At 51.6% G+C, this 137,945-nt stretch overlaps 1 protein-coding gene and 1 long non-coding RNA gene across 7 annotated transcripts in view; one reads left to right on the top strand and one right to left on the bottom strand.

Moving 5' to 3' along the window:
* Positions 1 to 25,045: 25,045 nt before the first annotated feature.
* On the bottom strand, positions 25,046 to 94,068 carry Shisal1 (shisa like 1). 6 transcript variants are annotated; one of them, XM_085831442.1, is made up of 5 exons: positions 94,004 to 94,068; positions 67,217 to 67,312; positions 63,925 to 64,138; positions 52,950 to 53,267; positions 25,046 to 30,256 (listed from the first exon to the last, which is right to left on the bottom strand). In XM_085831442.1, coding segments are annotated over exons 2-5 (600 nt in total). In that variant the 5' UTR covers positions 67,284 to 67,312; positions 94,004 to 94,068; the 3' UTR covers positions 25,046 to 30,255. The 6 variants fall into 6 exon arrangements, with proteins under 6 accessions (XP_085687568.1, XP_029326030.1, XP_085687569.1 ...); XM_029470170.2 differs by lacking the exon at positions 94,004 to 94,068 and adding an exon at positions 93,381 to 93,642; XM_085831443.1 differs by lacking the exon at positions 94,004 to 94,068 and adding an exon at positions 91,289 to 91,307.
* Positions 94,069 to 134,264: 40,196 nt separating this feature from the next.
* Positions 134,265 to 137,945, top strand: part of LOC147000724 (uncharacterized) — a 12,408-nt gene continuing 8,727 nt past the window's right edge. The window contains exons 1-3 of the long non-coding RNA XR_015045577.1: positions 134,265 to 134,405; positions 135,831 to 135,991; positions 136,860 to 137,072. This is a non-coding gene — a long non-coding RNA (uncharacterized LOC147000724). The remainder of the gene's footprint in view (positions 134,406 to 135,830; positions 135,992 to 136,859; positions 137,073 to 137,945) is intronic.

The following is a 137,945-nucleotide window of genomic DNA, read 5'->3' as shown; positions in this document are numbered from 1 at the left end:
TACAGTCTAGATGCCAGGCTTGGGGCAGGGGGCAGAGAGATTGTGGAGTGAGGAGTTTGAGGCCCATTGCTTGGCATGCTGGTTTGGAGGCGATGTTCGGGCCAGCTTCTGCCATGTGGTCCCTGGATGCATCCATTCCCTGCAGGAGACTCCGGATAGAACCCTTAACTCCCTAGATCGCAGAGTCCTTGTCTGTTGAACGGAAGCATGAAGGCTTCTAAGCTTCATGAGACTTTAGTGAAAGTTACTAAGAGAAGCCATCTAAGGAGCTTGAAGTATGAGTCGACATGTCACTCGATAAAGTATTACACGATACCATGAGCATTATCAGTCCCATGAACACCATCATTACCACCTTCACCATCACAATTACCAGCATCACCAGCATTATCTTTACTGCCACGATCACCATCACTATCGTTATCTCTATGACCTTTAATATCAGATTAGCATCATTATCACCACCAGCAGCACCACCACTACCATCATCACCACCACCACCATCATCATCACCGTCATTACCAGCAGCAACACAATCATCATTATCACTGCAATTGTCACCACATCACCATCTTTGTCACCACCATCACTATTAGCAACAGCAACACCATCGCCACCACTATAATCATCATCATCATGAATACACTACCAACATCATTATCTTCCTCCTTCTTCCTTCCACCACTACACCTCTTCTCTAAAAGACAGTGCTGACAGTCCCCTCCTTCATCCCAGTGAGCATGCAGTGACACGAGGTATGTGGTCAGGGGGCCTAGATCACAGTTGGCATTGAGAGCCAGGAACTGAGAAGCATTCTATGAATCTGTGGTGGTTTGAATACACTTGGCCCAGGGAGTGGTACTATGAGGAGGTATAATCTTGTCGGAGCAGGTATGACCTTGTTGAAGTAGGTTTGTTACTGTGAGCATGGGTTTTGAGACCCTCATCCTAGCTGCCTGGAATCCAGTCTTCTGCTAGTAGTCTCCAGATGAAGATATACCGCTCTTAGCTTCTCCTGTACCAATCCTGCCTGCATGCTGCCATGCTCCCACCTTGATGATAATGGACTGAACCTCTGAACCTGTAAACCAGCCCTAATTAAATGTTGTCCTTATAAGACTTGCCTTGGTCATGGTGTCTGTTCACTGCAGTAAAACCCTAAGACAGTATCCTTGTCCGAGTCTTGCCTGTGGACATGCAGGTGGCATTGTGTAAATACGTGGTGCAAGACACACTGGTGGTGACCTCTTAAATCTCCCAGGTCAGGCATATCTGTGCATGACACCTTGCCTTCCAACCTCTGGCAACCCTGGCTTCCCATGTACCAGTGTTAAAGCTGTAACCAACTCCTGACATTTCCCTGCCCCCTGGATTGGAGTTGTGGGATTCTCAACTCAGCAAGAAAATGGGGATGACAGGGTTCACTGCTTTATCCTTCCAGTTCCCTGCTGTCCAGAGGGAGAGGCAGTGGTGTACGGTGAGGAGTCTAGACAGTGAGGAGGCTGGGCCCCATCTCCAACCAGATGTCTTAACAGCCATGTGCTCTTGGGTAAATCATGGCCTCTCTGAACTGGAGTTTCCTTGTGTGAAAAATGGGAATGATCCTCCCTGCTGGGGTTAAACAACAGGAAGGGAGCTGAAGTGATGGATAGAGAGCTATGTGCTAGACAGCTAGCTTCAGCTACATCCTCCCCTTCCATCAGCAGCCATGCCCTAGACAACCTGGATGACCCTTCATTCCTCATTCTGGGCTTGTGCTGAACTATATTACCCAGACTTCTTTGCAACCTGATGTAGCCCACTGAAGTCCTACTCAATGGAGATGAATAAAGCCAGGTTCTGATGGATGCCTGGGTTCTCCAGTGCTCAGGAGAGGACCAAGCAACAGTGTCCTCAAGCCTCCAGATGGAAGCACCAGGAAGCAAGGCCTGATGGTCAGGCACGCCTACCTCCAACTCTACCTGGGTAAGCAATATCCAGACTCCCCATCTGTGGCTTACTCCAGCAGCTAGTGTGCTAAACCCGTGCACCCTGATCAAATGGAGACCACCGTGCTCTATCACTCACTTCATTTCTGTCACAGTCTGGATGTTTCTAGAAGTTCTAGCTGTTCCTTTACTGAAATTTCACAGCCATTTTTTATAGTCTTTTAATTCTTGCTGAGCAGCGACCACTGAGCTTGTAGCAGGAAATAAGTTAAGAGTAGAGAAGATGAGAGCCCCTTTTGAGGTTTCCTGGGGCCCCCAGAGGCCACTGGTAAGAGGCATAGAAAGAAGAGCCCGGATATCTGGGTCAGACAGAATTCATTTCCTTATTGTGCACTCCTTATTATTCCTGGCTTTGGATCCTGATTCCAGCTGCCATCTCTGGATCACAGGAATCACTTTTAGCTTTGGTCCTGCCTGAAGTGGGGCAGAAAATGTGTCTTAGATCCTGTTATGTGCAGTTTGTGGCCTTGGTAAACACAGCCCCATCCATGCTTCATGTGTCTGGGAGTCTTGGACCAGGACTGGCTCAGCCTCCTGGCTGTGATGTTGGTCCAGGTTGGACCTGCTGAGTGGTAGGCCGGGGACAGGAGAAGGAAGGCTCTGGGGTATGTTGGCTGCTCCTGTCTGCTGCTGACCTTCTGGGTAGTTGAGGGTTTGGTGTGTGTCCTTCCAAGCTACAGAGGTGACGCCTGTCCTGCCTGGGTGGCAGTCAGCTCATCCTACCCCTAGGCCAGCTACTGTTGGTTCAAATAGGGCAGGTTAGGTGAGTTCTAGGGTCATGGTGGTGGTGGTGTCAAACTCAGGGCCAAGGAAAAGTTCCAGATTGCTGGCCCCAACCCATGACCCCTGGTATTGGATCATCTACTTCAAGGTCATTTCTTCACTCTTTAAGTTGTTCTGGTCACTGTAGGCTAGTTCACATCAGCAGAGAGGGCCATCTGGCACACCCCAGCCCTCTATTCTCTGTGAGAGAACTTCCTTCTGTTCTGCTGTGTGTACTCACACTCCAGCAGATGTCAATCAAAATTAGCTCTATCTCTGCCATGTTGGCCTAGAACATTCTAGAAGCTTCTCACCTTCTCACGACCCTGGCTTTGTTTCCATATAAACGTAGCTCAGCTTTGAGATAAAGGACCAAAACAGCACTGGGGGGGACAGCCTGGAACCATGTCCGAGGCCAGTAACACTGCTTTGCCTTGAGGATTTAAAAAAAATGTTACAATTTGAGAGAAGAACTTGGCATCACACTACACAGTACCAGAACCAGCTATACACCTGCTTCATGGCGGAGCACTCTTGAGTATTTTATAACTGATGTCATGAATCTTTTCCCACTGGTGCACTTGGCCATGTGATGAACATAGAGGAGGTCTCTCTATCAACATCCTAGAACCAAAGGATCATCAAGAGATGAGGATATGGGCTGCAGAGGTGGCCTTAGGTCTAGCAGGTGATGGAGCCCCATGGGGCCCAGTAGGCAGCAGAGTGGGTCGTGCCATCACCCCTAGGTACCAGCTTAATCCTTCCCCTAGTAAACTGAGAGTGTGTTGGAGCTGGGTTTCCTCAGAACCCAGATTTGAGAGCATCCATGGGCCAACATGTCAGGCCCAGAAGGAGCTGGGCCAGATGCTGGGGAGTTCTTGGCTGTTTAACTTCTAGGAACAGACAGGGTTCTCATTCTCTCAGGCGATGGAGGAGGAGGAGGAGGAGGGGGAGGGGGAGGGGAGGGGGGAGGGGGAGGGGGGAGGGGAGGGGAGGGGAAGGGGGAGGAGGGGGAGGAGAGCCATGCCTGCTGCCCAGCCGGACTTGAGCTGTGCATTGTAACCAAGGTCACCCTCTCCCCTCAATTTCTGAATACCTCTAAGGAAGATCGTATGTGAGCGCAAAATGCTTCAGACACACTTAGCTATACGTTGGTCCAGCAGCCTCTGTGGGAAAGAAAGTAAAACCACACAGGAGAACCATCAGCCTCAGGCAGAAATACGCTGGCTTCAGTGTAACCTACAGAGTAGTGACGGCTCTCTGGGAAGGTGGAGGAGAAACACGAGGGCTTGCTGCCCACACACCTACTGTGGCCTGCCTGCTCTTGTGTTTTCAGTGCCCCTTTGTCCGTACCAGGAGCCCATACAGCCCATAGTCTTCAGGCCACCGACTGACAGGCTGAACTAGGAGAACCATGCATGGCAGGCATGGGAGCAAGGCTGGGATTTCTGAGGGAATTAGATGAGGGAGACGCTTGGTGTTAGCAGCAGGAAGAGGAAGGCCCAGCAGAGAGATGCTTGGCTTTGTCTGTGCTGGGCTAATCACACTTCAAGCTAGTGTTTGCAGAGCCCTGGTCTTGTTAACAGTATTTTTTTTTTCCCCCCTCAGTGCTGGAGATGAAACCTGGGTCTTGCCAATGCTGAGGCAAAATTCCTGCTACTGAACGTCAGATGTGCTAACAAAGCCTAGCATGTGACTGGCTTTGCTCCCACCTCTGAGGGGTTAGCGGCTGCAGTTCAGGTGTGCGCTGGGCTGGGGCCCCGATTCTGTTCCAGACCCTTTCTAGGTCTTGGTGGGTCCTTGGCTCTCTGCTTCACCGCTCCTGCCTCTGCCCCTGTCCTCATTTGCCTGCCCACTGGGTGTTCTCCACATGGTGTGGTTCAGACCTCTGTCCCAAACATGTTGCTGTTGTAAAACATAAGGAGGGGAGATGGCTGATTTAATAATGTGCTCTCTACCCCAAGACCTGGGTTCAGTCCGGGGCACTCATGGGAAAACAAGGTGTTATGGCAAACACCTGCAATCCCAGTGTTGTCTGGCAAATTCAGCCCAATTGATGAATCCTAGGTTAGATAGAGAGCCTGTCTCAGAGACTGAGGAGGAGAGTGACTGGGGGGTAGCTTCTGAGGCTGCTCCCTGGACTCTATACACACACTAGAACACACGCACACCACACACGCATGTATATATGCACACACTCGCGCGCGCGCGCGCGCACACACACACACACACACACACACTATGGCGCGTGCACAGGCATGCACCCAGAAACCAGGCTGGGCTTGGTAATCCCAGCTTTCAGGAGGCAGACAGGAAGTTTGCCACCAATATGAGGCCAACCTGGGTTGCATAGCAAGTTCTAGGCTAGCCAGGGCTGTACAGCAAAACCCTCAAAACTCCCGAACAAAACCAATAAGCAAAAGTCAAAGAGTAAAGGGGAGCCTTGAGCACCCCCCAGCTTTCCAGGGAAGGCATAGTGAAGACAGGATGGATCCGTGCAGGGAGCCCAGGTCAGTAGTGCCAGATAACAAAATGAATCTCACGAAAGTCTTTATGTCCACAAAACCTGGATCCTCACACCCAGGAGGCTGACCAGAGTTCCAGTTTCTGTAGGCTGCCTGCCCTCGTGGGGACAAGCCTCTCCACCCTCAGCTGAAGTCACACAGCCCCCGATACGAGGCTGCACCAAGAATGGAGGCTTCCCAGTCGAGCCAGTGACTGGCCTGTCACCGGGTACTTGTATACATTTCACTCCCGCCATGAGAGTCTGAATCCCTTCTCGGGAGGACATTTTAATCAATGTGTTCCATAGGAAAAAAAACCCTCTTTGTTTTGAAACGAACGCTTTTGTGGATCTAATTTAACAGCAGAAGTTTAATAGGTGAACAATTCTGCACTGTTCAAAATAATTCACAGCTGCAGGGAAGTGTTCAATTTTCAAAACACAGCCAAGGTAAGAGGGTGGCGTTCTGAATGGTGGGAAACTAGAAACCAACCTGTGATGGTCTGGCGGTGGTAAGCCTGTAGTCTTAGCTCCTGGACAGGCTGAGGTAGGAGGGAGGGTCTCATGGTCAAATCCTGCCTGAGGACATAGTGAAACCCTGTCTCAAGATAAAGCGACAGAAGAAAAAGGCAGGGTTTGTAGCAACGAGCTTTGATTACGCACTCCGTGGTCTGTGTGAGGCTGTGCTGGCTAGTTTTCTGTCAGCTTGACACAGCGAGGGTCATCTGGGAGGAGGGAAGATCAGTTGAGAAAATGCCTCTCATTTTGGCCTGTAGGCGAGAGTCTCTGGGGCATTTTCTTGATTAATGATTGATGTGGGAGGGCCCAGGTCTCTGGGAGTGGTGCTGCCTGGACAGATAGGCTTGGATTGTGTAAGAAATCAGGCTTGAGCAAGCCGGTAAGCAGCGTGACTCCGTGGTTTCTGCTTCAGCTCTGGCCTCCAGGATTCTGTCCTTACCTCTGATGCCCTTACCACAGATGGACTGTGATGCAGAAGTATAAGCCAGATGATGATGATGATGATGAAGAACAACCTTTCCTATCCAAGGTGGCTGGTTTTGGCTATCATTTTATCACAGCAATAGAAAGCACACCAAGATGGAGGTCCTGGGTTCAGACCTTAGTACTGTAAATAAACCATAAAACCCCAGCCAGTCGTGACCAAGGTAGTAACCAAGGAGTAACCAAGGTAGCTTCTCCTTGGTGGCACTGGGCTGCATTTATAGTAGGGACATTGACTTTATCCTCTTTGGGTTTTGGATGTTCTGGTGTATTGAGTCCCCGCCCACACACACACTTTCTCAGTATCACCTTGAAAAGTGATTTAAGATTATTAGTGAGGGGACTGGGAAGGTGGCTCAGTGGGTAAGAGCATTGGCTGCTTTTCTTAAGGACCCAGCAGGTCATAACTGTCTGTAACTCTAGTTCCATGGGACCTGACACCCTCACACAGACCTGTATGCAGGCAAAGCACAAATGCACATAAATAAAAACAAGTATATTATTTAAAATATGATTATTAGTGTTCTTTCTGGTCAGAGATGGCCAGCAATGGCGGCTGTGGTTTCCTGTGAATCTCTCCCTTGAGGTCAGGAGTCCCATAAGTCTCAATGAAGGTACCCTGTGTGTAGAGCAGTACACAGATTTCAAAAGGAATTTTGTCGGATGGAGAAGTTTGGTTCCTCTGACAACAGAACAGACTAGCAGAGAGCAGTGAGCTCCCTGCCCTTGGTGGCATGTAGCCTGTATCACAGGGACAAATGACTCTGCTCTGTGTCTCCTGCCCCTCAAGACTCCCGGTGACACCTATTCTTCCCCAGGCATCCCTGTAGTTCTAGAAAAACAAGAGACAGCAGCATCCCCACGCGTGTAACATGCAGACACACGCTGCAGAAAGAAGGGCAGCTATTCATTATCGACTCCAGACATTAGACGGAGAGCCACAAATAGACATCTCTAGCAACTGTTCCTGCCTGCGGGGCTCGCCGCGCTCTTGTCGTCCCTCCTCTCGTCTCGCCACCTCCTGCTCTGGGAATTGGATATCTGCCAGTCGCATGGTTATTTCCTGGGGGGATTAATGAGAAGGTGGGCTGTCCAAGTGCTGGCAGGATGCTATTCTGAAAGCATGTGTGTCTCCCTCATCTGAGCACCAAGGCCCCATGTACAGAGGCTGGCCTCCTTTTGGAATCGGCAGCAGGCAGAAGAGCTATGAATGATGAGGGCCTCTGGCTGAGAGCTACCCTGGCTAAGGCTGGGGCTTCAGCTTGGGCCCGGTGCACGGACATCATTCTCTGCAGTGCACTTGGCTGGGGTCCGTCTGCACCAGACTCAGGACAGATGTGTCCCAGCAGCTGTGTCTACACAGCCTCTCTTTCCTGACTCCCATCTAGCCCTCTCTAACCTGCCCATTCCCATCTCCCAGCAAAGGTCCGTGATTTGATGCAGAGACCAGCTCCTGGAAGGGTGGGCAGGGATTAATTTTAATGATGTAGAAGAAACTGGAAATAATAACCAGATGTTATAGAGGATCTACTAAGCTGCCTTAGGAAATATAAAATAACTCCAAAGTGTAATTTAGCTAAAGGAGTGCTCAAAGCTGACGAGTGTACAGAGGTAGAGGTGGGTGGATTTTTGATCTTGAGTTCATCCCAGTCTTCAGTGTGAGTTCCAGGACAGCCAGGGTTACACAGAGAAACCCTGTCTTGGAGGTGGGGGAGTATTGGGGGGGGGGAAAGAAGATCCATTCACTAAGATTGCTACTGATTAGGTTCTGTTCACACAACAAAATGAGACACCCTTGGCTTACAGCTGGCCATCAGGCCCATGAGGAAAGAGCCTCTACAGGACAGCTCAAAGGGGACAACTCTGGGGCAGGGCTGCATTAAGTAAGTCCTGCTTCATCTTTAAGCCCTGTATAATTCTGCCAGGCAGGCAGGATGACGCTGATGACAGCCCAGGAAAAGCAGCACTGGTCTGTCTTGGGATAACAACAGTGTGATGGTTTATATATGCTCAGCCCAGGGAGTGGCACTATTTGTGGGTATAGCTTTGTTGGAGTAGGTGTGTCACTGTGGGCTTGGGCTTTAAGACCCTCATCTCAGGTGCCTGGAAGCCAGTATTCTGCTAGCAGCCTTCAGATGAAGATGTAGAACTCTCAGCTCTGCCTGCATCATGCCTGCCTGGATGCTGCCATGTTCCTGCCTTGATAATAATGGACTGAACCTCTGAACCTGTAAGCCAGCCCCTGTCCTTATAAGACTTGCTTTGGTCACGGTGTCTGTTCACAGCAGTAAAACCCTAAGACAGGCAGTATTTCCACATTGCACATCCTTGCTTCTGTCTCTGTGGACCATGGGTTACTGCTCGAAGTCTAACTTGGGGCCATGAACCTGTATAAGCAAAGATTACTGTTCAGGGCTGTTTCCTTTTTGTGCATTAGCCAGAACAGGTCGTATGCCATTTTTACAGATTTGTCCCTTTATTAACCTCTGTGTGCTTGGGAATTTCTCACTGGGAAGGCAAACTAATTCTATACCACTCACCCGGAGCTCCATATCATGCCTCAGCCACGCCAGCCTTCAGGAGCATTTGTTCCCATTACCAAGTCCCTTCCTACCTGCCCTGGAGTCCCCAGGGATTGCACAGTGTGGCTTCCTCCAACCCCTCTGGTAGGTCTTCCTTGCCCTTCCTTCCTTCTGCATCTCCTGGGTCCCTTACCCTGAATGTGTTGGAGTTCTCTTGGCTTCTGGGTTTTTTTTTTAAGTTCCCTCCCTTACTGATCTAATCATGCTTGGTGGCTTCACATGGCACCAAGACGCCCAGGTTTTGGCTGTCACCTCTAGTTGGGTTTCTACCTGTTTCTGTGGCCTTGCCATTTGCACTAAGAGCTAAGTCTGCACAGTGACACTAAAGTCCTCCTCACCTGTCCAGGCAGAAGCTCCCAGCCTTCCTGCTTTCCAGAGCCTCAGAGGCCCAAGTTAGTCCACTCAAGCCCCAGGCTATCAGAAAAGCCCACAGCTATCTCCAAAGACATCTGAACCTGCCAGCTTCTCTCCATCACCATCCCACCCTGGCCAGTCCTCTTCCACTCTGACCCTTCCCCATCACTCCAAATCCTTATAAATATGAAAACACAAAACAATACCCCTAGTCTTCAAACCTTCCTGAGCCGTCCTGCCTTATACTGGGAGCACAGCTCAAGTTCTTACCAAGATCTCCAGAGCCCACTGAGACTCCTTTGACAACGTGCAAAGCACCCCCACCTCAGGACCTTTGCACTTGATATTCTTCTTCGTGGTTGCTGTGGTGGTTTGAATATGCTTGGCCCAGGGATTGGCACTATTAGGAGGTGGGGCCCTTTTGGAGTAGGTGTGGCCTTATTGGAGGAAGTGTGTCACTGTGAAGGTGGGCTCCTAACAGCTGCCCGAGGACAGTCTGCTCCTGGCTTCCTTTAGATGAAGATTATACTGGCTGGTTTTGTGTGTCAACTTGACACAAGCTGGAGATATAGAGAAAGGAGCCTCCTTTGAGGACATGCCTCCATGAGATCCAGCTGTAAGGCATTTTCTCAATTAGTAATCAAGAGTGGGAGGGCCCCTTGTGGGTGGTGCCATCCTTGGGCTGGTAGTCTTGGGTTCTTTAAGAGAGCAGGCTGAGCAAGCCAGGGGAGGCAAGCCAGTAAGTAACATCCCTCCATGGCCTCTGCAGCAGCTCCTGCTTCCTGACCTGCTCGAGTTCCAGTCCTGACTTCCTTTGCTGATGAACAGGAATGTGGAAGTGTAAGCTGAATAAACCCTTTCCTTCCCAACTTACTTCTTGGTTATGATGTTTGTGTAGGAATAGAAACCCTGACTGAGACAAAGATGTAGAACTCTCAGCTCCTCCAGTGCCATGCCTACCTAGATGCTGCTGGGCTTCCTGCATGATGATAATGGACTGACACTCTGAACCTGTAAGGCATCCCCAATTAAATGCTTGCATTTATAAGAGTTGCATTTGTCATGGTGTCTGTTCACAGCAGTAAAACCCAAACTAAGACAGTTGCCATGCTCCAAGATATCCACTGGGCTCATGCCTTCTCCTGCTTTGATTTTGTTCACCATCTGGGTGTGGCCCTCCCCCACACTGCACTCTCATGTCTTATTCTACTCTCAGAGTGCCCACTGCCTTCTACCACACAATATTTAATTAGTTATTGTTGCTTTTCCATCTTCTACTGTTGGGGTGGCCACTCCTTCAAGGGCATACAGTGGGCGGTCACTATATGTAGATGGGTGGATGAATGGACAGACAGATGGATGGTGGAGGGATGGATGGTAGATAGATGGATGGATAGTAGATGGATAGATGGATAGGTGATGAATGGATGGATGGGTGAATGGATGGTGGGTAGATGAATGGAAATATGTATAGTCTAGACAAGGACAAGAAAACTAGTTTGTCTTATCCATCAAGGATTACTAGAAAAAAAATGGATGGCAAAGGTTCTGTTTGTAGACTTAGCTGGTGTCTAGTCTCTGTGTGATAGTGGACACATTTTGCCCCCCCCCCCTTGAGATTTGTTTCCCCATTACCAAATAAGATATTTGGACTGGATGCTCACTCATGTTCCCTTCATCTCCCAGTCTCAGTGAGTCTATGATTCTGTGTGCTGAGGCCTGTGGGCCTGGATGGCTGTGGTGATTTCCAGAGGGCTTCACAGTCTCTCCTACCCTGTGCAGTCTTACTACTTCTACACCCAAACATAAGTTCTGCTCTTCTGCCCACCCCTCATGAATCTGAGCCAGCCCTGAGGCTGATAGAGCCTTGTGGAAATAAATGACCCCCCTTCCAACCTCTGCCTCTGGTAGTGATCCCTGTCAGAACCCAGCAGTCATTATGTGAGGGAGCTCAGCCGCCATAAAGAGAGACCCATGGAATAGAGCTAAAGTCCCATCCCACAGCTGCCAGCATCGGCCACCAGACAAGGGAGGTCCTGCAGAGACTCACACATCATAGCCCATGACCCAGTTATAGCCAACCCAAACCAGAGCGACAGAGGCACAGGCATGGCCCATGGCTTTGCCACAGTGCACGGTTACAGGTGATTGCTTGCTCTCTGTCATGCTGGCTCAACAGAATTCTCCGTAGCCAATACTTTGAACAGAAATTTTTGTGTTTGCAGTTCTGGACTTTGGGAAGTCCAAGATGGAGTCCAGCATCTTGCTGTACCCTCAAATGGATGAAGGTAAAGGACAGAGTGGAAGGGCACCCATGCTTGCCCAGGTCCTTTTATGGTGGCATGAATCCAGTCCTGAAGGTACAGCTACTGAGATTTAGGCATGTTCTGGACACACTCCCTTTACAGCACAGTCACATTGGGGACCAAGTTTCCCATTGAGGAATGCTGGGGGCATTTCAAAGCAGAACCCCGGTTTTTACTGAAACAACTCGCTGCACAGGGGGAGACTTTAAACCCCTGTCCAGAGGAGGCCTTGGCTGAAACATGGATTTTTAAGCGACATAAATAAACTAAGTACATCCATAGATTTCACGCAGATGCCAAATGGGTTAACATATGCATGCTTTGCCTTCTTGGCCGCCTCTTTGGGTCTGTTTTTCTATTTTCTTTGGCTTCCATTTCTCTTTCCCAACCAGCCCATCCCCGGGCCAACCAAGCTCTGATTTATTCTGAGGCTTATGGTGCAGTGCACCAGGGTTCACAGATGCGTTTAGAGAGGAAGCTACCAGGGGGTCGAGGTGCTGTAAAAACATGGCGGACAGTGGGCTTTTTGCCATCTTAGGTCTGCTCTGCTTCGTTGACTGATAGTTCCTTGTGACAATCCTTTCAAGTCCACTGCACGACACCCTTCAGTTCATCCCTCTAAGTGGTTGTATGGAATTTCAGGCCCGAGCCAGCATGGGATGCCTGTGATGGTGGATCGGGTATGCCCTAGTGATGAGTCGGCTCTTATAGTCAACAAATGGAACTTCCCGTTAAACACATTATGCTGTCATTGCCCCTCACCCCACACCCCAAGCTCAGGGACCATCCTGAAAGAGGGGGATGGGAAGACCGTAGGAGCCAGAGGTCAGAGAGGATTGAAATGAAGCAGTGCCTTCCGGTCACGACGGGAGGGACCGCTGCACACAAGAACGAAGGAGCACACAGCAGCTGTGGTTGTCTGCACAGGATCAGGCCAGTTAACTTTCCAGCACAGAGAGAAGGAGCTCAGAGCCCCGCCCCCAGCCGAGGAGCTATGGACATCACTTGGTGGCCTCTGGGGAGGGAGAGTCAGTTTTCTTTTGGGGTGTCCCTGGCCCCTGGTAGGCTAACCATGCTCCTGTGGATTGCCGCACATGGAAGAGTTTTTTTTTTTTTTTAAAGAAGAGAGAGGGCATGAGGTTGCAATCATCTAAGGAGGAGGTGACAGTGGATCTGCAAGGATTTGGAGAAGGAGCGGAGAGAAAATACATAATCTACATGCACTGAACAAAATGCTCAAAGAATGAGTAACATTTTCAAAAAACGCATTATATTGAAAACAAACGTCACAAGTGTTCAGAATATTGATTGTGCCTCCCTTGCCATCGTAGGCGTTCTGGAAGTTGTTGACTGTTGCCATGGAACTGGACCCAGTGGTGCACGGCACATCTCTCCCAAGATAGCACTCCGGGATGACATGTTGGCATTTCATGCTGGCTATGGGCCGTGTGTGCCCCGCGGAGCCTGGCAAGAACTGCACCTCAGGACCAGATGGGCTGTTTGGTTGACTGTCTAGACTTGAGCAAGTCACGGAGGGAACATTACCAACCCGGTCGACCTCAAGGTGCTTCATGTCTGTGGCTATGGTGCCATGAACAGCAGGACGAAGCTGGAAAAATGGTCTGAGATCTGGAAACTCTTACTCTATCCAGAAGGAGGTCGCTCGTGCCAAGGAGTGAGTGAGTGAGTGAGGCACCTGCCCACACCATCTCTCCCACTTACACCTCACGGCAAGAGTGAAAAATCACACTGAGTGTTCTGGGTGGGAAACTGTTTATCAGTGACTAACACATTCTTTAAGCCTATCCCCTGTTGATAGGACACACACACACACACACACACACACACACACACACACACACATAGAGTGTGTCTGCTCCCATCTAACACAGAACTCCATTCTATTCATGCTGGATCACAGGACATATTCTTTTTGATTAGATGTCTTCAGGTTGTCTCCAGAGTCTCACTGTTGAGAGGAAAGGGCTCTACCACCCAGCTTTCCCTCCAGCACCCTACCACCTCTTTTTATGCGGACCAGGCTAGCTTCCAACTCTAGATGAATCCTCCTTCCTCTGCCTCTCAGGTGATGAGCTACCATTGTGTATACCTTGTTGTCCCTCTTAAGAAAAGCTTAACCTAACACAGAATACTTAGATGATAAAAGGAAGTCTAGTTTATGCTATTAAAACGATCTGGCTTTATATGGAACAATCGGCTCTGAATCTCTTCTCTAAAGTACAGAATAATTGTCCCACTCATGACTTGCCCACAGAGGACGTGTAAAATCGTTCCTGGCAGTCTGGTGGGTGCCCAGCACAATCTCATCATCTCACTTGCTCCCCCATCTGCTGGCAGCTTCTCATGGTTGATGCCCCTCCACACCTCTCACGCTTTCCTGCAGAGTCCCTTGTTCCCTTCTGTCAGTGAGTCTGTGTTCTCAGCATGTTAACAAACAAGTCTCGCTTGTGGGTTTTGTGTTCTGAGTCTCTGCTTGTCTTGATGTTGACTCTGTCATCTTCCATCAGGTAAAATTATGACCTAGTCTTTTTTATGACCTGGTCAGTGTTCATCCTGTCTCCTGCAGCTTCAGGGCATGGAGTCTTGGTCAGGAACATCTCCCCATGTCCAGGAATTTTATGTCTGCAGGAATTCTTGCTTCACTTTCAGCCTGTGTTAGTCACTTTTCTGTTGCTGCAGCTAAACACCATGACCAAGGCAACTTATAAAAGAAAGTGCTTAGCTGGGTTTATGGTTCAAGAGTCTGCAATGGCCAAGTGAATGCATGGCGGCAGAAACAGTTGAGCGTTTACTTTTTGTTCCACAAATAGGAGGCAGAGAGAGAGAGACAGAGAGAGAGAGACAGAGAGAGACAGAGAGAGACAGAGAGAGAGTCAGAGAGAGAGAGAAACACACACAAACAGTGCAACACAGAGACACACACAGAGAGAGACAGAGACAGACAGAGTAACACAGAAACAGACAGACAGACAAACACAGAGAGACACAGAGAGAAACAGACACATATACAGAGAGAGAGACAGAGAGACAAACAGATTCATACAGAGAGAGAGAGACAGAGACAGAAAGACAGAGAGAAGGAGAGAAAGGAATGATGGTGTGGTCTCTTGAAACATCAAAGCTCCACCCCCAGTGACACACCTGCTCCAACAAGGCCACACCTCCTAATCCTCCCCAGACAGTTCCAACTGTGGACCAAGTGTTCAAACATATGCCCCTGGGGCCCATTCTCATTCAGAGCATCATAGACTGTCCAGGAGACAGGACAAAGTGTGGCCAGCTCCCCCAGCCTAGCGCAGGGGCAGCTTCTCACCAAGCTGCATTAGATATGGGTGCCCACCTAGTGAGCTTAGTTTTGCCTTCAATTATTTTGAATTTTCCACCTACATAGTCATGAGAAGTTTTCAGGACACAGGGAGAATGCAGCCAGATTCTTGGCTCCAGCCCAGTTCCTGGTAAGCTGTCTCTTTTCTCTAACACTTCATGAGATTTTCTTTTTAGCGTGGACATAATATTTTTATTGACTATTTGGGAATTTCATACAATGCACCCTGATCACACTCACTTCCCATTCCTCTCAGGTCTGTCCTCCCCCAAAGAATGGAAAGGAAAACAGGAAGAAAGAAAGAGAGAGAAAGAAAGAAAAGAAAGAAAGAAAAAGAAAGGGAGAGAGACTCAAGTGGAAACCAAACCAAGCCAAACCCTTTGTTTAAGTGGTTCAGTTAAATGATTAATTGAAAGGAAATCATGAATTGCATGTCATTCTTCATGCTGATCTGTAGACTAAAAGCATGTTTTTCTGTCTCCTTCAGGATGTGTCTGCCATTCTAAGTACAGTATATTCAAATGGTGGAAAAAAAAGCTGACTCAAATGTTTTGCGCTTTGTAATTTTTCCAGTTCTTTTTAGCTTTCAATGTTGGAATAAATTTAAGTCTTGTTTATGGCTAAAAAAAAAAGAAAGAAAGAAAGAAAGGGAGAGAGAGAGAAAGAAAAGAAAGAAAAAGAAAGGGAGAGAGAGAGAGAGAGAGAAAGAAAGAGAGAGAGAGAGAGAGAAAGGGAGAGAGAAAGGGAGAGAGAAAGGGAGAGAGAAAGAAAGAAAGAAAGAGAGAAAGAGGGAAGTGAAAGAGAGAAAGGAAGTCTGTGTTGTCCATATATTCACTGGAGCATGGTCAAACTCCCAGTGGCCAGCCCCTTAAAGATAGCTGAGTCCTTCCCCAGCTCCCCACCGGAAGCTCTCAGCTGTGAGGAGTTACACTTCAGCATCTTTATCACATTTTTTTTTGTTTTTTTGTTTTTTGTTTGTTTTGTTTTGTTTTTTGAGACAGGGTTTCTCTGTAGCCCTGGCTGTCCTGGAACTCACTTTGTAGACCAGGCTGATCTTGAACTCAGAAATTCGCCTACCTCTGCCTCCCAAGTGCTGGGACTAAAGGCACGTGCCACCACGCCCGGCCTTTATCACAATTTTTAAGGATACTCTTTAGTAGATTCCTCTGGAAATCAGTCTGGCAGTTCCTCAGAAAATTGGACATAGTACTACTGGAGGATCCCGCAATACCTCTCCCGGGCATATATCCAGAAGATGTTCCAACCAGTAAGAAGGACACATGCTCCACTATGTTCATAGCAGCCTTATTTATAATAGCCAGAAGCTGGAAAGAACTCAGATGCCCCTCAACAGAGGAATGGATACAGAAAATGTGATACATTTACACAATGGAGTACTACTCAGCTTTTAAAAAGAATGAATTTATGAAATTCCTAGGCAAATGGATGGACCTGGAGGGCATCATCCTGAATGAGGTAACCCAATCACAAAAGAACTCCCATGATATGTACTCACTGCTAAGTGGATATTAGCCCAGAAACTTAGAATACCCAAGATATAAGATATAATTTGCAAAACATATGAAACTCAAGAATAATGAAGACCAAAGTGTATACACTTTGCTCCTTCTTAGAATTGGGAACAAAACACCCATGGAAGGAGTTACAGAGACAAAGTTTGGAGCTGAAACGAAAGGATGGACCATCTAGAGACTGCCATACCTGGGGATCCATCCCATAATCAGCCTCCAAATGCTGACACCATTGCATACACTAGCAAGATTTTGCTGAAAGGACCCTGATATAGCTGTCTCTTGTGAGACTATCCAGGGGCCTAGCAAACACAGAAGTAGATGCTCACAGTCAGCTATTGGATGGAACACAGGGCCCCTAATGGAGGAGCTAGAGAAAGTACCCAAAGAGCTAAAGGGATCTGCAACCCTGTAGGTGGAACAACAATATGAACTAACCAGTACCCCCCGGAGCTCGTGTCTCTAGCTGCACATGTATCAGAAGATGGCCTAGTTGGCCATCAGTGGAAAAAGAGGCCCATTGGTCGTGCAAACTTTATATGCCTCTGTACAGGGGAACGCCAGGGCCAAGAAGTGGGAGTGGGTGGGTGGGGGAGTGAATGGGGGAGGGTGTGGGGGACTTTTGGGATAGCATTGAAAATGTAAATGAAGAAAATACCTAATTTTAAAAAAAGGGAAAAAAAGATAAAAAAAAAAGTAGATTCCTGTATAGGCTGTTTCTTTGGGGGTAGGGGTAGTGGGAACAAAGGTTGTCACAGAAGCCTTCAATGTCTCTCATTTTCAGCTATGAGTCTGGGAAGCTGCCTTCTCCACAACAGCAGCAGCACGAATCACAGACTTCCACATGGTTTCTGGCAGCAGCAGGTACCATGGGCATCCAAACTTCAGCATGGCCTTCGGTGACAACACATACCATGGACATCTGAAGCCTTTACTGCTTATACTTTACTTGGCATTCTGATGTTCTAAACTCCCACATGCTAATCTTTGCTCAAACCATTCTAGGATTTCACCACCTCTGAGCTTCAAACTCTTCCACATTCCTTCCACAAGCCAGTTCAAAGGCCCAAGAACCACACGGCCAGGTCCGTCAGCAGCTCTGCTCCTCCGCATCACTTCTTTACATAGGCTGCCTTCTCTGCACTGTGAACGAACAGGGACAGCAAGTCTGAGAAGAGAGATTTATTTTGGCTCATGGTTGAGGTGGCACAGTCCACCAAGATGGGGAAATGGCAGCAGGGGTTCTCTGTGGTGATGGGGGCTTATTGCAGATGTTGGCTGATATCTCAGCGGGACAGGAGACAGAAGGCTGGAAGCAAGGATAAGCTGTAACCCTGGAGACCAACCTTCTCCAGAATGACCCTGCCACCTAAAGGCACCATAGCTTCCCCAGATGGAACGAATCAGCAGCTCAGGACTAAATGTTCAAACATGGAACCCTCAGGGGCATTTTACTTTCAAACATTTCTGCATTTATGGACAATAAAAATGTATGGAGTTCTCCATCCTTCCTCCAACTCTTCCACATGACCCACCAAGCTCTGTCTAATGTTTGGTTGTTCACAAGAAGAGCAACAGAGTCAACTAACCTGGACCCTTGGGGGATCCCAGAGACTGAACCGCCACACACATGTAGCAGATGAGCAGCTTGGTCTTCATGTGGTCCCCCAACTACAGGAGTTGGGGTTGTCCCTGACTTTGTTGCCTGAGATGGATCCTGCTCCCCTAACTGGGCTGCCTTGTTTGGCCTCAGTGGGCAAGGACGTGCCTAGTCCTACAGTGATTTGATGTGCTGGGGTGGGTTGGTACTCAGGGGAGTCTCCTCCTTCTCAGAAGAGAAAAGGGAGGGGCTGTGTGCGGAGAGGATTGGGAGGAGAGGTGGGGCTGTGGTCAGGATATAAAGTGAATAAGTAAATAGGAAAAAATGTATAGTGCTGACAGCCTGGCTACCACACTAAAGAGCTAACTACATAATTGGATTTGAAGTCTAAGATCAAAGTGCTTGTGGGCGTGGTGCTGGGTGGGGCCGCCCTTTGACTCTAAGGTACCCTTGTTGCCAGCTCTTTGGGAAAGCGTGCGGAATGCTCACACAGTGAAAGGGTCAGAGGTCAAAGGGACATGTCAGAATAGAGCCAGATGCTTCATGGAAGTCATTTACCAGGTCTCTAACCCCCATTATCGGAAATGCACATCACAACCTCTTTCCCGACAGGACCTGCCTCTCGGTGCTGATGAGCTGGGCCCCGTGTCCCTCTGTGTGTGTCCCGGGAACTCAGGCCCACCCAGCCACAGTGGTCTCGCATCTGTTGATGCCTGTCTCACCTGTAACGGTGTCTTTCAAATGCCTGCTCCTGAGACTCTATATGGTTCTTACTTTTATCCTGAAGTGTCTTGCTGGGGAACGATTGCGGCCCTCTGCGTTGTTTAGCTTCTCCCCCTTGGCTGTTTATCATTATTGCTCTTTTCCTTCTGTGTCTCTCTTACCAATCTATTTTTAATTTGTAGGAGGTGTGGTTTGCTCATTAGTTTTCAGCCAGCTAAACGCCAGCATCCATTTGGACACAGTTGCTGGCTCCTGAGCTGTGTCTGTTTCTTAGTCATTCAGACCCCCTCCCCCACCCCTCCCCCTTTCACCTCCCCTCCCTTTGTCTTCCACTCCCTTCTCCTTTTCCTATCCCCAACTTCATCAATACAGACAGGCTCTGGTTGGTTTGCTGGTTTGGGTTAGTGAGCACGGTATATTCTCCCTCCCTTAATTTTCATATCCCGCCTCTAGGCTCACGCCATGGATATCTTTTATAAACACATGGTTTTAAAACAGTATTCACATTTATTTATTGTCTAGGCATGCACATGTGTGCATGTGTATACATGTCACATACACGTGTACATGTTTCACTTAGAGCTCTTCATTCACAAGTGTTTAATGGGATCGCTGTAGGGCTCAGGCTTAAATATTTTAATTACGTGCTCTTGCATATTCTCTGTTGTTTGTTTTGAAACAGGTCTATGTCGACCAGGTTGGCCTTGAACACATGGAGATCCTCCTGCCTCTGTCTCTTGAATGCTGGGACTAAGGGCATGTGTCATTTTGCCTAACCTACTCCTCTGTCCTCTCTTATAACCACCCCCTCTTCCCTCCTGTCCCCCCCATCTCCTTGACCCCTGGCAATCATTAATATGTTCACCATATCTTTGAGAAACTTTAAGCATGTCATAGAAGTGGAACTATACAGTATATAACTTATATATAATACACAGTATATTACAGTATATAGCTTTTTGCCTCTAAACACTAATTCTCAGATCTCTCTGTATATAAGCAGTTCATTTTTATTGCTATCTAGTATTCCACAGGGTAGATGTACCACAGTTTGTCTAGTCACTGGCCTGGAGAAGAAACCTGCTTCCAGTCTGATCCTCTTATCAGTGTAGCCACCGTGAGCAGTGTGGGTTTTTATGTGGATTTTAGTTTTGAATTATCTGGAACAAATACCTGGGGCATGACTTCTGGGCTATGTACCAGTATATAAGTAATAACTGCAATTTTTAAAAAGAATTATTTATTAATTTTATGTATATGGGTACACTGTCATTGTCTTCAGACACCAGAAGAGGGCATTGGATCTCATTACAGATGATCGTGAGCCACCATGTATGTGCTGGGAATTGAACTCAGTACCTCTGGAAGAGCAGCCAGTGCTCTTAGCCACTGAGCCATCTCTCCAGCCCCCCCCATGTTCAGTTTTTAAAGATTGATTTTTAAAAAATTTTAATTACATGTAAGTGTGTGTGTGTGTGTGTGTGTGTGTGTGTGTGTGTGTGTGTGTATACTAGTGTGCAGTACCTATGGAGGCCAGAAGAGGGCATCATATACCTTGGAACTGGAATTATAGGTAATGAGCTGCTTAATGTGGTGACTGGGAACCTGGGTCTTCTAGAAGAGCAGCCAGTGGTCTTAACTACAGGGGCATCTCCCTCCTCCATCCCTGCCCTGTGATCCTTAAAAAGAAACTGGCATAATATTTCCAGCCTGGCTGTTTTATGTGATACCACCCTCTCTTCAGCATCCCCATCCATGTTTGCTGTAATTCTTGACTTTGTTGTTCTGTTGGGTGTTCTGTGATGTTACACTGTGGTGGGTTTCAGCCTAACATTCTAGGTCACGGTCTAGCACTGAGGGAAGAACTCAAGTTCAGGAAAGAAGTTCAAGGTCAGGGCAAGAACTCAAGGAACAAACACTCAGGAACCTGGAACAAAAACCAGGTTGGGGGGGGGGGGACTCTGCTTACTGGCTTCCTCTCTGGCTCACATTCAGCTATAACCCAGGACCACCAGCCTAGGGTTAATATCACCCATAGTGGGCAGGACCCTCCTACATTAATCTTCAACCAAGGCAATCCCCCATAGACACACACTCAGGCCAGGCTGTTGGAGGGAATTCTTCTACTGAGATCCCCTCTATCCAGCTGCATTGACAGTCATGATTGGCATCACAAAGGTTAAGACTTGGGCTCTGAAAGGGGAAATGAAGCAAGATCCAGGCAAATGTTAAGACATCCCATATTCATGGAGTGGAAGACGTGGTGATGTTCAGATGGTGATGTTCTCTAGGATGGTCTATAGACATGACAGAGTTCCCCTTGGCACCCCAGATGGCTTCCCTGCATAGACTATGCGTGAGGTGGATCCTAAAGTTCACAGGTCCCAGGAGGAACTAGAACAGCTCAGACAACACTGAATAGGACAGAGAAGGCTCAGATGTCTACAAAGCCATGCTCATCGGGACTGTGTGTTCTTGGCATTGGGACATGTATTAGTCACTGGGATGGAATTTAAAGTTTGGAAATAAACCTCACATTTATAAATAGTTGCTTTCTGACACAGGGTAGTTTCTCGTGGTACTGAGGTATCCACATGTAAAAGAATAAAGATGGAACTAAACTTGGCCATGGGCGAAATTACCTTAGGATGGACCAAAGGCTTATATGAAGTGGGTAGATTGTCAGACAGAAGAATCTTCAGGGGATTGGACTAAGAAGTAGTGTTTTAGACACAAGGCTAAAAGCACATCCAACAAAATTAAAACAGGTAATTGGCCTCCATCAGAATCATTTGCCTTCTGGGCTCTTGTCTACTTTGATTCTCTCAACCATTTTTCTCACCTCTTCTCCTCCTCATCTCCCCCTTCCTCTCCCCCCCCCCCTTCTCCTTTGAGACAGAGTCTGACATATCTCAGGCTCACCTCAAACTTGCTGTGTCACTGAGGATGGTTTTGAACTTTTCATCCTCCTGCCTTTGTCTCCCAAAAGCTGAGGTTACCATCCATGCTTCATCGTGCCCCGGCTACGTAGTGCTGCCGCTTGATCATGGGGATTTGTGCCTGTTAGGTGAGCATTCTACAGACTGAGCTGCATCCTCAGCCCCTGATTTGGAGGCTACAGCATCACGGCGTTTAGTTCTGAATCTTCTTTGTGTGTTTTGGCTATTAGTTCCTCGTTGCATATGTGTTTGCAAATGTTTTCCTCTTATACGGCTTGTCTTTTTATCTTCTTAGCAGGAACTTTCACAGAGCAGAGCTTTTGGCAGAAAGAATCGACATTTTTATCATGTTGGGTCTTTTGATGTATGATCAAGATATGTCTCTCTTTGGTTTGGATTGTTTTTTATTTCTTCCAATGTGTTTTTATTTTGTTTTGGTTGGTTGTTTTTTTGGTATTTAAGTCCTGCACATTATACTTATATCTGCATCTAAGTCTCTAATTTTGGGAGGACCTGTGGCTATTACAGCATTTTAAACTTTCCTGTTCTTATATCTGACATTAGTGTGTAGAAATCAATAGTAACAGCTTCATATCCAGTGTTCTGAGGCCTTTTGAACTCATACTTCTTAGTGTCTGTAAATTCCTTGGCGTTTTCTGGCATAGGCAAGCCAGTGAGTAGGTACATTTACCCTGGCTCCAGTATCCAGGACCATCTTGAGTGACCTGGATGGATGCAGATTGTCTTAGTCAGGGTTTCTATTCTTGCACAAACATCATGACCAAGAAGCAAGTTGGGGAGGAAAGAGTTTATTTGGCTTACACTTCCACATTGCTATTCATCACCAAGGAAGTCAGGACTGGAACTCAAGCAGGTCAGGAAGCAGGAGCTGATGCAAAGGCCATGGAGGTATGTTACTTACTGGCTTGCTCAGCCTGCTCTCTTATCGAACCAAGACTACCAGCCCAGAGATGGTCCCACCCACAAGGGCACCTCCCCCCTTGATCACTAATTGAGAAAATGCCTTACAGTTGGATCTCATGGAGGCATTTCCTCAACTGAAGCTCCTTTCTCTGTGATAACTCTAGCTGTGTCAAGTTGACACAAAACTAGCCAGTACACAGACCTTTGGCCTTATTTCTGGAGTCATTTGGTTTTTTATTTTTTGAGTGAATATTAAGTGTAGTGTCCCCAAATCCAACATCCCACTGGAGTCATGTCCACAGCGCAGTCGGTGACCCACATTGACAAATCATCACCACCAGGCTTCTGGATTTTTCTGAAGGTCCATGCACTTCTGGCTGTGTAGCCTGTTGGTTTGGGCACAGGTGCAGAGCTAGGGACCCAACCTTATAGCACCTTATGCAGGGCAGCTTCACTGCCCTGAGAATCCCTGCCCTCCTCCTTTTTGCCCTTTCCAGAACATCACAGAATTGGGAATCATGATCCGGCCTCATCTTCAGGTGAGCCTAGCACTCAGCGTATGCACTTCAAGGTCCCCTTGCACTCAGCGTATGCACTTCAAGGTCCCCTTCCCCTAGTGTTCCCTAGCATGACAGCACATCCCTTTCTGCCATTGTCTACTGACTCATTCTTCGGCTGAAGTATGGCTTGGCTGCTTCCAAGTTCTGGCAATTCGGGACTGTGTTGGTCTGACTATGCTTGGCCCAGGAAGTGGCACTACTAGGGAGGTGCAACCTTGTTGGACGTAATGTGTCACTGTAGGAGTGGGCAATGAGACCCTCCTCCTAACCACGTGGGAGCCAGTCTTCTAGCAGCCTACAGATGAAGAGGCAGAACTCTCAGCTCCTCTTGCACCATGACTGCCTGGACTCTGCCATGCTCCTGCCTTGATGATAATGGACTGAACCTCTGAACCTGTAAGCCAGCCTCAATTAAATGTTGTCCTTATAAGGGATGCCTTGCTCGTGGTGTCTGTTCACAGCAGTAAAATGCTAAGACAGGGACAAAGTTGCTGCAACACCCCCAAGGTTGTGTGTCCAGGTTGTCAGTGTCTTTGAGTAAAGAGTGAGAAGTAAGGCTGTGGTGAAAACACATATTTGTTAAATCCCATTTATTGAAACCTGTCACCTGGGGGGCTAGAAGCAATTGATTGAGGTTTGAGAACTGGGGGATGATCTGTGAGAGCTTGTGCGTGCTCATTCCTGGGGAAGCGCCTTTGGGGTCTATAACTCTACCTAGTTCAGTGCCTGGCATCCTGGGTTCATCCTGTGGTATCTCCTTAGTTTTTCCTCCATCATCTCCCATATTTGGAACCATTGAGGATCAAATGGAAGGTGTGTCTGAGGGACCCAGGCAATGCTAGCTGGCAAGTTCCTATCGCCTTGGTGAGCACTAATAATCATGAATAAATCTTGCAATAGAGGGAGGAGAGGAAAGGTAGGGGCGAGGCACCCTGATAGCCAGGACCTGGATGCTGTGATCCAGGTGGCTGACACCTGTGTGGATTAGGGAGGACGGTCTCAACAGTCTCTTGGTCTGGTCGCTGCATGTGGGTACCTCCCTTGGGGACTGGGTTGTCACTCACCTCCTCTGGGAAGCACCCAGCCTGTCCCAGGACTCAAGGACTACAAGGGAAGCCAGTGTATCTGTAGTGTCCACGATCACCATTTGGCTACCAGGAGACCAGGCCTGGCTGTCTTTCCAAGTTCAAGACCCACTAGATGCCCCAGGGGATAATAGACCTGTGAAGTTGCTCCTATCCCAAGGCTACACCCAGCCTACTTCCTGCCCACGCCCCATGTCACTCAGCTGCATTCCCGGGCCTGAGGCTTCCAAGGCCAAGAGTGTCCGGTGTCCTCCATGTGAGGGGCCAAAGGAAAGAACAGTGTTTCTTCAGGAAGCCAGTGCTTACTGATGACGGCTACTCTGTCTCCTCATCTGACACACATGGAACGTGGTGTGTTCACCTGGCGGAGAACTGGTGTGGGTGGAGAAGGATGTGCTCCTGTGTCAGGCCTGTGCCCTGGCCTTCGGACTGAGGTAGAGAAGATTCATTGTCTTCTCCTGAGGAGCTCAGCTGTTCTCAGGAAAGGACCCAGAATAGGAGGACAGCCACACCCAGGCTCCCCCAGCAGTGGTACCCAGGCATCAGGACAGCCACACACAGGCTCCCAAGCCTTATCCAGCTGTCACCCTCTTCCTCCTCCTCCTGCAACTCCGGCTGCACCCACTCAGGACAAGTTCTGCCTGGCCTTGTTTTCGGCCCTTGACCTTAAACATACCTTGAGTTCTTCACAATGGATGTAGTGACTCCCGCCACCCCTCGACTGAGCCCCCAGCCTCTCCTGCCTCGGCCCACGGCAACAAGTTCCACTGCCCGGGGTTCCCCGGCGTATGTTTTGAAACATCACAACCAGCTTCAACCGGCGGGGAAAAGAGTTGGCTTGATTTCTCCTTTATTAAAACTAAGGACGTCGTTATAAAAACCACTATATAGAAAGACAAACGCAGCAAGACAGCGCAGTGTCACACACACCGTTATTACATCGGATTAGGAAGGGGGAGAATATTGATACCAGTTTTCTTTTTTTGGTTTTCCTGGTCGTGGGCTCTGAGAGAAGACACCCCGTGCCTTTTCAACACGATCCTGGCATTTCTAGCATAGAGATACCTTCCTGCTCCATCCTGTCTACCTGCTTTGTCCCACGAACTCAGGGAAGAACAAGTCCTTTGCAGGAAGGCCTCCTGCCTCTCTAGAGTGGCCAGACTCTGACCCTGCAGCTTTGTTGGTTATTGCACCTTGCCCATATGTTCATCTGTGGACATCAGACGGGGACATTTCCCCCTAGCTTGAACACAGACGGGGGGGGGGGATGGGAAGAGACTGGATGTGAGAAACTGAGACACAGGCCTAAAAGTTCCCACTAGTCAGGTACTAGCTGTAACTTAATGGGAGGCCATGATGGCCCCATGACTCTAGCTGCTGGCCCCATGCTTAATTTACAGTTGACACTAACTGCAAGGGGACTCTGTATGTTTTAGAGGGCGGGTCTAGTTTGTCAAGGGTAAATGGGTTAGGGCTTTGACGTAAAGATAGGAGTGTTAACCACCCAAATGACTGACTCACTGTTTAAATCAAGCATTTCTAGCACCAACTACCTGGCAGGAGTCTGGACTGGAAACAGGGTGGAGTGGGACAGGCAATGCCACCTCCAAGGTCACTTTTGTGGGAGGGATAGAGAAATGTTCTGTATTTATTTTTTGGGTGGGAGTGTTTCTGTTAGGCACAGAGTCGGGTCAGCAGTGGTAGACCGCCGGCCTGTCAGGGGACCACTGCTTGTTTTGTGATGCAACACCTGTGTCTGCACAGGAGTGACTTCAGGTGAGCCCCAATGGCACAGCAGGGGCTGCCAGAGCTGCTCAGCAGAGTGTCTGCTGGGCAGATGAGGATTTGAGCAGCATGGGGGTGGGACGTGTCCCTGTGCTGTCAATCATTCCAACCACAGCCACGAAGTACAGGCACGTTGTTGAGGCTGCGGAAGGGGCAGGAAACCATGGTGGTACTGATACACGGTAGGCACAAAGCTGCACTTTTCTAGAGGGTACAGAACACTACCTTTGCCCCAGGACATCATTTCCTCATGGTCTTCTGGTCTGACCAGGCAGACACTGGAACACACACAGTGAGCTGTGTGACTCACCCAAGGCTGCCACTGCCCCAGCAAAGCTCCCTGGCAGATGGTGTGCCGGCTCCACACTCTTCACACACACAGGAAATGCTCAGGAGGTTGCACAGGTTATCGCCTGTGCCTGAATCCCTGGGGACTCTCATGGTCACCTCCCAAGAAACTCCTGTTAGTGGGAACTGAGCAGCCAGATGGAAAAATTAAAACAAGCCTCTAAGAAATGTCTGGAAGCCCGAGGATATTCTCACTGCCTCTTGCAGATCACGTATGTGTGTGTTCACGTGAGGGTACATTTGTACACATGTGAATGTATTTTTGGACATGTGTGAACATGTGCATGTGGTATTCGTGGGTGTGCATGTATACTTGAGTGCTTATATCTGTTCTCAGTATACATATGTATGTTCACAAGTGTTCATTACTGAACATGTGCAAATTACACTCACAGGTGTGTGTATATACGAGCACACATGGATGTATGCATATGTGTATACATTGTGTGTGTGTGCGCGCGTGCGTGCGTCCGCATGTGTGGACACATGAACAAGTATAAGTTATGTTCACATGTATGGGTGCATGTATATGTGTGTGTATACATGTGTGTTTCCTGGGTGTACACATTTGTGTGTGTGTGTGTGTGTGTGTGCATATGCACTCGCTTCTATTTGTATTAAGGCCTGTTGCGCACTGGTCACAGTCACCGTCAGATGCTTGGCCACTCCTACACGGGATGAGCAAGCCATTTCCTTGGTGAGTACAGCCAACCAGGGAGAAGTTCTAAATGGAGGTTCCAGAGCTCACAGATGACAGGGTGTAACACTGATCACTAGGGACATAGAGTTCTCACTGGGAAAAAGCCAGACAGACACGAAGACATTCCATGCCCCTCCGTGGGCACACCATGTCTGCAGCTTCTCTGCTTCCTGTGGCTACTTGTTGCTGCCAGAATGTACTGTCTGTAGCCTGAGGCACACAGGAAGAAGAGGACAGATGCAGCTGGAGGAGACAGCAGTGGGGAAGTTTTGGCAGCAACACAGCTCAACAATTGTTCAGGACCTTGTCTCTACTCTGTATCCTTTTAGGACATGCTACTCATTGGCATATCTGTTATCCACAGACACCATGGGCAAGGGACAGATTTTCATCATGGCCACCTGGGGTCCTGCAGCCCACCCGGGCGCTCACACCCACATGGACACAGCTCTTGCCTCCAGTAATAGCTCCGGAGGCAGCATTGGGTAAAACCTTGACCTCTAACGCCTGTTTGCCAACTGAAGAGAGGAGGATCAGAGAGGATGGGTGGTGGGGGAGCCAGGGTCGACCCATCTGGGAGGGAGCAGGGTCCCCAGGGCCTGCTAAGTCAAAGGCTATGTTGTCCTCTGGGGATGGGGGTACTCCTGTGTCCTGGACAGTGTCTAGATTCTTAGCCTCAGACACACACATGAGAGATGCATCCCAGCAGATCCCAGCCAGAAACTTCATGGGGACCTTCAGCTATCCCCTAAGAGGCCTCTGATGGGGACCTCCACCCCCCACCCAGTACCCTGCTGTCTGCATGGTCATGACCCTTCCTGTGTCTGAGGAAGGAGGCTTCACAGAGGAAGTAGCTCTGAGCCCTGTGCAAGCGGCTTCAAGAGTGTTACCCAGAGCCACCCCAAACCAGAAGTCGCCTCAACATCTGGTAGGGCTCCTTCCTCTCAGTACTGAGGAAACTGAGGCAGGAAGGCCTGTGATCACTTTGCTCAGGTGCTATCAGAATCTCTATCTTAATAGCCCCCGAATCCTCTTCCCTGCAGAAGCTCTCCCTTGAGGTGTTAAGTGTGACCTGATCCAGCCAGTCCACTGCTAAGAACCCTCCAGGGCAATGGCTGTCCCACACCCTAGGATGTGGGAGAGGATCCACGCCCATCTTTAATCAAGATGCATGCAGAGGCTCTCCTGGGTGTGTGCAGAACCCAGCAGTGTGTCTGAGAGAAATGGACTGGGTGCAGAGACAGAGGCCAGTGGGCTCAATAGGCCTCTAGAGCCATCAGTGACAGCTTCCATGCCTACAAATGGGGCTATCCCTCACTTTTGTGGGTTGAAGAATGAAGAACCTGCCAGAGTGGAAAGAGTTTTATGTACTCGAACACAGCACTGTCAGTGGTGATGCATTGTTGTGTGGACGCCATTATGGTGACTGCAGAGATCCATTCCGGTAACTACAGAGACCCGCAGGTGGATCCATCCCTTCACCTCTGCTGCTCCTGGCCATCCTGGATTGTTTACTTTTAGGAACCTGACAGGCAGGAACCTCTGGATTGGCTGCAGCTTTCCTGGGCACACTCCTCTTATCTAGATCCTGTTTAGACCCTGGCCACCTAAGCCCCACTTGGCCTCCATGATAGATCTTCGTAGTCTTCATGGGCACCTCCACGCTGGCCCTTCTTTCCTTGCTGTCCTTGCCTATTGTTCTCCGCAGTGTGGGGAGGGAAGACCACCACCCCATGTGGGGACAGCACTGATCAAGGAAGGATGCAGCTTCAGGAAGAATGGGTCACAGGCTGAGGGCAGGGAGAGACAGTTTGGCCTCCTTCATAGGGGTGAGATGGCCCTGTCTACATTGCCAATGTGACCTCTGGAGATTTACAGGGTCACTTCTGGGGGATGTCCTTCCTTTTGTGTGCCACAGGCAGTGGGTTTTGGGGCAGAGATAACGAGCTCTTTGGGGAGATGTTACAGGCACCCAGGCTTACTTGGAAGCCCCCATTGTAAGTGGACAGATTCATGGAACCCTCTGTTCTGGGTTTCCATAGAAACCGTCTTTGTGGCTGTGTGGTTTCCTCCTTTCGAGGTGTGGCAGCTCCCAATCACTTCTGGACCTTACCACTGCCTGGCCTGGTGCACAGCAGGTACGTGGCCAGTGTGAGCTCAGGCAAAGACAGTGGAGGACCTGAGCTGGGGAGGTGCTGCACTCACTGCGAAAATGTCAGGCACGTGCTCTAGTGACCACACTGGGGGACCTTGGTTATAGAGCCTGTTACACCCTGGGAATCAAAACTTGGATTTGGGTTCTTGTCATTCTGGGGCCAAACTACGGAGTTGATCACTTCCTGGCATATAAATGTGGCACCCTTCCTCAAGCTGCACTCTTTCCAGTGACAATAGCACCCCCACTCCCAGGGGCTGTGATGGTGCACACAACAACACATCCGACCTAGGCCGCACACAGCCAGTTAAGATGCTTCCTCAATGCAGCTGCTACGAGAACAGATTCCACCAGAACCACCCATCACTGGTATGCTCCAGTCCCCCACTGCTTGCAGCATGCACAGGAAGGTTGGGCATTGTGCCTACCGACTCCACCGGTTCACAGTTGCTGGCCACAGCAAGAGACCTGAGCCTCAAACGAGGACACGGGCAAGACTCCTCAGCCACACGGCAACTTGTGCTCATCGGAGAACCTGCAGCCAGTGGCAATGGGGCTCAATGACAAGCTAACTGACTGAACATAGAGAAACACCCTGATCACACACGTGCGCACACACACTCAAGTTCAATATTCCGACACGGATAGGCCTAAGGGGGCCGCTATTGGAGGGGGTGGAGGCAGGGGAAACGTCAGTGTTTTGGACCATGGTACAACTCATGGCCCCAAATCCCTCTGGCTGGGATCAGCCAGAGCAGCTGAGTGTTGGTCACCTCAATCCACACGGAGTCTCTTCTCAGAAGCCACCAGCCCCAGAGAGAACTATTGCTTGCAGACAGGTGGCTCAGAGCCCCTTTCCTGCACCCTGTCCCCGGACCCTGAGTTTGCTCCTAATCTCAGAAGTTCACGGAAGGGGGTTCTGGGCACAGGTGGTACTTCCTCTTTCGTTACCACGCCGCTGCCCCAGCTCTCCCCGGTGTCTTGGTTGAAGCTGCTCTTGGAGGCTGCACCAGGTGCTCTGGGTCTAGCCTCCTCCATCCTGAGGCACAGCAAAAGGGTTTTCTGGAGAGAGCGGAAGAAAGAAGTACCAAGCATTAGAGTGAGGAAAAAGCCAAGAATGTATGACATTTGTACTTTGGGCGCAAGGAAGTCTGTGACACTGTGGTTGCGTGGGATACTCGAGCTCCTGGCCCATGCAGTAAGATAAGAAAAACATACGGAGTGTCAGGACTTGTATACAGAAACCCAAATCCCAATTAACTGTGTGCAATCTATCTGGGAAATCCAACAGAGCCAGCAGGCTGCTTATTAAAGCAGGGATTGCAAAGATAAATACCATTCTCACTCTTTGAGCCATCAGATCAACTTATAAGGCCAGTGACATTCATCTCCCACAGCTTGACTATATATCTTGGCTTGAAACAGTTCCAGAGAACACCTGTCATTGAACATAATTTTTTTAATTATTTATTCTTTTTTTTTTAAAGATTTATTTATTTATTATATGTAAGTACACTGTAGCTGTCTTCAGACACTCCAGAAGAGGGCGCCAGATCTCGTTACGGATGGTTGTGAGCCACCATGTGGTTGCTGGGATTTGAACTCTGGACCTTCGGAAGAGCAGTCGGGTACTCTTACCCACTGAGCCATCTCACCAGCCCGAACATAATTTTTAAAATACTCTTTAGCCTTCCAAAGCACTCTGAGTTGAGTGAAAGCATATCCTTGTGTAATGAGCTAACAATTGTTCAAAGCGAATACAGATGCCATTCATATGAATTAAAAAAAAAATCCCATTGCACCTCTTGGACTCACACTTTTGGATAGGTCTCCATGGCTTTGGGCCAGATAAAGTCATGGAAAAGAACCCAAGGCTTCCCCGGACAAGAGATGAGCCAGAAGACCAGACTGTAAGATGCGAGGATGTAAGAGAAGCCTGAAGACTGAGGACCGAGGGCCGTGACTGGCTGAGCCAGGCTGCAGGCAGGACAACAGGGGGCACAGACAAACTCATCTATGCCTGCATCACACATCACCTTGCTAAGGACAACTACCCAAAGCCAGTGAGCTGGCTCAACGTTAAGGGTGTTTGTTCCCATGCCTGATAACCCTCACAGTGAAAGGGAGACTCAATTCTCAAAAGTTATTCTCTGACTCTTACACATGACTGCAGCACACACACACACACACACACACACACACACACACACACACACACAGAGAGAGAGAGAGAGAGAGAGAGAGAGAGAGAGACAGAGAGACAGAGAGACAGAGAGACCCACAAAATAATGAAGTGAATGCAATTTTAAAAGAACCCAAACAATAACAAAAAACCCAGCTACCGGATTGCAGATCCCTGTCTTCCCAGAGACCTTTGGAGGTGACGGTAACCCCACGATGGGGTGACTGGAACAGGGAAGTCAAAGTCTACCCAGTTACAAGAGGGCCAAAGTGATTCACTGTTTCCTTGTCCTGTACCTCCAGGGCCTAGAATGGCAACCAGTATACGTAGGACCCAATAAATATTTGTTAAATGCATGAATAAAGCAAGCAATATAGAAGCCGGGCAAGGGGATCATCTTTCAAGCATGAGGTCAGCAGAAAGATTTGCTTGATATGTTTTTAAATCACTGTCCCCATGAACCCTTAGATAAATCCCTAGCAGACAGGCATGGGCACGTGAGAGGGCACAAAGGAGGCTCTCACTCTAGGAGCATGTTTGAAAAAGCCCAAGGGTTCTGACAAGAACACAAGAGAACTAGAATGAAAACAGGGAAGTGGTATAAATAACAGATCGTAGGAGGGACGAGGTGAGGAGGAGGCGGTTTAGATAAACGAGGTCTGACTCATTTAGAGTTGGGGGTCTGAAGGATTCTTCAGAAGAATAAGTCAAATCCGAAGTATGAAGGTGCTGAGGACAAAAGAAAAGGGTGATTGGGAGACAACAGGAGAGGAAGACTAAGTCAGCCAGTACTGTCATTGTTCATTGCCGGGAGAAAAGAAACACCGTATCAAGAAATAAATGATTAAGCCCATCACATCCCATTATAATTATGGAGGTAACCATGGCACCCAAACACAGCTTTTCCGAGTGATCAGAAGACATTTACACGGAAAATAAAACAAAGAAAACCCAGGCCATATGGGGGAAATTGACAGCCCCCACCAAAGCTATAAACGCAAAAATGTATCATAAACCAGGACGACAGAAATGGGACTGAGTGTGTTTGCTGCAGCAGTAGACATTAATGAGCCGTACGAGCTAGCTAAAAAAGAAAACGACGCTTAGTGGGGATTGCAGAGACATTTCACTTCAGGCCAAGTGACTCAGGAAGGCCCACACTTCAAGCCACTGGAGCCCACGCTTCAGGATGGTCAGGTGGTAAGTTCTGCTCCGTGTACTCTACCCCATTTCAGAAGATCCACAGTTGCAAACCAGGAGGAGCTGAAGGTCATGGTTGGAACAGCAGACAAAGGTGAAGTTGGGTTTAACTGGGCAGAGCCCTGTTGAATGCTTACACACACACACACACACACACACACACACACACACACACAGAACCCTGACACAAGTGTATATTAAATGGAATCTACCCTTTATTCAAGTGTTGTTGAAGAAGTGTCTACATTTCAAAAACCAGAAATAAAACATTATCTGGTCACAATGCAACCAAATTTGAATAAACAACACAAGTCAGGTGTAAGAGGTGTTAGTGGCACACACACTTATAATCTTAGCTTTCAAAACACACTTTGAGGCCAGCCTGGGCTACACAGCAAGACTCACACAAACAAAGAAACAAACAAACAAGCAACTGGGGTTTAGCTGATGCAGTGCTTGCCACACAAGCATAAGAACCTGAGTTCAGAGCCCCACCACCCATGTAAAAAACACTAGGTGCCATGGCACGCTCTTGTAGTCCCAGAACCGAGGAGGCAGAAAGGAGGATCCCTCGGCTTGCTGACCAGCCAGTCTAGCCAAATGGGTGAGCTCCAGGTTCAGTGAGAGACCCTGTCTCAAAGAGTAAGGTGGAAAGCGATTAGGGAAGACACATGGTGTTATCCCATAGCCTGCACATGCATATGCACACACATGTACACACATACAGGTGAACACACACGCCAGAGAAAAACAACAAAAAATAAAGTCTACTGCTGAAAACGTTATAAACTCTTTAAAATAATTCCTGAGTCGGGGCTGGAGAGATGGCTCAGTGGGTAAGAGCACCCGACTGCTCTTCCAAAGGTCCAGAGTTCAAATCCCAGCAACCACATGGTGGCTCACAACCATCTGTAACGAGATCTGACGCCCTCTTCTGGGGTGTCTGAAGACAGCTACAGTGTACTTACATATAAAATATAAATAAATAAATTAAAAAAAAATAATTCCTGAGTCAAAAAGTGTGAGGGGGGCTGGAGAATGGGCTCAGCAGTTAAGAGCACTGGCTGCTCTTCCAGAGGTCCTGAGTTCAATTCCCAGCACCTACAACCATATGTGGCTCACAACCATATGTAATGGGATCCAATGCCCCTTTCTCGTGTATCTGAAGACAACTACAGTGTACTCATACATAAATTAAATACATAAATCTTTTTTAAAAAATGAGCAAGAGAGTGAAGAATAGAAACTGCAAAAACACCAGGCAAGGAAAGAAGGAGTTTCAAAAGTGGTCAAAAGTGAAAATAACGGCGCCAAATCTGAGTGGTGCAGCCAAAGCTGCACTGAGAGGTGGTTTCATAGCCTTAGATAAACCCTTCAGAAACACGAAAACACAAGTGGATCACTACACTCAGACAGGACAAAAAGCAAACAAGACCAACAAAACCGAGGAAGTCATAGGAAGCTAGAAAGAGATTTAAAAAACATCAGCCTAAAGATGAAGCTCATAAGCAAATCTAGCTGCTGGTTCTTTGGAGAACAATGGGCCACATGAACAGCTAGGGATTCCAACACAGCAGAAGTGGGGAGAGACAAAAGGGAAGATGGTAGCTGGCAAGGGAGGACCGCATGCTTTCTGTCCAACTCCAATCTCCACCTAGACTGGCGCTCCAGAGACCCCCACTCTGCCAAATCTGTGATCATCAATTACCAACTCCAGCACTGGCCTAGTAGTGTCACCTCAGTGATGCCGCCTGCTCTAGGATGCTCCTGACCTTTCTCCTGATTCTTCCTGGTTTCTGAGGCTGCTGCTGCCCAGGTCCCTGATGGCAACCTTCCCAGACATCTTCATCTCAGACTGTATTTCCAGTCACCTTCAGCCTCAGTGTTTTCTAAGGACTTCAAACATCACCTACATGATACGGTTCTAATTTGTTTTCTGATGCTGTAATAGACACCATGACCAAGACCAACTTAAGGGGAGAGAGTTTACCCTAGCTTATGGGTTGTAGTTCCTCACGGAGTGAAGCCAAGGCAGGAACTCAAGGCAGGAGCTTGAGGCAGAAACAATGCTGCTTAGTGATTGCTCCAGTCTCAACCCCAGCTACCCTCCTTACTCAGCCTATGGCCCCTTGCCTAGGGAAGCTACCGCCCACAGTGGGCTGGGCCCTCCTACCCCAATATATAACCAAGAAAATGCTTCACAGACATGGCCACAAGTCAATCCGGTGGAGACAATTCTTCAGGCCACCCTCCCCTCTTCCTGGATGTGTCAAGTCAACAAATCAACAACCCTAGGCTAATGTTCTTTTTCCTGTTTCAGTGACTGTGGGAAGTAAAACATGAAAATGGACCATCTTGATTATGGGATCAGCTATGCATAATCAAGAAATACTGGGCCTGCTAACACCTGTTTATCTACCTTCCCCAGCTAAAAGTTTAGAGAAAAAAAAATTGCTAACTGCCAAGCTTGCCTAGTGACTCAAAGATGCGACTAAGCCGTGCACCCCACAGGCTTTGAAATAACCAGGATGTAGGATATACAGATAAACCCATGCACCAGCTTTGTGGGTGACTGATGGTGACAGGTGCCAGTATACCCCTGATTACTCAGCCAGTGAGGAAATGGGGGAAGGGCATGGGTGCGGGGCTATAGAAACAGTCCTTTGCTGCCCTAATTTACAAAGTCAAAGCAAACCAACCCTCTTTGCTACTCAATCACTTATTGTGAGTTGGGGGGGGGGGGGGCGGCGGCGGAGTGACTGCATTCCTGAATAGAAGCAACTTAGATCATGGCAGATTTATCTGGGTCTGTGGTTTGAGGGTACAGCCCATCGTGGCGATGAAGGGCATGGTAGATGGAGCAGCTCTGGGCTGCAGCCCACAGAAGCAGGAAACTTCCGACTCAGATCTGGAAGGATCCAGAGGCAGACAGCAGACAGGAAGTGGAGGCCAACCAGTTACCTACTTCTTTCACAGAGGCTCTGCCTCTCTAAGAAAACTCTGGAGAGGCTAGTGTTTGAATGGGAGATGAGCGAAGGGGGAAGGGCTTGTCACTGTGGCCACCTGTGTCCCTTCCACAGAGGCATGGGGAGGGGAGATCAGCTTTGCCGACCATCTCTGGGCTAGGACATTGGTCTCTCGACTTCAGACCCAGCTGGGGTTGACACTTATCCCTTGTGTGTGTGATGGTTAACATGTGCCGTGAACTTCACAGGCTCTCTAATGACCCAGGAGACAAACCTTTGGCTCTGTCTGTGTGGAAGCTTCTAAATGAGCTAATTGAGGTGGGAAGATCTGCCCTAAATGTGAGTGGCACAATTCTATGGCTGGGGTCCTAGGTGATTAAAAAGCAAAAGGGAGATGAACGGGAGCTACCCTCTCTCTCTCTTTTTCCTTACTAGACATGGCCTAACCAGCCACCTTTCACTCCCACCACCACATCTTTCTCCCTATGATGGAATAAACCCTCTCACTCTCAAGTGGCATTTGTCAGCTGTCCTGTCACCGCATTGAGCAAACTGACACACAGTGCCCCTGGTTGCCATGCCCTCACCTGGAACCCTAACTGCCCTGTAGAGGTCCCAAGCTTGCTGAGGGCCTGTCTCAGGGCCTCCTGGTCTCCATGTCATGTGACCTGTCATTATCAGTCACAATCGACACAGGATACACATGCCATTTCCCAGCATGCTCTGCCCATCCTCCCGCAATGGTACCTGTTGGCTGCCAAGGTTAAGCCATCACTCATCCTTCCCTTGCTCAGCTCAGATTGCTCTCTCTGTGGCAGCTGCTGACCTGCGGACAGCCCAGGTCATTTACACCATGTCTCTCCTTAAGGTAGGCTTGGTGTTGGTTTGGCCACACTGAAACCCCCAGGGCCACGGTGTTGCCCAGCATACACAGACCACAGATGAATTTGTGTGAACCAACCAACCAACCAGCCAACCAAGAGGGCCAGACCCAAGAGACAGTGTTCTACTCTCCCCAGATTTATCAGAAAGCCACCAAGAGGGAAATAAGCAAGACCTTGTCAAAGACAAAGGCATCTACAGTAGGGGGTGGGTACATCAGAGCCCAGACTGCTGGGAGAGGCCTATTTCTTCCCAATCCCTTGCTCACTGGACAGGCCAAGTTCAGAGAGGGCACACAGGATCACACAGCAGGGACACTCAATTTCCGTGGCAGGTGGAAGGGTCTACACCCATGGGACAGATGCCTGTGTCCTGATCCTGATGTCACTCAGTCCCTCCAGTCACCCACAGGGTGAGAAGAGACCTCACCAGGTCATCTGTGCAGCAACAGGGGTCACAGCTGAAGGCTATGCCAGCTCAGAGGCACTGACTCCCACACCTGGTCATAAACGTTTTGGTCTCCTTCCTAGGGGGTTAACAGTGACCTGCACGACAGTGATACAGGCTGGGTGAGGCCTCAGTATGGAGGTCCCAGGCCTCTTGGATCTGTCCCCATGATTCCCAGGCATCTTGCTTTTATCACGTCCCAAACCAAACTCCTACCTATCCTCTAAAGTTCGACCTGTTCCTTCCTCCCTCCACACTGGCCTCTAATCCTTGTAGCTCCCCGCCTCCACCCCTTCCTGTCGTTCATCCCCAGGTACAATCCAGTAGCCAGGCTCACTGAGCTCACCTTCAAAACAGTTCAAGCACACCGGGGCCATTATTCTTCAGTGTCTGGGTACCTCTGCCTCAGGGCCTCTGGTCTTGCTACTTGGATTCTGGCCTGGCCACTGATGCAGGTCTTGATTCTCAACAACCTCAGGCCCCAGTATAGACAGCTAGTGCTCTCTCTCTCTCTCTCTCTCTCTCTCTCTCTCTCTCTCTCTCTCTCTCTCTCTCTCTCCCTCTCCCTCATCTCTCCTTCCTCTGTTTCCCCTTAAAAAAAAAAGACAAACTTCTCAGGGATATCAAATGAACAGGGCATGTCAAGTTGCATTAAGACCAGGCACAATCCCTCATATGAAGGCTGGATGAGGCTATCCAATAGGAGAAAAAGGGTCCCAAGAACAGGCAATAGAGTCAGAGACAGCTCTCTGCTCCCATTGTTAGGAGTCTCACAAGAACACCAAGCTACACAACCATAGCATATATGCAGAGGATCTAAATCAGACCCATACAGGCTCCCTGATCAGTCTCTGTGTGCCCCTATGAGCCCTGCTGAGTTGATTCTGTGGGTCTTGTTCTCCTGGTGTCCTCAATCCCTCTGGCTCCTACAATCCTTCCTCCCCCTCTTCGGCAGGATTCCCTGAGCTGTGCCTAATGTTTGGCTATGGGTCTTTGTATCTGCCCCCCTCAGTGTCTGGATGAAGCCTCTCTGACAATCATGCTAGGCTCTGGTCTACGGGTATAGCACAGTATCACTGCACACCTGGCTCTTTAATGTGGGTGCTGAGAATGGAACTCAGGTCTTCATGTTTGTGTGGCAAGCGCTTTATTGACTGAGGTCAGATAACCCCATTCCCCACGGCCCAACTGCATTTAAAATAGTATCTTGTATACAATATAGTGTTTGAAGAATCAATAGATTTTGGAAGAAGCCATTCTATATTGGCTTCCTCAGTGGGTTGAGTCCTGACGTCTGGGCTGGGATCTTAGGAGCGTCTCCTTGCTGGACTCTTCCAGGTTTGTGGCCTCCACTCTGAAAGTCCCTCCAGAACTCCCAGGATACTTTCCACATGCTAGACACGCCCTCCCTGCGTTCACCTGGGGAACGCTTACACATCCATCAAGAACCCTCACTGGGTGTCCCTTACCCAAGCTTCCCTGACTCCCACAGGCCTCAGTAACATGTTACCCCATATCCCACATCACGGTAGAGGAGCCTGAGCCTTACTGACTATCAAGCAGTCCTGGATTCAGAAATGCTCTGTGACTCTGGTCAAGTATGTTACTTAATATCTTAGGGCCACAGGCACCCACTAGCTGCCACTCCAGGCCTGGAGGACTTTTTTACAGCAAGTGGTCACAGTGACATGCCTGGGCTGGCCATTAGCCACAGCAGAGACCATGTGTGTTAAGATGCCTGGCCTCGCCCTAACTTTCTGGAAGGAACGGTTGGCTCTCATAGTGACCACAGCTGGTCATATAGAAGCCAGGATGAAGAGACTGTTCCTGACTGGTTGGTGACTCCTGACCAGTAGCAGCCACACTCCTTCACTCAGGGCAGATGCCACTGCCGTCCACGTGACTTGTGGATGCCTGTCTTAACGGTGTCTTCCGTAGCCTGTTTGAACTGGTGCTGGAATCATGGGACTAAGTCACAGGTCACTGCGCCCCTCCAGGACTCTGAGCTGAGACAGAATACAAGGACCCCCAAACAGGATCAGGGAATTCCTTGCTGTGTGTGGCAGCATTGAAAATTGGCTCCTGAGAGACCTGGCCTGGTCCTCAGCTCAGTGGGGCCTGAGCAGGAAGTCGGTTGGTGCTGGGGAATGGGTGGTTAGGGGACATCCAGAAAGCCATAGCAGACCTGGTAGGAGAGACAATAGCGACTACAGACCTTGACTCTAGAGGAAGGTCCTTGGACCCCATCCCATGGCCCTGGGATTCTAGAAAATTCTGAGAAAGGCAAGTTAGGGTCAGGCAGTGCTGGTGCTGCTGGGCTAGGCCTTCTTAGAGTGCTTTTACCTCTGTTCTCCATCCTCAAGAGCCCACTTTCAAATTTTACTAGGAAAGGACTTGGACTCTGAGGGGACAGGTGACTTGCCCAGGGTCAATGTCCAGCCAATGCTAAGGTGTGCAATCTGGCCTGTGCCACTAACCATTGAGCAACACTGCCTCCAGTCTGCACCTGAGCCAGGCCGGGGTGGGGAGGCAGTAGAGGAGGAGCTGTGCAGCTGGCAGGCAGGCAGGCAGGCTAGGCCAGCGTCTGCAGCCTGGTTGAGATGAGATAGAGCACCTGGCAATTTGAATAGTAATGAATGCTTCCAGAATGCCAGGCGAGTCTGGAACAATAACAGCAAAGGAGAGATGAAAGCCTTCTGCCTAACTGCAGGTGAAGTGTGGACACGGCTCCTGGGATGACAATGGCTCATAGCCACTTAGCGCTGGCTGGATGCCGGGCCGGGGCAGGACCGTGACACATTTCCTGGGGTGTTCTCCCAGCAACCCTGCGGTTGGGACAGCATTAAGCACATTTTACAAGGGAGCAAAAGACAGGGATGCTGAGAGAACCATGAGGTGGTGGTGGTGGTGGCAGATGCAGTCCCAGTGCATAGTGGCAGCCTGGGCAGCAGATGTGGTCCCCGCAAGTGGAAGGTCTCCAGTAGGAGGCGCTGTTCCTGCCATGATGCAAACCGCATTCAGATGCCACTGGCTCTCAATGGGGCTGGATGAGGAATTGAGCAGACCAATCAACACCCACCCTTAAGCTGCAGGAGAGCTGAGCGCACACCCACCCTGAGTAGACAGATGCCTGCCAGGCCTCTAAGCAGGTGCCCTGCCCCCACCCCTGGGAACTGTGCTTCCTTCCACCTTGCAAGTCAGGAAGCTTGCTGCTGGGATTCTGTTCCGGGTCCTAACAAGGGGCGTGGTCTGTGGAGCACAACCAGGTCAGTGTTAGAGATGAAAGGTCTCAGCAGCAGTTAAGGGCGCTGGCTGCTCTTGCAGAGGACCAAGATTTGATTCTCAGTGCCTACATGGGAGTTCACAATTGCCTGTAACTCCGAGTCCAGGGCGTTCAACTCCCTCTTCTGGCCTAAACAGGAAACAGCCATGCAAGTGGTACACAGACTTAGGCTAAGCACCCCAAAGGAAACAGAAACAGATCAGACAGCAGCTGCCCTGGGTAGGGCTGTGGGCCAGTGAGGGTGGGTGACTCAAGACGTCCCCTCACAGCCCCCTGAAGGAGTAGAAGTGCCAACTTGATATTAGGGTCAGACGTGCCATGGCTCTGGGGTCTCTCAGTTCAGAAGTCCCTAGGTTCCAGGGTCCCATGACTCTGGGGTCTCTGGGCTCCAGCATCCCTTGGCTCTGGTTTCCCTCAGCTCTGTCCCTTACTTTAGGAGTCTGTAGCTGGTTCTCTGCACCTCAGTGTTATGTCCCTTCTTTGTCTTGAGTGAGTCTTGGGTGGTCAACAAGGACTGACTTGGACACTAGCAATGTGGACCACGTCCTGGTTAGGCCCCGGGTCAAGCCATCGCCTCCCTGACTAGCTATTGTCACTTGCTTCCACGAGCCTCCTCTCTCAGATCTGCTCAGCAGGGCTCGGCGTGGATACTATGTAAGTTGGGAGAGTCTCTGAAGGACAGACAGGAACGACTTTAAGAAGCCAGTGGCTGGTGCCACCTTCACTCAAAGGGTGCCAAGTCATTGGCCACAAAGCTCCAGCTCCTGGAGCAAGGAGGTTTCCAGGTCCAAGTTCAAGCAGCAAGAGGTAGGCTAGCCCATTGGTTCCAACACAGGCTCAGATGTGTGTGTGTATGTGTGTGTGTGTGTGTGTGTGTAACAGCTACACAGTAGCAAGTGCTTTAATAAGGGTCACTCAGGGTTACCTAACAGGACACCCAACAGGACAGACAGATCTAGCTGTGGCCTCAGTGCAGAAGAGACAAGCAATGAGGGTGGTATGTAGGAGAGACTCTGGCTTGCATGCATCTGTGCTGGGAACATGGTGGCCTCTTGGGGCCAACTTCTCCTTGGCTGTTTGACCTTGGCTGTGCTCATGACCTTCAGAACCGCAGTAGCATTACATGGAAGGAGGGACTCCCACCTGAGAGGCCGGTAAGGTGGCATCCCTTTCCTTCCCCTCACTTGGGCTCTGGCTCCCTTTCATGCCCCACTGTGTCTCCCACGGGGTGGCCTCACAAAGGATGATGCTGTCAGCAGAGGGGCTCCAGTCCCTCTGCCTGAGGACGCTGTGCCACTGTGAAGAATTTAGTGTATGAGGTGAAGGTGTGGGTCGGTGGGTGGAGGGCTAGCCTAGCATGCATGGAGGCCCGTGGTCCATGCCCAGAAAGTGGGTATGGGAAGGTAGGGAGGATCAGAAGTCCAGGGCCAGCCTGGGCTACATGAAACTCTATTTCAGAATAAAGACTTTTAACATGATCCCTGTCCTTTCCATCAGAGGGAAGCTGTCTGGAAGCTGACGGGATGTCCTTGTCCTATTGGCTGGGGAGCTGGAGGATGGGCCAAGTGGTTCTTTGGCACAGGGTAGTGGGCAGCACAGCTTGGGAGTGGGGCTACAGGTGGGTTGTGCGCTCTAGAGTTCTCTTATTCTAGTCTTTCCTGCTACCCTCCTCCCTGTCGCCTTTCTCATTCAGCCGTGGGAGGCTCATGCCTTTTAACACACACATCCTGGCTGTTAATTTTTAATGTAATGCTGGTCAATAATTGATGGCGCCGCTTTAACAGGAAACCCGTGTTCCACATCAGCTGTCTCACAGGGCCGCCCTTCCCTGGAAGGCCTCTGTCTGGAACTGCCCACCTCCCGCCCCACGGGAATCAAGACTCCTTCATCTCCTGCATCAAAGGTTTCGAACCACTTACCCACTCTTGTCCCATTAGCATCTCCACCAGCCCCGGAAGGTCAGGAGGCTCAGTGGAAAGGTGGAACCAAGACACGGAGGCTCACGGCTGCTCACAGTCAAACAGCAAGAAGGGGTAGAGAGTAGAATAGGGCGCCCACTCCTGCCCAGGACTCTGCCCTGGCCCTGTGAACTCTGATGATTCAAGTATGCCCTATTCTCCTGGGCAGGGTGCAGCCCACGAGTTTAGGGCTCTTACTGCAGTGGACACAGGGAGAGAGGTCAGCAGATGTATCACCCCATCAAAGAGATGGTCTCAGCAAGGCTCTGAGGGATAAAGAGGAATTTGTTATGGCCCGGGAGTAGTACTAAATGCTGGGATCAGGTCTACTGCACATCCTCAGCCCTGACCTGCAGCCCAGTCTTCAGCCTGTCTTGTGAATCATGTGGAATACATCTATGGCCCCTAGGGTGTCATTCTTGTTCCTTATTAGCCATGGCTGTCTGTCCCTCTGGTCCCGCTTGCCTCCTTTTAAGCCTGGGTGCAGACTGGGATCTGTTTCTGCTTTCTGCCGTCTAACCTGTTAGTCAGCCAGGCCCAGCCCAGACTCTGTCACGGTTAGCTTTAGCAGTCAACTTCACACAAACGTGGAGTTGTCTGAGAAGGAGGGCTCACAGCTGAAGAAATGCCCAGATCAGAGCAGCCTGTGCGCATGTACATCGGGAATTTTCTTGACTGCTAATTGTTGTGGGCCCAGCCCACAGTGGTTGGTGGCATCTCTAGGCAGATAAGCCACTAAGAAACATTCTCCCGTAGTCTCTGCTTCAACCTTCTGCCTCGAGCTCCTGCTTTGGCTTCCCTCTATGGAGCCTGTAAGCCAAATAAACTCTGTCCTCTTCAAGTTGCTTCTGGTCAGTGTTTTATCACAGCGACAGAAAACAAACTAGGACACCCCCCCTACCACCCTCTCTCAGGGTGGGGTATGGAGAGAAGCTCCATTCGGGGTCAAAGCCAAGCACAGCATGTGAACGTTCATTTCCTGCCTGGTACACAAGGGTATACTAGGTCACACGAATCCCATAGCACACCCACGTCCTGGTTCACACTCAATCATAAATCAGAGAACACACACAGACACACATACACAGAGACACAGAACACACAGACATACAGATACACACACAGACACAGAGACACATACACACAGACACAGAACACACACACACGTACACAGAGACACAGAACACACATACACACAGACATACACAGACACACATACACAGAGACACAGAACACACATACATACAGATACACACACATACACAGAGACACATACACACAGACACAGAAAACACACACACATACACTGAGACACAGAACACACATACACACAGACATACACAGAGACACATACACAGAGACACAACACACAGACATACAGATACACACACAGACACAGAGACACATACACACAGACACAGAAAACACACACACGTACACAGAGACACAGAACACACATACACACAGACACACACAGACATACACAGACACACATACACAGAGACACAGAACACACAGACACACACACACACAGACATACACAGACACACACACACACAGAACACACATGTATAGACACATACACAGGCACGCACAGAAAGACAGACAGACACACAGATACAAAACACACACTTATGGACACACACAGACACATAGACACAGAACACACATAGACAGACACACATACATACATAGACAGACAGACAGACAGACAGACAGATACACACACACACATACACACACACACACACACATACACACGCACACACCATCCCTTATCCTTGTTCACTACTGCCAAAACAGCCAGAGACAAGCCATCTTTCATGGGTGGTAACCTACCCAGCGTCCCTGCTGAGCCTCTGTGCCTGAGGGAGACCCACCTGTCCTTTGGACATCTCATTCCTCTTTTTCACCTGCGGCCTGTCCTGGCTACTTAGGATCCACCCCACCCTTCTCTTCTCTCCTGAGACCCAGAGTGCCCAGTCTTCAGTACACTGGCCTGCCATGCCATACCTGAGTCTCTCTGGCTGTGCTCTCTGCCTGCCCTGCACCCATACCTTTCAGGTCCCATCCACTCCAGAGCAGCCCTTGCAGCCACCCCCAGCCTGGGCATGGCCACTGTTCCCCTTGGCGCCACCTGCCCACTGTGGTACTTGGTCTCCCCAAACCCCACGCGGAGGCTCCGATTCCCCAGACTAATGGACTCTGGGCTCTCGTCTCCAGGCACCACAAAGAGCTCTGCCCCCTCCTCCTGCTGTCAGCTGGGAGACACACTATTGCCATCGACTGACTAATGGCTTTTAGGAAGACAGAGTATTGGTCTATTACATGCGTGTATCGATCGGGACCCATCTGGACTGGTGCTCTGCAAGGCAGCAAAGATGCGAGTTCTTGGAAACAGAAACGGGCACAGTAGAGGCAGGGACACAGTGATTCCAAGAGGGAGACTTGGAAGCGTTTCTATGGCCCAATGTCAACAAGCCCTCTGTATACCCTCTGACCTCTGACCCCATCCTATAGAATAAGGTGTCTTATAAGGGAGTCAGCTCCCTCACTGTGAAGGCACTGGTCAGGAAATGTCTAGAAAGGCCATTGGGCAGCTCAGGTCAGTAGATCATAGGAGAAGGGGGTTGGGAGGGGCAGTGGAAGCAAGACCTGTCCCCCTGTTAAGTAGCAGCCAAGGGTCCCTGGGTTGGAGGAGACTCTTGTCTCTATAAGTCTCCGGTAGAGGATCAGGGGATCACTTGGCTGGGTTAGGGGTGTGTTGAAGAATGGAGGCTGCGGGTCCAGCATAGCTATGCTCTTGCCACCCAGACTCACAACACCTAGCTCCAGCTGCTGAAGCTTTCTAAACTCCAGCCAGTGGCAGCATTGGAAGGAAGTAGTTGCCGGGGTACAAAGATCCAGGGACCGAGCATATAGCAGCAAATTCAACCCCAGGTCCCTTCTCTTATGTGGCCGAAGGAGCAAAGACATAAGCTGTCCTCTATCTCTAGCTGGGGTGGGGCATGGGGCGTTGTCCCTTCACAGGTGGGTGTGGGCTTTCTTGGGGTCCTTCTCATGAATAGGTTGCTGTGTCTCAGAGGGTGATAATAGGGATGCTGCTATGGATGTGGAGGGATGGAGGGTCATCCCTGGCCTTTATGAAATGCCTCTTTGTCAATGACTCATAGGTCTGGTATCTCTATACACAATGTCTGTGTTAGGACACTCTGATGAAAGTTCCATGCAAGTGTGTGGGCTGGGTTATGTTGGTCCCCACACCGGGGCACAGGCCTGTGTGAGGGAGACTGGCTGGAAACTGGATGCCCTGTTGCTATGCTCCCAAGCCCCCAGCACACCTGTCTGCACTCTCTCAAAGCCCCTGCTTCCCCCAGGTGGCCAAGTAGAGGCTTACTCAAAGACCCAGGAATCCAGACCTAAAGCTGCCCTCCCCACAACCTGCTGAGAGGCTCCTGGTCTTTCAGTCCTACAGTCTGCTGGGAACTGAGGCTGGAAGAGGCACCTGTGACCTCAATGCTCTGTCAAGGTCACCCTGGAATGGCTTCCCATGTGTCTGCCCATGTGTCTGCCCTTGATGGAAGGCATTGATTTTTCCAAGCAAAGCAGGCGGAGGTCAGTGTGGGCCTTCTCTGAGACAGCGGTGGTTTTTGAAGGCTCTGAGCTCTGCTTTCTTTGTCCCTTGACTCCTAATGCTCAGTACAGGGCATAGACCCTGTAGGTGGCCTCCAAAAAACACTGGTTGTCCAAGTGAGGGTTCTGTGATGTCTGTGAAACCCTTGGTGCTACTCCAAGGCTGGGGCTGGGAAGCTGGTAAAGAGAAGCCTATGATGGCCCCACTCGGGACAAAAGACCAGGCAGTACTGAACCAGTGGCCAGTCCTGTTTTCTACTGTCCCCTGTTCCCTGTGTCCTGGGATGGCCTGGAGCTGATGCACTGTCTTTCTAGAGCAACAGTCGCCCTATATGCTGCCCATCAGCTGCCTGTCTGGGGGTGACCCCTGCAGACAAGTTTTTTTGTTTTTTGTTTTTTTAACATGAACAGAAGAGATGCATTTGTCCCCAGAGAGGTCACAGGCTAAAGGGCAGGTGAGGCTATTTGAGGTGACAACATTCCAGCACTGGAATCCAAATGCCTAGTGACAAGGAAGGAGTCAGCACGCACTGGGTATCATGTCCTCGGGGGCCAACAGAACCCCCCTACACTGGCCGAATCCCAGCATCCAGGGCGGTCACATGCTGCCTGCTTTTGAGGCAAAAATACCCCACTCAGCTCATCATCACCAAATGCAGAAGGGATGCTCTAAGCCAGCCCATCCTACAGATATCTCCTGGGCAGACAAGATGGACCAGCACATACATTCCCCATCCCTGAAGCACAGTCACATTCAACACGGGAGCATAACAAGAAATGTGGAGTTTTGAAGGGCACTTCTCCCCGTCCGTTACAGTATTATTTAATCACCAGCTCACACACTGTGTGTGTGTGTGTGTTTGGCCATTTAACAAGAGACTCCCAAATTCCCACTATCTTCTTGGCCACTTTTGGCATGGGACAGGAACCCCCATCGCATGTAGGACATGCATAGGAAACACTGAGCTGTGCCATTCAGGGCAAGCCTTGTGGTTTTTTTTTTTTTTCCCAGAAAAGCAACTTGACTGAAAGTTAATTAAAAATGTATTCAGTAAACAGTAAGAGGGGTGGAGGAGAACCCCAAGGAAGCAAGGTTTGAGACAGATAAATGCTGCTTTATGGAAACAGAGAAAATTACCAACGGTCTTAGAGGCACAGTAAAATAGCCGGGAGGCTCACGGAGAGAGGAGACAAAATGGATTAATAATAACACCATGACAATTAAAGAGATGGCGCCCCAGAGTTGCATCCTGAGCCCATCTGTAGTGCCACCAGACCCTGCAGCTGTGCTTGGAAAGGTCCCACTGTGACCCCAGGCTCGGGTTTCTTCCTGCCAGGAGTCCACCTGGAGGAAGTAACTTACTTCAGGGAGAGGCCAGAGCCAGTGAGGTGTTGGTGCACCCCGTGTTTCATGGCCTTGCTGCTGCCACTTTTAGTTGTCACAGCAAAAGAAAAAAAGAAAAGTGTGAGCCAGTCTTAAATGTCGCTCTGTGGGGGAACTAAGTTATTGCCAGCGCAAGGGAACTTCACAACCGAGTAGATGCTAAAATGATGTTTAGAGACATTAAGGAAATTCGCATGATAATGGCCAATTTACTGTGAATAAAGCTGGAATGTAGAATCCCACACAGCCTTTCAGGGAGGGCAAAAAAGCAGGCCCAGGGGACAGCAGGAAACAAAACATCAGCCAGGTGGGGCACGGTGGCCTTCCCCCTCACCTTCAGTTACTAATTAAATAACAGCAATAATAATAGCTCCTGTTCACCGAGAAACTGGCCATACCTGGACCATTTGGAATCCTTGCTAGGAGTCCACGTGGTGATCTCATTTATACCCATTTCACCTATGAAAATACAGAGATTCCAAGAAGCGAAACAATTGGCCTGAGGTTCTCCATTGGTCCCATGAGGTGGGTGTGTGTGGACCCAGGTACAGTTCTGAGACAGCAGCTTTCAGCCCTGCAAGTTTGCTGGAGTCTGACCAGGAGGTGTGTGTGTGTGTGTGTGTGTGTGTGTGTGTGTGTGTGTGTGTGTGTGTGTTTGGGAGTGAGGGGTTAAATTAACTGCAAATAAGCATGTGTGCTGCATGACTGCATTGCCTGGCCCCCTGTGGTGGGGAGGGGCTAGTGGGAAGACAGACAGACCATGGGGCCATGAGGGGCAGGTGGTTGGCTGGTTGGGTGGACTATCAGGAGGGTGTGCAGATGAGTGGGTAAGTGTGTGGGTAGGTAGGTAGTTGGGTGGGCAGGTAGGTGGGCAGGCGGGTGGGTATTAGGTGAGCAAGTAGGTGGGCTGGTGGGCAGATAGGAGGGTGGACAAGTGGGTGAGTATTGGGTGAGCAGGTAAGTGGGCTGGCAAGTAGGCAGGCCAATGGCTACTTCTGCTGGGACCTTGAATGCTAGGAACAACCTTGGTGCTATTATAAGAGAAAGGACAGAGACCTTAAGCCTAGCATGTACCAGGACAATCCATCAGGTCTCTTCAGCCTTCAGGAAAGGGCTAGGATAGCAGGAACCCAGGCTGAGTTCAGATCACTGCTGCCCCAAGCCACAGAGAACTTTTTATGGGGCTACTTGGAACCCTAGACTACCTGTTGGTTTAGGGGACCCTTGGAGTCCCTCCAGGAATGGATGAGGCCAGGAAGCCACACTCTCCAGCTGGTGACACACCCAACCTGAGCCAGGTGTCTCAGGAATCTCAGGAGGCAGATGTCCCAGTCGGGAAGGGACCTAAATTTCCAGGCCCTGGGTTCAGACATCAGCCACGCTGAATTCTGCTGTCATTCTCCCTGGGCCTCGGTTTCTTGGATTGGCCTGAGGGCACTCACTGTGGGGCTGCTGGAAAGAGTCAGCAACCCTGTCCACCGGAGCCATGAAGCTCTGCTGCCTCAGCCTGCTGTGCACTCTGTGGTTCATTCACTGAGCTGACCTTCATTGGGGTGGGGGGAGCTTCAATACCCCACCCTCACCCTGGGACACAGGCCATCCACTCAGAGTGTGCCTACCACGAGCTAGGTGTTTGTTCTCAGTGCCGGAGCTCTGTAGAGTCCAGCTTTGCAGGGTTCCTTTCCAGGGAGACAGACAGACAGACAGACAGCAAACAGGAAACCAGACATAGTGCCAGGTTGCGATAACACATCAAAGGGACCAAAAGTGCATGCAGGGAGTTCTGTGTGATGGTGTCAGGGTACAGAGGAGATGGAGGGGAGGGGTAAGGACAGTCTGTCTGGGAGGAGCCTCTGAGCTCGGATCCTTCCTTCCTTAGGAAGGGAGCTAGCCCCACAGGTTACTTAGGTGAAGTGCTTTGCTAGGTTGGGAGCAAGCGGCAGCTGAGGCCCTGGGGCAGCAAGGCTTTGTGAGCAAGTGAAGAAGATCTTGATTCCATTAGCTGGTTTTGGTTCTGTTTTCAAAGGGCCACTCTGCTGCCAGGCACAAAGAACAGGGAGAGGAAGACAGGTAGGAGGTTCTTGCCTCAGTGTGGTCAAGATGGAGATGGCCAGCCAGCCAAGCATTCTTCCAGTCTGGCTAGAGTCAGAGCACCTGCCTTCAAGTGCTGACCGCCGACTTGCAGGCTGACCCAGGGCCGGTTACCAAACTGCTATGTGCCTCAGTTTCCCTGTCTACAGACATAAGTGGCAGAGTGTTGGGTAGGGAACTCAGTAGAAATGGCCGTGCAGATCTTTGGAACACCCTCTCCTGGAAGAGGGGTGGGGGGGACAGAAAAGTCACAAGACCAGGAGGTGACAGAACAGTGACTATCTTGTTGCTGGGGAGAGGGAACTCTTCAGTACAGCTGACTAGGAGGTGCCCAGCGGAGTCCAGGAAGCTTTGGGAGCCACCACAATATAGGAGTGGGCTTTTGTTGCGGCTCCCTGAGCACCCCGGGCTTCAGCTCTGCCATTGGCACGTGGCCCGAGCCTCAGTTTCCCCATCCGTGAAGTGAGGACAATTTAACCTTTGGGACCCTAATAAGATAGATATCAAGCCTAGTGATGCTGGGAGGAGTGTAATGTGTGTGTGTGTGTGTGTACGCGTGTGTGTGCGTGTGTGCGTGTGCGTTCTCACGCACACATATCACCCCCTACATATGTGCCAATGACTACTAGGACAAGGATGGGGTGGCCAACATGACAACTGACCCCTCTCCACCTGTCACAGGACAGGCAGGATGCAGAGGCAGATAAGCTGAGTTTCATGAAGGGCACCAGCAGCTCCCTCCAGATGCCCCTGGGGACCTGGGCTGGAGGTGACCATGCTCAGCCAGATCCTGCACTGCACCTTGCGCACTGGCTGACCGGCTACACCGTCAGAACAAAGCCACTGAGCATCTTCTAGGAGCCAAAGGCAGCCCTGTCATGGGCTGAGAGCCTGGCACCACCAGAAACCACGGGCAAACAAGCTGCTGGGACCATCAGCAGAAGACAGGGCACAGAGAGGAAGCCTGGGGAGGGGGCTGATCTGGGGACAGTGGCCACTGTCATCTGCAGCCAAGGAGGAGGCTGGAGCACTTCTGCCTGAGGAAGGCAGGGCCTGGGGAGGGTAAGTAAAGAGAGATTCAAGATGTGGAGGGCACCGAGGCTGCAGGGAACAGAGAAGTCTCAGTTATCTGAACAGAGATGGGGTCTGAGAATCTGAACAAAAGTTCCTCTGTAAAACTCAATGAAATCACCCGGGCTCCACTACCCTCTAACTCAGTTAGAGATACAGAGCTGGCTGAAGCTTCGTAGGCCTGGTGGCTTAATTTGGCACCTGGTTTTGCCTTCAGCTAGACAGTCATATTGCTTAAGAGGGAGATGGATGGAGTAATGAACAGAGAGACGATTCACAGGATCTGAGGGGCCGAGGCTGTGCCACAGCCCCTGGGGTCTTCAGTATTGATGTAGAAGTGGCAACTTAGGGGCCACTCAGGGCGCTTGTCACTTATCAAGCCCCAGCAGATGGTATAGCTTTTCTGTTTCCCCTATAGCAGGGCAGGGGTACCCTAGAGCCTGGGCAGCCAAGACCTCCCATAACTGCCTGGATCCTCATCTTGCAGGAGCCTTTGACCTACCCTGCTCAGCTGGTCATGTGACCTTGAGCCTCCCAAAGTGACAACACAGGAGCCTGCCACCATCACCCTCTTGGTGACCTGGCTCCTCTGCTAGAGGTCGTGTGCCCTAGAAGCCAGAGAAGCCACAGGCTGAACTCAGAAGACGGCCTCCAAAGTCCTGCATCCTGCCCCTCTAGTCTCCCAGGGGACCCTGGGGTGGCAAAGGAGGAGGTCCCATGTGGCTGCCCAACCCTCTCCCCTTGTTTCTCCTGAGGAAAAAAACCCTGAAGCCTCAGGCAAAGTCACAGCATATCCAAGGACAGAAAGTGACCGGGAGGTGGTGTGTGAATGTGGCCAGTGGCTAGAACATTCCCTCCACACGTGGAACTCTGAGCTATGGTTTGAATGGGCAAGCGGGTGGCCTCAGGCACAACTCCCCAAGTCTGAAGAGGAAACCATGAGGACAGGGACGGCTGAGCTCCACAGTATGTGTGCCCCACGCATCCAGACAGACATCTGCTCTCAGACTCCATAAACTCTAGCTTCTGTACAGTTCCAAGCTCTGGGCACGCCCCTGCCACCTCCTCTATGCCTGTATCCCAGAGGTGCAGCATGGCACCTGGCATACAGTAGGTGCGTAATCTGTCCATGTTGGTGAAAACCAGTGTGGGGGAGGGGGAACACTGAGACAGACACAGAGATCCTAGCTGGTAACCCCGGATATCAGGAGCAGAGGTGAGGTCGTAGTACATCTCCAGGCACTGTGGGCCTCCAGACAGGTACACACTCCAGCTGTGAGTATAGAACACTGATAACCTTTAATGCCCTCCTGGGCAATAGGCAGGGACCCCAAAGGAAAGGACGGAGGAGGCCCATTCCAACTAAAACTAGGGTGCCCTTAGGCACCCCACCAGGCCCTCTTGGCCAGTGGGCTCTGAGTATTCTCTGACACAGACATGGGATGTATACTTTGGGGACCCTCACCATTAGGTACAGTAAACAGACTGCTCACTCTCCAGCTTTCCTTGGGTCTGGGTCTTGCTCTCCACCTGAATGGTGGCTCTCTTCACCTTCACCTCCCACCACAGTAGTCAGCCCAGAGCTCATCTGAGCTCAACCAAGGAAAGACAGACAGTGACTGTCTCCTGCATGATAGACAGGCAGTTCCTCGTTTGGTAAGTGCATCTGATTAATTATTCACGCCATTCATTATTGAAAAGGTCGATACCTGGGAGCTGCTCTGGCAGTGGCTAACAAGCTCGCCAGTGCCTCCCAGGAGAAGCAACAGAGGTGCACTGTGTGCCTATTATGCGCTGGACAGTCCCAGAATAACCCAAGGACAGTACACCACGGTGGCTTCTCACAGGGATTGGAAGGTCTAAGGGTGATATAACAAAACTCTGTTATATCAGCAAGTGCTGGCCAGTCCCCTTCAGAGCCTAGTGGTCACTGTGCTAGAAGGGTGCAAGTCACCAGCAAGAGGGCTCAAGATGATCTTGCAGGACTCTGGGCTGTGACCACCCCCCAGGGATGCTGTGTTCAGAATCTGAGTACTACAGCTACCACCTAGGCCCCAGACCCTGACCACCCATGACCCTAAGCCAAAGCCATGCTTATCTCTGTTCTTGGGCTAGCTGACCTCATGAGACACCTGCTTTGAAAGTCCTCAGTTCTGGGCAGCAGTGCTGCCACGCCCTACCACCAACATCCTACCGGAGTAGGGCAGAGATGACAGCTGCCCAGATGGGACCAGACCCAGCCACCCCCAAAGCCAAGCCTTTGTTATGTCACCTCCCTTGCCACCATCCTCCTCTCTCATGATGGGACAGCCTGCCTGAGTCACCTCCAGGTATGTATGACAAAGGAACTAAAGGATAGATTTAGATTCATTTCCTGACCTCTTCTCCCCATCACCGTTAAGCTTTCTTTCCTTTGACAGAAACTTGAAAAGCCATCCAACTTCCCCCTTTTTGCCTTGGCCACTAGGAAACTCAAGCGACGACCTGTCTTTTCTGGTTTCTCCCCTAGACACATATGTGCTGCCACACGCCATATGTGGCTTTAAAGTCCTCCTTGGCGAACAGGAAGGACAGCAAATAGCCAGGTCACCTGTGGTCGGACCTCAGCAGCAGTGATAAAGAGTACAGTCCACCCAGGCTGCTCTCGCAAACACTTACCAGGCGGATGAGCTCTGGAAGGTCATCAGGGGTGGGCTGTGTGTGTCTCCCCGCAGTGTGTGCACGGCCTGGGGGGCTTGCGGCAGGGTACCAGGGGGAGGCTGCGGCTGTGGGGCCGGCTGTCCTGGCCGAGGGGCTCGAGCAGGGTTCCCCCACCGCCGGGGGTCCTGTTTCATCCACCGTCCCTGGATCCCCCACCGAGTGAGGTAAACCTTGCAAATATCGTAGTTCATGGCGGAATAATAGAGCAGATCCAGGACCAGCAGCGTGAGCACGAAGAAGCCGTAAATCCACACTCCCAGAAGCGCAGTGTAGTTGCTGGGGAAAGAGAAGCAGAGACTGAGCCACACTCCCAGAAGCCCCGGCCCTGTCTACCAGCATCCATCACAGGCTAGCAAACACATACTTCCAGCACTAGGCTCCACCCCTACCTGCCCTGTCCCTTGCACTCCATTGGCCACTGCCCTGGACCTGCCCTGTGCTCTAGGCTAGACTCCCTGGGTCCTTCCCTAACAGGCACTCTGCAAGAGCTCTGACTTTGCTAAACTGACTATTGGAGCCCTACCCCACCCCACCTTTCCCTGTATTTGCCAGGCTCCCTGCTGGCTTTGTGCTTACCACAACTGCCCCTGGGACACTCCTGTTCCATCCCTCCTGGCCTCACTCCTAAGGGCAGATGCCACAGACCTGGCTTTGAGGGAACAGAAAACCAAGTCATACCCCACGTGCCTCAAAACCCCGTGAGAGCCTTCAGAGCCTCTGCAGAATTCCCTACTCCCACCTCAGCTCAGTCCCCGCCCTCGCTAAAGTCTTTTCCTTCTGACCACAGAGAAATCTTAATCTCCATAACTTTTTTTTTATTATTTATTTTTTTAAACATAAGGCCTTCTGTTGCCCAGGCTGGCCTCGAGCTTGCTATGTAAGCCAAAGATAACCTTGAATTTCTGGTTCTCCTGCCTCCACTTCCAGAGCGTTGGGGTGACAAGTGTTTGGTTTGTAGGTGATGGGAATAGGGCTTGGGGCTTTGTTGTGCTGGGAAATCACCCTACAAGCCACAGCCGCATCCCTGGCCATTCCATCACCCCTCTGCTCCCCCCACAGAGGCTGCAGTCTCCTGGCAGAGGTGGCAAGAGTCCTTAGGATTTAATACTTCAAACGCTCCCAACCCATAGCAAGCTTGCTTCTTTCTTTACATGTTGCTGGGCACTGAAGCACACAACTGGCCACCCCCTGTCCAGTGCCTCCACACAGACCAAACCCTCTGCCAGGTAGCCTTTCCCATGTCCCCACCTCCTTCCACTCTGTCCCACTGTTTGGGGTACCCTCATTTGAGACTGCTCCAATCCCCCAAGTCTTCATGAAGCCTAGCCTCTCCTTTGGCCTCTATCACTTGGCATATCTGTGCCCCTGATGTTCCCACCCCAGATTGGGGTCTTAGTCCCCTAGGGTGGACTGCCTCTAGGTTTGACACCACAGCTGGGTTGCTGCCTGGAACTTGCCAAGGCCTGGGCCGTTTCAAGGGACTAGTTTATTAACTGCTCAAGTGACACCCACTTCAGTCTGTTCCCTGCCATGGGCATCTGCTTGAGTGGGCATGGGCCAGCCAGGGTGTTGAGAAGAGGCTACTGACCAGCCTAGAAGAGGCAAGCAGGAAACCTCCACTCCAGAAGGCCCTGGAGTTCCTGCTAGTCTGCGCTGGGAATGGAGCTTGGCCTGATCTCCTGGGTCTGCTTCCCTGCGTGGTCTATGAGAAACCCCATCCATCTCCAGGTCTTAAGTCTCTCCTCGACTTCCGAGGCTGACCCCTAGTTCCAGCTGTGGCCTCTGGTGGTGAGATGGTGGCTATTCCCTGCCCAGCCCTGCCAGGACAGAAGCAGAGTCAATAAGTCCACTTCCTCTCTCTATTCAGGAGAATGTGTCTCAGCTGGCCAATTTCTAGGACGGAAGACTTCTCTTGGGAGTCGGGGCAGTGGGAGTTTGCGGAGGTATGGCTGTTGGTAAGGCTCTGCCGTGCTGTGCACACGGAGCTTGACAGCCTCAAGAGAGGTGCTTAGAACTCAGTACCAGTCAGTACTTGGGCTCAGTACCCAGCAAATCCTAAACAGGGAAGTCTCAGCTTCTTTCTGCAACTCCATCTCTTTGCCGACTACTGCCACACAAAGGTGTGAATGACTGACAGCCAGCAATGAGCCTTTTATTAATGGACACTAGCTTTGCCTGGAAGTGTCAGGGCACAGCAGAGAATTCATGCCAGAGGAAAAGGGCCAAGAGCCCAACTCACTTACAGGCTGAAGTCTCATGGGAGACAGATGTCTAGGTGGGCTCTGGTCCCAGGCACCCATCTCTCCCCAGATTTCTCTCTCTCTTGCAGCCCCCATGTCAGGGCTCTGAAAACCAGGCTGTTCCTGGTGGTTCCCATGGCAGCAGCCTGGGGGCTGAGGAGGCGGGGAGGGAACAGGGCCTCTCTCTCCAGATGCTGTTTGGCATCCAGAGCAGGAGGGGTGGTGGCCCTGCCTGGAGCTAGAAACACTCCAAAAAGCCAGCGCAGGACAAGGGGCAGCTAAAGGTCCCCTCTGCTCTGCACAGTGCTAAGATGGAAGGAAACAGACCTGTGGTGTCTAAGGTGGAAATTGGGCAGGGAGCGGGATCTCTGGGAGACCAAAGTCTTCTCTAAGATTCCCCAGCCATGACAGCAGAATGGGGATTTGAATTCCTCAGAGCACCTTGGCTAAGTGCAATATAAGCAGTTCCAAGGGGTACCACATAAGACTTAGAAACCTAGCCCCATGCTGTGATGCACCCCTGCTGAGCCAACTCCCTGCCTCCTGTGCACCAGGCACAGGAAGCCTTCTTGAACTTCATATGGGTCACAATGTCACTGGGTCCCTGAGATCACCCTGTGGCCTATTTTCATTTGCAAGACTCTAGGTAGTCCCATGATACTGTGGACTCCCCCAAAGCAGTTTGGGATCCACCTTGTCCTTGCATGTCAAACACACCTGTGTGGTACTGTCCCAGTGAGAACTGGGGATTGGCGGGACACAGGTGCTGTGATACCAACCAGCACTGGCCGGGTGTTATAGTTGTGTGACTAGCACACTAGTGATGAACAGGGACACTTTCAGTTCTGACCCTGTGCCGCACACTCTGAGCTCAGAGTGGCGACCCCACTTCCCAGATGAGCCCCATATGGGCAGCCACAGGGTGTCACTCACAGTGACTAAGCCATCCCTGTTTCACAGATTTGGAAACTGAGGCTCATCTCCCTAAGACTATGGAAAATGAATTTGTGAAGAGCTGAAATTGGAGCGCAGTGGCTCCCACCTGCTTGGCCAGCATCTCCGTTGTCATGCTGACAAGGCCGCTTCCACAGTATGGTCTGTGATTCCCGCTTTGTGAATGAAGTCTGCACAGAGCTATTCCCATTTCCACCAACCCAACTCAACCGGCAAGGCAGTACTGCTTCAGCCAGGGTCTCCCTGCTCTAACTGATGGGCTGGACCAATGCTCCCATGACTTCCCGGTAGGGGGATGGGGACTTCCATTCCAGGCCAGGAGTTTGGAGCTAGGTCCCTACAACCTCAGAGTGTGCTAAGTCCTGGGAAATCCCAAGGTCAAATCTAAAACAGACACTAGAGAGGCATCCCCAGCTTCTCTACTGTTATCCTGGCTCCACCACGAGGCCAGGACTACAGACCTCTCCATGACAGCTTGCAGCCCCCCAGGCCACACTCTCCAAGGTCTGCCAGCTGTAAGGATTTGAGGTTTTAATTTTTAAAATGCCATTTAAAATATGCAATCTGGAAATTAACTGCACTCAGATGCCGGGCCTTGGCCACGCCTGCGTGGAGGGCGAAGATAAAAGACAGATGCTGCGGTGGGGCTTCTGTGACCAGCCCAGTCTCAGACAGTGGCAGGCGCCATGTGCAGGTCTGTGTGAGTCAGCTTCCTTGGGGTTTCCAAAGCGATAATAGAACCTTCCCACTGGAGGACTCGAAATGTGTCTGCAGAGCAGAGAAGCCATTAGCAGACAGCTGCAGCCTGGCCTGGACTGGGATGGAAATCCCCAGAAGTCATGGGAGCAGTGGTCCAGCCCAGCAGTCAGAGCAGGAAGACCCTGGCTGCTTAAGTCCTGCCCTGCTGGTTGGGTTGGGCTGGTGGAAATGGGAACAGTCCAGTGCAGACTTCATCCGTAAAGTGGTAACACAGAACATACTGTGGAAGCGACCCTGTCAGCCTGACAATGGAGACTCGGGCTCAGCAGGTGGGAGCCACTGGAACCTAAATTCAGCTCTTTAAAATTCACTTTCCATTAGTCTTAGGGAGATGAGCCTCAGTTTCTGTCTTGAAGTAGAAGTGAGTACAAGACTCACTTTCGGGGTGTAATTGTGTGTGAGGCTTTGAAAACTGGCAAGAAGTCCAGAAAAGAGGGGGAGGGGCAGGGACTGCAGTTCAGCTTGTAGAGGTTTTGTTTGTTTGTTTGTTTGTTTTGTTTTGATTGTTTTTTGTTTGTTTTCTGGTTCATGAAGCCCTAGGTTTTTTCCACAGTACTGCATAAAAGATGGTGACACATGCCTCTAATCTCAACTTTTGGAAGGTAGAGGCAGGACGATTAGGCCTTCAAAGTCATCCTTGGCCAAATAGAGAGTTGGTAGCTAGCCTGGGCTACATGGGACTCCGTCACAAACAGAACAGATGAGAAGAAATCAGTGAGGGCAGGCTCATGTGAAGCACACCTGTGATCACAGAGGAAGCCAGGTGTGGTGGTGCACACCTGTGATCACAGAGGAAGCCAGGTGTGGTGGTGCACACCTGTGATCACAGAGGAAGCCAGGTATGGTGGTGCACACCTGTGATCACAGAGGAAGCCAGGTGTGGTGGTGCACACCTGTGATCACAGAGGAAGCCAGGTGTGGTGGTGCACACCTGTCATCTCAGAGGAAGCCAGGTGTGGTGGTGCACACCTGTGATCACAGAGGAAGCCAGGTATGGTGGTGCACACCTGTGATCACAGAGGAAGCCAGGTGTGGTGGTGCACACCTGTGATCACAGAGGAAGCCAGGTGTGGTGGTGCATACCTGTGATCACAGAGGAAGCCAGGTGTGGTGGTGCACACCTGTGATCACAGAGGAAGCCAGGTGTGGTGGTGCATACCTGTGATCACAGAGGAAGCCAGGTGTGGTGGTGCACACCTGTGATCACAGAGGAAGCCAGGTGTGGTGGTGCACACCTGTCATCTCAGAGGAAGCCAGGTGTAGTGGTGCACACCTGTCATCTCAGAGGAAGCCAGGTGTGGTGGTGCACACCTGTCATCTCAGAGGAAGCCAGGTGTGGTGGTGCATACCTGTGATCCCCAGCACTCAAGAATCTTGAGTTCATGGCTAGCCTGGGCTACAGAATGAGACCCTGTATCTAAACAATCACAATTAAAAATCACTGAGGATGTCCTCAATAGGTCTAGGCGCGGACAAGCAGGAAACCATGCCTAAAGTTACACTTCCAGGAAGAGGTCGGCTGGTGCAGTCATAGGTGGCACAGGTCTTGTGTTTAGTAACCTGGGAGGTAGAGCTCACTTGTATAAACAAAAAAATTTTTATTTTCCTTGCCAGGGGATGTCCCAGTGGGGTGAGCTGCTGTCTCTTTGGGCCTAGCTGCTAATAGGCTTAACCAAAGAGCAGGACCACAGGATCAGGAGGGAGCGTGTTGAACACAAGACCCAGTTCGACCCAGTGGTCCACCCAGATTCAGGCCCAGGAGAGCCAACTGTTTTTTCTGGAGACCCATCTTCACACCTGCGGGCCCTCTTTCCTAGCCATCGCCTGGCGTCCTACCTCTAGAGAGAGAAAAAGAGAGAGAGAGACAGAGACACACAGAGAGAGCATACAGGTAGGCACAAGAGAGAGACAGAGACAGAGAAACAAACAGACAGAAAGAGTGAGACAGAGAGACAGAGAGACAGAGAGAGAGTGAGACAGAGAGAGAGCATGCATGCAAGCACAAGAGAGATAGAGAGATAGAGAGACAGAGAGAGAGTGAGACAGAGAGAGAGCATGAATGCAAGCACAAGAGAGACAGAGAGACAGAGAAACAGAGACAGAGTGAGACAGAGAGAGAGCATACAGGCAAGCACGAGAGACAGAGAGACACAGAGAGACAGAGAGACACACAGAGAAAACTGAATGCTTTTTCCTGTGGCTCTGAGCAAAGATTCCCCCACTGACTTGTCAGGGACAAGACCAGTCTAGGAGGGGTGTAGGGTGCCTGGCTGGCCCTCCTTTGGCCCCTGGCTGCCTGCTGGGCTGGAAGCAGGCATCTTGCTGCTGTGGTGGAATTGGCAAAGCAGCCTCCTTTTCGCATTCAGTGGCTTGCCTTCCTGCCAGGCAGCGGGAATCACCACACAACACTCTGTTCATCCAAAACACACAAATAAATAAGACCAGGTCACCAGCCCACCTCCTGCTGACTCACTGCGGTGGAAGAGGAGGAGCCTGCACTCGGAACAGGGTCCTCTGGGGGGGGGGGGGTGTCACACTGGCTTGAACCATTGGGCGGTGCCTGAGATTCTGGATCTCCAGCCTCAGGAGATGGGGCAACTTCCCTGGCTTCAGACAAGGCCCAGCCTCCTGCCCTGTGGCTGAATGACAGATCAAGGGTGTCTGTGTCCCCAGTTTCAACTCTTGCCAACTTGCTGGGGTCCAGGACAAGGGACCGCATCCACATGTTTTTGGTCCCTCCCTTCTCCCTCCCAGAGTGTCTGAGGCTGTTGGAGACTCAGGGTGGCTGTGACTTTGGTATGGCAAAGGTCCTAAATGGTAGTGAATCCACAAGTTGTCTCCATACTGTGAATCTACCCTACAGTGACAGTGACTTTCTTTGGCCACATTTCAGGCTGTCATCCCGACTTCTGACTCCCAAAGATTCACCTCTTGTCACCCCTCTATAACTGAGTCCACCTGGAAGTCAACCCCTGCTCTAGGTCCCTGGGCCTGGGTTCTCTCCACAAAGCCCCTGAGCCTGGAAACCGGACAGAAGGCTCCCACTGCCCCTCTGTGTGGCTTGATTCCCTCCCAAGCCACATTCTGGCTTTTGTGGACTGATTAGGTCCCCAGGGTCCTCGTCCCAATAGCTCGCTCTATGATACAAATGCTACTTAGAGCTTTCAGGATAGAATTCCTATCCCAACCAATTGGGAGTTTACTGCCTCTGGCTGAGAAGCCCCACCCTTGGTTGGGAGGCGCCCTTCCCACCCCCACCCCCCACCCCCCAGACCTTGTCTAGGAAGCCCTGTCCCACCTGGGAGGCCAGGACTAACCCAGTCTCATCCGTGTCCACTCCTCCTCTGCGAGGAGTCTGCCCAGAGTTATTCATTCCCACAAGTGTCTACTCTGCTTCATTTCTAGGTCTGGCTGCCTCGGCTCCCTTAGAAGGAGTGCTGGCTTGGTGGTGAGACAGCAGGGCCCAACTGTATCACCCTATGGAGAGGGAGTATCAGGAAGATGGCTAGACACTTACAAAGGAAGATGCCCTAGGTCAGCAGGCGCCACATCTGTCAAAGGACACTGGTGTCAGCGGGGTGGGTGTGGGATGGTCCTTACATCTGACAGGTAGAGGCTGGAATAGTGCCGCCCAGGCCCAGGCGATCTCACAGTGAAGGAGGACCAGACCCTAACATCAGAGTGCCTTGTGCGTAATCCCTGCCTGAGCCTCCCCCTAAGGTCTGCCTCTGCCAGAAGACTCTCCAGAGTTCCTAAGGGGGGGGGTCTCCAGAGCCCTAGGATGTCTGTGATCCCCACTGTTCTCCTGTGTCAAACCAGCACAGCAGGACAGACAGCACAGAGACTCACAGATGCCTTGTCCCGCTGCCGGGAGTGCTTCCAAAAGCCAAGGATTAAAAACTCAGAGCATCACCATTCCCACTCCCTCTGGGGGAAGGCCCTGGGTACTGGCAGCCAGCAGCAACAGCCAGGCCCCTGTGCCTGCTTTGTGGGAAACCCTGTGGGAGCAGATTATAGAAACCTGTGGGCTTCTAAGGGAGGCTCCCAGACCCCAGGTGCCAGACCTCGAGGAAGTCTATTTGTGTGTGTGGGGGGGGCCCAGCCTCTGCCTGGCTTTCCCAGGGCACCTGTAGCACGCTGAGTTCCAACCCCAGTCCTGGTACTACCCTTCCCCCCTCATGGAAACAGCCCGTGGTCTCACAAAAGGCTTAGGCCAAATTCCAGGCTTGGTTCCAGCCCTTGCTATGATGGACAGGGCTTGCTGAGCCACTTCACACACAGGATTATTCAGAGGCCCAAGCAGATGGCAGGATATTCAGGGGAAGCTCCGTGCAGCTGAGAAAGGAGCTCTCAGGAGCTGGCCGGGGTGGGAGGAGGAGAGGTTTGGATGATAGTCGGAGAGTCTGCATCTCCTGCCCACCCAAAGGAAAGAGGCACCTTCTCCAGAGGGAACGGAGTCTGGTAGCAAAGTCTCAAACTCCAGAGGCAGACGGAGCTAGAGGCTCAGCTCCTCAGCCCTGTTGCTCCCGGCACTGCCATAATCCTTATCAAGTGCCACTCCATAATATTCCCTTTCAGTCCATTGTTCCTACCATGGGAAATCCTTCACTCCCGAGGGCAAGAGTTGAAGCCTCACATAATGTAGGGATAATAAGAATGCCTGACTGTTGGCATGTTTTAGAAACACTAGTCTATGCAGCTGGAAAAGGAAAACCAACCAGCCAACCAACCAAAAGCAAACAGAACCAAGAACGAGCAACAAAAAGCCAGGTGGTGGTGGGGCGTGCCTTTAAGCTCAGCACTGGGGAAGCAAGGGCACGTGGATCTCTGTGAGTTCAAGACCAGCCTGGCCTACAGAGAGAGTTCCAGGACAGCCAAGGCTGCTCAGAGAAAACCCCGTCTGGAAAAACCAAACCAACCAATAACCAAACAAAAGCCAGAAACTGTGAAAGTAAGGCTGGCATCAGGACTCAGGAGGCTGTGCGCAAGTTCAGGGCCACCCTATGAGCTCCTGTCTCACGAGCAAGGAAGGGGGATATGGGGTTATTTCTCCCCAGTGGCATAACTGGAAACAAGAGAGAATCGATCGAAAAAGTGTTACAAAAACTGAGGACAGAATTCATGAATAAAGACTCCTGATTTTTGATCATCCATAGTCAGAAGGGTAAAAGGAAGAGAGGCTATTTCTGAGAGCAGCGTTGAAAAGAGCAAGCTAGAAACAAACGCAGACGTCACCCACGTCTTCCCTACATAGAAAACCAAAAGCATTACAAAAGAAAATCCGAAGGGCTGGAGATAGCTCAGTGGTGGAACACTTGCCTAGAAAATTTGAATCAAATGGATAAACAGGCTGTGTGTGTGTTCTTGAGTGGAAACAATCAACACCAAAAACTGAAAAAGAAACGATATCACCAAAAGTTGATCTTATGTGAAGCTAGCTGCAGTAGAGGATACCAGTCAGACTAATTGGTTTTGTTCTGATAGGGCCCGCAGAGCAGGAGAATCACATAAGTAAGTTCTAAAACTCAGGGTCTAAAGAGCCTGGGACAATTAAACCCCAGAAACATGAAGTCAGCCTGGGAGTCAGCAACTCACACAGTGTAACACTAACATATGACATGGCCTTCCAGCAAAGGCCAGAGAGCTATGACACTCTACCCTGGGGTTCACGTGTGGCACATTATAGCACAGGGTGAGCGTGAGTGTCACGCCAGTAGACAGAAAGAAGGCAGACAGTTCGGCAGGAACAAGGGGCTTTGTTGGTCTTTGAAGGTGGAATGTTGCTCACAGGCTCCAGTGCTTGGACACTGGCCTCCAGATGGTGGCGCTGTTAGGGAAGGCTGTGTGGAACCATTAGGACAGGGAGCCTTGCTGGAAGAAGTGAGTCACCAGGGGCTGGCCTTGAGTCCTTATAACCTGGACCCCATTCCTCTTCACTCCCTGCTTCCCAGGTACAATGTGGCCAACCAGCTTCCTTCTCTTCCTGACAGATTTTCCCTGCCTGCTGCCATGTTGACTCTGTCATGATGGACTGTGTTCCCAGGAACCGTGAGCCATATAAGTAAGCCATTCTCCCTTAGATTGCTCTAGTTGGGGGATCTTATCTGAGCAATGGGAAAAGAAACTAAGACATTCTTTGTATGCAAAAGACAATAAAACCCAGTTCTTGTTGGAATATTTACATTAAGGTAAGTCTGACCCAAACAACAGATAAGAGACTGGGAAGCCAAATTGGAAACATGAAATAGAAGACAGGAGAATTCTTCAATGCTCTCAGAAGGAAAAGCCTTTCTCAAAAGGGCAAACATTAGACGCCATAAAAAATAAATGGGTATCCTGTGGTCACAAGACTGCTGAGTGTGCGTAAAAAGCACTGGAAAATATTTGTATAGTGATTTCTTCATATATAAAGATTTCTTGCTAAAAAAACACCAAAAATGTAGTAGGAAAAGAAATTGGCAAAACCACATCAACAGCCAGCACACAAGAAATGCAATGACCCCCTGCCCCTGACTCCCAACACAGTAAAGGATGGTCAACTCCATTCAAATAGAAGTGTGTACCACTTTGACCCACCATGCCCCTAGCAGTACAGCCTCTGCTTCTGTGCCAGCAAATTCCTCTTAGAGACCTGATCTCGATGCTTTTTCACTACCTCCAAAGGATCCATCTCAGCATCAATGCTATTGACAATATTATTGAATGAAACGATCCAACAGTTTTGGGGAATTGCATGCTTCACAGACATGACCCCACTCAACCTTTGCAGCAGGCCCCAACAGGTGGGCACCCTATACCCATTTCTCAGATGGGAACTGTAAAAGCTCAGAGAACAGTCAGGCCAGGAACCCAGGTTGCCTCAAGTCTTTGCAAAGCTCATTCTAGGATTACCTCCTTGCATGTGCTGTCTGGAGCATGCCCAGGGCAGGGGTGGGCAGTGGTCAGAGCAGTAGAGAGGTGGGTGGGGGGTTGGTACTCACTTGTGCATGTAGCCCTCGGGGCCGGCCGTGAGGTTTGCCTGCATGACCGCCTGGAACTCCGTCTCGTTGCAGCAGTATTTGAAGACAGTGTTGTTATGGTGACAGCAGAGGACGAAGGTTTTGTTGTCCGAGAGCCGGGGGCAGTGGAAGCCAAAGTGGTAGCGGCCTTTGTGATCCGTGTAAGGCTCACAGACCCGGAAATGTGCGGACAGGACTGGAATACAGAGACACAAGGTTTGCTGGGGTCCCCTTGGCAGCTCACAGGTGCTGAGCAGGAGCGACTGGCAGCCTGCTCCAGAGTCCTACAGGCCCCTCCCTCCCCTAGGAATTCTTCAGGGTCCAGAAAGAGCTTCACTTCTGCCCCAAAGGCTCCTGGACCTCTGTGATCCCCAGCTCTGACACAATGGCCCTGATAGCTCAGGCTGAATGATCCTTGGAGCTCCTTGAAGCTCACCTGTAGGTGGGTCATCGCCAGCATTTTAGCCTGTAGTGACTAGGGACCTATTCTGTGTTGGGGGGGGGGTCCTCACTAAATCCACACGATCACCCTAGCAGGCTTGTGATATCACTTTCAAGGTGGAGAAACTGAACCTGAGAGGCGTAAAGGACCTGCCAGGAGCCAGTCAATGGTGATGGCACCTGACTCAAAGCCAGCTCCTGCAAGCTCTCTCTTTCTCTCTCTCTCTCTCTCTCTCTCTCTCTCTCTCTCTCTCTCTCTCTCTCTCTCTCTCTCTCTCTCTCAGAGCAGGTTGGTTGTGAATCAGGCTTTCCTGGGTGTCAGGCCACAAAGGAGCGCATGACCTGGGTAGGCTCCACCTATATTGAAAGCAGTAACTCCATTATAGAAGCTGGTGTCCTAGACCTGAGCAAGGTCTCCTATGGGCCACACATACAGCGAGATAGCTGTGCTGGCCCGAGGATCCTCTCTCCCTGGCCCACAGACCGAGGCCCCTATTCAGCCTTCTCTGCCTCCCGGCAAAGCAGGATGAGCTGATAGCGAATTCGAACAAAGCAACAATGGAAAAGCAGAGCGGCTGTCTCGGGCTTAATTAGTATCTTCATAAAGGGCTTGCTGTATCTAATTTGTATCACTGAAAAGGGGCTTCTTGGCACAGGCAAATCGCAGGCACAAAGGCCCTGGCTTCTTAGAGCTCCCACAAGAAGCTCTGTCGGCTGAGAGGTTATTAGATTGCAGCCCACACAGCACCACCACAGGGGACCCCAGCAGGCCAGCTGGAAGGGGGGCGCAGGGGGGGGGGGAGACACCCTGAGAGCTGGTGCTTAGGCTGGTTCCAAAGGCTCTTCCCTGAAGGACAGTTCCTCCTTCTGTGGACACAGTGGGGAGGTAGTGGCTCTCCAGCCTCCAGTGCACCCCTGATCTTGAGAAGAGCCTATTCAGGGACACAGAGACCACTTGGTGTGGTGCCCCAGGGAGACGTACCACCGAGTCCCATCTACTCCCATCATACAGAAGAGATAAGGGAGGCTCAGAGTCTTGACCCACCAAGTGTGCTAGTCAGAATGGAAGCCCTACATAGCTCAAAGCTCTAGGGTAGGGAACATGGAACATGTTCTATTCTGGTAAACCCATGCCCTGGGGCTTGGGCTGGGGAACCACTGCCCCAAAGCAACTGCACACCTCTGAGAGGCAGAGGACAGCAGTCACGTCTCATGACGCTTGCGTGACTTGAAGCCCTAATGTGGCTCTGTGTACTCGGCATGGGCACCTAGGAACGCTGGACACACCTCGGGTGCTATCGGAAAGACCAAGCCTGGCTCTGGGACTGGCCTCTTGCCTATGAAACACAGTCAATAGCAGGGGGCCAACAGGCCTTGGCAGAGGCAATTGTGGACATAGGGGTGAGACTGGCAGGTCCTGCCCAGGACCTAATTCACAACCCCATAGCTGTCCCTGGATACTCCAGCCTTAGTTATGAGCCAGTGACCGGGAGACCCTGCTGCTTCTCCAGGGACAGAGGAGCCCTGAGCTGGGGACCAGGACTGAACCTACCCGTTGCCTCCTCCCCTTTTTGGGGAAGGATTAGAATCCCTGTGGTGGGGCTCCAAGGAGCTCCGAACACCGGTGGGTGCAGGTTCACTGTCTCCAGCTCTCGGGAGTCCCAGCACTCCAGCACTTGGTGAACCCTAGCTCTGGTGCCCCAGGCAGAGTCAGCTCTTTTTTTTTTTTAAGATTTGTTTATTTATTTATTTATTATATGTAAGTACACTGAAGCTGTCTTCAGACACTCCAGTAGAGTGTCGTTATGGATGGTTGTGAGCCACCATGTGGTTGCTGGGATTTGAACTCCGGACCTTTGGAAGAACAGTCGGGTGCTCTTACCCACTGAGCCATCTCACCAGCCCCAGCTCTTTTTTTCAGCTGTGTGACCACCACTCACGTGCCTCCTCTGAGTCCCCGTCCCTAGTGGTAATAAGAGATGACTGGGTCCTCACACCCAGAATAATGAGAACCTGGGCCCTCTACCACACGGGGAAGAGCTAGAAAGACACAGCATATAGCAGGGGGCTGCCTTCACATGGGAACAAGCCGGGGAGGTGAGGACCAGGGTCCCCATCACGTGGGAAGAGCCGGGGAGGTGATGGCCCCAGACTTGTCTCAGCGTGGCCTTTACTCTCCTGGGAGTCCTATTGCAATCTCCCTCCAAGCTACATCTCAAGCAAAGGACGAGGGAAGGAAGTCACCAGTTCTGAGCAGTGGCTTGGTCACCATGTGGGGAAGGGCAGAGAGGAGAGACAGAGCCACACACAACAGACAGAAAGAGACAGAGACATGCTGAGACATATGGAAGAGATATATGAAAAACAGAGGGGGCACATAAGAGAGATGCACAGAGATGGGAAAAATATACAAAGTAGCAGAAAGATATGGAGATGGAGGAGTGAGACAGACAGATAGTGCCACAGAGAGCCTTTGTGAAGGGCCAGGCTCTGACTAGCTCCTGGCTGGCCATGCTGAGATGTCTCTGGTCTTGGCTCAGCTCTAGTTTGGAGGCCTGGATGATTTGGTTTCTGTGAGTCCAAGCTTGCATGCAGGGTCAGCCCAAGTACCAGGAGCTTGTGGCTGAGAACTAGAGGAGCAAACGTGAACTGCAGGCTCCTGGGAGCCCCACTGCCCCCGCAGCATCCAAAGGACCTCAGCTCATCTCAGGGCTGGAAAACATCATCTGACCCTTGCCCTGTTGGCGTGCAGAGCCCCAGCAGCAGCCCTACCCTGGAAGGGACACCCCACACACACTCTCCCGTAAGCCCCCGAGCCCCACAGAAGTTTTACCTGCAGGAAACAACAGGGAGAATACTGCGAGCACGTTCCGGGACCGCTGGCCACAACTGGTCATCATCCGGCTGGCATTGACCCGTCCGGCGCTGCCTGTGTAAGACAGAGAGTCTCGGCAACTGTCTCCCCACACTTGCTTTGTTACCCGCAGAGGAGGGACAGCAGACAGGCAGCAGCCAGCAGGAGCTTGTGGAGCTGGGGCGGGAGAATGGAGGATAACAAACACCTCCATCCAATTTCCTCTCTGGAATGAGTGACCTTCCCCCGGCAGCCCCGGCACCCCCTTCGCTTTTCACGGCAAAATGAGACTTAATCAAAGGATGCCGGTGGCTCAGGTGGTGAAATCACCATCCATCCAAAAGTGTCCAGGAGGAGGGGGGTGACAAGTCCTCTACCTCTGCCATCTCAGGGCTAGGGAGCCTGCCTCCCTGCTCTGTCTCTAAGGGTGACTTCCATTTACCTTTCTGCAAGTACACGCTGGCTTGGCTACCCTTCTAGGCACCAGGGACAGCAGCCAACGAAATAGAAAGCAAGCAGTGGAGAAGGAAGCCTTTCCTGATGGTATGTCCCAGAGCAGAAGCCACAACACTCACAGGACCGCACCAGGAGACTCCGATCACAGCAGTCTCCACCGTGTACCCACAGCCCCATAACCACAGCTTTTTGTTTACAGCAGCTAAAATAACCCAAGTCTCCACAGACAAGAGGGGATAAACAGACCACATGTATACACACAGTGGAATACTACTCAGCCTTAAAAAGGAAAGCAATGAGCTGGGGATGTAGCTCAGTGGTAGAGTGCTTGGCTGGCATGGGAAGGGTCCTGGGTTCGGTGCCCAGTACTGCATAAGTGACAGAAAAGGGGACTCTGAAACAATCTACCCTATGGAAGAATCTGCCAGCCATCGTGTTTGTGGAAATACGACAGACGCAGAAATATAAACATGAGTGACCCAGCTCACTGTCACTCATGGAAAGTGCCCAGAACAGTCACATCTATAGAAATAGAGACCCAGAGCTTGGTGACCACAGCCTACATGATGCATAGGTAGGAGACTTTGTGCCTCTCCCCAGCTTGGCTGTATTATGTCCCCCTCCCCCCAGGTCCCTGCTACCTTCGGGGCAGACCATAGCCCCTTCACAGGGCTCCGGTGTCTCCACAGCAAGGACAGTCTGGGACAATGCCCAGGTCCACTTCCCATAAAACAGTTCAGCATGGGAAGGGCCATGGCCAGGTAACAGAGAAGTGCCCCTCTCTCAGCTCTCACTGTCCCAGACCCTAGCTCAGCGTTGTGCAACGAGCTTGCCCACAGACACTCTCCACCTGGTCACAGAGGGGACACCTGTACTCTGCTTGGCTGATGGCCATTGGGAGGATCTGGAGGTTGACAACTAGCTCCACGCCAGGCATAGATGTGATGTGACAAGCCCTACTTCTCTTAGTAGCCTGAACCTTGAGGTGTGTGTGTGTGTGTGTGTGTGTGTGTGTGTGTGTGTGTGTGTGCATGCACCCGCACATGTGTATGTCCCTCTAGGGACAGGTGCTGATCTTGGGCAGTTTAATTTGTCCAAGGGAGAGGACAAGCTTGACTATCACATAAATGTCACCAAAGCTCACCACTGAGTCCTGATGGTGGCACAGCTCCTATAGCCCCAGGGAGGACTCCTCTAGCCCTGGGAAGGGTTCCTCTAGCCCCAGGGAGGACTCCTCTGTACCCTACTTGCCTTTCCATTTCCTCCAGAGCCCTAAGCTGCTTAATTGCTCTGCGCTTGGCCTCCCGCCCCTGGCCCTCCTGGGAGGAAGAATGGAGATTAAGGCTTTTGAGAACATTTAGGAAAGGATTTCCATGTGGAAACCCACAGGGTCAGCTCTGAAAAATGCACCGCGAGGAAAAAAGCGCCTCTGAGATGCCCACATCCCTCAGGGCTCCTTACCCTATAGACTCAGGCAGGGAAGGGGAGGCCTCCAGAGACTGTCTGGGTCTCCAGATGCCCAGCCCCTCCTCCGGGCTTGAGAGGCCCTGAGAGGTGGGGGCTGCCCCACTTCTTTCTCTGTATGGAGGAGGGGGTTAGAGGGTGCTGAATCTAAGAGTTGCTGGACTTGAGCAAGAAGCATCCGCCTCAGCTCTCTCTCTGGTGAGTTTCCAGCCCCTGCAAAGTCCCAGTTTATTGGCTGATGCTGAGGCTGTTGTTCACACTGGCGGGAATCTAGATCCTGCTATCTTGGGTTAACAGAAGTACAGCCCTCTTCAGGAAGTCTGCCCTTATTTCAACTTGCCCTTCAATCCAGACCCATGAGACCCCATCTTTTTCTGACACCAATTACTCCCCTGCTAGGCTTTCCTCCCTCTGCTGGCCATTGAGACAGGAGGCAAAATGGACTTAGACCACACTCTCCCTCCCATAGCGAAACGGCATTCACAGCCTGTGAGGCCTTCTGTAGAGTGCATGCCACTGGCTGCCTCTGAGACTTACACTCGTGTATCCCAGTGCTTTGAAGATAGACCAGACCCTGGGTTTGGCACTGTGCACACTGAGGTGGAAGTCACTGTCCAAGGGGTGGGGGTGGGAGGTTCCTGGTGTCCAAAGCTGGACTTTAGAGGGCTCATTTCTGGATTCTTTGGCTAGGCCAGAAGGGACCTGGACTAGGGCCTGACTGCAGGGCCCAAACAGGGGGCTTAGCTTAGGGGTTCCCAGGCCCTGTGAGAGTTCCGGCCCTACAGGATCCCAGCCTCAGATCCTCAGGCATCTCTGGGATAGTGGCATGATGTCATCCTCAGGGCCAGCTGTGTACACGTCAGCCTGTGGCCCATCAGGTCCTGCCCATAGTAAGTGACCCTGTGGCCGAGTCTGACTGTGAGTCAGCCTTCAAAGGTCTCAATGGTTTTTAGCTCCATAGTTCAACAGTGCTCACCCTTCATCTGGGTGTGGCCTCAGAGAACTGACCAGGATGGTCATTCATCCCTGGTCGGGAGAAAGCACTGCAGTTAGATGCCCCGATCTGGGACATGCAGAAAGTGACATCTGTTGGGTTTCACTGCACTGGAGAGGGACAGGGACTAAAAGAGGTATGTCCTGCTTCTGGGGACTGTGGCAACCCTAGAGGTGGCTGCCTTACGATGGCTGGGTCATTGCAGGACATGCTATACTCTACATACAACTATATTACCTTGGCTAATGTCCACACGAACCCAAGACCCACAGACCAGTTCATCAGAGAGGAAGCAAAGGCTCAGAGAGGTAGGGTGAACTGCATAATCTCACACAGCCACACAGCCCTGAGACAAGAGCATTCTACCTCCAAGCACCAAAACAGCGTGGAGCCTGGAGAGGGCCCCTGGGGAGCACAAGGCGTAGGCTCATCTGAGATTTCTCCCTGTGTGTTCCAGCACTTTGAAAAAAAAATGGTCAACTGCCTAAGATGGTAGCTCTGCCACCAACAGTAAGATCTGAGTATTTGAGAGTGACTGAGGTTTGACAGGGTTCAGGACCGTGGTCGGCACGCACTGCCACGGCCCACCCTCTCTGTGGGTCAGCTGGGGACTGCTGCTCTAAGAACTCAGGGTTATTTTTAAACATTGAATTTGGCGAGGCTGGGAGGGGAGGAAGAAGGGCATATGAAGAGAAACAGACCTTGGTGAGACAGATGAGACCCCACCGCCAAGAATGGATCTGCTTTCCCATCCGCAGGGCTCGGCAGGGCAAGGGCACACTGAGCAAGGGACAGTGGGACCGGAGGGAGATACTGGAGGGCCTCATCAGTGGCCTGGACACTCAGCAACTTCAGTGGCTCCCTGTTGCCTGTCATTAGTCCCAGTGCCAGCCTGCAGGGCAGGAGAAGGACATCTTGATGGCCTAGAGGTCAGGGTCAGCCAGACTTATGGGTAGAGTCCTCAAGGCCAGCCACTCTGCCAAGAGCTACTTTCTGGCTCTGCCGTCTCTTGTAACCACATCTCTGGTGACTGGGAGAGCCACCTTCTGTCTCAGGTGCCCTAGAGCAAAGGTAGAAACTGTGCAAACTCACAGGATTACTGTGCTGCCTCAGGTCTCTTCCTGTAGCATCAAGCCCTCACACGGCCGCATCCACTGTCCTCACCTTTAGTTCTCTGCATGAGTGCCACCCACCCACCAACACAGCTCCCAGGCTGCCATGGTCCCCATTCCACAGAGCACACCGGACCACTCACCCACTTGAGAAATCAAGGCCTTGCTCCATACTGGGGCCTTGGCTCTGCCTAACTACCCATGCCACCTGCTGCTTAGATTTCTCCCTTCAGGGCCTGTGGCTCCCCTGAACCTTTACAGTTGCTGCCCACCCCCAGCCCCAGCCCCAGGCCACCCTCCCGACCCTGCAGCCAGGACTAGAGGCTCAAAGGCTGGAGCTCACTTGCAGCTTTCCTTCCTGATTCTCACCCCTCCGGGGCCTCCCGAAACGGTGCCCACCCTAAGTCTCCAGATGCTTAGTCTGGGCTGGTGCTGCTCACGTGGTTTGTGTTCTGTCTTGTGGGACCGTGAAAGGTAGCCTGTCTTCTGGTTTGAGCTAGGAGACCCAGCAGATTAATCTGCAAGGGACAGAAAGTTCCTTTGCCATGCTCCCAGACATAGGCTCCAAACACGAGGTTCCAGCTCCATCAGTCAAGTAGGCTGTATGGACTCCACCCCCACAGTTACCTGGCAATAGCCAGGTATGCTCTTCCCCACAGTTACCTGGCAACAACAAGGTAGCCCAGCCTCCTATAAGAGGGGCTGTTTGGCCCCTCCTCTCTCTCTCAAGCTCTTGTTCTCCTACTCTTACCTGTCACTCTCCTCCCTTTCCCTTCTCTCTCCACGTGGCCATGGCCGGCCTCTACTTCTCTACTTTCTCTCCCTCTCTCTGTTTTCTACAATAAAGCTCTAAAACCATGGACTGCCTCCTTTTATCTAGACTTGCCAGGCTGGAGCAATGGAATAGGCCTTCCCCTAATGAGCCGCGTCTAATCTCCTGAAGGAAGACACTCCATCATTTCCAGCTGCCAGACCGTACCAAGGACTCTTGCCCATGCGTGCGGAAACTACCCAGCACCTTCCCCCACCCCTCTTTTTTACTTTTGGCCTGGGGCCACTGCCACCCCAGGGCCCCCACCCATTCTCAGCTCTTCCTCGAGGTGCAGTGACGTCCTGTGATGCCCAAGAGCTAGAACCTGTCTTCCTTGGACTCCGTGAGACTCAAGGATCCCAGACTGCTCCCTCTCTACCCTTGCAGACTAATGCCCGGCATCATGGTGAGAGTGCAGCAGTCCACCGAGTCCACTGGCCCAGTCTCTCTGAGCTCTGGTGGGACACAGGTCATCTCTCTCACCCCTTTTATTTCCCCATGTCTGGCACCTGACACTGTCTTGAGAGTGAAGTGAGGAGTCAGGAGCTTGCTTCTCTGCAGACAGGTGCCACAAGGACAAGTCCCCGGTCAACTCCAGTCCCCAAAGCACACGAAGAAGCCAGGAGCTATGGGGAGGATGGACTGCTCTGCGTAGCCTCAGGGAGGTCCAGAGTCTTACCTGTGTCCTAGCCTGCCATGCCCAGGCACTCTCCTCTGAACCATCTGGGAAGTCCCTATCAGATCTGCCTATGTGGCACAGGCCAATGTCATCTTGCCTCTGAAGCAGCCATGGTATCCTATGAATATCTGATGAGCTGCCATAGGGACTCAAGCAAACCTGGTAGACAAAGTCCCATGGCCTGGTGGGGACAGGCATTAAAGCAGTCATGCGATGAGCTAGCGTTTGAACTTGGGCCAAACTAATAGCGGTGGTGACATTAGCATTCATATAAATAATTCCACCAGGCCAAGGCCCTCCAAGGTCTCCCTGTGGATAGCAGTGCTATGGCCAGGCATAAACAAGGGAACAAATAGGGGATCAGAGGTGGCAGCTGACTGGACCCATCTGTGTTAGGACAGTGCTCAGCATCTTCCCCTCTCACCTTGGCTCACCATCCTTGTCTGTACCAGAGCCTGTGTACACGTGGAGGGGCTAACAGGCCAGGAGATAAGTGTCAAGCCTGGGTCTGTACACCAGAAACTGGGGCGTGAGGCTGCAGAGGCAGCTGATGGGATCAGGTCCACGTGCATTCAGACACACACATCAAGAAACACATCAAGAAAATGCATATGCCCTCATGACTGCTTGGCATATATATATATATATATACATACATATACATATATATATATATATGTATATATATATCCCACTCATGCATGCACCTGTCCACCCACAACCCAGAGGCGTGTGTATGTGTACCCCATACCCAATAGCCTGCTCACAGTCTTGTGTATATGTGTCACCAGGGGCAGTTGTCACTCAAATTCTCAGCCGTCAGCTTGATGTGGAGAGTGTGAGTTTTGGTTTTTAGGACAACATGTATCTGGGACTTGGGACACGTCACTGAGTGTTTGAAGGCAGATCAAAGAAAAACGGTGCATTCCCTCACAGTGTTAACCAGAGTATGGGTGGGAAAGGGCCAGGAGAGGTGACCTACCCAGCTGCCACAGGACACATGATCCGCAGTGGGAGGGGCAGGCCAGCCCCTCATACCCTAGGATAGCTACTGGGCGTCTATCTCTGTTGGTGCCAGCCCAGTTCATTCTGTTCAGATCAATTTGCTTTGACTCTTTGTCTTGTGGGGCAGTGAGTGTGGTTCATAGTAGGCATCTTATAAACTCATGGCAAGCTGGCTAAGGTCATCATCTCCTCCCCTAACCCTAGACAGGGTTTCTCTGTGTAGCCCTGGCTGTCCTGGAACTCACTCTGTAGACCAGGCTGGCGTTGAACTTGTAGAGATTGCCTCTGCCTCTCTGCCTCTCTGCCTCTCTGCCTCTCTGCCTCTCTGCCTCTCTGCCTCTCTGCCTCTCTGCCTCTCTGCCTCTCTGCCTCTCTGCCTCTCTGCCTCTCTGCCTCTCTGCCTCTCTGCCTCTCTGCCTCTCTGCCTCCCAAGTGCTGGGATGAAGGATGTGCACCGCCATCTGGCCCAATCTCCTTCTATGAGACCCACAATTCAGAGCTCAGAGAAGCCTAGGGATGTGCCAGAGCTGTAGGGTGGTGCACCATAAAAGTTGATCTGAGGCTGTTCAGCCCCAACTACAGAGGGGCTCACACTGGAGTCGGCGTGTGGTCTCTGCACCAGTATGGATACTTTGGCACTGAACTAGCTACATGAGGTGGTGCATTGTTGCTTCACCGGTCTGTTTCCTGGTGTGTGACTGGACCCATGCCACCCACCTTGAGGACCACCGTGAGGCTAGACAGAAGGGCTCTAGCTAGCAGGGCAGTGGATGCATCAGACACGGCTCTGAGCTCATGGGTGGTATGGCTCCCCGAGGCAAAGATTAGGTCCTGAGAGGCTCCTTGCCCTTTAACAAACGTGTGCTGGCCATGCGGGATGTCACTCCAGCTCTCCCTGCCCGGCTCTGCTCAGCCTCTCCTCAACCCCCTGTTACGTTTCACTATGCTAGTTGGTGATGGGCTTCTCCCAGGCTGGGAGTCTCAGGTACTAGACATCCCCCCACTCCCGCAGAGTAGGAACCCTACTGACGCTCTGCTTGGACATTGGCAACACTTGAGAAACTTCTACATAGGAAGAAGAGAGGCCAAACAGGCATGATGAGAATGGCTAGCTCCTTCTGCAGAGTCACTTGGCTTGGAGTGATGGACCGGGCATAGGGCCCAGAGCCCCAGTGTGTATGAAGCCATCTTCTCCAGGAGCCGCTGTCAGGTGAGGGAGAGGAGAAGGCTCTGAACACTTGGGTCTAACTGGGGAAGAATGCAATGTGACCGCCTCTGGTCTCCCTAGGCCCTGCCTTCCAGAGAAGAGTTTATCCCCATTTAAGGCTCCCCACCTCACAGCCAACCAGGCTCCAGAGGGTACAAGTTCTGAACCCAAGCAGGGCTGCCCCTTCCAGAGGCTCCCCACGCTCCACCCATCAGCGGTTCTGTGCATGCCGCATGCTAGATGTTTAAGGCAGGTCCCCACTGCCATCCCATTTAATAGGAGAGGTAACTAAGGCCCGAGGAAGTAGGCAGTGTAGCAACAGGTAACTGTGGCTTTCCAGGCCTGCTGAAGGCCCCTGGTGTTCTTCTCTTTTGGGGGACCACCATCAGCTCCCCATTGTGCCTCGGGATCCCTCTGCTCCAGGTAAAGGAAGATTCTGAGTGAGATGACCCTTGGTCTTTTCAGTATGGTCAGCCTCTGCCTCAGACCTCCCAGCAACCAGCCGCTTAGAGGAAGGGAACCAGCATTAGGAACCCCAGGATCTTGGGAAGAGCTGTGACTTGAGGGATGGTCTTTATAGAGACGGGCAGGAGGAAAGGTGGGCACACCCACTGCCTATCAGAGCGTGGTCTGGTTTCTCTCCCAAGACCTCCTCGGTGTCAGGGGCCTTCACCACGGAGAGGAGCTATGGCCCTGAGCCTGTTTCTTCTCAGAATGGGGCAGCCAACCCATCCTAAGGGACTAAGGAGGAGACGAGGCAATGATTGACTGATTCATTCATTCATTCATTCATTCATTCATTCGCTCTTTCACACAGCGTTTGAGAGTAGTCTGGAAACCACAGATCTGCAGGGGGGCTAAATGGGAATCCTAAAGGCAGAGGGAGGGCCCAGACTGGTCTAGGTAGAAATCCCTAGAAGTTGAGGTCTGGTAGGTAAAGCAGGCCAGAATCAGACCAGAAATGACTGAGTCTGTATGCTAGGGCACACTGCCACCAGTGAGTCCAGTCATACAAAGGTCCTGAGGTGGGTGTGATCCACTGCCCCCTGGGGACATGATTTGCTCCCACTGTGTTAGCCTACTGGGTGGGCATAGAGGAACAGAAAGCCCTCCTGGACACTGGGTAGGGAGGGGAACACATGGAACAGTGCACGTGTCTAATGACAGTTGTCATCAGGGTCAGGGCTTCTAAAGGTGGTCAAGAGATTGAAGACGTGGGAAGGTCTGGGTCAGAACTTGATCGCCCCACCCTCACTCCTGCCCCCGCCCCATCACCATGTCGGGCTGGTCCACAAAGCATCCAACTTACCCCACCTCTGACCTGTGGCTTTCAGCACACACCAGGCCCTGGTCTTTCACCTGGCTCTCTCTTCCCAGCCACTCCTCCCTCTCCCCCCCACCCCCCATTGAGGCAGAGAGAGGGTCAGCAGAAGCTCAAAGTCACAAAGCAAGGTGTGGCAGAACTAGGATATAGGCAGGCCACAAGCTATCTGTGCTCCCCTTAGGGCTTCTACCTCTGAGCACCCAGGCTCCCACTAATGACCCCCCATCTGTCTTTACCACCTTCTGGAAACTTCCATAAGGTGTCTATTTGCAGAGTTCTGTAAGGCAGGGTCCAGAAACACCTGCATAGACTGGCTGCCACCCCGCTGCAGCTGCTGCAGGTCTTTCTCCTGGCTCTCCAGTCACCATCAGCCCTAAACCCCATCAAAGGGGAGTGACTGGGTCAGGCCTTGTATAGGCAAAAGAGGCTTCCAGTAGGCCAGCCTGCTACCCCGCCCACCTCGTGTGTGCTGAAAGGACTCCATCTGTTCCTAGGGATGCAGAGGCTAGGCACATGTCACCGGTGACCCCTTACCACACTCTACATGGGCCAGACTCTGGGCTCACTGTCCCACAGGGCCTGATCAGCTTCCAGCGAGTCAGTTCTTAGATGAGAAGCCCAGGGAAACGTCCCAGCTGTGCCGGGGCTCAGCACACATGTGCCCCTGGGTCTTGGCTTCGAGGAGACAGATAGGCATTAGGCTACCATTGTGCGGACCCCTCCTGTACCCTCACTATCCTGAGGCATGCAGGGAAAAAAAAGTAAGTTCAGCATTAGCAACAAGAACAGATGTCTCCAGAGCCCCGAGATGTCAGGGACCCTAGGCAGTCGGTCATCACTGGTTGACTCCATATTGACTTGGCCCCTCCCTGTCCTGATTCCATAATGACTGCCATCTCTCACCCTCCAGCCCATTGCCCCAGGTAAAGGTCATGCCCTGCTGGGTCACGGAGCATTCAACCTACCTCTACCTCAGGCCTGTAGCTCTAGCACGCACCAGGCTCTGGTCTCTCACCTAGCTCTCTCTTCCCATCACCTTCCATTCTAGACCCTTGCTATAAGGACATTGAGGCACAGAGAAGGTCAGCACAAGCCCAAAGTCACACAGCAAGGACGTGGCCAGGCCTGAGGGGCTTGTGTATGTCCTGTCTGCAGGGAGAGCCACCCTTCCCTGCTCTTTGAGATACTTCAGGTTGGGCACAACCCTGGACCCTGCCTGTCTCTCCTCACAACATCTCCCACACCGGATCTGTGTGGCTCAACCCCCTGCCTGCCCTGGGCTGGCATTCCTACAGCAGCCTGCACTGCAGCTTCTGGGTGGCATTAAGAGCCAGGCCATAAAGGAGGCCAGCTCCCTGCACTCCCACCCGCTGCCCCTGGAATCCACCCTCCTGAGCCAGGCCGGAGATAAACCTTTTTTATCCATTTTGGCAGGCAGCACACTTGGGTCTGTGTGCCCTTATCTAGCCATAATCCAGATGGACCGTGGCAGCCCAGAGGACTGGGTGCCATGTAGGGCACCCATGTGACAGCCTTGTGGTAGGAGCTGGAAGGTTACATCATCCTTAAGGCTAGGGGTGCTGCACTGATTATCAGTGTACAAGAGGGAGCACAGGGTGTATGTGTGCGTGTGCGTGTGCGTGTGTGTGTGTGTGTGTGTGTGTGCGCGCGCGCGTGTGCGCCCAGTTTAGCTTGTGACAAAGCTGAGACTACAACTTAAGCAGCTGACACGGTGCAGGAAGGGCTCTGAGCTGGGAGTCTGAACACAGGTTCAAGTTTCAGCTCTGCCACTTCTTAGCTCTGTTGCTCTGGGTGAGTCCCTTTGCCTTTCTGAACTTGGGCCACCCGAATACTTTTGTCACTGTCCTCTGAGGACCGTAGTGGTACAAAGTTAATAACCTCATTAGGATCTTCTTCTTCCCCCTCGACAGATTTGGAGCCACACAGAAACCAGTTGCATGCCAGCCGCTCAAAGAGCCCCAGGAGGAGCCAGTCAGGGAGGTTCGCCATATTACACCCTGGGTCCTTCCCCCTCTACCCACGCAGACACCAGGTATGGCTAACACCCTTCTTGGCTGAGCAGAGGCCCCACTGGTTCAGTGGTACCAGCTTCTAGGATGGTGTCACAGTGGCACTGTTTGAAAGAAAGAGACCTGGAAATAGACCAAAGGTCAAAAGATCAAACTGTGTCTAATGATGGCCAAAAGCAGCGACCCCTCAAGGCAAAGAGTGGTTGCACTGAACCTCACAGGCCACCCAGCCATGCAAAGCCAGAGGAGATGCTTACAGTCCCCAAGCTGAATTCAGGTTGACACTCTTACAAGGCTGGAGAGAGCTCTAAAATGCAGAGCTACTAGATGTATCTGGATACATCAGGCTGTGACAAGGCCCTCAGGGGAGAATGGGGGACTCTGTGGGACATGCAGCAGCTGGCAGATGGCCCTGGTGAAGACAGACAGGGATATTTGTGCTATCACTGACCAACAACAAATGGGTACCTATCAAAGCCACCACACGGATTTAGGTAGCAAAAAGCTAGAAGCCAGGGACAGCAATAGATCTAATTCCATGGTCTAGGTCCCTCAAATAAAATATAGAGCAAGAGAGAAAAATCCCTACATGAAAGCCAAAAGGGGACTTGGGGGAGACAGCTCAGTGGGTAAAGTGCTTTGTCACGCACATGATCACAAAGATCCAATTTTGGATCCCCAGCACCTGTGTAAAAAGCCAAGTGCAGTAGCGGGTGCCTGTCACCCCAGTGTGAGGAGGGAGAGATGGGGGGACCCCTGGAGCTCAGCAGACAGTGCAGCAAAATTGGTAAGCACCAGACTGAGTTAGCAAATGACACCCCCACCATCACCCCAAACTCAAACGTAAGATGGAAAATACCAATGTGGAACTCTGGCCTACACAGGCATGCGCACGCGTGCGCTCGCGCACACACATACACACATACTCACACACGTGCATGCACACACTTGTTGTACACTCAAGCTTAAAAATAAAATATAAATGACCATGCCTCCTCAGGCAGGCACATGGGACACTGGATCCTTCTCACTGAGGTCATGCTTCCTGGGGGGCCGGGCTCAGATGTTCTTACCCCAAGAAAGACTTGTTTCTGAGTGACTTTCAGCCTCCTTCAAGGGAGCCCCAGAACCCTGTCCTCTGGGAGACTCTTTGGTCAGAGACCCCATGTCTGGGTTTCCTCATCCATTAACCAGGGCCAACAGTAACTTCATATCTCAGTGCTTTGGTCTAACACGAGGGGTTCCACTCTCAGAGCCCAGGTCACCTCTTATGCAGCCCCACCGAATGGCCAAGGAATACTTGGTCTCTTGGGAGCTCACTCCTTCCTCTGTAAATAGTTCTTCTCAGCTCAGGGGAAGGGAGAAGCCTGTGTTCCAGTCTTCTTGGCCTTCCAAGAATTCACAGCTCATGGGGGTGGATACCTGGACAGACGCTGGGAGCAGAAATCCAGTTCTGCAGATTGTTAGAAGGAGGGAAAAAAATAGCCCTTATTGGTGCCGGATCACATGCTTTGCCCACATCCCTAGGGGGACCATATAGGTAATTCTAATACCTGCCTGAAGGGGGCACTATTCCTAGCAGAGGACTTTGGATCCAGACTGGCAAGAGATAGGAGTGGCTGGCCAGCAGGCTGGCTGGTGCTCTGGGGCAAGAGAAGTGTGCTGTGGATGCTAATGAGCATGGCTTACCAGCTTGGGACCTTGGGACATGAGGGGCCTCTGTGTTCCCATCTGTCTAATGGGATGGTGGTCAGGTCCCACAGTTTAATGTCCAGGCACTGAAGAATTTTCTCTTGCTTGGCACTATTGGGAGGTGGAAGTTAGTTAAGAGGTAGGGCCTAGGGGGGACATTTGTAAAAGGGCTGCTGAGACTACAGCCCTTCTTCTTCTTCTTCTTCTTCTTCTTCTTCTTCTTCTTCTTCTTCTTCTTCTTCTTCTTCCTCTTCCTCCTCCTCCTCCTCCTTCTTCTTCTTCCTGTCTTTTGTTCCGGCCAGAAGGTTCCCCTACCATATATTCCTATCATGATGCTCTCTGCCTTACTAGAGGCCCAAAGCAAAAAGGTCACTGACCATGGGCTGCTGGTCCAAAATGATAAGCCCAAACAACCTTTCCTTGTTTTAAGTTGATTGTCTCAGGTGTTTTGTTGCAGTATGGACAGCAGATCCCCACACACGGCTGATCACAGTACCTGGAGGGTGGCTGTTGCAGATAATGGAGGATGGGTCAGGAAGGCAATATCACTGTTCCTAGGCCTGCTCTAATCAGAGGCTGGGCAGCTTCCTGTAGAGGGTCGGTCACCTAGGTTTCTGTCAGTGCTGTAGTCAAGAAGTGGCCATAGACAGAGCTAGGGAAAGGCAGATGCTATGTTCAATAAAGCTTCATTATCACAAACCATCAGCCCAAGTTTGCAAGCCCCCAGGCTACCCCTGGCCCGGCAAGCCTTCCTCTCCTGGGAGCTGGTTGAAATGCAGGCTCTGGATTGGTCCACTCTGCCTACCTGGCTACTTGCTAACCGTTCCCAGTGTCTGCAGGGTTAAACTGTCCTAGGCTGGAGTACCTGTGGGGGACCACACTGAATCCAGAGAGAGACCGGGAGGGGATGTGGGAAGGAACGACAATGCCAACCATAACAAACCAAGTCACCAAGGCAGCTAATTGACAGTGGCTGCTGTTCCAACCAGAGGCTTGTCATCTATGATAAAGTGAAGTTGCCTCTAGGCCAATCAACTTCAAATTTATGCAAATAGGACCACCATTGCAGAGACGGCAGAGCCCCTCTCTCTAACAGTCACAGTCAGTCTCTTAGCTGGCCTGGACGACTGTGGCCACTCACACTTCTGCCCCCCCCCCCAACCTGGTTGGTGACTGGAATTAATGAACCCCATGCACGCTCCCCAAAATTGGCACCCAAACAGCCACCATGAGCCAGGCAAGGCTTGAATGCTCTTCTCAATGGTGGCAGTGGCTCCAGGACTGACCTATGACATGGCCATAGGCTTTAGTGGGACAGGCCTACCTGTCCTCATTAGCTATCATCCAGGATGGCTTTCAGAGGCATGGCTGAGCTCGGAGAAGACCAGGCACTCCCAAGGGCTGCAGAGAGTGGCTCTTGAGCCCCTTGGTGAGCACGTGTAAGCTCTTACCAGCCCAGATCCAAGCAGGCAAAAGTCTCTCCCTGGTGGCTTGCAACCTTGCAATCCCTGGAACCCCAAATGCGTCAAAGACCCCAATATCATTCCTCACCAGTCCAACCCCCCAAACTCCTCTATCTTGGACTGCTACCTCCCTGATCTGCCTTTTACCCCAAGATGAGTCACTGGGCTGAGGGGAGTGGGGGCTGTAAAGTAGGTAAAGGACTCCTCCAGTTATGCCCCCCAAAGAAACACCAGTTAAGACCCAAGTGTCCTGTCTGAGCCTACCCTGTAGGGCCCTCGTGTCTCCTTACCCAGGCATGGTTGGAGTCACTGGTTTTAGCTGAGAGCTTCCCTCCGGATCAGACCAAACCTCTGATTGTCTCTCCTAGAAGTGGAAGGTCCCTGGCTCCCAAGGGCTATCTTCTGCCTGTGCCTCCTCCTAGGTCAGATCCTAGCACCCCTGCCCCGTGAGTTCCCTCTCCTGCACCCTCACACCAGCTAGGGACTCCTCCTTCACTGTCTCCTCAGCCCCAACCCTGCGCCACCAATGGAGACGATAGATCTAATCGCACTGGCACAAGAACATCAATACAGCATCCCCCTGAGGGCACTGGACCTGCCCCTCCCACCACTGCCCAAGATGCCAGGAGGGGATGATGGAAGAGACATTCAGCAACCCACACATCCTTAGGGCACGCACCTTGAGAAGAGCTCACCTTGGGGGGAATAGCTGGTGAGTTTATTTGGAGAGGGGACTCGCCTTAGGGAAACATCTTAGAGGCCACGCCTGTTAGATTTTCATCAACTCCACACAAGCCAGAGTTACCTGGGAATATCAGCTGAGAGAAGGCTTCCATCAGAGTGGCCTGTGGGCATGTCTGTGGTAAATTTTCTAGAATGGTGATTGATGTGGGAGGGCCCAGCTCACAATGTGCAGTACCTCCCCTGGGCAGGTGGCCTTAGGCTGTATAAGAAAACAGGATGAAGGCTGGAGAGATGGCTTAGCAGTTAAGAGCACTGACTGCTCTTCCAAAGGTCCTGAGTTCAATTCCCAGCAACCACATGGTGGCTCACAACCATCTATAATGGGATCTGATGCCCTCTTTTGGTGTGTCTGAAGACAGCAACAGTGTATTCATATACATTAAGTGAATAAATACATATTTTTTAAAAAAGAAAGAAAGCAGGATGAGCAAGCTGTGAGGAATAACCCAATAAGCAGAGTTCCTACATGGCCTCTGCTTCTGTTCCTGTTTCCAGGTTCCTGCCTTGAGCCCCTGCCCTGACCTCCCTCAGGGATGGAGTGTGACTTGGGGTGTGTGACACCTCCCCACCTCACCCCCCGGAAAAAAAAAGCGTTTCTTCATCATGTTGGTTCAGCTTCATGGATTTTTTGTTTTGTTTTGTTTTGTTTTGTTTTGTTTTGTTTTGTTTTTTGTTTTTCGAGACAGGGTTTCTCTGTATAGCCCTGGCTGTCCTGGAACTCACTTTGTAGACAAAGCTGGCCTCGAACTCAGAAATCTGCCTGCCTCTGCTTCCCGAGTGCTGGGATTAAAGGCGTGCACCACCACGCCTGGCTTCAGCTTCACGTTTTATCACAGCAATAGAAAGCAAACTAAGAGAGAAGTTCACCTTGGAGTCTCATCCTGGGCGGGGACCTGGGGGACAGAGCCCCCGTCATGCACACTCATAGGGAAACGTCTCCCCCGGCCCACCCTAGGAAGTCTGCCCTTTCCCAGCTGGAAAGTGTCTGGTTATGGAGAGGAAATTGCCATGTCTTGTGGTCTCAGTTGATGTTTGTGTAAACAACAAGCGTTTTGGGGGTCTAATTAGCACTGCTTTCAGGAGGACTCTGGGCTCAGAACTTCCTTCCACTGGGGAGGTAGGATCAGAGGCTTTTGTGAAAGAGCTTAGTCTGGAAAAAAAAAAACCCAAGGAGAATCAGCAACGGGAGGGGATCTGGGGTGGGATGGGGGGCATGCCCGCAGAGGGTGGCCACAGACAGCTACAGTCACTGAGAACAAAGCCAAATCCATCTGGGAGGAAGGACCCCACACACATGACTTTGTCTTTACATAGGGTGCCAGTTCTGGCCTGATGGGGGAGGCTTGAGGGTGGGTTTCAACCTCGGAGTTGTCCCTCTCCCTGTTGGGCTTCTGTGTGTGCTCAAGGAGAGCGAGGAGTAGCCAGGGCCACTCGTGAGCCTCAGAGGAGGCCACAGGCCTGATCTGAGACAGTGACACTTTCAGGACCCTGTGGCAGATCCCCTGTGGCAGACGGGAACTGGAGCCACATCTCCGACTCTGGGCACAGGCTGTCTCTACACTGCCCCCAGCAAGTCCAGCAAATCCAAGTGACACCTGAGTGGCTCAGGGTGGGAACTCAGATACTGGAGGCCCAAAGGCTTCCTGTGCTCAGACATTCATCTTATGGCCTTCTGGGGAAACGTTTATCTCCTTGTCTCAGAGAGTAGAATCCTTAGAATCAGGCAGATGTTTAACGGCTTCCAGTAGGACCAGTTAACAGTGGAACCAGGAGGGAAAGACTGCCCTGAGCACCTACTGTGTACCCAGATCCGAAAGCCTTGGCCCCTTAAATATTCGAAATTAAATATTCTCAGTTTTCAGAAGAGAAAACTAAGCCCAGAAAGACAGCCCTGCTTGCCTAAGATCACACAGCAGCCAATCTCCTGGGACTTACACCTAAGCTTGTCTGATCTCCACAGTCCAGAATCTTTCTGAGCTTTGGCGCTTGGCTTGGGGCTTTAGGGGGAAAATGGGGTCTAGGGGAGATTAATTTAGTCCCTGTGTCCCAAAACCAACCAGCTTTGGTCACCAGGAATTCCCTCCCATCCCTACGACCCAAGAAAGAGCAGGAGCATTTGAACTAGTGCTCTCAATGCCCAGAGGTGCCTATAGACACCTGCACACACCAGCTCTCTATAGCCCTTGAGACCTCTTGGGGGCTGCGGGGGTCCACTTAGGCCACCAAGGAAGTGTCAACTTTCTGGCTCTTTATTCGGTCACTTTAATTAGCTTGTGGCTCAGATCAGATGCCAACTATGGGGTAATTGAGAATGGGATGCCCCACGTGCCCCAGAAAAAGTAGTCATAGACACAGAGGCTCTAAACCCTCAAGGCCTGCCTCCTGGCCCCAGAGATGAGGCACTGGAGGCTCACCTGGCTTCAGTGCCACCCCCCTGCCAGGAACAGTGGGACCAGAAGCAGACCCTTGAATCAAAGCTTCATTTTTTGTCTTTCCTTCCCTCCCCTTGTCCTTCCATTCACCATACAGATTAGAACCGTTTACTGAACAGCTACTACATATGACCCCAGCCCAGGGCCTGGGGAAGCATGCCAGACTAGTCTTGGAGATCGCGTGCCATCCTGAGGCCCTGGTGTGCAGGGCCTTGGGTCAGTGGAGGGGCAGGGGATGTACATGCTTTTTCGGTTAGCTACCCCCACCAGGTGACTGAGGAACACAAAGCCCATGGCTGTCTCTACGGCCATGACTTCCCAAGGCTGAAGCAGGCTGATTTCACTCAGAGAGCCCCCCAGGTGTCCAGCTGGAATTGGGTTTAGAGGAGGCAGCTGTGGGCAGGGAGGGCATGAGTGAGCTACAGGGAGGGGAAAGGCCTGGCTAGCCTTGGCCAGGTTACAAATAAACTCCAGCCCAGCCGCTTCCCAGCCGTGCCTGAGGGAGAGAAAATAGCTTTCACACTGTATTTGCTGATTTTTTTTTTCACTCTGCTGCTTCTAAATCGATCCCGAACAGATTGTCCGATTGTTTGGATTTCAGGAGAGAAGTCGCACGCCTTTGGCTGGTCTCTCTCCTGATGACATTCTCTCCCCTCCTCTTTTAGTCAGGGTTTAGACCAACACCCAAGGCTGTCTGGGATCATCCTGGGACCTGGGACCTGTAGGTGACAGTTGAGGGACCAGCTCCAGAAGGGAAGGTTCTACATTCCACAGGGGCACCCTTGCCTAGGGACCCATAACAACATGATGTCCCTGACGGACTATTTCCGTTGCCCTAGGAAGGACAGGACCCTCTAGGACCCGTGGAACCACACCCTCCAACTCCCTTGTCCAGGAGAACACTGTAAGTGTGGGGCTGAGCCACAGACACGAAGGACCATGGCAGCGCTGTGGTCCCAGTGCCCACAGCAGGCAGGGTAGCTACGTGCGCTCTTAGGGACTAACAAGACCATATTGCACAGAAGACTGGGTTACCTGTCCTGCCAGTTTGGATTGATTAGTAATGTCTGCTCTGGGCACAGCAGCAGGTGGTGGGGGCGTTTGAGTCATTCTAAGTCTCCAGGGTGAAACTAGAGCTCTGTGCTGCAAGGCTGGGGTAGGAGTTTTATGGCCCCCCACCTCCATTCACCTTTCCATGGATGCTCAGGGATAGCCAGGTCACAATGTAGAGAGAGTCTCCTATTCATTCCTCAATGCTTTACTGTTATTCCATTTGCCTCTCTAGTCTCACCAGCAACCTGGGTTGCAACCTCTTCCAGGCAGGCCTCCTTGATGCCCCCATCACTGCTAGACAGAGTTGCTCCATGTCTGTTATGCCCAGCATCTGAGAGTTTCCTCACAAAGCAGTCACATCCCAGGACAGAGAAGGTGACTGTCCCATCTGCACCAGAGGCTCTGACTCCATTGGGCAAGCCCTAGAGGTCAGTCAGATCAGAAACTCATGACACCTGGGACAACTGTCCCTCCCAGTCCTGCTTCCCTGTCCTGCCTCTAGCCATTGAAACCAGGCTTCAGTGTTACAGCCCTTCCTCAGTTGTCATACACTCCAGGAAAGTCAGACTCCCCGCCCCCCAGAGCAGGGTTCCATACCTCTCATACAGACCCGTCCTTCCTCTGGGCTGGTTACCCTCTCTTGCCGTCCCAGGCATTTAGATAACAGAAGGTAATGAATGGACCTGTGCCTTCAGCAATCTAATGTGGACCCATTTTACAGAGAAGGGAACTGAGGTAGAGAGGTGAAAGAACACTGAGTGAGGCCAGCATGCTGAGGGCGGGGCCCAGGGCAGAAACCATTCTCCTTTCTCACTAGCTGACCAAGGCATCCTCCTGCAGGTGGGAGAGGGAAACTGGCTGGGCTCAGTGAGTCCTGCTTTAGAAAGCCTCTTTGCTGGGACCTACTGTTTTCAGAATGACAGAATAGGGCTCTGGTCAGGAAGGAGCTCTCCCAACCATTGGGGCTCAGGGAAGCTGGCTAGGCTGTCCAGCCCTGTGGTTGCCTTTCAGCATCCCTGATTCCAGCCATCCTGTCTCTATTCTGCCCGCTGGGCTCTTGAGACGAACTAGCATTAAGGGCTGTGTGGCCTTCACAGCTGTGTTATGCATTGATGCTCCTGAGCCTCCCCTGCCCCCATCACTGCAGCTCTGAGCCCAGGCTCCTCCTCTGATTTTGTTCCCTTGCAGGCGGCACCTGCCCTTCGAACACACTGTTTCTGCTCCCAGGGCTCTGAGCAAAGATGGCACAAGGCAGCCTCTTGCATGATGGGGAAAAGAGAGTCAGAGCCACTCCAAGGCAACAGGAAGGCAGGAAGTTCAAGCTGAGTGTGGCACTGCCCAGCTGCAGGACTAAACTCTGGGATGCCAAGGGACCTGGCCCCAAGCTGGACCACCAACCCAGTGAACAAATCATGACAGGGAGAAACACAGCGGGTACTGCTTCTCTGCACTAGCTGTTTGAAGTTTCCCTGGGCTGCCCTGACATGAAGCTGTAGTGCTTCTCCTGCCAGGATTCATTCATTCATTCATTCATTCATTCATCCACCCATTCACTTTGCCATTTCTATCTCCTTCAGTCAGAGCAAACCTGTCCAACCTGCTGTGTCTAAGTAGAAGCCAAAGCTTCTCCACCTAGAATAGAGAAGGCTAGCCCTGTCCTGGCTTCTGTGGTATTTATGTTATCCTATGACAGTGTGTAATGAGCCACCTAAATCCCACCAGAACCCCGGAAACTGAAGGCCAGAGACAGTCAGAGGTGGGGTGGGATGGAGGAGTCATGGAAGGAACTGGTGGGGGACTCAGAATGCTATAGCCCCTGCCTTCACCCTCTCTGCATGCATGTGACAGTTGTCACTGTGCTCATAAGGATCCACTTTGAAGACACTGGAGCTCAGAAGAAAGCGCAAGGTCCCTGGCTGGCTGGCAGGCAGGGGTGGGGCTGGAACAGAGCCCCAGTCCCTCACTGCCTCTTCATCCCACTGCTGGGCAGTCGCCATTGTGCTGTGACAGGAATGACTCTGGGCTTCAATATCCTTCCACATACATTCTAGTTACCATTGTGAATACCCACTGCTGCAGGGGTCCACAATGCTGTTTCTCCAGGTCTCCTCAATGTCCAGGCAGCCATGGCAACAGAGTAACCAGTTTACATTACAGAGTAGGGCTTCTGAAAGCTCTGGCTTGGGCACTTAAGGCAACAACCAATGCATTCTAAACAGTCACCCATTTTTCAGGAGAAGAAACTGAGGCTGCAGGGCCACATAACTTTCCCAAGGTCCCCCAATGAGCAAGCATGCAGAAGAGACACTTGTCCAGAATGAAGCCCAGTACAGCCTCTGTGACTCCCAGGGCTCGTTGCCTTGGTGACAGGCCCCAGCACAGCAGCTGGGCTCAGTCCCAAAAGGGCTCCAATTCCAGGCAGTTACACCCAGGAATGTCACATCCCGGACCTGCTCCCAGAAGCCTGAACCATCTAAACACCACAGTGGAACAAACAAGGTGATGCTGTGGGGGTTTCCTGCTGTGCTGACAGGGGTCATCCAGGATGCCAGCCTGCCTGCTTTATTCACAAAGCCTCCATCAGCCTGTTTCCAGGTGTGCAGAGAGTGGGACTCAGGCAGCCTCAGGCCCCACATCCTTGAAGACCCAGGCCCTGCCACAGCCCAGGAAGGAGGGATCCAGAGCCAGTGTCTGGAGCTTATCAGTTTAGTAATGAGTTTCAATAACAGCCTGTATGCTGCCCCCAACCCTTACCGAGCCCACTCAGTCCAGGGCCACGCTGGATCTGACTATAACTAGCCACCTTCCCTCTTGCTTTCTGAATTCAGCTTTCCTTAGAGAATCAGAGATCTGCTTCAGGCAGTCTGAAGGTGACAGGTGACAATGGGCACAAAGGTCTAAGAAACAGACATGTGTCAGGCTAGATTGTGACAAAGGAATGTATTCGAGCCTGAAGGTGTCACTTTGGGGCCAGGTCTCTGTGGGACACATAGCATTCCTTCCAGAAATGTCCTTTGCCTCCTCTGCCGGGCATCCCTCCTGCACACCCTTCAAGACGCCAGCTAGCCAGCTAAAGCTCCCTTTCCCAACAGCCCTCCCGGCCCCCCTCAGGTACCTCTGTTCTCCTGCCTCCAGTCTACGCAGCACAGCCGGGCAAGTGGGTCAAATTCTCTCTGCCGCTCTGAGCCTGGCTCTGAGCGAGGCGGCTTGCAAGGTGCTCTGGGAGCTGGGAGTGAATGGACGCTAACTATGCTTGTTCTCAGCTGGGTTCCAGCTGCAGGTTTCCCACAAGCCTCTATAAAGCAGTCCCCATCCACCGCTGAAGCACGCCTGGTAGCGTGGCCGAGATGCTGGAAGGGATCTGCCTTTAATTTGTGCTGATGTCTAAGAAAATGACATTTTATCCTGAGCCCCTCGTTCATCCAGGAGCTTCAGAACCTGGCACAGGAGTTGAACTTTCCCAGGCCCACGCTCAGAGCAGGGCTCTCAGCCAGGGCAGCTATGTCCCTCCTCCAACCTTCCCTCTCCCTGTTCCTAAGAGACTGCCAGGCAGGAATAAGCAGATTAGGGAGCTGGCTTTTAAGAGACCACGATTGGTCTTGTTTTCCATGGAAGTGTGAACAACAAAAATAATTTTTTTCTCTCCCAGGCTCATAGAACTTAATTCACTGTTAAACAGGTGTCATTTGAAACATGTGAGGACTCTTTCTCTCTTCTCCAAGGTGTGTGTGCCCATGTCTGCTGAGGTCTGCTGTGCAGAGAGCTGTGGGGCACTCAGCGCCCCTCCCCGAAGGTGAAATCAGGGTGCTACTCACGTGGTGACCTGTGTGCCCTATTCATTGAGGCTTACTTTAAAATATAGATATATGGATGAGTGTTACCGTGGACAAAAAAGGGATCCCAGAGATGACTCTCAGGAGTTGGCCTGGGGGAGGCTCGTAGAGAAAGTTCATACTTTATGAAGCATCTGCACCCCGTCTCCCAGGCTCTGAGTGGTACCCACCATCTCCGGCTAGACAACCTTGGCTCTCAAGGACCTCCAGGGGACATTTCCTGTCTGCTCAGAGTTCCAGTGTCCACATCTACCTATCTCCAATATAGGCTCTGGAGGGCAGGGGTCACCAACTTCAGTTGTCAGTGTCTCCAATACTTACCAAGGCAAGGTGTCTCCAACCTGCCTGGGACAGGCTAAGTCAAGCCACCCAGAGAAGGTCACTGAATATCCTCAAAGGAAGGGAATGGGCTGATGAGTGTGTCTACGGAGGTAACATCAGCAGGACTGGGGCAGCTGGCACAGTCAGGGCCCAGTTAGAGATGGTCTGTTCAGACAGCCAGTGCTGAATGAGGACCTGACCCTGTTTCTAGATGGAGCTTCCTAGGGGGTAACTCTGAGCAGGTTCCTGCTACTATCCCAAGGGGGTCTCGTCTAAAAGCGGCCCCAGCAAGGGGTCCTGGGATGTGATGAGCTTGCTAAAAGGAGGGAAGGGCAGAAAAGGAGGAGAAAAAAAACCAGAACCTCATCCACCAGGCCTATGAGCAGCCCCTACAGGGCAAGGAGCATACAACGCACCAAGGAAGTGTGACCCAGCACAGGCAGGACGACCTCCTCACTCACCCCTGCCGCTGAGCTTCTAGAACCCACTGTATAGGACAGTGGCTGAGAAATAAAGTTCCACTCTGCCTAGGGATTGCCATAGCAATGGAGGATGAGTTAACAGAGGTCAAGTACAGGAAGATAATATCTTCCAGCACAAGAAGAGTCATATTTTGAGACCATCCTGAGGAAAGTCAAGAGATTATTACCAGCAAGAAGATGACGATGCCCCCATGCCTCAGTTGTCACACAGGGTCTGCAGAGCCAACTCCTTTCTCTCCCAGAGGGTCAAAGGCTGAGTTCCGAACAATGTGGCCTGGTCCTCAGTAGCAGGGTCACACTGAGCTTTCATTAGCAGCCTCTCCTACCACAGGTCCCTCCATGTGTACATAAGAACCAGCAAATGTACCCCTGGGGGCTCGTGTGTGAGAGTCGGTAGGACTCCAGGCACAAGGCTGGGAGCTCTGCTCTGAACAATGGTCCTGTGTGCAGCCTCACGGAATCCCATCACTGCAGGCACAGCCTAGAGTCTGTGTCAGCGAAGTCCCTTCCTGCAGGCACCAGCAGCTGACACGGCCAGGCCTAGAGTCCACCTGCCGCCTTCCCCCAGAAGCCAGGCCCCAGGCAGCGGGCAGCAGGAGTGGGGCTGGCCAAGGGTTACATTTGTGCTAGAGGGGCACATTCCTTCCTCCGGGCGCCTCTCCTCTGTGCTCCACCATGGGAGCTTTGAGCATTAGCAAGCTTTCTTTTCTCGCTGACCACCCCCTACATCTATCTCCATCTCCATCCCTAGAGTTAAGATACGGTGGTTGTCAGTTGTTAGGGTCCTCCTGGGTCACCTCCTGATGCTGTCTTGTAGCCTCTCAGCCCTGCCTGGCCAAGGAGGGGCTGCCCCCTCATCACTGCCTGCAACTTTGCTGTGGAGAGTTAGTTTATCTCCCTTCTAACTGACCCACAGCTCTTGCGACCCTACCCTCACCCGTGTGCCCACCTCTTGTGCCCCAGCAGGCTCAGCAGGGCCTCTCCTCAGCTGCTTCCTCCAGAGCCACCAAGGCCCAGGCACTGCCCCCGGGGCCACTAAAGAAGGGCAGGGCGAGAGCAGTGGATGGACAGATGGATGACAGGTGATGGGGGAGTGGCCTTCAGCTGCTTTCCTTTTGGACAGGTCCCAACCCCTTTCTTTTTCTCTCACCTCCATAAAAGGCTGAGCAAGCAGAAATGCTCCCAACCCCAACCATGCCCCTCCTTCCTGCCCAGTTGTCCCAACAAGCTCCAAGCTGGATGGTCCAGGACAGCGGGGTTGCTGCTGCCAGAACCATTCCCCCCTCTCACTCCCAGTCTGCCAGTTTTGTGCCCACCTTGACAGAAACCTAAGTCAGCACAGGAACCCAGAGTGACTGTGAAGTTAACGCTATCATTCCCCCACCCCACCCCACCCCCACCCACCCTGGCAGGCCAGCAGTGGTGGCTCCTGCCTGTAATCCCAGCCCTTTTGAGGCTGAAGCAGGAGGATCACAGTGAAGTTAAAGCTCTTCTGAGCTACATCATGAGTTCTAGGCCATCCTGTGTTACAATGTGAAACCATGTTTCAATAAAACAAAACAAAACTAAACTAAAACAAAATTTAAAAAGGAAATCCTGATCTGATGCTTTTGGCTTAGCTTGAGCCTAGAGGCTCGGGGGCTGCCGGGTAACAAAACTTTCTAGCCAGCCCTGTTCCAGATTCTACCTCCGCCAGGATGGGCCCAGGAGGAAAGAAAAGAGCTTCTTAGGGAGGGCTTAGCATTAGGGGAAAACCTAGGTTCTGGGCAGCCGTGACTAGCCTGAGTTGATACCAGGGACCAAAGTCTGGTTTCAGAGTCTGGTTCCAAAGGACATTTCCAATCAGCCCCCTCAGCGGTCAGGGGTAGACAATCTCAAAGGTTCCCAGGCACCTTTGGGCAGTTGGGATCAAGCAAGAGAACAAAGGGACAGAAGGGGGAAAGTTCTGGGTTGGCTGGCTCTGGGAGGAGCCCAACGTGCAGTCACAGTCTCAGAGTGTCAATGGCCAAGGCATCTTAGACAGCATCCTGAGAAACGGGTCCAGGGACCCGCCTGGGGTCACACAGCCCATAGCAACTTGATCGGGCTTGTTTTCGGCCTTTGATCCGGCCCTGGGTTACAGCAGCCTCTGCTGATGGGAACCACCCCCCCTCTATCTTAGAGGTGAGGAGACCGGTTCAGAGGAGTTGAGAGCCCTGCTCAAGGTCAGACAACCTCAAGAGAGGTCCCTCTAGTTTCCCATGCAAAGCACTTTTCTCTTCTTATGCCAGGCTGGGGTTCCCTGGCAGGAGCACCCACTAAACCCAGGGCACCAGAAAACAGAAAAGTCGTGTGTATGGGGGGTTAAGGATGCTTACATGTAAATACTCTCGGGACAAATTATGTAACTCCGGTTCCCGGTCCCTCCATGGCCCCAGGGGTACAACTGGGGCAGTAAACACCCACTTCAGCACCCACCCGGGGACCCTAGCCTGGGGGACCCCGTCAAGAATCAGACTCTGCTTGGCCCATCAGGCAGTCGGCGCTGCTCCTTCCAAGGAGAACAGTTGGAGGCGCCAGGATGCGCTGCCCCCGTTTCGTCTTTTTCCCCCTCTGACTGGATAAGAAATACTAATACTAATAATGATAATAATAATTAGAATAAATAGAACCCGAAGACGCTGGGGTCTCGTTGCTATGACAACAGCTGGCACTAATGAGCTTTTCGGAGGCCGCCGCCGGGCCACCCAGCCCCGGGCGCGGAATTACTATGGATCTGGCCCTGGGAGGTGGCGGCAGCGGAGCCTCGGGGTTCCCGATGTCGCCGAACAGGAACCCAGGGCAGCCAAGCGTCTCCCAGCGCGGCTCCAGAGCCCTGCCCCACGCGCACTGGCTCCCCAGCCGTCCGCGCTCCGCGGCGACTCCCAGCCTGGTCCCGCTGCTGTCCCCCGCTGTCGCCCGGTCCTGGCGACCACCACCTCGCCCCGTTCCGGCTCCCCCGACGCCGTCCCGCCCGCGCTCCGCAGCACTGCGTGGACCCCGCAGCCCCGCGCCCCGCTCACCTCGTGCTCGCGCCGGTCGCTCCTCGCTATGTAGCCCGGAGCCGGCGCCCGCGGGAGCCGCCTGCAGGGGCGCGGGGCTGCCCACGCGCGCCGCCGCCGCAACAGTTGTCCGCCAGGCTGCGGGCGCGTGGGGCTCCGGGGCTCCGGCCGCGCTCTGCCCACTGCGCCCCACGCGCGTCCCGCGCCGCGTTCAGCTCGGCCACCGCGCCCTCTGCTGCCCCGCGCCGGCTCGGCCTGCGCTTCTCTCTCTCTCTCTCTCTCTCTCTCTCTCTCTCTCTCTCTCTCTCTCTCTCTCTCTCTCTCTCTCTCTCTCTCTCTCTCTCTCCCTCTCTCTCTCCCCTCCCCGCGCGTCCCAGTCGCTTCTCTTCTCCACCTTGCTTTTGCTCCGCCTTTGTTTTTTCTCCATCTCTCTCTCCTGCCTTTCTCCTCACCCTCCGTTTTCTTTCCTCTCATCCTTCACTTTCTTCTTGGCTTTTTACTTTTCTCTTCCCCACTCCGTCTCCCCCACCTCCCTTTCCAGTTTCTTCCTTCTCCCTTCCCTCCTCTCCCCCTCTTCCCAACCCCACCAGAGGGTTCTCCTGAATCTCCCCCATCTCCTTTCCACCTGCTCCCCAGCTTGGTACCTGCTCTGAAGGACACCAGGCACCAGCAACTGCCTGCAGGGATGGAGCCTCTCCTTCCCCGGGTGGACAGATCCAGCTCTCGACACTCTGCCCCACCCACCCTGTGCATCTCCCCAGCTCTGGCTGGGAGATCTGTTCTGCTAGCCACCCCTGAGGCAAGCAGTCAAGGGCAGGGGCAGACTTGGTTTGAGTTTTCCCAGCCTGCTAGACCTGGGTTTAAACCTTCACCCCATGTCTCATTCTCCCCATCACACCCCTAGTTCTGACTTCACCCCCATTTCATGGCTGACCTGCGGGTACCTGACTCCATTCTCACTCTTGTGGGTCTACATTTCCCCATTGCTTGGACAACCTCGGAAAGTCCTGTGGGAGCATGTGGTAACCAGCATTCTTCCCAGGGGACAGTCAGGATGGAGCTTCTTCACTGTTCACTGAAGAGAGAATACCCTTGAGCATCCGGAAAGGCAGACCCCCCCCCAAGATCCACCCCTCCAGGCCCAACTGCTGCCACCCACATTTTGGGGTCACCTTTGACTTCTGAGACCTCAATGGAACCTCAAGGAAAAGGGAGCCGAGCCCTCGAAACTCTCAACTTAACTTCTTGCCATGGCACTGAGTGGTTCCTTTGGACTCTGCTGACAGACAACCAGGCTCAGAGATGTTGAGAAAGCACCTCAGGGGCGTACAGATGACAGGAGGCAGAGTCAAAGCTCACACTGAAGCCCAAGCATCTCTGTCTCCTCCACAGGTGCCTCGTTGACACGGAGGGATTCTTCTAGAACAGACCTTCTGTCTCTTTCACTGCAGGCTCTTGAACCCCATGGGATGCTGGAACCTGCCTGGCTCTTTGCTGCTTTTTGAGGGTAAGGGGCTCAGGGAGGCGCCAGCTGGTTAGAACTAGTGCTTTCTCTCACCCAAGCCTGTGCAGGTAAAGGGTTCTGGTTCCCACATCACAGCATCCAGGCCCTGGTTCCCTTCATGGACATAGCCTGGACTAACTTCCTGGACTCATCTGAGACTGGGGCTGCCCATGGGAACTACTTCAGCCAATGGCCAGGGCACCAAAGCTGCCAAGATAGGTAAGGCCAGGCTCTGGAGAGGGCCAGAGGGTAGGCAGAGCCTGCTTGGTAATTGGGGGAGGGCAAGAAGTGTGTGTGTGTGTGTGTGTGTGTGTGTGTGTGTGTGTGTGTGTGTGTGGTGTGATTTCAGAGCACTCAGGGTCATGGACACAAACCAAAGCAGTTTTGTGTTCCTTCTTGCTGACGCAAACCTTCCAAAGAGGAAGTTGAGGAAGACCCTACTTCAGCTGAGGTCAAAGACAGAGACAGGGTGCTCCTCTGAGTCCTCTGTCTCACTCCATGTCAGTGTGGGGGACCACACAAATCGAAGCAACTTCAGGTCTTGGTAGGAGCAGGGTTAGGTGAGCTGGGCTCTCTGGCTCCCATTGAGACCCTGGTCCCAAGATCTCTGCAGTGAAGGCCATGACCAGAGACACTCTAGTGTGGACATCAAGGAAGCAGGTCAGGTTGGGAGAAGTGGGGTGTAGCGTGGGGTACCCTGTGTGACATCTGATATATGTGTGTTAGGCATGGGTATTGTGCAGTAGATGTTGTGTGTGTTGTGTCTGTGTTATATGCTGTGCGTGTGTCTCATCTGTATATGTGTTGTATGGCATGGTCTGGAGTGTTTGCGTGTGTTAGGTGCCATGGGACATGTGTATGGTGTGTGTGGTGTGTGCAGGGAGCCGAATGTAGCCTGCTTTGTATGTGTGTGTGCTGTGGCTGTGGCTGTGGGTAGCATGTTTTCTGTGTGTACATGGGTGGTGTGAATTGGATGAACGTCATGGTGTAGATCACGGTATCTGGGGGGATGCATCAACAGATATTCAGACACAAAGGGTGGATGGGATGTATGGGCGTCTCACTTTGCCTGGCATTCCCACGTGGCCTCCATGCATGGCGGGTCTGTGTGCATTCCCACACGTGAGGCAGGCTGTCTTGACGAGAGGGATCTGTGTATGGTGGCTTCTGGGTGGAGGAGTCCCCTCCATCCCTCTAACACTGATGCTAAGCAGTCTCATGTTGTAATGAGTGTGTGTACCTGAGGACATGGTGGCTAGTGACCACTGACGCCTTGCCTCTGGCCAGCCCAATTCCGCAGGACACAGCCCAAGCCCTTGTCTCCTCCCTTGACTACTTCCTCTGCAGGCAGCCTGTGCCACCCACACTGAGGCCAGCATGGGCACGTGAGGTCCCTCATACCTCCCTACACATGTACTTTCTTCACAGGTACAGGGCCCGATTCTGCCTGCATCCCATTGCCCAGGTATCCCTCCTCTGAGGTACAAAATTCTTTAGCATCAGTTTCCTCATTTGTAAAGTAGGATGATCGCCAGGACCAGCAAGAAGATCAATGGCAGACCGTATCACATCAGCCCTGTTAGGCCAACAAGCAAGTGCTGGTTTAGTGGGTCCTTGGTCCTGCCAATGCCTTCTTGTCCTCTAGGGGAAGGAGGTCCTATCATTTGTGTAGCCCCACTCCATTTCCCTTTTTGTTGCCTCTGCATCCCAGTGCCCTGTGGTTGTTTTAACAATGACCATGCTAAGAAGCCCATTCCACTCTCCACAGTTCTGAAGTTATATTTCCCTGGATCAAGTTGTGTCTGAGGCCATATTTCCCTGAGGGCTCAATGAGAGGGCCCTTGCTACAGCTTCAGTCCAGCTGACCCCAGTATCCTTCAGTGGTGGCTATACTGCTGCAGCTATATTGCTATACCAGGGACCACCCCAACTATCCCTGTTAACTTCCCATCTTAGTACCTTAAACTCAACGCCACTCCAAGCTATTTCTTCTCTCTCTCTCTCTCTCTCTCTCTCTCTCTCTCTCTCTCTCTCTCTCTCTCTCTCTCTCTCTCTCTTCCTTTCTTTCTTATTACTTATGATAGGATCTTAAGTATCCCTAGCTGGGCTCAGACTCCCCAAAGTGACCTTGAATTTTCTCGATCATCCTGCCTCTATTTCCTAAGAGTTAGGATTATAGGCATGCACCACCATGCACAGTGTATGTGTTGGTGGGGACAGAATCTAAATATGTATGCTGGGCACACACTCTTCCAATTGAGCCACACCCCAGCCTCCCTTTCCCCCCTTTTAAATGACGTTCTACTTGTTTATTTTGTATGTGCATACGTCTATGTGCACACACACCTGAATGCCATGGTGGACATGTGGAGGTCAGAAGACAACTTTCAGGAATCAGTTCTCTCCTACCACTCACTATGTGGGTCCCAGGGAATAAACTCGGGTCTGTCCGGCTTGGCAGGAAGGCCTTTACCCACTGAGCAATCTTGCCAGCCCTCAAGAGACCCACCCCAAATTCAGGAATGGGGCTAAAATGCCAAGGGGGTGGGGGAGGAGAGTGTTTCTCAGCTTCCTTCTCCCTTGCATATGCAGAGAGAGACAGGCTGCCAGAGCAGGGAGGACCAGGTGAGGCAGGCAGCTCAGGGTCACGCGTGGAGCCCCTCCCCCACCCAGAGGCGAGCTGGGAGGTGGGCTGGGTTCCTTCACAGCTGACCAAGCAGCTGCTCTCACCCCATCACGGCGGCACCTGCAGTGGGGAGCCCTGCTCTGCACCCCAGCACCACCCTCATCCTCCGGCCTTATTTACTACATCTCAGCCTTCGGGAGGCCTGCTCCCCCGCAAAAGCAACTGCTCACCGGGCAGGCGAGCGAGCTAGCGAGCGGCAGGCGGGCCGGCCTGGCGATGACTCATGCTCTCTCCGCGGAGTGCAGCCTTTTCAAAGGGCTGGCTGGGGAGGAAGCTAAATTTAAAGCCAGGCTTCCCGAGAAGATCACCTGCCACGTCAAAATCGCTGCCATTTAATTAGAAGTTGGGGGCATAAGGCTTTCCACCCTGCTCTCTCTGGAATCCTCCTGGGGAAGGCTGAGGGGGAGGCACAGCCCCAGGGGGCAAGAGCCAGCTGGCTCCCCAGCTGTGACATGTCCCTTAGTTCCTTCCCCCAGACTTCCTTCAGGGAGTGGTCCCCACCTTCCAGGGACCATCAGTCTCTTCCTTCCTCCTCTTCAAGGGTTCTAACCCTGGGCATTGTAGAACAGGGCTCAAGAGGTCTAGAGTTCCCTGTTCTCCCAAGAAAGGATAAGGCTGTATCAGGCCTCAGCTCTGTCTTCAGACAAATGCTGGACCAGGGGACTTTCCATGGGACTTTCTGATCTTTTCATGGAGGGGGTAGGGGCACCTGTTGCCTTGTTTATCCACAGAGAGTGAGAGACCTTTGCTGGAACAAGTACTTGGAGGAGCCCTGGAAGGCTTCCTGGTGGAAGGTAGAGACTCTGAGGTGAAAGCTACCTAGATAAAGCCTATTGACCTTCCACTTTGGACAGCTAGCTGCATGTTTGTTTCCCAGTCTCTTCTGGAGCCATGCAGATCACAACACAGCCCTGGCTTCTCTGTGCTGTAGGAACAGAGCTGCCAAAGTCAGGCTGCCCAGAGACTTGGGAAGCCAGGTAAAGCATCAGCTCTCCACTGATGCTTCGGGGGTCAGGGTTGGGGTCATTGGGGGTGGGGGAAGGCACACATTCCCTCGATTCACTTAGGGGGGGTACACGCAACCAACTGACCAGGTCAGGTACACAGAAATGAGCAAGCTACAGATGCCACAGCCATGCTACAGATGCCACAGCCATCTTGGGGACTTGGGAGCTCAGACTTAGAGAACTGACCCGGGGATCCAGAAAGCTTCCCAATCCACACGCCCTAAAGAATGGCCAATGACCTGGCTGTCTATACCAGGACTATGTGGAGATTCCCACTTCTCTGTTCTCTCCTCTCCTGCTCCCTTCTGACTGCAGCTGTGACAACCATGCTAGCCCTGAAGGAGGTGAGGCAGGATAGCTCCCAGTCCTCACAGCTAAGGCCCACCCAGGTCCAAGATGGATCTAGGATCTTCCTCCCTCCACTGACCTGGGGCTATGTGCCAAGGAAGAAGGAGGAGGAGGGAGGGTGCAGACATTACTAAGGATATTGATCTGTTGCATGCAAAATGAGGAAGCTATGGGGTTTGAAGATTGTACCCTATGAGCCCTTAGAAGCAGAGGCTATCCCCAATATCCCAGTGTGGGAGGGGTTGGGTATGAGATAGACAGGTGCTGTTGAGGTTCTCCAGGCAAGAAGGGGAGGGGCTGTGGACACTCTGGTCCCAGCAGGGAGGCAGGTCCCTGATTCCATCTGAGGATACCACTTTCTCTGACAGCCTGTGTAGCCAGAAAGGGGACCCCAGAACCCAGTTGGATATCTACCTGCTGACCATAAGGCCACAAAGGAATGCTGATGGCATGCTCAGTGTAACTTTCTAACCAGCATACTCATGCCTGTGGCTTCTACAGAGATCCTGCCTGGTAGTTCATCTTTCCTGCTACAACAGGATAGTAGCAGCACAGATCTGACTTTTCTATCTCCCCTTGCTATGCAGACCTGTGGTCTAGCCTGCTGAATGGAGCGGGCCCTGCTCTGGGAAACAAAGGCCCTGGCCCTGCCAGTTCAGATGCAGTAGCAAGGGCCCCCAAGCTCCCAGTTTACTGTGGTGACTAAGTCAGGCCCTGCTATGTGGGACATAAAGCTACCAAGGTGTATCTGCCTCTAGGGTCAGTGGGGAGCCAAGGGACAGGCCACCCTCTTCATTACCCCAAACTGAAAAGCAAGAGCCCCTAGGGGTTAGTGTCATGCCTCAGTTTCCCTATCTGTGCCATCACTGATAGTTCTCTGTCCTCTGCCACCCCAACATATACCCAGGAAGTGTCAGGTCCCATTCTCAGGATAGAAAGCACATCAATTTGTGACAAGCCCAGAGAAGGTGTTGTTACAGCCTGTCTTCAGGCTGTCAACTTCCCAGGTGACAAGTTGACAATAGGGACAAGCCAAGGTGTGGGGTTGGTTCCATGAAGGCTTTGGTGACACTCTGAACCCTGGGCCTGAGCCATAGCTCAACTCGTGCAAGCTAGGGTCTCCTAAAGCCCCGCTTCTCTGTACTTGTTCCCAACAGGGACCTGTGCTGACAGAGGGGAGGCCAGCCCAGGCCTTGGGGATGTCAGTTTGTACCAGCAGTGGCAACCTCCTTCATTTGGTCCACATGGGTTTGGATTCTCTACAGCTGGTGGCTCTCACAGCTCATCTTCCCATAGAACCAGCACAGATCCAAAGCAGAGACCATACAAGTGAATAGGGTATTCATCAGCTGGCTTGACAGAGCCTGACTTCCCCGCAGCCATGACTCTCCTCGGCAGACCCAGAATTCCTGTGCCAGCATAAGGCTAATCACAGCCCTGGCACAAGCAGAAACCTTCCCAGCTCACCAAGTGTCCTTGAGAAGTACAGGGACCAGGGCCAGGGACAACCTGGTTCTTAGACTGTAGGAAGGGGGCTCAAAGAAATGGTATAATAGGCCCCAGGCCACACAGCTCAGATGCTGGGCAAGAGGGGCAATCTGAGGATTCCCAATGGCCTGGGATATCATTTCTGGGCATTGGGGGTTCTGTCTTAGAAGATTAGACTGAGGGTCCTTGCTCTCCAAGCCAGTTGTCCATTCTGTATGGGCTGAGTAAGGTTACTGACCAGAACAGGGGTCTGGGCTTGACTGTGTGACCTCATATCACAAGATGATGCTCTGCCTCCCTCTCTGACCTGTTTGTTGGGGCAGGAGATTGTCCTCTAGGATTAGGTGAGAGGGTGGGCTCAAGACCACATCCATTTAACTGAAGCCAAGTAGGGCGATATGGTTCCCCGCCCCCTGCAGCACCACTCAGATACTCCCCACAAATCTGACATGGAAGTCACTTCTGAGTTTCTGTAAGAGAACAGAGCAAGCTCAGAGAGGCTAATTGCATAGAGCCACACAGTTGGGACCACTATTCCCACTCCAGGCTGCTACCCTTGACAGAGCAGAAGGCCCTTGAATGGGGCCATGTCTGTCTCTGCCTTCCAAACCTCAGTTTCTCAGATTGTTCCATGCTTACCTGCCAACCAACAGTGCAAGGTTCTGACAGGCTCACTTTTGATGGCTTCTGGACAGCTCTGCTCAGGCACGGGGATGCAGGACACAGGCCATCCAGGGTTCAATGGCACAAGTCCTGGGGTCCTACAGGGTTCCAAGTCCCTTTAACATGCTAAACTGTTGGCTTGGCCTCCTCAGACACCTTCATCACTGAAAAATTGTGTTAACACACAGCCTAGGGAGTAAATGACCCAGGGAGCCAAGGGCTTGGGTTCTATTCTGGGGAGGCTCCTGGTAGAGAGCCAGCCATGAGCTGGGCAGCAGGGCAGAGTCACAGTCCAGGCCAACTGACCACTGGCCAGCCATAGTAGCTTATATATGGTGAAGATTCTCAACTTACAAAAGGTCTGATAGGGTGAGAAGTAGGAGGCTGAGGGAGGGTGTGTCATGGGCAAGGGTTTAGGGACGCCTACAGGTCACGTCAGAGGGTTTTCCTAGCTGACCCACCAGCTCAACCTTCCGAATAGGAGAATGAAAGGAAATGCAGCCGTTCAGAGCCTGGGTCCATGCACCTCGCCCAGGCCTTGCCCCTGCACAGGTTTCCTCATGAATCCCACTGGCTCACCAAAAGCAAGACATTAGCTATGCATTCAAAGAACTAGGAAGGTTAAGTATCTCTGAAGGTCTCATAGCTGGTGATTAGAAGATGGCAACCTGCGCTGTATTAAATCACAGCAGCATCCTTTGTGTAGAGAAAAGTGGAGCCCTACCCTGGAGGCCTAGGGATGCCCTGACCTAGCCCTCCCCACCTAACCTTTGTACCTTGGGGCCAGAGCTATGTGGACAGACTCATTCACGGTTGGCGCCCAGTCTCCGTTGACTTCTGAATTCCAGGCTAAAGAAGACAGGCTGACTCCTGCCCCAAAGCACTATGGGAGCATCCTGGAACCACCTGCCAAGATGGAACCCAGAGTCAGAGCCCACCAGAGAGGCTGAGACTCTAACTACAGATGAGGAAGTTGAGGAGGAGTACTTAGGGGGTTGCCCTTCTTTGAGGTGTCGCGCATCCTTCATGTCCTTTCCAGATGTAACAGCTACAAAGCAAGCCCAGGCCTCTGGGTCTGCCACTTCCCAGGAACATGTCACTCGGGACAAGTCGCTTTCCTCAGTAAGCTCATCTTGGAAGCAGACTCATCATCGTTTCTTCTTCCCGGAGACTCTGAGATGTGGCTGTAGCTACCAGGGCCTTGGCAAGATGCAGGGATGCTGCCGCCCATCACCATCTCCAGCTATGTAGAGGCTCATGCCCAGAGCTTGTCTCTTCACTTGCATCAGCTTCCCTGTGTGGAGGGCTACCAGTTATGCGACAGCATTACCATCGATGACAATATGGTCACTTGATGACAGGGATGGTGCTAAGAACAAGGGCCCTAGGGGGCATGTCACAGTACAAGCGATGGCATCAAGAGATGTCGTCAGCACAGAAAGGGCAAGGCTGTCGCTGGCCCCTATCAACTTCCCCTTCTTGAGCAGAGAGTGCACGATCCAGGAGAATAGTGTCAAGTCAAGCAGCGCTAGTTACACAGGCACTCAAAGCCACCACCCAGGGCCCGGAGCCCATCCATGCACTGGCCACATGCTCATTACTCCCAGGAGCTTTTCCACTGTCATAATCCTACGCGGCAGACATCCGAACAAGATGTCTTCACTTTATTTGTGACCGTAGCCAAAGCTGCTGTTTGGGCCATGTATTGGCTACCACTCAAGCAGAAGTCAGATGTCACCCGCACGACTGTGAGGTGGCCTCCTTCATTGCCACTTCCTCCTCACAAGCGAGCCAAGGCTGAGACGCAGCGTGCTTTGGGCCACGACCCGGCACCCTTTCTTGTTGCTGTGACCAGGGCCCAATGAAAGCGACTTACGGAAGGGTTTGACTTGGCTCACAGTTTGAGGGTCCAGTCCATCAAGGTCACAAAGGCATGGAGATCAGGAATGTGAGGCAGATGGTCACTCTGTTCCCATGGGAAGTTGAGGGTGATAACATGCTGGTCTTCAGCCTGCCCTTTTCATTCAGCCCAGAACCCCAGCCCAGGGAATGGTACTGCTCACATTCAAGATGAGCCCTCTCTCCTCTGGAAACACTCCAAGAGACAAACTCAGGGGCGCGTCTCCATGGTGATTCTAAATCCAGTCAAGTTGACGGTGGAGAGATGAGTCGTTGCACCTCACCCCTCACAAACTTGACACAAACACATCACTGTAAACCACAGCATCCCTCCCTGGCCCATAAGGCCTCCCTTCCACCGCAAAATGGAAGATGCGTTTTGTCCATCTCTGAGAGTCCCCATAAGCTTTACAAGTTTAAAACACTGCTTGAAAGTACAAAGTGCTTCTGAGACCCAAGCAATCTCCTACCCATGAACCCCTATAAAAAACAAAAAATAGTCACATATCTCTAATAGTGTTATAGAACGAATGTTCTCATTCCAAAGGGGTGGAAAGGGAACCCAGCAAGGAAGGCCAGACGCAAGCAAGACTCAGATTCGCTGAGCCACACACTGCAGATCCATATCTGGCATCTGGGACTCAGGATGGAATTCTCTGCATGCCAACACCCTTGGGCCACCCATACCCCCCTAGCTCTGCCGCCTAGCACATCTGACCCCTCTGCTGGGCCAGCTTCACCCTGTGCCTGTAGCTTTCCTCAGTCGATAGCCGTGATCTTAGCATCTCCACTCTCCAGGGATCTTCATGGCAATTTAGACTTCATCTTCACAGTTTCATGCAATGGCCTCTCAGACCCTTCTTGCAAGGACTCTGACCCTAATCTAAGTGGCCTTCTGTAATCTCCATGGAAGTCGTTGTAAGACCTTTACTTTTGTATCGTTCATGCCTGTAAAAACATCTGGGCCATGCTGCCAGCTGGAGACATAGTCCAGCCCTTTTAGACCACAGACGATCTACACACATCTTCAAGGCTGACTCTGGAGTGGGGATCCCTGTGGGGGCCACCTCAGCTCAGTCACTCTCCTTTCAAATTAATTTGCATGTCTACTGGACCCTTTAATGGATGGAGCCTTGACCTCAGGGGCCTCTTTCCCAGGAGTCCCAGTGGAGATGGGAGCTGCTTCCTCTGAGCCTTCTTGTCTGCACTGTCAGCTCTCTCTTTTTCTCCTCTTTGACAAATTGTAGGTGTCCCCATTCTTTCTCATGCCCAGGTTACTTTCTGTTACTGTAGACCTGGATAGAAGCATTGAGCAATTACCACGTCAAGCCCTGGCACTCTGCTGCCTCAAAATTCCCCCACCTAACAAATCCACCCTTTATTTTTGAGTTCAGTCTCATCCAAGTTCTCAGGACTCAGGCAGAATGAAGCTGGATTCTTTGCCTAATATGTGTGCTCTAGCGCAGTTCCTGACAGAGTCCCGCTGGCCCTCCGAAACTGCCTGATCCCACCAGGCTCAGCTTACAGCCCTCTCTAGGGCTGCTCAGCCTATAGCTCCAAACTGCTCCACGCGCCTCCCACAAACCACCCCCAAACACTGAAAACCTCACGCTCAGGTTTATCAAAGCCCTACTTCTTAGCAACAATTTTCTATTTTTGGCACTTTCTTTGTGGCTCTGACCAAATACTCGAAAGGAATCAGGTGAAAGAAGGGAGGGAGGGAAAGAGAGAGGGAGGGAGACTCATGGATTAAGAAAGGACAGGTTCTGTGATAGTGGGAAAGGCAGCAGGAGTGTGGGTCAGCGCGTCACATGGCATCTGCAGTCAGGAAGTGGATGGGGGGGGGTGGGGAGGAAATGCTGGTGCTCAGCTCATATCTCCTATTCATTCATTCATTCATTCATTCATTCATTCATTCAGGGACTCAAGCCCATGAGATGGTGCCTCCCACATCCAGGGTGAGCTTTCTCAGTGAAACCTTTGGAAAACCCTCGCAGACACACCCAGGGCTGTGCTTCTGTGTCTTTCCGATCTAGTCAAGTTGACAGTGAAGATTTTATTATTTATTTACTTATTTACTTATTTGATGAATGAACGTATGTGAGTACACTGTTGCTGTCTTCAGAAGAGGACCTCCAATTCCCATTACAGATGGTTGTCAGCCACCATGTGGTTGCTGGGCATTGAACTCAGGACCTCTGGAAGAACACTCAGCGCTCTTAACCACTGAGCCATTTTTCCAGCCTGACAAAAAAGATTAGTTCTCATATTTGTAGAGCTAAGATCCTCCCATCCCTATGAGAGACAACCTTGGCCAATGTGGGGGCTCCGCAGCCAAACCTGGCATAGCAGGAGAGACAGCAGAAGTAACAGGAAAGGTAGGGGAAGGGGTGAGGATGCCCAGGATCTCCCCAGTGGGTGTCAGAAAGGCTGAGGAGCCTCCCCAAGGTCCCTTCCCAAAACTGGAGTTGGGACTTAAAGCAGGAGGTTTGTGCAGTGGCATGGGGGGTTGGTCTGGGAATGACAAGAGGGACCCACCCTTGCCACTTCAGTTTTGCTCCCTATCACCAGCATGTTGGCCTGATGGAGCAAAGATCTTCTCTGTCTTCCAACTCTCATCTCTTAGCTACGACTTCCATACGCTCCCACTTGACCCTGTGGTAGTCGGCAAGTCTTACCCCAACTCCATTCTCTGGCCCCTGAGCCATCAATTAAATATAGCCTGAAGATGAAGATGAAACTCCAAAGCGCCACTCTCCTGCTCACAACCCTTCCTTGGCTCCCCACTGCCCTCAGACAAGGCCTACAGTGTAGGCCTAACGCTGTTCTACAACCAGAAGGTATTCTCCTAGCCTTGTGAAGATGGGTCCTCCAGGGCACAGGACCCAGCACTGTGTTCATTGCTAAGACTCTTCTCAAGTCCCTGTTAGTCTTGGGTTGCTTCAGCCCTTTGATTCCTGTGAACTCCATCCAGGGCACCTGCATCACTTAGGCCATCTGCCTGTCCCAGCCCTAAGCATGGAGTCTGTCTATGCTTATAGGTCGCCATCAGGAGGACTCAGTGCCCCCACTGTTGCTGGTGTCACAGGGATCTGTGTGTGCCAGGCTCCAGAGTACCCTTGCAGGCCCAGGCTCAGTGACTCTTCCCAGAAGAAGGAGCATGTGGCAACCCTCAAAGCTTCCAGGCTGGCCTGTCCAGTCCAGCCATTGTGCAACTTGATGTTGGTGGTTCATTAGCGAGCACACTTGCCGCTGGCCTCAGACCTTTGTCCTCTCCCTTTGAATGTGTCCCCAAGTTCAATTACTTTTTCCCACACCCTGAATGCTGAGACTCTTCCCCTCGGCAGATAATGACATGGGAAGTCATTTTTTTTTTTTTTTTTGTAAAAGAGATGTAATGAACGTCACATGATATTAGGATTCTCTCTCTTCAGATTTGTGGCTTCCCCACGAACCCACAGGTGGGCTGGGGGAATTCATCAAGGGTGTCAGCACACCATGCTGTTGTTATAAATCCACAAACAAGATCACTGCCTCCAGATCTCTGCAGTGTCACTAGAAAGATAACAAAATAACTGAAACAGAGTTCCTGCAAGTCACTGGATCTGTTCAGGGGACAATGGAAACTCAAAACTTCCCTCCTCCAGGAAGCCTACCAGGCCTGGCCAGTCCATTCGGTGTGGCCTCATATTTTGCTCCTTTCTTCTGTCTGTAGAGCGGGTAGGCCTGGCTTCCATGAAGAGAAGAGAGACCTCACTGTGGATTCAGATTTCTGTGTCTGTACATCCATGGAAATGATGACAAGGTTATGTGTATGAGTAGGGGGATGCAGGAACAAGTAAATGGTAGTTAGGAAGATGGATATGAGGGTGAATAGATGAATAGGTGTGTGGGTGGATACAAAGGTGTGTGTGTATGTGTGTGTGTGTGTGTATTGGTAGATAGGTGGGTGGATAGATGGATGGAACGTTGAGTGGGTAGATGGATAGAATGGGTGAATGGATAAATGGAAAGATGGGTGAATGAAAGGATGGATGGGTGGAGAGATAAATGGATGATGGATGGTTGAATGGATAGATGGATGGAATGGGTGAATGGATGAATGGAAAGATGGGTGGAAAGGTAGGTGGGTGGATAGGTGGGTAGATGGATGGATAGGTGAATGGAAAGATGGGTGAATGAATGGATGGATGGGCGAATAGATAAATGGATGGATAGGTGAGTAGATGGACAGATGGATGGATGGAAGGTGAAGTACAAACTTAAGGGTTCTTTAGGTTAAATGATGTTTGCTGGGGCAAACACATTTAGGAACATTTCACTGAAGTAGACACAGGCAAAAAGCTAAGGCAGACTCATGAAGGAATGTTTTGCTGAAGCAGACACAGGAGAAAGGATGTTGGACAGGTGATGAAGGATTCTTCAATAACAACACATGTATTGGTCCACCTTACATTGTGCAGTTGGGCTGCATTTGTTGGGACTCCATAAAGAGAAACTCACCAAAAAACCAAACCAAAACAAACAAACAAACAAACAAACAAACAAAAAACTGGTGATGTGCTGCAGTGTCTTGCCCCTCCATCTCCGGCATAGCCACCATCTCCATTTAAAATCAGCACAACCTCTCCAGGGCCTATGGCTAGCACCTGGTGGTGATCTTAGCTTCTTCTGTGGCTTAAAAACCTGCCCCAGCCACACAGGAGGATGGGAGTAATGCCAGTTTGTTCTGTGTCCTGTGGACTAACCAAGAGAGGAAGCAGTCTACGCTTTTGTTACTATTATCACAGAACTGGGACCCCAAAGCCAGGGTCTCACACAATGCTAAGAAAGTGCTCCACTGTGAACCACAACGCCAGCCTTGATTTTAATTTTTATTTAGAGACAGGATCTTACTAAATTCCTCAGATTGTCCCTCCACTCTCTGTGTATCCCAGGATGGCCTGAAACTTGCCTGTCTCTGTCTCAACCTCGTGCTTGGGTAGCTGACATTATAGACCTGCACCATCCACCATCCACATTGGGCTGTGATATGGCTGCCTTCCCCACCAAATGGTGGGCTTCTGGAAAATAAGACCCCAGCCTCCTTGCTTCCTCGGGGATACATGGTTACATCTGACAAGTATCCGTGGGGTGCCTGAGGGATAGACACCCCAGTGAGTATGAACTATCCTAAGACATGGTCCAGGCCACACTAGCTTTTGAAGAATGGTGACCAAATAGTGAGATCATGGATCATGTCTAAATGATGGCAAATGGGACAAGGCACAGGGCCTAGTGGGCCCCACTCTCACCTGGTTGTTCACCTATGCCAGTTGCTAAGCCTTGAGTATCCTCCCCTTCTGGAGCAGGGCAAACCCACTGCCTGAGTCTTCCATTAGAGTATCCCAACCAAAGTCAACTGCCTCCCAGGAGTAGAAGGTGACATTGTTCTACAGCTCAATGATCTGAAGCTGGCCTCGGACACAGCAGTCCTATAACCCACCCCTGCTGTGTGTCGTGTCCCCCCACAGTGTAGACAGCTGCTGCTGGAGGCTCTGGGCACATGGCTTAATCCCTGCCAGCTGTTGAGAGACAGGAGAGGCCACCTTCAAATGTGCTGAGCCAGCACCTGGTTGTTATTCCTATTTCTGAAGTCTCTAGGATAAAGATACCCTTCTGCCACTTACAAAGGGGTGACCTTAAGCCTGTTGCCCAGAAGAACCTGGCCTTGCCTGGCTTCAGGTTGTGACTCCTTACTAACCTTGATTCTGTTCCCATTGAGTGACCTGAGGATGGGAGCCCCCACTCAGCCCCCATGCAGACCTGCAGCTATCCAGCCTTGCTAGCTGCATGATTGACCTCCCATATCCACTTGCAGAAACAGGAAAGGCTACCAGCTGAGGGCCTCCCCAAGCCCTAGGCCTGGAGAAAAGCTCAGGTCAGACAGTCCTGGAGCTGGTGACTTTGGAGGAGTCCCTGCACCTCTCTCAGACTCCCATCCTGCATCAAATGGGACAGCTGCTTTGGTGATGGTGTTTGGAGAATGGAACGTGGCCCTTGCTCACTGTGTCTGAGAACAGGGGAACCCTGGGGATGTTCCAGAACAAGAGACCAACAATTTCTGAGCTGGAAAAGACAGTCTGCATTAGCTGCCACTCCTGTAGGATGCTTCCCACTCCTAGAGGCTGCCAAACATCCTCTGGATCTCTGCTTGGGGACATGTGTGAGTCAGGGACTGTCCTAGGATTTCAACACCTTGCAGGTGGTGTAGCCCCACGAGTGACAAATTCAGACAAAACAGACCCTCCAGCCCTACTTCAGTCCCTGATGGAGCTCTGTGTCTGGAACTTGTCTAGAGGCTGTGCAGTGAGTGACAAAGGTTTGTCCTTCAGAAGAGTCTGCGGCCAAAACAGAGAAAAGAACAACATCCTAAATGGAAATAGGAAGAGGTCTTTCTTCATGCTAGCCCCAAGGGAAAATGCACTGACTGTACCTTTTCTGATACAGAAACTGGCCACGTTACATCAGTCTGCATCAGAAATGCCCCAGAGGATTCTGGGAATGAGGAGGTCCAGGGATGCCGATGGGGAAAACATGGAGGTGAAGTGGAAACTTCAGGTTTCTTTGAAAATTCAGTTGTGTCAGAGGGGGCTTTGCTGGGGCAAACATGTTGAAGGAGTGTTTTCCTGAAGCAGACACAGGTGAAAGGATGTTTTGCTAAAGCAAGCATGTGAAAGGACTCTCGATGGAAGAATCTTCACTAACAACACACATGTAATGGTCCACCTTACACTGAGTAGTTGAGCTGCATTTGTCAGGACTCCATAGAAAGAAACACACCAAAAAACTTCTGGTGGTGTGCTGCCGGCTTCTTGCCACTTCCGTGGACTCAGGCTGATTGGCAGAGTGGTGTCAGCTGATACAGACGCACGTGAGTTTTGCTAAGACAGACTCACGTGGTGAGGCAAGACCTGGGGAAGACACGTGATGTTTGGAGGGAGTATAAATAGGACTCGGCAGACAGTGACGGAGGGTTGCTGGCATAGCTAGCTTTGCAAAGCTTTGTTGGTCCTAGTCTTCCCTGATCTTCACTTCATTGAGAGAAGCACAGCAGAGAACTTCTCCTGGTGTCCCTGCAGGTCTCGTTCCCTCCTGCTGGCTGACTCCTGCCAGTTCGGACCTGGCTGTTTCTGCTAGGTCGCATCGCTGCTGCTGACTCATGTTTGCTATCCCGACACTACTGAACTGGGCTGCTGGTATATTCGTGAAGTGTCTGTGAGTGGATCGAGCTGCCGCTGCTGACTCCTGTGAACTGAACTGCCAATTTCCCAACAATGCAGACAGGATTTGCTCCAAAGAACCATTTCTAAGCAAGCCCACTTCCCCTGTATCCTGATAACCTTTCTTTCCCACTACCTCTGATAGGTGGTGGGCTAGAAGAGGCGGTTAAAGCAGCATTTAAGAGCCATTATTAAAAGTAGGGTCTCCGGGAGATGGTGGCGCACGCCTTTAATCCCAGCACTTGGGAGGCAGAGGCAGGAGGATTTCTGAGTTTGAGGCCAGCCTGGTCTACAGAGTGAGTTCCAGGACAGCCAGGACTACACAGAGAAACCCTGTCTCGAAAAAAGAAAAAAAACAAAAACAAAAAAAGTAGGGTCTGAAAAATCTAAAGCTTAGATGGAAGAGCCTACAGGTGGGCTATCTGGAAGCCTGCATTGATGATGGCAGGTTATAGCCAGCAGAGGCCTCGGGGTAAGGGACTTCTGCAGCCAACTGTTTCTAACTGGCCACTGACTGTGCAGATTGGGGGAATCCAAGGAAAGGGTATTAGAGCAATGGTATACCTGGCTACTCAGCCCTCCATGTTTCCTGTGTGGCACTAAGCCAGCCCACAGGCTCCCTCTTTCTAAAACGGGGGAAAAAAAAAAGTTCCAACCTAGGGCTAACTGGATTGGCTCATAGGAGCCTTCCCAAGATGCCGGTGTCTCATCAAGACCCCAGCGCAGCTCACCCAACCCAGATGTCTTCCCTTCTGTATCTTTCCTTTCGTCATCAGTTGCTTAGCCCAGTGGCCTCCTCCCAGCCCCTGGGTAACTTGCTTTTTATCCTTGTTACAAAGTTACTCTTTGATCTAGGTTTGATCTTCAGAGTGGGTAGTCACTGGTGAGTCTATGTGGGCCTCCCATAAGCCTTAGGGACAAGCCAGCAGATGAATAGATACACCCCCAGGGACCACTTTGAGGGCAGCAATTGCCCGGGGCTCTGGAACCTGGGTGGAACCCACGGCAGGTGGCTCTCAGTCAGGCACTGAAATTCTCTCTTTTCACTTATCAGCACCCGGGAATCTAATCACAGTCACCCGGTTAGCAGGAGAGGGCTGCTTGGTGGTAATTAAGGTGAGGTCAGAGGACACAAAGGGAGTCTGCAGATTCCTTTGTGGTTTCTCTAGAGAGGGGATCTATTCCTACGCAGCTGTGGGCTTTGTTTCATTATTTCTGGGACTTTCTTCAGCTCTCTGCCCACGGGTTACATGATCTTCTTACATAAAGTGATCTCAATAATGAAACTCAAGAGATTCGGTTCTTGCTGGTCTAGGCCAGGCTCAGAGTGTACAGACAACAGCCTCTAGGGCTAGCACGGGACCCAGGATTGAGAATTGAAGCAGGGAGCAGAAGGGATTGGGCCCTGGAGAAACCAAGTCCTGGACTGGGCTGGGATGTGGTCTCTGCTGCCTCAGGACCTCTGTGCTAACCGCTCTTCTTCAGTCAGGACAGCATCCCTGACATACCTACATCCCACGTGTTACTCCCTTCCTTCTCAGTCACTGTTCCCTCCCCATCCTCACCCCGACTCACACACTTACTGAGAGTGAGCGGCCGGATTCCAGAGGTCTTTAGAAGATATGGAAGTAGAGGCAGAAGGACTTAGGAATGAGGTGTGCTCCCCTAGTTTCTGGTTTGAGAAAGTAAGGTGTAGGGGAAGGCGTTTATGAAGGTATTCTGAGATAGTACTTGCCTGGCAAGCTCAGGTTTCCCATGTGCCCCAGTGGCCTCAGTGACCTAAGACCTCCCTCGCCTGCACCTGGGCTATAGCTAGTTACACTAGTTATACATAGTAACTATGTGTAACTTAACACAGGGCCCCAGACCTTAGCACAACTGACTCCATGATGGAAGCACCATCCAGGCTGTAAAACTCAACTACCTGCCAAAACTAAAACAGACCTAATCCATCAAAGTCCATAGTTCTGGGAAAGTCTCTCTATGTACTAACCTTGATTTTTGGCTTCTGGCTGTTTTTGCTAACTGAAGTATGTCAACCCAGGATATGGATTTGTGCTTAAAAGATCACCCTGGGAAAGGTTTGGGGCTACTCTGGGATGGGTTTAAACCCATGGCGGAGTAATCTTCTCTGGTGTATATCTCATAACACTAGCAGGCTTCCCAGGTCTGCAGCCGGTTTCCTGCAACACTTGCAAGCTGTTGCCTGAAGTGAAACTGTTTCTAGATTCCCCTGCAGAGGCCAAGCCCTGGCCCTTAAGAATGCAGCTTTGTGTAGACAAAACTCCTGCCCTGTAACTGATTGAGGAGAGCATCCCAGCTACTCCTTAGCCAGTCAAACTCAGGGTCTCACAAAGCTCAGTTAGGACACAGGAGCTAAGAAAACCATGCACACATGTGAAGACAGGGCTGTGTGTCTATAGGACCAGGAGGGCAAGAGTAGATAATGTAGGCTGCTCTCTCTCTGTGGGACACAAAAGGAACGTCATCTGCCCTTACTTTATCATTGATTGTGGGTGTTGTATTGCATAGCCCTCTGCCAGTGGTACCCGTGAAGACAGCCTCAGGAAGCTAATGGTGTCACCGTGCTGAACTGGGCTGTACCCAGTCATCAACTTTCCAGGCAACTTTCTGTGTGCTTCCGACTTGTGTGGGAAGCCCAGGAGGCCTGAGTGGATGTGTAAAGAACAGACGAAGTTTCGAGTGAATGTGTTTTGTTGACAGCCATGTCAACAACCAAATGCATCAGACCCACGGGGATGACGAAGCCTTCCCCCTGGGTCAGGCTCAGAGGGATGGCAAAGCTTTCCTCTGATCCAAGCGCAAATGTTGACTGCATGCAAAAGCTAGCAACCACAGCTGAGGAGGAGATGTCTAGGAATAATCCGGGTCCTAGGTGAATGCAACCTGAGGCTCCTTGCCCTCAGAGACCTCCTCCAGAGCCCCTCCCCCATGCTATACCTAATAAATGTGCTGAGGTACCCAGAGTTATGTTTATACTATGCTCTCAGTGTGGGCACAACCCACTGGGCACCAGCTTTTCTGCACGTATGTCTGTGTGTCTGTCCTTTCTCCATTTCCTACCTCCCCAGTGGGGTCAAGTCTAAAGCCGTGTAGGACATACAGACATCAGCATCCACGTCTTGACTGTCCCAATACCAGCTCATTGACACCAGCCTCTGAGGAGGGAGTCATGTCCAAAGGCAGCTCAGACGATCAGGGCTTTGAGGATATGACTTCAAGGGGCTTTGAAGGCCCAGGGGAACCAGGCACAGTCTAAGAGAGGCCAGGCTATTCAAGGAAGTGCCACAGAACGGCCAGTCTTGAATGTTGCACAACAGATTAAAAAACCGGAACCCCACCCCCAACCCCAAGCCACCAAGTTCTGGGAAAGACCCAGAGAACACACACTGGTTGAGCCTTAGTGGTCCTAGGTCCTGTCCTTAAAGTCAACCCACATAAGGATACTTACTAGTCACCTGTAGGACAGACACTCAGACAAGGTTAGACCGGCTATGCTGACTTCACAGTCAGAGCCGGGAGCTGTGTGCCTGAGGATAATAAAAGGCCCCCTGACCAGCTGCTGAATATTCCCTAACACAGAGCTGGTCTAGAGGAAGACCTGTGCCCAGCACACTGCCGCTGCTGCAGCTGCTGCCAACAGCCTCCCGCTCTGATGAACAAGGCTGGCCACCCACCGGTCCTTTTGTTGGCTGAAAGGGAAGGCTAAATGGGGAAGCTGGCAGATGTGGCCAGCTCTGAGAGATGCCACCTGGGATTTTGCTTTCCCCATTGAAGACAGAATCCCCCAGCGACACACAGTCTCTCTTTGCTGGCAGGTTTAAGGCTTTGTGTAAACAGGAGCTAGGGAAAGAAAAAGAAACAAGCTTGCCAAGGCCCGATCCTAGCCAGGCTCTGGGCTGTGGACTCTGCGTGTGGTTTCTTCATTCCAGCATAGTTTTAAAGAAGACAATGAAGGAACAGGAGCTGAACCCACTCAAGAGGGTCGCAGCCTAGATGTGGATGGAGTGTGTGTCCCATGAGGTCGAGGTGTCCAGAGGTTGGTCTCTAAATGGATGGGTGTGTAAGAGGTGAGGGGACCTTTAAGAGGTGGGGCTTAGTGGGAGAGTGTTGGGTCTCAAGGATTAGGGAGCTTGTCCTTACCCCATTAAAGTCATTTTTATGGGATCTCTCAACCCCGGCCACACTGGTTTTATATCTCTTCCCCTATACACACACCCACCATCTGCTTCATAACCTTTACTAGGCATATAGCCTTATGCTGTTTGGACTTTCAGCCTCCAAAACAGTAACCTAAATAAACCTTTGGGCTTTTCTTTGTAAAACAATCTGCCTTGAGTATTTTACTCTAGTAACAGAAAACAGATTAAGACAGGGTGTGAGGGAGAGGGGGTAAAGCTACCCCTCTGAATGTCAGGCCCCAGCTAATCATAGACCAGTTTCAGGGACTTTTAATGAAATGTCCAGGCTGCTGGGGACTCAGGGTTTGTCTAAAGAAGAGAAATTGCACCCAGTGCTGGTTAAAGAGGTTAGAGGATCGGGAGTTCAAGGTCAGCCTCAGGGACGTAGCAAGTAGATCCAGGATTGAGTTGTGGGGGGGAGGGAGTTGTCCTTCAAGGAATCCTGCTGAGCGGCTGAGCAGCTGAGGGCTGAGAGGGCTGAGGGGAAACAAGGAAGCAGACCTGAAAATGGGGATCCCCACAGCTAATCTGGTAGGGCTCTAAGTGGCTGGGAGCAGCCTCCTAGAGAGCTCAGGGCAGCTGCTGGAGCTTGGGGTCGGGTGCAGGGGAGAGAAGAGGGGGGATGCTTAACCAGAGATCTGACCCAGTATGACCAGCCAAGACCTCCACAGCTTGGCAAGGCTCAGTGTATCCTAGATATGGTGAAGGGGGAAAATGGGTGTCCAAGACCAGGAGAAAGATGATTAGGGTCACTCTGAGGGACCCAGCACTTTGGGGGCCTCTGTGGGTCCTGATAAGGCTGAGGTTTCCAGTCATGGTTGTGAGAGGGTTGGGGGTGGGGACGATGACTTAGCCAGGGTGAGTTGGCAGGGGAAGGCAGTAGACTCAGGGTTGGGTGTGGGCAATCCTGTGGCATCAGGGGGATGCTCTTTCCTACAGCTGTGAGCACTTCTCAGGGGGCTGGGGGGAAGGGCCAATCACCCCCAGGCAGCTATTTCTCCTTTTCTGCTAGCAGAACGTAAATTTTGATCGATATGCCTGGTCCCATAGGGAGGAACCAGGACAAGTGATCTGTCGGGGGTGAGGGTGGGAATGGCCCTTACCTGCTACCTCAGGTTCCCTAGTAAGGCCAAAAGTCAGGGTCCTTGTGACTACAGAGGCCTGTCCATCTTGGCCCTGTTTAGGCAGGGGAACATAACATCAGCCCAGGTCCTGCAAACAGATAATCGGGGCACCTGCTCCCTGGGAATCCATGTAAATCATGAGGTTTACATGTCCTTAGCCTGGCCCAGATAGTGACTTCACGATACTGAAGAATTAGCTTACGTCACCAGCTTTCAGGGTAGGCAAGCCTGGCTCATATCTTAAGTCCCTCTTCTGCGGGGCTATAGAGTAGCTTGTACAGAGGACCAGGGGAAGCTGGCGGTGATGTTCTTTGACACTTTCTTTCAGAAAGCTGTTCCCTCTTAGCTTGTATCCATCTTCCCTCTGTAGGATGATGCTCACTAGCCTCTAGCCTGTGATTGTTCTCTGGAGGAAGAAACTGAGCAGGTGCGGGAAGGTGGCTGCCCAAGCTCCCTATGAAGGACACTGGGCTTTAGGACCTAAGAGGGGCTTCCCTGTTCTCAGCAGGGGCTGATGTGGGCTAAGAGAGAGAACAACTCAGACCAAGAAGGAAGAAGCTGCAACCTGCAAACTCAGGGGAGGTGTGAGAAACGGCATCCAATTCTCCAATCACCCTCCGAATGTTAAAGTGCCCCTGACAAAACCCCACTCTTTCCCTTCCTGTGACAGAGCCTGGGCTATTGAGTGGACCCTCTGACACAGGATTTTGACAACCCAAGTGGGTGGCTACAAGCACCTTGTACACACAAAAGAGACTCTGTCATTTGTCCCCTGCTGGTCCTCTTCTGCCCGGCAGCTCCAGGGGTTTTGCAAATTGACTGTTCACAGAGCAGGTCCACCACATGCAATTCAATCTGGGGAGAAAGTTCTCAGTGGGAGGCAGGCACGCATTCCTCACTGCCTCGGCTTCATGCCCTGCAGTGGCTTGGGCTGATGACAGCTGGCAGGGCCTGGGGACCAAAGTGGAGGAATTCAGGGCTGGGGCTAGCACGGTGTGTCCTCCCAGCCAAGACGTTTCCCTGCTGCATATTTCTGGTGGTGTGTCAAGTGGCTCCATCCGGCTGGTGAGGAGGGGGCAGACAGAGCAATGGGGGCCAGATTTCCATGAGGAAGGCACCATCTTCTTGGTGACTCAGTGAGAGCTTTGGGAAGAGCCATTATGGGACCAGACTAGACTCTGACTCTGGCTCTCGGGCATCCTTAGTGTCCAGCGTAGACACAACCTGCCACAAGGACTGTGTGCACCTCTTGAGGCCGGAAACCAGCACTGTGTTACCCACAGATTCAGCCGACAGCTTCTAGGCAGCAGCTGATGCTGAGAGAAGTGGGCCAGGTTCCCTCCTCATCCTCCCTGCAACCTGTGCATCCCTGTCATGGCCCCTTCAGGTGGCTTGGGAAACTGTGGCACTAGGTAGAAAGATGACAGTCTTTGGGTCCAGTTGAGCTTCAGTGTCCGATGAGACGGCAAGCCCAATGGTGCAGTTATGGGTCTTACCGAGAGCCACTGTTGGGCTCTGAATAATTGAAACTCCATAAGCTCTGGAATCCTGATGATTCCTGTGGCTGGGGCCGCACTGTGTGCCTCCCTCAATGAGATTCAGCCCCCAGCTCCTGAGGAGGTGATGATGTTAGAGACAAGGTCTTAGGGAAGAGAGTCAGAAAGAGGTAGTTAAATAGATCAGGTCCTTATAGGAAGGGGTCAGGACACCAACCAGTACAACCCTATGAGGACAGGGATGAGGTGGTCTCTACCGTAAGGAATGGGGCTCCTGGCCATGCCTAGATCTTGAAGTTGGGAACTGCAGACTAAGGCAGTAGAATCTGTCTGTCATTTAACCATGCACGCAGACTCGGGTGTTTGTGGTGGTGCCAGATAACTGAGTACCGTGGTAGTGAGGGGGAGGAGGAGAACGGTCTGGCCATCAGAGCCTCTGGCGATTACCATGGGTCTCAATGACATCAGTCAGGTCCCCTCCCTCCTTGAGATTCCAGATGGGATGCTACTGAGCAGTGGAAACCTGTCCAATGTGTGTGAGGCCCTGGGGTCCATTCCCAGCAATGCAAAACCCAGCAGCTTGAGGCCTAGGCTTGTTCATGGTGACATTGTCCTGCTCACAAAACCACTGGGGAGATGGGGTACATGGATACAGTTTGCACCAGCTCAAACCAGAAGGACCTGCAAACTACACTTGGGGGTGAGAGGGTACTTACTGCATAGACTCCCAAGTGGCTGCTGATCCCCAATTCACCCTTTATCTCATGTGTTTTAAACACTTGAGGATGGTGAATATATCTTTTTTTTTTTTTTTTTTTTTTTTTTTTTGGCTTTACTCTCCAGGCAGAAAAGTACATGCAGCAATTAGCCCCGGGACTGGGGTTAATTCACAGGTTTAATCCAGGCACAGGGGAAGCAGTGTGAACCTCACAGCAGCATCCTGGGGAGGAGAGGGTGGTAGGATTTTTTTGCAAAGGAGAAGGGGAAGCTTTCTTTCTCAAACACCACCATAACAGACACAACAAGAGTGTTCAATAGATTGTCTCCTTGAGACCACTCCCATCCTGGCTCACACTGTCTTCTGTCTGCCAGTATCATGGGCATCGTGAAGGCAGGAACAGTGACTCTTTCCCCATCCCATGTCCCTGCCCTCTACACAAGGCTCGATGGCAGAAAGCAACTGGGAAGCAAACATTGGGCAATACCCTACTATGTGCTAACTCATATTCAGTGCACAGTGTGACTAGGCTCATTGTATGGATTCACAGATGGAGTCCAGAGGGACAAGTAACCCCCTCAAGGCAGTCACCCAGAACAGTCAGAATGTGTGTGTGTGAACCCATTGCTTTCTGGCTCTCAGTACCTGTCTGCTGAGGGACTGGGTATGAAGCTATGATCCTGAATAACTCCGGGGCCTGTGCAAGTCCCTTAACCTCACCTGCTAATTGGGCCTCTGTCTGTCCCCACCAGAGCCTCCTCAGGGCGCTGTAGGGGAAATCTGACAGGAATTGGTGACACCCGGACAAGATGTCTAGTTGTACGAGTGGCAGACTTTGAAGCAGAGAGGGTGGTGGCCATGAAAGTCCACCAGTGACTTGGGAGCTGGGAACACACCATATGAATAACAAAAGCGGGCTCAGACTTCCAAACATGATGGCTTTCGGCTCCTTTGGTCCCTCTGCAGTCCCAGAGTTGGCTCAAGGGATTCTCCAAAGGGGCCATATACATATTAGCAACCCTGAGTGCCCTGAGGGCCAGTCAGGCTCATTTCCAAGCTGTGAAGTCATGGTGACCATACCCTGTCCCTCTGCCCAGGAGAGTCCTGGCCCTGATGGCTTCCAGTTCTCCAGAAGGAAAGAGCCTCTCTCCCTGGATCTTGGATGCTGGTGGGTTAAGGATTCCCTGTGAGTGAGAGAGATTCCATTTGGCTGATGATGTGACCTGGGTGGTGCCCAGAGCCTTCCCAGGGCTTTCCAGGCATCCCACCCTGGTGCTTCCAGTCTGACGAGGCTGGAGTCAGGACTGGAACCAGCTAGCTCTGCGTTGACCCATAGAGAGTACCGGAAAAGGCCATAGTGCTGAATGAAAACCTCCCATTTCACAGATGTAAAGGTCAAGGCCTTGGGCCTGCCTCCTGTCCATTATCCCCATCCTTTCTCCTCTTGTCATATGTAAGATTGGACCACCCGTACCCTACCTCCTGATACTGGCAACTCACTTAGCCCTGAGAACAGGAACTTTGGGTGTGGGGAGAGGGCCCTGCAAGGTCAGGATAGGAAGCCAAAGTTGAGGGTCCATAGCAGAGGCAAGGATGCTCTCAGGATACCCATCTCCAGCCCAGGCTCCCTGAGCCACACTGGGTCTGGTCCTCTTTCCCAGGGAGTTTTGGCTTACACACACTAGCTGAAGCCTTCAGTTGTCTATGAACCCTTTGTCACTGGTCCAGGTCCTATCCAGGAAGGTTTCTTTGTCCTGAGACCTTGTGTGGCAGTGTGACTATCTCTCAGCACCACGGGAAGGTCACAGTGTGACCAGGCAAGCTAGGGTGGGGAATTTTAGTTCATTCAGAGAAGAAATCCTGTAGGACTGGCCCTTCCAAGTTCTCTGCCTGCTGTGGCCCCGGCAGAAGCCACAGCCAGTAGGCTACCTAGGATGGTCAGCAGTGGCCATGGGCTGTGATAGGGGCTAGGTTCAGCCTCCTGTCCAGCTAAACCACGGTGAGGCTAGAGGAAAGGCCTGGTTGTGTTTGTCCACATCTAAAGCAAATTCTGGGAGCCATGTAAGAGGGTGGGGGCAGCAAGCTACTCAAGAGCTAGACAAATGCCCTGGTGGCCAGGAGCTATGCTGTGCTAGAAGCCACTAGACAAAGGGACTCTGTCCAGTCTTTAACTGGTGTAGATTTGGAAAGTCAGCAAATCCTGGATAAGGGGGACATTGGTCACTAGGGGCCAGTAGAAGAGGTCACCAGGGAAAAAAGAGTGGAAGAGAAGCAAGCCACACCCAGTTCTTGTTGCCTCCCTGAGCCCATGATGGAGGTTCCAGGGAAAGATGGTCTTTGGGAGTGAGAGGGCAGGCAGAGTGTCTGGGATATTGAAGTTCACCTATGGTGGCCCTCACCCCCCTGGGCTGCTATGAGGAAGGTGACCAGGTTGAAGCAGAAACTTAAGGGTTCTTTGGAAAGTCAGCTGTGTCGGATGGCGTTTTGCTAAAGCAGGTTCATGAGGGAACTGAAGCACAGACTCAGGATATTCTGCTGATGCAAGCACGTGAAAGGACACGTGATGACTGATTCTTCGCTAACAACACACATGTATTGGTCCACCTTACACTGCATAGTTGAGCTCCATTTGTCATGACGCCATCGAGAGAAACGCACCCAAAAAACCCCTCTGGCGGTATGCTGCTGCTTCTTGCTGCTTCTGCAGACTTGGATTGATTGGCAGAGTGATGTCAGTTGAGACAGACGCACGTGGAGTTTGGCTAGACTAGACTCATGTGCTGAGGCAGGCAGGACACATGGTGAGGCAAGACCCTCGGAGGACACGTGGTGTTTGGAGGGAGTATAAATAGGACTCAAGGGACTGTGAGAGGGGCTTGCTGGGAGAGCTAGCTCTGCGAGGCTTCTTGTTCTTGCATCTTTGCTGATCTTCCCTTTGTTGAGAGAGGTGCAGCAGAGAACTTCTCCTGGTGTCCCTGCTGGTCCAAATCCCTCCTGTTGACTTGTGCCAATTTGGTTGAGGCCTGGCTGTTCCTGCTAGGTCGTACCACTGCTGCTGCTATCCCGACCCTACTGAACTGGACTGCTGGTACATCTGTGAAGTATTTCTGAGTGGATCAAGCTGCCACTGCTGACCTGTGAACTGCTGATTTCCTCACAACACATATGGGACTTGCTCCAAAGAACAATTTCTAAACAGGTCTACTTCCCCTGTATCCTTTCTTTCCCACTACCTCTGGTGGATGGTGGGCTAGAAGGGAGGTTAAAGCATTTAAGAACCCTCGTTAAAAGTAGGCTTTGAAAACAATTAAAGTTACACTAGGTTGTGGGATAGAGCCTTTTGAGGATTGGGTCCCCCAGCATAAGAAGAGATAGCAGGGGAATGAACTGCTGATCTTCTGTGAGCTGGCAATGTGTCCTCCTGCCCATGGTAGCTACCCACTGCCACAGCCTGGAGCACAGAGGGGCTATGCCAGTCAGGTATGGGGAGTGGGGACCCATCCCAGATCACTAGAAAGGCAGCCAAGACAGAGCCAGTCCTTGTCCCAAGAAACCCAGAGCCCACATTAACCATGGGACTGGCTCTCAGGGTCAGCTGTGGTTGGCAGTGCCACCCCAGCATAGAGTGACTCTTCCTTACCACCTGAGTGTCACGTACTTCTTGAAGCTGTGCCTTTATAAAAGGCCTTTCCATCTTAGCCAGGGACATTGAAAAGAGGCTCTGGTCTTCAAGAGCTTTTTGAAGCAAATACATCTTTTCATAACATGAATGACAGTTTGAAGAAGCCAAATCTGGGCTGCAGCTCTGATCTATCCTTAGGTTCCTTACACAAGAGAGGAAATGACTATTCGCACACACACACACACACACACACACACACACACGCATACACACATACACACACGTACATATATCCAAGCACACATGCACAATATGTTCACATGTGCACGCATGCACACAGACACAAATATGTTCAAAACCACATTCATTCATGCATACACATGCCTGTGCATATGCACACATACACATACATATATACATACACATCACACACACATACATATATACATATACACATACATATACATATGTGCCACATATGCTCATACACTTGCGCATACATTGACATGTACACAGAAACACATGTATGTACATGTGCACACAAGCATGTTCACACGCAGATATCCACACGCTTACTAATGCTTATCTGAGTCACATGGTCACCACTAGTAACAAATTGCCTATTAACTGAAGCACAGTATCGGGAGAACAGCACATAGTGACCTGCACCAGCCCAAGCAGAGAGTCTTAGAGCTGAGACCCAGAGGGTGGTCCCAGAGGGACCATCTGGTTGGTGGTAGGACTGGCCTTGGGAAAGCCTGTGCAAAGGCCCTGAGGCAGGATCTTGGGATGTAACTGAAACAGAGAAAGACCCAGGGTGGCCTAAACTAGACTGGGAGGGTTTTCTGAATTCCATTGAGATGTTTGGTTTTTCCTGAGAGTCAGGATCCCTTGAAGATTTCTTGTAGGGATGTCACCAGGCTCCTGAGCTCTCAATTACCATCGCCATGGTATCTGGAAGCATTTGGAGTCTTTCTCCAGCACCATCCAAACCAGATGCCTTGGGCAGCATTAACGAAGTGTTGATGCTTGAACATCAGGAACCAGTTTCCTGCTTGAGAGAGGGAATGGACTGCAGCTGTCCCTGCCAAGGACAACTGTGAGTATAGGACCCTGCAAGGTGGCCTTGGGGAAAGTGACCTGGCTCTGATTCTGGGAGAAATGGCTAGAGCTGGGGTTCCAGTGCAGGACCCTATGGGGAAGATGTGACCGCTCCTTGGTGGTTACATGTGACAGCACACTTCCTCTGGCGCACTTGTGAATAACAACCAGGCTCTTGTATGAGGTGACCAGTGTTCCAAGACCATCTGGGAGCTCAGCATGTGAGCGTGCTTGGTGTCTCCATTTCCTGTCTGCTGCTGTGACAAACGCTATAGCCAAAACTACTTAGGGGAGGAGATGGCTCACGCGGCTTTCATTTCCAAGCCACTGTCCATCATTGAAGGAAGTCAAAGCAGGAACTCAAAGTAGTCCTGCTTGCTACCCACACAGCACTACCTCCAACCAATGGACTCACTTGATAGCCAAAGTAGTGTGGTGGGAACCACCAAGGAGCTGCTGGCTAGGTTTCTTATACAGAGCAGAACCGCCTGCCTAGGGAATGTTGCTACCCATAGTAGGTTGTGCCCTCCTTTGTCAGTTAGCAGTTGAGACAATCCTCCACAGACACGTCCACAGGCTAGTCTGATCTGGACCACCTCTCAACTGTGACTCCCTTCTCGGTGACTTTAGGTTGTGTTACACTGACAGTTGCATAGCTAATGAAGGGACGGGCAGAGAATGGAGCAACACAGGGCCATTGCAGCTGCGAGGCTCTAAAAGGAATTGGAAGATTTCTCCCTGGTTCCTTTGGAGGTAACCAACTCTGCTGATACCTTGATTTTGATTTTTGTGTCCAACACCATGTGACATTGAAAATTTGTTATTTCTAGCCTCGGGTTTGAGGTCTTCTATGCCCAATGCCTGCATTATTCTGTCAAGAGACCTCCACCTGGAGGACTCCAGCTGTCTGCCAGATGACTGGGCCACAGCTCGTGAGCTCCCACCTGCCTCAGGGAGCCCACCATCTTATGCCTTTTCTACTTGAAATGTTTCATCAAGAGATGGTGATCATGTGACCAGCTTAGCCAATCAGAGGCTCACCAGAGCTTTCCCTGGAGGTGAAGAAACAGGAGCCATGGGTCCTGGAGGAGATGATGCCATCAGTGGGCAGTGCCCAAAAGGCTTCATGGGCCCAATAGTCAGATATGCCTAGGTCCTAGGCCACCAGGAGCCACCACATGGTTCCTGTTCCCTTCCTGCTTGGGAGCTAGGATTGCTGCCCAACCCTTCCTATGTGTGTTGGGGCTGGAGAGATGGATCAGTGGTTTAAATCACTGATTGTTCTTGCAGAGGTTCAATTCCTAGCACCCATATCATGCCTCACAACCATCTATAACTCCAGTTCCAAGGGATCTAATATACTCTTAGACCCTCTACAGCAACAAGCATATACATGGTACATAGACATGTATACAGGCAGACACTTACACATAAAGTAAAATAAACTTTAAAAAAAAGAGAGATAAAGATATAACGTTTTTTAAAGGCTAAAAAAAAATGGTTTTATCTGTAAGCATCCCCTGATGCTGCCCTTACCTGGGCTTTGTCCACCCATGATAGATACAGAGGTCTGTATGTGACTTATTTTGTGTACCATGCAGTCCCCAGAGAGTGTACCATTGCCACCACCAGAGGGGGACTGAGGAGACCCACCCAGGGTGTGTATCCCAGGCGTTGTTGGGTGGATCTAGTCCCTGATGATGGCTGCCCCCTTCCCCTGTTGCCTCTAGCCTGCCTCCTCCTTCCATACCCTTCAGGAACAGAAGTTCTGAGCATGACCATTGTGAGGACTGGGGGTGCCATGGAGATGGAACAAAGATGGGATAGGATGGAGATGTGATGAAGATGGGTGGGGTGAGATGAAGATGATAGAGATGGGATGGGGATGATGGAGATGGGATGGGGATGATAGAGATGATGGAGATAGGATGGAGATGGGATGGGGATGATGGAGATGGGATGGGGATGATAGAGATGATGGAGATAGGATGGAGATGGGATGGGGATGATGGAGATGGGATGGGGATGATAGAGATGATGGAGATAGGATGGAGATGGGATGGGGATGGATGATGGAGATGGGATGGGATGATGGAGATGAGATGGTATGGCGATGATGGAGATGAGATGAAGATGGGAAGGGGTGATGGAGATGAGTGGTGTACTGGATGGTTTTGTGTGTCAACTTGACACAAGCTGGAGTTATCATAGAGAAAGGCGTTTCAGTTGGGGAAGTGCTTCCATGAGATCCAGCTGTGGGGCATTTTCTCAATTAGTGATCAAGGGGGAAGGGGCCCTTGTGGGACCATCCCTGTGCTGGTGGTCTTGAGTTCTATAAGAGAGCAGGCTGAGCAAGCCAGGGGAAGCAAGCCAGTAAAGAACATCCCTCCATGGCCTCTGCATCAGCTCCTGCTTCCTGACCTGCTTGAGTTCCAGTCCTGACTTCCTTTGGTGATAAACAACAATGTGGAAGTGTAAGCTGAATAAACCCTTTCCTCCCCAACTGCTTCTTGGTCATGATGTTTGTGCAGGAATAGAAACCCTGACTAAGACAGATGGAGCTGGTATGGGGATGATGGAGATGAGATGGAGATGGTATGGGGATGATAGAGATGAGATGGGATGGGGATGATGGAGATGATGGAGATAGGATGGAGATGATGGAGATGGGATGGAGATGATGGAGATGGGATGGGGATGATGGAGATAGCCATTCTTCTGGGCCCATCTACAAACCCATCACAGATCCTCAGAAAGTCTCCGTATAATACCTGTGAGTGGGTCCTAGTAAGGTGGTCTTCAGAGGGTATCCTTGTATGCCCTGCTCCCTCCAGCCATGTGGACCCTGTGCTACTTCTGCCCCTTTGTCCTTGTTCATCTGTTCTGCTGGGGTCCACTCCACAGGTGGCTATAGTTCTCCCCACACTTGTCACAGATACATGCCTTTCAGATTTCCCAGGCTGCTGTGAACATAGGCTCCTCTCAGTTGCTCCAACCTGAAAGTGGGAGGAGGCTTGGCCCAGAGTGCTTGGAGGCTGGGGGCAGCCCGGAACCAAGGGAGTAGCAGAATAATAGGCTTGGGACTCAGTGGCCCAGTTAGAGCTGGGTCCAGGCGTGCCAGCTGCCTAGGGGACAGATGGTATGGGGTCTGGGGATCATCCAGCTTAACCATGCCAACTCAAGCCTGGGTAGGGTTCAGAGCAGGAGTTTCCAGGAGCCTTGGTCTCACCACAGCTCAGTTCATCAAATCCTTGTATCTTTAAGCACTCCATTCCTTTATGGTGACTACGTCTGGCTCATTGTTTGGAGCATTTGTGTGTGGGGGGGGGGAGGGTAAACCAAGATCCCTGCAGCAGGCAAGGAGACAGACAAGGACACACATTGTGAACACATGGAATGGTTGAAGATGTGTAGGGAACTCGAAGAGGAGGCTAGGAGCTCTGCTGATCTGGGGTGGGCACTTGCTATCAACCTTTATCTCACAGGGATAGAGGGCATACTTTCAGCATGGACCCCTTCTTTTCATGGTGTGAATCCCCAGAGACAGAGTTGCCCCTCTCTTTCTCCCTCCCCTCCCTCCCTCTCCTCTCCCCCTCTTTCCCTCTCACTAGTAGACAAAATTTTAAAATTCAAATTTCTTACAATAGCATCAGAAACGCAGTGCACCCAAGAATGCATCTAAAGAAAGCTGTGTGTGATCCAACCAGAAGCATCAGAAAGTTACCAAAAAAATGAAGCAAGGTTTCATAAAAACAGAGACCCCCCACCTGGGAGAAAACTGAGCCCAGTGACCATCCCTATCCTACCCATAGTGACCTATACATGTCACACTCTCCCAATGCCAGCAGGCTTTGGAGTATGCATTTATAAATTGATAAATGGCTCCTAAACGTTGCAGAGAAGCAAAGTATCCTGTCATATCCAAAACAGCAAAGTTGGATGTCACGATGCTGGGTCTGAGACTTCCTAGTGAGCCCAAGTATGCATAGCTTTGAACATGGAGGACCGGGTGAAGAAGGCACTTAGGGGGTGCAGAGACAGCAGCTGGTAAAGGCAGGTAAAGGGAGGGTGATGAAGATGTCTGCTGTCTGGGACACCAGGACACACTTTGTAAACTCATGCATGAGCATACTGAGTCATCTGTAGGCCCTCTCGGTCTCCCATTTCATAGATAAGTAAACTGAGCTAGAGGGTGAAAACTACTCACCTCAAGTCACCCAGGATTGGGATTTTCACAGATCTAATGCAATAGTCTAGGCCTGGACCAGAGAGGAATGTCAGGAGTGATCAGGGAACAGCCACACAGATGGGCCAACATCCTTTCTTAGAGACGGGACCCTCTTGAGAGGTAGGTATAGTGTGTCTGGGCTGTCTCCACTTCTTTCCTCCTATCAGAATTTTGTGGGCTCCTGTGGCCCCAGTAGCTGGGTGGCACACAGCCCAGGTGGCTCCTGTGTACATCTCCTAGGTCTGGGAGGGAGGTGAGCTGTGAGAAGCTGTGAAGGAGAAGAAGAGGAAGAAGAAGAAGAGGAAGAAGAGGGAGAAGAAGGAGAAGGAGGAGAAGGGGAACAAGGAGAACAAGGAGAACAAGGGGAACAAGGAGAAGAAGAAGAAGAAGAAGAAGAAGAAGAAGGAGAAGGAGAAGGAGAAGGAGAAGGAGAAGGAGAAGGAGAAGGAGAAGGAGAAGGAGAAGGAGAAGGAGAAGGAGAAGGAGGAGGAGGAGGAGGAGGAGGAGGAGGAGGAGGAGGAGGAGGAGGAGGAGGAGGAGAAGGAGAAGGAGAAGGAGAAGGAGAAGGAGAAGGAGAAGGAGAAGGAGAAGGAGAAGGAGAAGGAGAAGGAGAAGGAGAAGGAGAAGGAGAAGGAGAGGAGGAGGAGGAGGAAGAGGAAGAAGGGGATAGAGGAGGAAGAAGAACAAGAAAAGGAGGAGGAAGAGGAAGAGGAAGAAGAGGAAGAAGGAGGAGGAGGAGTACAAGGTAGAGGAGGAGGAGCAGCCTCAAAGCTGATGAGCAAGGCATGAATGGGTCCCTTGCTGTGCAACTGAGCTCAGTCCCAGCTGGGGTGGTTGGTCAGCCACACCCTGGTCGCCAAGACAAGCCCTTCACCTGTTCCCCAAGCACAGGAAAGCAGCGCCATGGATTTACCTAGAATAGCTCCCGTGCCTGCAGCTCCTGCACTTGCAGGTATTGCTGCTCTCATTAGGGTTTGTCCCAAGAAAGGGTGCAAAGGACTAGCCAGGGGTGCCAGGGCCAGGAAGGCTTGTGACTCTACAGCAAGGAGCCATCTAACCAGGTGTCCCCAGGTGCCCTTATCCTTACCGTCTGTGGACATGGTGAGAAGGACCCAGGAAGAAGGAGTCCACGGGATGACTGGAACTGTGAAAAATGTGTGGCCCAATCTATCAAAGCCTCTGGGACCAGGTGTGGAGCAAAGGATGCAACAGAGGCAGAGATGGGAGAGGCCCGGCCCGTGTAATGCCTCCACAGCCCCCACCCCCTGCCCATGGTCAGACCACCTGGATTACTAGGACAGCAGAGATTGGGAGTGAGCATTCCATTAATTAGGGTGCACAAGCATAGGCTGGGCATGTGGGAGGTGCCTCTAATTTTCTACTTACACATGGGATGGTACTTAATAGGCAACGACCCCCAGTTTATGGGATTGCTGTGAATTCAGAGTACACCCTCATATGCAAAGATGAGGCAGACTGCTGGTGGGGGTGGGGGAAGAGAGGCTGGCTGGGACCACCATCCCGTGCTTGTGGGCTCTAGGTAGATAGCAAGCCAACCTGCTGCCAGGCTCCTCAAGACGTTAAAGAGCTGAGTGGGGGTAGGCGGCTCGACTCGCCTCAGCCCTCAGAGCATTCGTCTTGATCCCAGATCTCAATTAGCGTTGCTAGACCGCAGGGCGGCTTTATGGAGTGGAAAAAATCCATTAAGGATTTTAAAGCAAAGCTCAGGACATAATCACCTCATTGCTGGGACTTCCACATGGGATACAGTCTCTGCCAGCTCTCAGGAGGCCCTCGGCCTCCACCCACCTGGTTCAGGTGTGGGTTGTGCCTTGGGGTCTAAATGAGCCAGGCATCTAGCAGCAGCTCCCACAGCCTGGGCCATGCTCACAAGGGCAATGTGTCTTTGGATCTGTTCCCTGTATAGGAATTCAGCCAGCCAGCTCCCTTCCCCACCACTGAAGCAGCCTGGGACAGTTCAGACCTGATGCTGTCTTTCCCTTGCCTGACTGGGACACTGCTGTAGCCAGTTCTGCCAGCTACTAGTGGCCATCCAGCCTCTCTGGACCTCCAGACTCCTGCCTGTGTCAGGGTAGGGAGAGAGGAACTGCCCAGAGAGGGTTGCTAAGGAAATGGGTGAGGGGACAGTTCAGTGGACAGCATGGTGACAGGCTTCCTCTGCCTCTACCTTTCTCATGCATTAGTTGTGTCTCTGCCAAGACTCTTCTCCATCGAAGGCCTGGCTGCTGTGCAGGCTCAGTCAGTCTTTGCCTCCAGGAAGCCCTCCCTGGTTACCTAGAGCAGCCTGGCAGTACAGAGCACACAGGAGCGATAGCGGTGATTGATTTCCAATGACCAGCCTTTTATAAGGCAAGGCCCAGGTTGAGGCACCATCCCAGAAGGTTTCCCAGGGATTCCAGAAGCTTCCGATATGCCCTGAGTCTGGCCAAGCCCTCCCTCTCTTTGTCCCTTTGCTATGGGTTCACAAGCCTCAGCCTTCTCCCGTTTCCTATTTAGACTGTCCACATCCTTGAACTGCCATCTTTTATTCAGACTAGCCTGTCTCCTACCCACTCCTCCTACCCTGGCTTTTTATCTAGGTGTATGGAGTTCAAGTCTGCCTGCTACAGAAAGCTCCCAGATCTCATCATGTTAAAGCAGGGTCATGTATGCACGCGCGCATGCTCTCTCTCTCTCTCTCTCTCTCTCTCTCTCTCTCTCTCTCTCTCTCTCTCTGCTGGTCCCAGACATAGGCACTTTGCTCTGAGAGCAACAATGAACCAGAGGGGTCTCCCAGAGCTCATCCAGACAACACCATGTCCGCAGCGTGCCCGAGCTTGTTCAGGAATCACACAGTAGGCATACGTGAACTCACCCAGCTCAGCCTGGTCTCCTTCCACACTCAGACCCTTCCTCCAGCTCCCACTGCCCACAGTGCTGAGTCCCTGGGGCCATGGCTCGTTGTGCTAGGCCAAGTGGGGAGAGGAGCTTGCAGGGCCCTAGAGAGAGCTGAAGTGCACTTTCCTGGAATTAATGGGAGAGGGGGGAAGCAGAGAGCTTCTCCCTAATTGCCCTCCTTTCCAGTGTTTACAAGCCCTGATTTCCCCTGGCTCCAGGCTGCCCATCAGTGGGGCCAAGAATGCAAAACCTCCAAGTTCTTTTGAGAGATCCTGGGCTTGAGTGCTCTCAGGTGTGCCGTGGGCAGAAGGATGAGAACCGGCTGCCTTGAAAAGAGCCTGGGGGTGCCTTCCAGGACCTTCTGGACCTGAAGAAGAGCTAGGCATCCCAGTGGCTTGGTCTTGGCTAGAGGTGTGGGGTGGGAGGAGGGGGTGATGGGAGTGAGAGACAGGAATATGAGAAGGCTCCTCATGCTGTGCTCCTGTGTCTCCTCTCTAACGGCCAGAGGACTGTGATTCTAAAGGTCAGGTCTAACTCAGAGGCAGTGTGTGCAGATCTGTCTTACACACTGGAAAGTGCCGATCCCTGCCTCAAGTGAATCCAGAGGCTTCTCATAGTACAGGCGAGGATGTCTGGTCAGCTCCCAGACGCCGAGGGTCAACTTCACGGGGCAGTAACTATTAGGGAGCTTTACTGCCTGTGCACACTGTAAAGTGGTTTTCAGTGGTATCTGCAGTTAGATCACTGGAGGCAGTGAATGTGACCCTCCCACAGTGAAGGGGGCCACCTTCCAGAGGTGTTCTTTCTCTTTTCCCCACTAGGATGCAAGACCCTGGTCAGCAGGGACTCACCCAGTCCTCAGACTTCATGTCACCATAACATGGCCTGGGGAACCTGTGATTGCCTTCTTTGTGACAAAGGGACTCTCCAACTGGATCTCAGGAGGAGCTTCTTGGTGAAAAAATGGGGGCCTTGTTGTCTGCCGAGGCTGAGTTAACTATGGTCCCTAGAGCAGGAACCAGGAAGGAAGGTCAAGTGGGAAGGTGGGAGGACCTGATCTCCAGCACTGGCCAGGACACTGTGGAGGAGGTTGTGAGCTGGGGAGCACCGACTCCTTCTGGAAGCTGAGAAGAGCTCTCCGCCTTCATCCAGCAAGGGCACGGGGGTATCCAATCCTCCACCTCAAGAAGCAGATTGCCCCCAAACCCTCGAGTTTCCAGAAACTTCACAGAGGAGCCCAGCTACTCATCCCTTGATTTCGGCCAGGGAGGGCAACCAGGATTCTCCATAGACAGCTGGGAGAAAGTAGATCAGGGGCTGAGCCTGTTTGTTTGTTCAGGGTGGCACAGGTAATGGAGCCTGGGGCCTCACACACGTTAGGCAAGTGTTCTGCAGCAGGAAGTGCTGTTTAACCCTCTGCATTTGTAGTTGTTGGAGACACAGCAAAAGGAAAACAAGCCACCATCAAATCCCTCCAGAAAGACGCTGCCCTGGAGCTTGGGTGGGCCTCACTGGCCGCTGGCAGACCCTGAGGTGCACGCATCCTCAGGGCAAAGAGCCAAGGAGCTGTTGGAGAGGCTGGCAGAGCCCAGGCAGTTAGTGAAGATGTGCCCGGCTCATTTTGCCAGGCTTATCCTAATCCCTATGGTAGGTGGTTTCAGAGGCTTGGGAGCTGAAAGGGAGGCAGGGACCATGACGCTCTCCTCTGCCTGCTGCCTGAGTGTTGCTGAAGACAGGTGGTCCTGGCACCAGTGGGTGGCTACATGGCTGACAGCCAGGGGGTGCTTTGGGTTGTCACTGGAGATAGGGCTGTCTGAGCAGAGAAGATGCAGGAAGATGGGCCGAACCCGAACTCTGCACAGCCAAGGCATATAAGCCGACCCCCACTTCTTTTCCCTCCCCCTTTAACCTGGGGTCTTGTGGCTATTGTCACCAGGCATTCCTGGAGGACAGTGACGTACTGGTGCCCATGTGTCTCCTATCCCATGCAATGCAACAAGCACCCACCATAGGCCAGGCCCTGGGCTGCAGGAGTTGTGAGCCAGGAGTCTCTCTCCAGGAGTGCTCAGGCCTGGCTGGTGATGATGGAGAGATGTAAGTATCAGCAGGTATGGTGAGCAGAGCAGCTGTGGGGATGTCGGGGACCCACAAGCAGCGGATGGGGCATGCAGAAATGGTGATGGTTCTGCAGTATAAGAAGGGAGAAGCAGGGACTCCCAGTGGAAACTGAGGGAGTATTGAAAACATGGAGGGGATGAGCCAGGGAGGAAAGGGGATGTCCCAGGTGTTAGGTCAGTGGAGGGTGGGAGATGAGCTGCAGAGGTAGGGGCAGGGGGAGGTACAGGAGCAGATCCCAGGCCCTCAAAGGAATTGAGATATTGGTGTGTGGATAGATGGAAGATAAAGAAAAACTCTAGGGAGAGGGGTCTGGGCAGCTTTATGTCTTGAGAAACTGGCACCAGCCACTGTTAAAACTCCCTGGGCAGCCCTGTTGTAAGGAAGGATTTGGGGAAGGGGTAGGCCCTGGGCTCCATCAGAGCAGGAGGTCCAAGCAGGCCCAGCTCCTTCCCAGGCTGCATGCTGCATCTCCCTGACAAGTTGTCTAAAACCGTTCTTGATTAAAAACAGAACACGGAGCGACAGAATTCAAACAGCCTGTCAGTCCATCTCTTCGCAGGATTAGCTGGCGGGAACTAATGATTTTTATTAATGCCGTTGGTTGTCACAAGTCTGATTACAATGACCACAGCCCACAGTCTCTCCTGAGGGCTTGAGGGAACATTAATCACACCAGATGACTACTTCTGAATGCTGATGGAGCTGAGCTCAGAGCCCATGGCCAAAGGCAGTGACTAGCAGGATAGCCAGACGCCTTCTTTCAGGCTTGGATGGTGGTGGATGAATACCAATTCGGCCACAAATGAGCTGCCTCTCCTTGGGATCTGGACTCATTTCACCGTTTGGACCCACATCACTGCTTCTGCTAGAGAGAATATTGTGTTCTCTGGTGTGTGCAAGAGCTGTGGTTTCAGAGAGGTTGTGTGGCTTCCTGAAGGTCACACAGCAATGTTGGTGCTCAGTTTGTATAGTCAAAGTCTGGAAACCCTGGATGTGGCGGTTTGAATATACTTGGCCCACAAGGAGTGGCATATTAGGAGGTGTGGCCTTGGAGGAGGTGTGGCCTTGTGAGAGGAAGTGTGTCACTGTGGGGGTGGGCTTTGAAACCCTCCTCCTTGCTGCCTGGAATGCCAATCCTCTCCTGGTTGCTTTCAGATAAAGATGTAGAACTCTCAGCTCCTTCTCCAGCCTCATTCCAGCCTGGATGCCGCCATGTTTCCTGTCATGTTAATGGACGGAACCTCTCTGAACCTGTAAGCCAGCCCCAATTAGATGTTGTCCTTAAGAGTTGCCTTGGTCATGGTGTCTCTTCACAGCAAATAAAACTGAAACTAAGACACCGGGTCATAGCTCATCTTCCTCTGGGCCGATGCAATGAGAATTTTGGTTTCTTTGAAACCCAGTTATGTGATGTGGCTATGTTTTTGCTTTAATGACAGGTGTGGGATATGGGGCCGCTTCAGATTGTCCACAGCCGCTGACCGTGATTGTCTCGTGTTCTGGGAGGGCTGCGATTTTTGTCAGCTGCAGATAGTTTAGGTTTGGAGGGCTGAGGACTTTTGAGAGGATATAAATTCGCGTGCCCCAAGAGAGCCTGTGGTGGTTGCTCCCTCTGCTGCTGCTGATCCCGCTGCTGGTCTTTGCTGCTGCTGCTGATCCTGCTGCTGGTCTTTGCTGCTGCTGCTGGGTTTGCTATGCTAGCCAGTAAGCAGCATCTCTGCATAGTCTCTGCTTCAGTTCCTGCACTGAGCGCCTTCCCTAGCTTCCCTCCATGATGGACCTTAACCTGGAGGCTGCTCCCAAGTTGCTTTAGGTCATGATGTTTCTTACAGCGACAGAAGGCAAACTAGGACAGGCTATGTAGCAGCCTGAGGGACTCAAGGAACTGAGGCAGGGGCATTGCTGCTTGGTGGACCAGACACAAGGTAAGCGGAGGCTCGGAGAGGGGAGGTGTCAGAGTGGAGTGAATACAGCCTCTGTCCCAGGCTCAGATCAGCTGGACCCTGGACAGATGGTGCCCAGCCTTGACCAGAGGTGCTGTTGAAGGGTGCTGGGCAGTTTGAAGCAGAGGACAACCCTGATGTCACCAGCTGTTGTCTGATGGGAGACACAGAGATAGGAGGATGACAGAATTGGGGGTGATGGTTAGAATCAGGCAGTCTTAAGTGGCGTAGGTTTGAAATCTTGGAGCCAATTAGACTCTGTAAGGGGGGGGGGGGACATCGCAAAGGGGGGATGGGCAGGAGATAGAGGAGGATTGGGCCATGGAGAGAGCCACACTACAGAGCAGGGGACCCAGGTGTGCTGCTGAGCGAGCTAGTAAGATGCGTGGGAGTGTGCTGTTAAAGGTAGAAAGAGGACAGACAGGATTCAAAGCCCAAACTGAGAACAGCCTTCAGCTGAGGGGAGGGAGGTAGGGTGGGGGATGGGAGCAGGTGGGGGAGGCTGGCACACTCTGTTTTATACTCTCTGCAAGATTTGCATGTGTAATCTGGGTGGCCAAGCTTCTTTGTAACTTTTTTTTTTTTAATTCAAAAGGAGGGAGTTGAGAAGCTAAGAAGACATAGCCAGCGCCTCCTTCCAGAAGAATCAAGAATCATCACTCAGGCTAACTCCACGAAGACAGTGTTAGCAGTGTGACCTTGAGACACACAGCTGTGTCCTTGAAGCAGATGGGAAGAGGTAATCCGTTCAGGAAGCCAGGAGCCTAAAGGGTGTGGAAGTGCTGGTTGGTGAATCTTGGGGAGGTGGGAGCTGTGGGGTCCAGAGGAGCTTCGAGGATGTGGGGGACTGCCATGAGAGGCAAGTGGGGAGACAGGGAAGAGAAGGCTCTGGCCTGAGTTTGGAAGGCATCCTTAAACTTGGAGCTGTTTGGTGACAAGCTTGCCACCACAAGTAACTCATGGCTGTGTCTGACAGTCACTGTGGGCAGATGCTCTCTGTGTCATGCCCGCACCAAACATAGGACACAGGCAACCTCTTGACTCTTTGAAATGGGTATGGTTGTGCCCACTATGTGGATAACAAAACTGACAACCAGGCTCTGAGGGGCACATTAGCTCACGCAGAGTCAGAGGACATGCCAACAGCTGATGTAGGATTTGAACCCAGAGAGCTAGGCTACTGGCTCTCCAGGGGCAGTCCCTGCTGCTTCCACCAAGGGCCAAGGCTACCTCTTGCAGTCCCTACCTGCAGACAGGTGACAAAGGCAGAGACAGAAGCCTAGCCTAGCCCAGCCCAGCCCAGCCACAAAGCTGTGGCAGGGGCACCAGCCAGGTCTAGGACTCTCCAGAAAACAAAATTTTGTTCAAATTATAAATATAGCAGCAGAATTGTAAATCAAAACAGCAGCAGAAGCCTTGGGCCTGTGGAGACCCCAGAGCACAGAGGTAGGAGGCTGCAATCAGCCCTGCTTTGCTGACCAAGGCCCCATATCTCAGCTTAAGTGTCCCTGGCTCTCTAAGCTGAAGTGCTCCTTGTTCCCACTTACATAATGACATAGCTCTTTCTCATGCTGTCCTCTGCTTCTCAGATGTTCAGCTCCTGTCTCCAGACCCTATGCTAGTGAAAGAACCTAGTGGGGAAACCCCCACTCAACTCCCGATTGGGTGTGCACCCAAGAATCACGAACAAACTGACCTTCTTGATGTAAAAACATGAGGGAGTTTAATGGCGGAGCTCCAGGTCGAAATGTATCTCTCACAGGAGACAGTGGATTCGACTACAAGGCTTGGAAGCTAGGGGTTTTTATAGAAAAGGGTCTGGGGCTGGGGGAGGAATTGGCGCGGTTTCACGTGATTGGTTCATTTAAATACCAGCAGGGAGGAATTGGTGGGGATTCACATGATTGGTCCATTTAAACATCAGCAGACTGTACATGCAGATAACATTTAACTTAGGTCAGAAAGGTGGGAGATAGGGAGGCGCCGGGCCAGTCCGGACATGTCATTCTCTTTATCTTTATGTCCAAGCAGCCTCAGGAATGTCTTAACGATGGGCCTGCCGGGGCATGTCCTGGCCTATTCTGCTATGTTCTCAGCCCCAGGTTTACATGCTATGTTCTCAGCCCCAGGTTTACAGGTCTCAAGTTTTATTTTCTTTCACTAGCTATAAGGACACATGAAGGGACAAGACCCTGGCCTCACCCTGAAGAAGTCTGAGACGAGAACAGAGCCCTGGACCTAGAGTTTGAACAGGACATTGGAGTCACACAGGAGGACTAATGGAAGGCAGAGTCAGGGTTCAACAGACGTGGAAAGGCATTTCAGGTATAGGGAACAGCCTTGCGGAGAGAAGCACAGGGGCATCAGACTACCAGTTGCATACAGTCTCCCATGGCAGCTTGTGGTGTCTGTATACACTATGACAATGAGTCTAGACGTAATTTTTGCAAGGTCAGGCCAAAGCGGAAGGTAGTATCGTGAGAGCTTCCAGTGTTCAGGCTGCACCATGGATCATGGGAAAGTGTCCCAGAATGACTCTCGGGGTCCAGCTCCTCTTGGTTTCTGGCTTAAACCCTCATCAAGAGAGAGTGGTGTCCGATACCAGCTCCAGGTTGCCCGCTCCTGAGCTCACTCTTGGAGTGCATGGCTTCTAAGTCCCATTTCCAGCATGCTGGTTAGTGAGGCTCACAATATGTGGGCAGGGACTGCCAGGGGAGAGACTGAGTGTGTGATTGGACGTGGTGGGGTCCCGAAGGAAGCAGAGTCAAAGCTGAGGCTTTGACTCTCCAGGACAGGGCAGGAGCAGAAGCCAGGAGGAGCCACAGAGGTGAGAAAGGGCAAGGATATGGGAGGGCCTTCATGGTGGGAGGTGAGGGCAGCTGATGGACCAGAAAGGCAGGCTACAGAGCGTGGGCTGTACCAGAGAGAAAGGCCAAGGAGGCACTACCCAGTCCTGTGCTATGCTGTGCAATGCTGGGTTAGGTGAAATGAACCCTCCTTATAGGCATGGTACTTCCCGGTCACAGATCACGCAGTCTGTCCAGGAGGTACTAAGGCAATGTTCCTTCAGAACACAGAATGGTACCTCCCGGGACAAACCACAGAGCTCCACACAGAAAGCAACAGAAAGCCCTGGCCACACCTGCTTATTAGCACACATGGGTTCTAGTAACTTCCTTTGCTGTCTATGCAGGGCCGCTGACAGCAAAGCATCCGGCTGTTTTAATCACATGAGATCCAGACAATAGCCTGACAAGGTACAGCTTATTCTCTTTCCCAAATGAGAGGCGGGACCTGCACAGGTACACGAGGAGCCAGAATTACCTGTGCTTGTCACCTTGCTGCTTACTAAGAGCTGTCACCACCAATTTTGTTGGCCCTTCAGACCTTGCTGTCCATCTCACCGGTGAGTGAAAAAGGCCAGGGCCAGCATTTTGCAGCTCCCGTTCTGTTTCATTACAATGCTAGGATTACAGGCATGTGGTACCACTCGCAGCTTCTGCAACTCTGATCACAGGTCCAAGAAGGTTCTGGAGCCTCAGTCACTTACCAAGGTCACAGGGCAACAAATAGGAGATGAGCCCACTCAACGCCCTAGTCCCAGACTTCCCTCGGCACCCTGCTACTACTCACAAGAGGCCAGATTTGACAGCAGGGTGAGGCTAGCCCCTTTGGGTCCTCTTGGCCTTGCCCACCCTCAGAGCTCTAACCTCAGACCCAGGACATCAAGAGTCTTGACAGTGCTCAGAACCTTCAGTGAAGTGGCTGTTCTGAGGAGCAGAGAAGAGAACCAGGTGGTGCAGTGACCCTAATTGCTTCTAGGCTTTTATTGTGTGCGATGTTCTCTCCGCACATCTATAGGGCTAATTGGCAGGCGAGTGGAGCTTGCCAGGAGCAGCTCTTTCCTCTTAAGTGACTGATCTCAGGGAGATCAGAAAACTGCCACCCTCTGAAGACACACTAAGCAGGCTTGGTGGCAGGACTAGGTGATGCTGGGGAGCTTGCTGCAGGATGACTGCATGGGACTCTGGCACAGAGGTGGCAAAGGGATTTATGGCTTGGGGCTACCAGCTGAGGTGCTGGAGGCTTGACTCTGAGGTAAGTTGCCCAGGTCAAGAGGGATTGAGTCCTGACTCTAAAGTGGCACAGTAAAGGTTAATAGCCTCTGGGCATAGGAATTTCTGAGTCTTTGCTATGTAACCCCAGAGATTCACCAGCCCCATGCCCACATTCTGCACTGGGCCCCAGTCAAGGAAATGGCAAATGACCAGGAGTGGGC

The sequence above is a fragment of the Mus caroli genome, unplaced genomic scaffold, assembly GCF_978045245.1.
Source record: "Mus caroli unplaced genomic scaffold, Mus_caroli_1 scaffold_16, whole genome shotgun sequence".
Classification (NCBI taxonomy): domain Eukaryota; kingdom Metazoa; phylum Chordata; class Mammalia; order Rodentia; family Muridae; genus Mus; species Mus caroli.
Note: the sequence above shows the minus strand (reverse complement) of the source record. Positions and strands in the feature narration are given on the sequence as shown.

Excerpts from the sequence above, each read along its gene's own strand:
- Shisal1 (XM_085831442.1), bottom strand. The coding sequence starts at position 67,283 with ATGATGACCAGTTGTGGCCAGCGGTCCCGGAACGTGCTCGCAGTATTC. Across the intron at positions 64,139-67,216 it reads CTCCCTGTTGTTTCCTGCAG|TCCTGTCCGCACATTTCCGG; the intron begins GTAAAACTTCTG and ends TCTGTATTCCAG. Across the intron at positions 53,268-63,924 it reads CCCGAGGGCTACATGCACAA|CAACTACACTGCGCTTCTGG; the intron begins GTGAGTACCAAC and ends CTCTTTCCCCAG.